Source organism: Stegostoma tigrinum, chromosome 11, assembly GCF_030684315.1.
Source record: "Stegostoma tigrinum isolate sSteTig4 chromosome 11, sSteTig4.hap1, whole genome shotgun sequence".
Taxonomy (NCBI): Eukaryota; Metazoa; Chordata; class Chondrichthyes; order Orectolobiformes; family Stegostomatidae; genus Stegostoma; species Stegostoma tigrinum.
In genome coordinates this window covers 81,715,769-81,826,797 of record NC_081364.1, presented here as the reverse complement: position 1 = coordinate 81,826,797, position 111,029 = coordinate 81,715,769, and the positions used below count along the sequence as shown (strand labels likewise).

General features: G+C 41.5%; 2 protein-coding genes and 1 long non-coding RNA gene across 3 annotated transcripts; all 3 read left to right on the top strand.

Annotated features, from left to right (window-relative positions):
- The first annotated feature begins 5,601 nt into the window (after positions 1–5,601).
- On the top strand, positions 5,602–7,579 carry LOC132210164 (uncharacterized). Its single transcript, XR_009446397.1, has 3 exons — positions 5,602–6,683; positions 7,011–7,259; positions 7,492–7,579. It is a non-coding gene; the product is annotated as an uncharacterized LOC132210164 (long non-coding RNA).
- A 781-nt stretch (positions 7,580–8,360) lies between these two features.
- LOC132210161 (ral guanine nucleotide dissociation stimulator-like 1) lies at positions 8,361–51,936 on the top strand. Its single transcript, XM_059649584.1, has 19 exons — positions 8,361–8,415; positions 9,774–9,847; positions 13,684–13,883; positions 17,313–17,375; positions 18,779–18,859; positions 21,205–21,282; positions 23,565–23,642; positions 28,014–28,076; positions 29,475–29,555; positions 31,914–31,991; positions 34,272–34,349; positions 37,061–37,138; positions 42,278–42,471; positions 43,094–43,221; positions 45,343–45,558; positions 47,579–47,682; positions 48,470–48,548; positions 51,009–51,095; positions 51,658–51,936. Exons 2-19 carry the CDS (start codon positions 9,845–9,847, stop codon positions 51,781–51,783), a joined length of 1,815 nt encoding a protein of 604 aa, XP_059505567.1. The 5' UTR covers positions 8,361–8,415; positions 9,774–9,844; the 3' UTR covers positions 51,784–51,936.
- Positions 51,937–54,756: 2,820 nt separating this feature from the next.
- LOC132210162 (ral guanine nucleotide dissociation stimulator-like) lies at positions 54,757–68,796 on the top strand. Its single transcript, XM_059649585.1, has 7 exons — positions 54,757–54,978; positions 55,264–55,323; positions 57,808–57,982; positions 59,740–59,955; positions 62,692–62,806; positions 65,584–65,698; positions 68,516–68,796. The coding sequence occupies exons 3-6, from the start codon at positions 57,944–57,946 to the stop codon at positions 65,694–65,696; spliced, it is 483 nt and encodes a 160-aa protein (XP_059505568.1). The 5' UTR covers positions 54,757–54,978; positions 55,264–55,323; positions 57,808–57,943; the 3' UTR covers positions 65,697–65,698; positions 68,516–68,796.
- The last annotated feature ends 42,233 nt before the right edge of the window (positions 68,797–111,029 follow it).

Genomic DNA, 111,029 nt, shown 5'->3' with positions numbered 1-111,029 from the left:
AAGCAGAAAAGAGATTCTCAAGAAAGGTCTGTGCAATGGAAAGCAACGAGAATCAGAAGATAAAAGCCCAACACAAGAAAAAGTTTGAAGACCGCGGCTGCAGAAACTCCAATAATTTGTTTCACTGCTTGACTTAAGCAGTATAATCCACATTCAACTGTAAGTAGCTGTCTGAGTTTGTCACTGTAGTTTACTTCATAACAGATAAACTCCACACTTTGTCTCAATAAAGCTGACAGTTGGTTCACCAATTAGTTCTGCTGCCAAGTCCGTTCTTGTTTGAAAAGGGGTATAGATCACATTTAAATAGACAATGAAAAATGTCAATCCAGGCTGGGAGCAAAATTCTACTCCCTCGCCACTGACTCCATCCCTGCCCCTGGTAACTGGCAGGTAACACACTGGTCACAGTCAGGGTGCAATATTTCACCCCAAGATGAGCTTCTAACCACATTACTCACCCCCACACTCATTATCACAAAGACCACATACAATTTCAACCTCAACAGCATCTCAGGTCATCTGCTGCTGAAACTCTCATCCATTCCTTTGCTACCTCTCGACTTAACTCCCCAAACACACTCCCGGCCGGCTTCTTAATACTACTTCCCTGAAATCTTGAACTGATCCAAAAATCTGCTGCCCATGTGTTTATTTTCACCGATTTTAACATCTTCAAGTTTTGCCATTCTGTGCTCACTAACATAAACATTTTCTCAGTGGCAAAGCACCAAGGTTTTGAAATTCATATCCTTATTTTGAAATTTTGGCATCACACCACTTTTTCGTTTGATAGTCCGTCCAGCTGCAAACCCCTCTGAGATATATCTGAAGAAGGGTCACTGGACACAAAACAGTAATGCTGCTCTCTCTCTCCACAAGCACTGCCAGATAAGCTGAGTTTTACATCAATTTCTGCTTGTGTTACAACTTTCAAGCATCTACTGTCCTTTTGCTTTTTTCTTCAAGACATTTGTTCTCCCTGACTTCCAACCTCCTGTGGATATCTGGTTTTAACTCCCACCTTTTTTATGTTTTCAGTTCCTAAGGCCACAAGCTCTTGAATTTACTCCCTAAACATCCCTGGTTTTCAAAGTCCCCTTGTTTGTTCAGGATATTCCTTGAAACCTACTTCTTTGGCCAGTTTTGGGTCACTTGTCCTAATAAGTACCTGGTATCAAATATTGTTTTGTGACAACCTTGTGTAATATGTCAGATCATTGGATTGAATCAAAAATGTGAAAACATTTAAATTGTTCTTTTGGAAAACATCACTAATCCTTCACGATCATTTGGTAACTCCTTACCTAATAGCATTGCAAGTGCGACTTCACCACATGACCTGCACTGGTTCAGAAAGGTCAAACATCAAGTTCTCCAGATGTAACTGAGGATTGGCAATAGTTACTGATACCTTTGGAGAGTGATCCAACGTTCGTGTATCTGGATATGGTGAATGAATAGACAATAGGTGCTGGAGTAGGCCATTCGACCCTTCGAGCCAGCACCACCATTCATTACGATCATGGCTGATCATCCACAATCAGTATCCTGTTCCTGCCTTATCCTCATAACCCTTGATTCCACTATCTTTAAGTGCTCTATCTATCTCTTTCTTGAAAGTATCCAGAGAGTTGGCCTCCACTGCCTTCTGGGGCAGTGCATTCCATATATCCATCGCTCTCTGGGTGAAGAAGTTTTTCCTCAACTCTGCTCTAAATAGCCTACCCCTTATTTTGAAACTGTGTCTTCTGTTCTGGACTCACCCATCAGCGGAAACATGCTTCCTGCCTCCAGAGTGTCCAATCCCTTAATAATCTTATATGCCTCAATCAGATCCCCTCTCATCCTTGTAAACTCAAGTGTATACAAGCCCAGTCGCTCCAATCTTTCAACATATGATAGTCCCGGACGCCATTCCAGGAATTGACCTCGTGAACCTACGCTGCACTCCCTGAATAGCCAGAATGTCCTTCCTCAAATTTGGAGACCAAAGCAGCACACAATACTCCAGGTGCGGTCTCACCAGGGCCCTGTACAGCTGCAGAAGGTCCTCTTTGCTCCTGTATTCAATTCCTCTTGTTATGAGGCCAGCATGCTATTAGCTTTCTTCACTGCTTGCTGTATGTGCATGCTTGCTTTCATTGACTGATGTACAAGAACACCTAGATCTCGTTGTACTTCCCTTTTACCGAACTTGACTGCATTGAGATAGTAATCTGCCTTCCTGTTCTTGCCACCAAAGTGTATAACCACACGTTTATCCACATTAAACTGCATCTGCCACGTATCCGTCCACTCACCTAGCTTGTCCAACTCACCCTGTATTCTCATAACATCCTCCTCACATTTCACACTGCCACCCAATTTTGTGTCATCAGCAAATTTGCTAATATTACTTCTAATGCCTTCGTCTATATCATTAATATATATCGTAAACAGCTGCGGTCCCAGCACTGAACCTTGTGGTACCCCACTGGTCACTGCCTGCCATTCTGAAAGGGACCCGTTTATCACTACATTTTGCTTCCTGTCAGCCAGCCAATTTTCAATCCAACTCAGTATTTTGCCCCCAGTACCATGTGCCCTAATTTTATTCACCAATCTCCTATGTGGGACTTTATCAAAGGCTTTCTGAAAGTCCAGGTACACTACATCCACTGGTTCTCCCTTATCCATCTTCATATGGACATGTTGCAGAACCTGTTGGGTGAGAGAAGTTCAGAAACAGAACAGCGATGGCTTCCTTCTGACTCGAGAGGGTCTAACTTTACTTTTTAATTGAAAAATCTTCAGGTTCATTTATAGTTCTTCACGGAGTATGAATTGTTGAACTTATTCAGCTGCATGTGTACAATAAATTTCTTCAGATGTGAGGTCAAAGAAATTCAAAACTATTCCTCATCCTCCCTCAGACTTTCTCTCACTGTTAAGGTGCCTACTCATGGACTTAGGGGATCCAGGTACATGATTATTTGAAGTTTCCATCCCATTTAGACAGTGGTTAAACAGTCTTTTGGCACGGCAGCCTTCATTGCTCAATTGTTTCAGTTTAGGAGTTGGGAAGTCATATTGAGGTTGCACAGGATGTTGATGAGACCTCTTCTGGAATACAATGTGCGGTTTCTGTCACACAATTACAGGAGGCATATCATGAAGCTGGCGAGCGTTAAGAAGAGGTTTACCAGGATGTTGCCTGGTATGGAATCTTTGATTTATAAAGAAAGGTTGGATAGACTTTGACTTTTCTTGCTGGTGCTTAGGAGGTTGAGAGGCGGCCTGTTAGAAGTTCATAAAATAATGAGACATGTAGATAGTATGAATTGTGGTCGTCATTTCCCAAGGATGGGAGATTTCAAGACTAGGGGATGTTTTTAAGTTGGGAGGAGATAATTTAATTTAAAAAAATGCAAGGCAGAACTTTGCAGTGGCTGTGAACAAAGCAATGGCAAGTTCCAGCAGAGAAACAGGTGGCAAAGAAACAGGTGACAGTGAAGCAGGCATGTGAGGGCTAATGTGTTTCGTTTGCCAGTGACATTCACCGCTTCACAAAGTGGAGAACGTTGAAGTGCAGCAGCGACGGTGATTATTTTGCAGGATATTCACCTTGCAAATGGGTTTTCCGCCAGTATCCCTGATTACATCGCAATCGACAGGATGAAAGCTGCAGCAAGACGTGTGGAGCCAGTGGTGTAATTGATACGGCATCTGATTTTGAATTGGAAGTTTGGAATATTGTATCCTCTCTCACTCGAGTGAAGTTGACAGCTTTTCTACCCTTGCAAATTGACAGACACTCCCGAAGAGGAATGTCTGGCCAACGCTGTTTTTGTCAGGTTCCCAGCAGCTTAAGTGAATGGATTGCTGGGTTTTGGAAATTGAAAATTGAAATTAAAAGGTAAATGAGTAACTTGAGTGTGGGGCTACTTCAGCTCATTGTATATTTCATATCCCAGCTCATGGCAACAGTACCCATTGTCAGGAGAAACTGCATGTGTTCCACACAAAGCTGCCTTTTGCTGGGAAACCTTGTGTACAGCAGGAGAAGCGGCTAGAACACTGTGTGTATAAGACTGACACTGAGCCACACATCAAACGGTAAAGATAACAAGTAAAGTTGTAAACTTGCTCGCCCAGCTGGCTTGTTTTCGTTCAGACTTTTCGTCACCACGCAAGGTAACGTCATGAGTGAGACTTCCGAAGAAGCGATGTTGTTCTCCTCCACTTGAAATTTATACTGCCCGGTCTGTTCCGGCAACTTCTGTCATTTCGCATTCTGTTCTGTATGGGTTGCATATGGGGTCCAATTCTATTTGTTTGCCGACTGCATTATGGATTGAGAACCATGCCTCTAGGAATTCCCATGTGTGGCTATGTTTGGATTGCACTACTACGGTTATGTTGTCCCAGTTAAACTGATGGCCTTCATTATCCGGGTGTACTGATATTAGGGAAAGTTTGTCATGTCATTTTGCTGCCGGCTGATGTTCAAAATTAAAATTATCCGAGCCCCTCAAGGCACTGACCCGAGTTGTGATGTGCAAAGGACAACACACAAAGGAGGATCCTTGTGTGATTGATCCAATGTGATCTGTATGCCAGGGTAACAGTGAAGACTGGTCTTCAACACCCACATTGAACCTGGCTCCACTTGGCCTCCAGTCACCTCTCACAAACTACCATGGCACTTCACTTTTCCTGACCTCCCCTCTATTCTTGTTTTAAACTGATTGCACGCCAGGCAGTTTCAGCTGGCATTGCTGCTGTGGAACTGTAACATGGAGTGAATCGATTTTGACTGATCAATGACATAATTCTCCTTCTCAAGATCAGTCAGTATTTCAGATTTATTACTTTAAATGATAACCATGAACAGGCTACGACAGTAAAGGCACTGAATCGTAATCTCTGGACCAGCAGGAAAGATCAGTTTATGGCACTCAGGACACTGTCTGATTCGGCCTTGCATTCTCCCAACCTTCTGCACATGATGCCCCTCTGCTCTGTTTCGGTTTTGTTACGTCTTGATATATAATAGTCTCCAGTTATCTATTCTTTTGTTATTTCCAATGCATGAGACCCTCTTTCCATGTCTTTTTGGCTGGCTCCACAGCTCAGTGGTCAGAGCACTGGTCTCAGAAACAAGTGGTTGTGAGTTCGAGCCTGTGATAGTGTTTGTACATCCCCTGCTTCAATGGTCAAAAAGAGCCCTTTAAAAATTATCCGAAATTATAACAGTATCATTTCCTCCACAGGTCGGAAATGTGTTTGAATTTCCACATTGCTGTTTGTCCTTCCACTTGAGGAGCAGCATTTGGAATGGCAGGAAGCAGCTGACATCAGTGATGTTTGGCTGGAAGTACAAGGTGAAGCAGGAAAACTGCAGGTGAGCAATGGGGGAGGAGCACAAACCCAGGGCATCCATCAAATACTTCCATTTGTTGCTGTGAATAGGTTCTAGTTTTGGAGTCTGGAATGGGACAATAGAGCCAAGTGAGTGAAGTTCTGCTTTCTGGGGGTTGCTCTCTCCGAAAGCCTCTGGCACTCTCGGTGGAAGGTGTCCTTGTTAGTTTCCTTCTGTGGGTGAAAATGAGGGTCACTTCCCCGAGGGGGCATGGACACAGTCTTCCCACCTCAAACTTCAGTTTTGCTTGTTGGTTCCTCAAAGTGTTGACCCAGAAACCCGCACAGCACACACTTCATTGGGGAGACAATGGAGGTTGTTATCACTGGACACTTAATCCAGAGACCCAGATAGTACTTTGGGGACTTGTGTTTGAATCCCGTTGCAGCAGACGGCGGAATTTGAATTCAATACAAACCTGGAATTAAGCGTCTAATGATGAGCATGAATCTGTTGTCCTTTAAGGGAAGTAAACTGCCATTCTTGCTTACATGTAACTCCTGACCCACAGCAATGTGGTTGACTCTTAACTGCTCTCTGGACATTTAGGAATGTGTAATAAATATTACCCTAGCCAGTGATGCCCTCATCCCGTGAATGAATTTAAAAAGTACGTCAGGAATTCCTCCTGTATGCAATGATAACTGATTTGCTTTGCCCAATCTTTATGCAGACTGAAGTCACCTGACTCTTGAAGTCAGTGACCTTTCATCATAGTTAGAGCTCTCCCTTTCTGCTGGTGTCTTCAATTTCCTGTTTAGTGCCTTCTGCTAAAATTACCACACGAGTTAACTGGGGTGTATATACATCGACCACTGTCAATTTCTGTCCCTTGATGTTTCTAAACTGTACCCAGACTCCATTTCACCAGAACTGATATCCATTGTCATTACCATATTAATTTTATTCCGTAACCAGCAATGCTGACCTACCTCCTCCTCCTTGTCAGTCCTTCCAAGAAACTGAATACCCCTGGAGCCCAGCTTCAGACATCGTAGATATTTTGGTTTCTGATTTACCAAAACATCCTGGATTCTGGAAAAGTCTGAGTTCAGTAGAAATTAGCAGTTGTAACGCTGCTATGTAAGAAAGAAGGAGGAACAAAAATAAGGAATAAAGCCAGTTAACATTACTTCAATCAGTTGGGAAAGTGCTTAATAATGTCTCTTCATTAAGTATGTTTCAGCAATGCTTTTAAAACAAAAATCGTATCATCTGATTAAATCAACATGGTCAATCCAGAAGAAGACATTCCATGATGGAGACAGGGCAGTTGCAGGTAAGTTCAAGGTCACCCTGGGGCCAGGCATGTTTGACAATTTCATTCCTTTTTGACAGTCAAACAAGTGAGGTCGCAAAGAGGAAACCAACAGCTGCATAACACTTGGATTCCCAAGAGGCATTTTGCAGGGTGTCACACTGGTGGCTAATAGATAAGAGAAGGGCTCTGGAACTGAAGGTAATGTATGAGCATGAATAGAGAGTTGGTGAACATGCAGGACATAACAGTAAGTGTTGTTGTGACTGTGATGAGAGGAGTGCAAAGGATTCGAAGGTGAATATAAAGGTTAAATTAACCTCAGGGATGTTTTTCATGGACTTTCAGGACAGATGAGACCATCCATCCTCTTGACAGCTGACCAGCCAGTCTGGCCACCAAATAAATTAATAGACATATTGGTCACATGTGGGCAGGCCTCCTGGTGCCTTCACCTCCATGGGCAATATACCAGGAAGGCTGTTCAGGGAAGATGGCGGAGATGGGAAACTGCATCCATGACATGATGCCCACGTTTACAAACAAGCCCTCCCGACATGACAACCGCGCACATGGAGATGAAGTGGAAAACAGCAGGTAACTGCTCGAACAGGTTTTGTGTTCTTTCTCAGGAAGGTTTTCTTTTAAAAAAGAATAAGCCCAGTGACGTCACAATGGTTTGCCTGTGATGTCATAAACACAAACAAGAATAAACAGTAACTGCTGTGTGTCCTCACTTCATGTTGAGACAACGTGAGGTGAACATTGCAGTATTGTAGCTCTGCAGTTTCAAGTGCGCATCGCTTATTTCTTTTCTTTCCCTCATCAGTGTAATTAGAACTAACACTAATTGAAGCGGAGGGAAAGGAGCAATACCTTCGTGGTATCACTGTTGGTTGTGAGAAGAGTTTTGAGGTAATTTGAATTCAATATATACTGGGCACTATTTGTAAAGAAATTGGATTTTAGTACGAATTTCAAAGACGGGAAAACTGGAAAAACGATGTGAATTTGGGGTAACCCGATTGAATTAATGCGTGTATGTTGTGGGTCGCAATGGTTCCAGTACTTGCCAAAACCAAAATTATATTGGCCACATTTTTGTGTCCGCTCTTTGATGGAGCAAAATGTTTCTTCTGGTCTTTGCTGAAGGTGATATTAGCAGGAAAAATGTTCATCTCGGATGACCACAAGATCCCATTATCACAACAATTCGCAAAAAAAACAAGAATGGAATTCTCCCGTATAAATCATCTACTATTTATCCCTCAGTGAATGTTGTTTCAATGGAAAAGCTAATCATTACCAATTGTTATTCATGAAAACGTGCTTTCTGCACATTAACCAGTGCCTTTCCTACATTACAGCAGCCAAAAAATAGTATTTAGATGAAAAAGGCCCTTTGGGAAATCATTCCAGATGTTCAAGGTGTTGGATTAGAGAAAAGCTTTGTTGAGTTTCATTTTGAACTGAAGTATCTGAAGGGTGATGTCCTGGCTGCTCAGTTGACAAGTTAAAATGTTAAATTGTTGAAGGAAGACCAAGTAGACAGTGAAGGCGCAAATGAATATTTGACATATGTAATGAGGCTGAAGTCAGCATATTTTTTGGTCTAGTATTTAAGTGTGATTGTACTTTCTCTTTTCATGTTGAATTTGGTTTTTACTTTTATGGTGTTTTCATTTGTCTTTTAGGTTTGACGATACTTCACCTTTCTCATTCCTCAGACTCCAACCCACTTTGATTCTGAAAGGTATGAGTTATCATTAATTTTTCACAAAGCACAAGCTTCAATCCAGTTCCTTGTCTCCCTGTGTTCAGTCAGGCATCGACTCACTTATTCCAGACCTCACATGGAAATTTGCCTTTAGAGACAATGGGAACTGCAGATGCTGGAGAATCCAAGATAACAAAGTGTGGAGCTGGATGAACACAGCAGGGAACTGCAGCAGCTTGGCCTGCTGTGTTCATCCAGCCCCACACTTTGTTATCTTGGAAATATTCCTGCTGCTTTGTTCCATTTGCTCATATTCATCAGTGACATATTAAATTAGATTACATTCCCTACGGTGTGGAAACAGGCCCTTCAGCCCAACAAGTCCAAACCGCCCCTTGAAGCATCCCACCCAGACCCATCTTCCATTCACCCACACACCCCTCAACACTACGGGCAAATTAGCATGGCCAATCCACCTAGCCGACACATCTTTGGACTGTGGGAGCACCCAGGCGAAACCCATGCAGACACGGGGAGAATATGCAAACTCCACACAGTCAGCCTGAGCCTGGAATCGAGCCCGGGTTCCTGGCACTGTGAGGCTGCAGTGCTAATCGCTGAGCCACCGTGCCTCCCGTATCCGACGAGATTAAAACAGCAGCGGTCCATGACACCTGTGAAAAGTAGTAGTTGTCAGCCTTGCATCAATGACAGCAGCCTGACCCTGGAGTCAGACAGTTCTCAGTGTAATATCACTGAGCACAATGAGGACTGATGTGGCAGCCCCCTTTTGCGACCTTGACAGACTGAGCAATAGGTGACCCGACATCTAACTGATGTCTCTACAGTTTCCCAGCTGTTTTCTCCCCACTCCCCACACCGGGTTCGGTCTCCCACTGGGCTGACTGTGTCCCACTCACTGGACTGCAGAAGTGTGGACTCTGAGAAGCTGACTGCCTTGGGTGTCCATCTGGCAGAGCCCATTACCCTGTATTAATGCCAGAGACTGCTCTTGGTGAACCTATCCTGCATGAAGGCAGCCTCCCTTGCTTTGACTCTGGGTTACTCCCTTTAGATTCTGAGACAGTGCTTCCAGGGTGTGTAGAGTGATTTTTATTCATAATTGATGTGAAAGCTTTGTTAATTTTTATTTTGAGTGGCCTAAAAAGTCTGAATCCTGACGTCCATGTTGGCTCAGTTAGGATTTTAAAGTTGTGTTTTCTGAGCAAGAGCAACATGATATCAGAAGATCAAACAGATCATGGACACATGTAACTACACTGAAGTCAGCATTTTATCTTTTTTGGTCCAGTATTTAATTTTTTTATGGCAGTCTTTCTCTTTACATGTTGAATTTGGTTTGGTCTCTCATGATGTTTTCATTTATCTTATAGATTTGACTGTTGTTTCCGGTCAGTCAGCTTGCCGAAGCAGTCAGATTTCCGTCATACTACTCAGAATAAAAATGGTATGTACTATCCTTGCTTTTTCACACACAACAAATTCCAATCCCCTGATTACTTATTCTTCATATTCCTATATACCATCCAACACTCACTCACTCGCACATTCTTCCACGATGTGCAAGATGTTTTATATATTTGGTCACAGATTTGTCCCGTTTTATTTTGAGGGAGCTGAAATGTTTGAAGGCTGATGCTCTCATCTGCTCACTTGGCCTTTTAAAGTTTCAATTGTTCTAAGGAAGAGCAAGGTGATATTGAAAGAGTAAATAAACATTTGTGTTGACCATGAGGGTTTGTCCTTATCAACTTCTCCCCGTGCCTGACATGCTGGTTAAACAATCACCAGCTGTCTCTCTCTCTCTTGCTCATGTGAGCACAGCCCAATGATGTGGTGTGATAATGGTGACTATTTTTTCGAAGGTGGGTCACTTTGGAACAGACAAGCTGGGTTTTTTTGTGATAATCACTGACTGTTTATGTCAGGAAATATCTATTGCTGCACTTTTCAAATCCGAGCTACGTCCGATGGGTGTGAAATCTGGCGACAGACGTTTTTCCAAAAAATGTTGTCCATTGGAGGTTCTGAAGTTGGACTCTGTTGGGTTCATTCACAACTTCAAGACTGCCATTTATGTTATGCTAGTGTATTCACGGTAAATGGATAAATGGAGTTAAGAGAGAAATGCATCATGATGTGATACAATGGAGCAAGCTCAAGAGACCTTATTCCTGTGAATTCAAAAAATATAGTTTAAGTTCTGAGATATTCAGCAAGCAAACTGTAAGACAAATGGAGTAACAAAAGTATGCTGTGTACTAGGATAGAGATCTGTTCAAACTTTTCTAATTGGTATTAATTAAGGAAGCGACATGTGCAAATTCTTCTTTTCAATTTAAGACTGAGATAGAATAGTCACCCAATTTACATCCATGATGAACATAGAGCAACGATATAGTCATGAAGAGGAATTGTGTCCCTTGATGTAGTGTAGTGGGGGTGGTGAAAATAACTGTCATGTTTTTCATAAATTATTAACAATCATCATGACTAGAACTAACTTATAGCCACAAACTGGAGTGTGTTAATAGGGGTTAAGAGTGGGCATTAGATGGTGTTTCAATCACTGGCCACTTTCCACTGCTCTGCCACATGCTGTGCCTGGCAACCTTCAGTGAACAAAGTCCAAATTTGAACCAGATTTGCAAACCAATTCCTGAATTCGAAACAAGAAAAGAACATGTCATCTGTCAGGCAAGCTAGTGTGTTGTGGCATTTTGACTACGAGAGGAAAATAAAACAATGTTCATGTGGAACTCCACTTAATATTTGAAACCTGAATGTGCACATTTCAGTTGATTCTCTCCGCTGCATAATTAACTTCAACTCTTCCATCCTGCTTTTATTGACATATTAATATCTGCTTGAGAGATTTCCTCCATGCCTGTTGATTGCATGCTGACTGCATGTGTACAATATACTGAGAAAACACACCAGTTTTGATTTATTGCCGCAAAAACTGTGCGTTGAGGGACCGTGATTTACTGCGCTCGATAGTATTTTTGTTTGCTTTTTGCTGGCATTGTGAAAACTTAGAACACTGGAGGGCACATCCTTCCATAGATATCCTGCCCTTTCTTCTGTTACACCGTGCAATGAATGGGAAGGAAAGGAGCGGGAAGAATGATTATGAAGTAAATTTGAGTCGGGGAGCTGATAGCCTTTTACCACAACAGCAGAACAGATGGAAGGAATGAGTAGTCGGGTGAGAGAAAGGAACAGAAATTTCACCATTAAAAATGCTGAAGGCAATGTATTGACAGCTGGTAGCCTTTATTTTAGTCATGTATTGCAAACATTCAATAGTTTTGCTCTTTTAATATTTAAAGATGGACATTACATAATTTCTCTTACTGAGATTGTCATCATGGTCATAAAACATCAATTTATTTTTCATGTTATTTGTCTTACTGGATCAAAATATGATGACACATAAACAATTTGAGCTTCAAAATCTCCCCTTCCCCTACCGCATCCCAATACCAGCCCACCTGGTCCCCGCCTCCCTAACCTGTTCTTCCTCTCACCTATCCCCTCCTCCCACCCCAAGCAACACACCCATTTTCTTCTGTCTAACCTCATCCCACCCCCTTGACCTATTCGACCTCCCCAGCCTGACCTATCCCCTCCCTACCTCCCCACCTACAATCACCTCTACTGGCTCCATTCCTGCCTCGAAACTTGTCTGTCTCCTCTCCACCTATATTCTCATCTACCCATCTTCGATCCGCCTCCCCCTCTCTCCCCATTTATTTCAGAACCCTCTCCCCCTCCCCCTTTTCTGATGGAGGGTCTAGGCCCGAAACGTCAGCTTTTGTGCTCCAAAGATGCTGCCTGGCCTGCTGTGTTCATCCAGTTCCACACTTTGTTATCTTTGTTTGAAGGTTATGCTTTTCTGCAGTCATACTTTTTTATACTTGTGTGGGGTAAAGTTCTTAAAACGGCAACTTCATTTAATTGAAACACATTTTGTACAATTTTCTATTACTTGGAACAAGTCTTGGAAATACATTTCCTGTGAATACAGACGATTCATAATTCTGACAGAACCGGCCAGCTACTCTGGCAAAGTTGAGAGGTTCACATTGGATTTCAAATTTCAAATCAGGCTTCTTCAAGAGTGCTCCAATTCCCTCCTTTGCTGACATGCTCCACCCTGACCCCTGCCCAATCCCAAAGGTATATTCATCTGCTGACATGAAGGAAACTGAATTTGATATAGGGGTGCTTGATGTGATTTGAACTATGAAGTTCTTTGTGAGAGTTCTTAATTTCTTTTGCACACTCCACAGCATCAAGTATGATAACCCTTAGGCAGCACATTGGAAGAAACCTTGCATGGCACGAGTTGTGGAACAAAATAAAACAGAGATTTCCTTTTTCTTCAGTTTCTCCCTCCTTCTATTTTCCGCCAAGTCAGCAAACATTTTACACCTCTCTGCTTTCCTTCCAGTTATGTAAGCTTGCTTTCAAGAGTAATTAGATTCCTCAAAACAATATTGTTCAGAAATGTGAAGTCAGTGATATTGTTAGCAGAGAATTCAAACAGGATTGAAGCCAGACTGTCATGTTTCCTGTTGCTTGCTGTGGCCTCGAGCTGTAGACAGAAGTTGCTGCACATAATTCCACATTTTGTCTGTTGTGGAAACTTTCTGGCCCGTCTGATGACTGGATTAAAGTAGAAATTGAGAAATAGTGGGTAGTCAGCTGAAGGGATTTAATATTAAATGTTTATTTACTTAAAATGATGGTTTAATATTCTTGAGATCGATACAAAATAACTCCAAGGCTCAAATTGCTGTTTTGCATGAATCTAGCTGGCAATGTTTCTGTGATGTTTTGACTTTAACTTTGTGTTTTTTTTGAATGGTTCAAGCAATACATGAAGTGACCAGCTGCTTTATCATTGGATTGAACATATTGTATCTCCTCATCAATGGTATTCCCCTCCAACCCTTCAATGCTCATATCTTTGCACTTCTAATTCCGGCCACTTTGATCTTGCCTGCATGCTTGATCTTCTTTATTCTGTCATTGGTGTGTTCAGCTACCCAGTTCTGGGACACTGTTCCAAAACATCTCCTCTTTGTCCTCAAAACCAATCTTTCTGACCAAGCTTTTGGTGACCTGCCCTAGTTTTAGCTTCATGAATCTTGGAGCGATTTTTAAATGATTATGTAAATGTGAAGCATTTTGAAATATTTCTACCATGTCAGAGATCGATACAAATAAACGTTGTTCCTGCATCACATTTACTTTTTAAATTTGTATTCTCTGTAGGCATCAGGAGATGAGCTTCCATCCCATCTCACTGTCGATACCTCCAACGTTCAAATTCTTAACTCTGAGACCTCAAAAAGACTCGTCGAAAATTTTGTAATCGCTCTCATGAACAAGGAGCGTTTCTACATCCGCACATTCTTTTCGACATACAAAGCATATACCACTGCTGAAAGTGTGTTGTACATCCTCCTGGACAAGTGAGCATAAATCTAATGAGCATCTCCTTTGTTTAATGGTAATGATAGAAAAGTATGTTCTGCGAGTAATTTTTGTTATTAATCCTTCTGGCAATGAATCGCTGAAACTAGCCATATGGAAACAACTCTCAGTAAAACTGAGAATCTCCATCCAACCCTCAGTAAGGGAGACGATTTTTTGTTCATTGAAGACACGAACTTACCTGCACCCCAATCCCTTGGACGTTAAGCTCTGCAAATTTGGGCTTCAACTTTCATCCAGTTTCATCAGAAAAGTCCACATTTTTTAAAGTGTCCTGGAGGATTTTATCCTCCACACAGATGGTTTTATCCTACACCTTCTGCCTAAAAGGTCCAGATTCAAATTCTATCTCCTATGTCATGTGTCATAATAAGTTTGAATAACTTGATTAAAAGTAATTAGACTTGAAGTCCTTCATAAAGAGAGTCTGCAGTGGGACTGATGAGCTTGTTTGTTTACAACAAGGCAAAGCAGTCCTTCAGTTCTCCTTTTTTGTGCCCCCATCCCCTTCCAATATCCCTGATCCCAAATGGTGGCACAAATCATGTTTAAGCTCCGCACTCGTGATTTGGGACAGAAGTGAATAAAACATACTCACAAAACATAATGCTGAGACAGGTGCCAATGTATTTTTGATTATTTTTTCGCAATAATGAAGCGATCGAGAACCAGTACAATACAACGATTAAAAAGTGTGGTGAATGTGTTAGGACAATGTCTAGACCTTGGTATTAAAGATAAACAGTGACGTTGACTTCCTTCAATGCTTTTTATGTAGTTTGGAGCTTCCTACAACTATGTTTGGAATGTTTAAGTTTCTGCATGTAGTGAATGGAAAAATGTTATTTTAATTGAAAGAAGCCTATCAATTGTCTGTAATAACAAAGTGTGGAGCTGGATGAACACAGCAGGCTAAGCAGCATCTTAGGAGCACACACGCTGACATGTCAGGCCTAGACCCAGCTTTTGTGCTCGAAGATGCTGCTTGGCCTGCTGTGTTCATCCAGCTCCACACTTTGTTATCTCGGATTCTCCAGCATCTGCAGTTCCCATTATCTCTGATCAATTGTCTGTAAGTCTGTGTTGGGCATAACAATCAAAGTTTGGAAGCTGAGTTCAAGGTGAGGAACCTTCATTGCAAAACTGAAGTGTTGGTCAAATGAATGTCTGCTTCCAACTGAAATATGCAGGAATACCGCAATTCTGTAATAATAGGTGAAATGTTTTTCAAATGACATCAGTGATGGTTTCTCTTGTCACCTCAGTTTTTATACATTAGTTTTTTGCATGTTGGGTGAGGATTGAACAGTTTATGTACTTCACAAATGGTGTTTTGGGGTAACTTATAAAAACTCAGTTCGGAGACAAAGCGATTCTCATCACTGCTGACCTTCAATTGATGTACCTCTGACATTAGAGGGATATCCCTGGGTAGGAAAAGTTTCCCAAATGTGCTGTGGTTAAAAAATTGGAGAAAATCAGCAAATAACCAGAGATTATTAGATTTTTCTTCAAAGCAGTCAGCTAATGAGCTGGCTTTCATGAACCCAATGGGTTGCAGAAATCGACCCAGCTGGACCTTTCAAAAGGGAATTTGGGTTTCTCTTTTTGCCTGTTGCCAAAATATTCTCTTTCTTTGCCCAAGTAAATAAATGTTCCAGCAGAATAATTCCAGCATTAAGCTTCTGAGTTTTTAAAAAAAGATGACCCATACTTGCCGTAGAATTTGAAACATCACAGCTCACTTATGTGTCTCACGTTATCTCTCCGAGGTGAGATAGTGGACAACGATTCTTCGCAGGTTATTCCTTTCTTATTTGCTTTTGTGTTAGGCCGGTGGTCATCTTAGATGATGGTATTCTTTTAAAGGTAAAGTGAAGATTTCATAAAACCAAGGAATCTCAGCAAACTTGTTGAAATTTGAGGAGTTTGGTTCTCATTAAACTCTAAGGTAGCTGTGGTTAAGACAATCATCTGTTATATTTACTGTCTCCTCCTTTCACAATGTAGCTGTTTATTACTTTGGCTGCTTAGATCTCTAACTTGTCCATTGTCTATTGGTGAAAGTCTCCATCTGCAGGGAGATTCTTGGAGTTTTTAAAAAGTCAACAACAAAGTGGCTTCCATGCCATTCAAAAGTTCAAACCCATTTTACCAACTGGACAGATTTTGTGTTGAAGATCAGTGTTTGAGCCAACCATTTTAATTTGGCTAAAAGATCATCATAATTCAACGGATGTTTATAGCATCCGTTCACCTTACAGGCACCCTACATTTCAAAATTTTCCTTTATCCGTGGTGAAAGGGAGAAACAGTCTGACTAGTTGCTACAGTTATTTTGGTGTTCTGTAATTAGATCCAGGGAATTCATCCCTTTTTACGTGTGCTTTTATACGTGAGAATTAACTTGAGTTCAAAATGGTTAGGATCGTATCGTATGAGTATAATTTAAAAAATCTGTTCCTGCCCAAGTTTTCCAAGTGTTGACGACCAGCCCATGACTTCTGAAGGAATGAATTTATGACTGACAGATTTGGTGACGTGACAAAGATGGGCTAAAAAATTAACCTTAGAGGACTTTGGAATACTGCAGAGAAATATAAGTTTAGCAAGTAGTCAACGATCTGACAAATAGAGTTGTATATGGGTAAATTTGAAGTCCATTTTGGCAGAAAGAATAGCAGTTTTGTTTTTATTGAGGGAGATTGCATTGCTCTGAGATAGAGTGGAATCTGGGTATCCTCGTGCATGAATCACAAAATGATCATGTACAGACACATTAAGTAATTTGGAAAACAATTAAATGTTTTCATATTATCATGAGGGAATTTAAGCACAGAATTAGGGATCACTGGTTATCCAATATCTTGAATGATTTTCTTTGTACTGGTCAGTGTATTTCAAGGATGGAAGTAAATATATTAGACACAGTTCAGAGCAGGTTTCCCAGAATAACACCAAGACTAAGTGACTTGTCTTACAAGGAAAATTTGCACAGGCAAGGCTTGCATCAGTTGGTGTTTAGGGAAGGAAGAGGCAATGTGTTTGAAACAAAAAAAACCTGACGATTTGGACAGGGTAGACAAGGAGACAATGTTTCCTCCTGTAGAAGAGACTAGAATGAAGGGCGAGTGTCTAAAGGGCAGTGGTTGTTAATTTAAAACAGTGATTTTTTAAAAAAACATTGAACCACATTGAATGCTTTACTCTTCTCTGTGGCAGGGGATGAGGCAGGTATGCTGTAAAGTGCCAAATTGGAGTTTCAATGCAAAGTATTAACAAACTCGGTAATCAAGGCTTCAAATGCCGAAATCCTGACCCTTCAGATGTTTTTCAGTGGCTGAATGCAAATTGTAGATTCAAGCTTGTTTAAAATCACTTAGTTTGTGCTGTCTGACCAATTGCAGATATGGAAGCTTTGGCACCTCAGAGGCAGAAGAGATTCCAGTAATCGATTCAGTGAGCACAAAGTAAGCTTTAGTCTAATGTGTGACTTAATTAAATTTCATCCAAAATACAACAATGTTAAAAAACCTGATGGCACTTCCTGTAAGATCTGTGGAGGGCCTTCCTCCCACAGGAATGCAGCAAACACTAGACAGCAGCAGTCACACTAACAAAGTTGCTTGATTGTATCAAAAATCTACACAGATTTTGTTTGTTTAAAAAGAAAAGTTGTATCAACAGAAAAGATCCAAAAGTGTTCAGTGAAAAATTGCTCATCCATTCACTATTCAGATCTCTATTTGTCGCCAAACATTTAGATAGCTGAACTCTGAATTAAGGATACAACATGTTGAAGAATTGAGGTTCCTACCTCCTCCCCTCCCCTCAGTCTGCCTGTGCTGTCTTTCAAATCTCCTGTGAAGGTTTTGAAGAAAAACCTACTCCCAGTACATCTGGAGGGTGATCTATTTTATAAAAACAGTTGACCAAAGAATGAAATAGAGGCAGAGCTGCAATCTTTTCTTTGCTGTCATTAAGGTTGGTATTGCTGAGCTTACACAAAAGAGATTTGCAGGCCAATGTCCACTGTGGGAGTTGTGGAACTCTCATATTTGCAAGACAGACAGACACAAGTGGCTTTTAGCTGGTGACTTACTTCATGCCCAGTGAGTCATGAAACCAGCTACTTTGCCCACCGCTGACAATACAGTATAATGGTGCAGAAGAGAAATTCAGCTTTCCACATGAACTCCCCTCCACTTTACCAAGAATGTCATGTCTCAGGCCAAGGCCAGTTGACTTGGGAAATGAAGCCCTGTATGTCGAGACACTATCTGAAGTATTTCATCGGAAAGTTGGTTGCCTTTCTATATTTGGGCCTGGAGCTCTTTGTTTGAGATATTATTCGACTTTGCAACAAATATAAAATGATGAAGAAATGGATCTGATACATCCGTCTGTCTCTCTCTCCTTCTCTCTCTCTCTCTCTCTCTTTCTTTACTGCCACACCCCAGTCTCACGGTCTTATCCTGCAAACTGCAGTTAAGGGCTTTGTGGAGACAAATCACCATATTCTGTAGTTGCGTCTAGACCTGTTGTTACAAAATTAGCTGTCAATGGCTCAAATTACGGACTCAATGTCTTTCAGGTGTATGACGATAATTTTATTGTGGATGTAGATGTTCGCTTAAATTTACTTGATAGCGCTTTTATGACCATTTGCAGAATATCTGACAGTGCAAACAACAAGGTAGATGGGAAACCATGCACTCTAAAATCTATCATGAAAGAATAAATTTGAATACAACAAGCAGTTAAGGTTTTGCTTTATTCAGAGTACAAGGAATACAAAGGAAACTGCCGATGTGTGAACAATTACTGGGTGCAAATGTTTGTTTAAAATGACATTCTTCACAACTAATTTCAGCAGCGGAAACAATGATAACATTCCGAGCTGTGAGGAGCTTGAAAATCCAGTGCCTACAGAGACAGTTACAGAGATCAGAAAGTAAGTATTGATCCAATGTGTGAGGAAATGATGCTTTAATCAGAATACAAAAATGTGAAGGGCAACTGCTGGAGGGCCACCATTTTCAGGAGCATTATTTAGAGACTTTCTCCTGAAACTTAGCAGCATCTGGGGAGAGAAAGCAGAGTGGACGCTTTGAGTTGAGGTTCCCCTGATCAGAACTTCACATCTCTGAAGAAGTGTCGCTTGGCTCAACTTGAACTCTGTTTTCTGTCTGCAGATGCTGCAAAACCTGTAGACTTTCTCCAGAAACATCTGCCTTTCTTTCAGATTGTCTGCGTCCGTAGTTTGTTTTTTTTGACATTAAAGAAACAGTTGGCTGTTGTTCTAATACTTGCTCTGTTCTTAGTGTTGTAAAAAGAAATTTTAGATGGAAGCTTGTGGTTCTTGCTGCAGGCCTTCTGCTGGATCTGAAACCTGGAGGCCTTGGCCGATTCCAGCGGGAACCAATACAGAGATTGCTGCTGGCGTTACTCACCAGTTGACGGTTTGGCTCAGTTTTGACAGCTGCTGGTCCAGAGAAGGAGATGGCAGATCAGCATCTTTCTCAGCCCAACTGTTAATGCTGATTTTCACTGAGGTTGTGTATGTGGACGCCATCAGGGAAATGAGGGAGGCAGTCCTTCGAAGTCAAGGAGAGTCCAGGTGTCAAAGAGAACTGGTCCATGTCACATAGCTTTGCAATGTGTAGGTGGCAAACTCCCTCCCTGCCATTTTCCTAATCCTCCCGCCTCCCATTTAAATGCCAGCGAATGATTGGGCATGCATTAACACACAGTCTTTAATGGAATATTTCTTTTCCAAACATTGGACTGTGCACTGCCGGTAAATATATTGACAAATTTGACTCTCTAACTCTATTTCCAATGTTATTACATGCAACACCTCCCCCCATCGCCCAAAAAAATACAGACCGTGGTATTTTGAAAACATGTGTGAAAGTTGAAATTCCTTCTTCCTTGCAACTTCCCCAGCTTCTATTCCAGACTCAAGTCCTGTCACTTGCAAACCACCTTTTAATGCTTGGAGGTGAAAAACAAATCTCGATCTGTTGTAGTTACATACATCAGAAATGTTGCCTGTTTAACAAACCCAGTTGATAAGCACTTGAAAACTTGGGAGAGCTTGTCATCTGAAGAGTGGTTGAGGGTTTTGGTTCAGTTTAGGATGGAGTTTAGAAGGATGGGAGGGAATGTCATTGAAACTTTCAGAATACTGAGAGACCTGGAAGGATTGCATATGGAATGGAGAAGATATTTCCACTAGTAGGAGAGATTAGGACATGCCGGCGCAGTCGCACAGTGAAGAGACCAACCTTTAGAACTAAGGTAAGAAAGAATTTCTTCAGTCAGGGAGTTGCTCATCTGTGGAAAACATTGCAGAAAGCCATCGAGGCCAAGTCATTAGGTCTATTTAAGATATCTAGAGAGAAGGGTTCTTGATTAATAAGAGGATCAAGGGTACCAGAAGAAGGCTGGCAATTGGGCTTGAGAAACATCACAGTCAGAATTGAATGGCAACGCAGACTCAGCAGGTCGAATGAGCTAATTCTGCCCCTATATCTTATAGTCTTATGGATCCACACTAAATACTTCAATGTTCATTTTGGGAGTAAGCCATTTCTGGGAGCAAGTGCTTGTTCACAATGTCTTCAATTTTTGCCTTATATAGTCAGGAAGGCAAATGCAATGTTGGCATTTATTTTGAATGTAAAAACAGGGCTGTACCTCTGAGGCTTTGTAAGGCTCTGGTCAGGTCATACTTGGAGTGCTGCGTGCAGATTTGTGTCCTATATCTCAGGAAGGATGTACTGTCCCTGGAATGGGTTCAGAGGAGATTCACGACAGTTGTCCCAGGAATGGAAAGCGAAACATATAGGCAATGTTTGAGGAATCCAGAACTATATTCATTGGAGTTTAGAAGGATGAGGGGTGATCTAATTGAAACTTTCAGAATACTGAATGGCCTGGACAGAGTGGATGTTGGGAAGATGCTTCCATTGATAGGAGAGACGAAGACCCGAGGGCACGGCCTTAGAATAAAGAGGAGACCTTTTCAATTGGAGATTTGGAGAAACATCTTCAGCCAGAGAGTGTTGAATCTCTGAAATTCACTGCCACAGAAGGCTGTGGAGGCCAGGACATTTAAAACTGAGACAGATAGGTTCCTGATTATCAAGGGGATCAAGGGCTATGGGGAGAAAGCAGGAGAATGATGTTGAGGAACTTATCACCCATGACTGAATGGCAGAACAGATTCAATGGGCTGAATGGCCTAATTTCTGCTCCTATGTCTGATGGTCTTATGGTCTTAATGAATTGCAGGTCCAAAACCTTTGATGGCCCAAACTCTGAGAAAGATGAAGAACCAAGTTCACCAAAAGCGACTGCAGAAATCTCAAAGTAAGTTTCATCCTTCTGTGCTTCATTCATAATACATAATATGAAAAGAAATTGCTGTGAATATAGTAGCTCCTGAAAGATTATGTCACCATTCGAGATGATAAAAATCACATTAAAGAAACAGCTTTACTCCCTCTGCGGCCATTGCCAGTAATTAAATCAATGACACATTTCAGCCTTTGATCCACAGAAAACACTCAAAAATGTTCAGTGAAAAATTGGTTGGCCCTCAACATCCAGATCTTGGTGGTCTAACTTGCAACAATGCTAAACTGTGAAACCACCCACCTCCCCTCAAATGCACCAGCCTATGTAGCTGGAGTGACCTACATATTTTCTCTGAAAATTTGGAAAGCAAACCATCTAGTGTAGTCATTCGTCTGGACTTTGACCAAATGGGGACTTGAAATACAGAGCATTTTGGGATTCAGTATTTATTTTCAATGTTTATAAGTCAGTTGTAGATGCAAATCCTTTCCTTAATTTGTGCTTCATGAGCACTTGCAGCTGCAGATATTTTGGCCATATCGATTGTCGGGTGGGTGGGAATCAAAGTTTGCCAGGCATCTGTGTAACCATGAGGAAGCAAGGTTGATCGGAAATAATTTTGATGTGTTTTAATTCTGCTTCATTTGGAATGCAGCAGTGTGAAAAGGGAATGATGGCGAATCATTGATTTCAAATTTTTTGTTGCAATGTAATGAATGCCACTGCAGACTATAGCAGTCATATAAAGTGTCTGCTGGACTGCCTCCCTGGAAAATGTATAACAGAGACAGTTGCCTTAAATGATAGCATCACCGCTGAAGCATCCAAAACACTGAGATGGGAAATTGTTTTCAGATCAATATTGAGGTTATATTTCTGGACAACGTGGCTCTGGTAAAAATACTAAAGAAATGGGTTAATCTCCTCTACCCCACCTCAGCACTTCTCTGTGTTCCTCCGTCCTGCTTCAGCTGCACCCTCCCCACAAACTTCCTCCAAGTTCATTGAAGTGTCGTCCAAACTTCCGTGACATTTGAATAAATATTCCTACAATTAAGAATGTGACCTGCTCCCGGTGTCCGAGCCTTGGTATTTCTCCCATACAATATTGCCATTGAATAATTTGTGTTTTTAATTATCTAATCTGGCCATCTGCCATGTGTATCCATGGAGTCAGGCACTTTCCTAAGTCAGAGACCTGGAATTAATCCTGAGCTTATTCTGTCCAAATCTTTAACTAAACTCAGAATTATTAAAGGAGCAGGAAAGAAAAATGAATAAAATTAATTTTTCAGCAAAACAGCCAATGGTGACTAATCTGACATTAAGCTTCAGTGAATTTGAGCAATGACAAATTCCTACATCAGTGCTCCGAATCAAACTTTGAGTTACAAGCTGTGCTTGTGAGGGTTGAATTGTCAATAGTCTGTAAAGAGCTTGAGTTTCTTTGTCAGAGATGAGGAAGTTCAACTTAAATCCTCTCTTTTGGGATGTTTATTGTCTGTCCCAGTGCAGAGGTTCTTTATTTGACATCTTTACACCTCATCTACCCACTGGCTCCCCCTCACAGCCAAAAACCCCAATGTTGATAAGAGTGCCAGAAATTAAAATTGTGATCACATGCACAATTAAAATGATTTATTTGGTGTTTTGTGACCAGTTGCAGCTGTGAAAATGTTGACATGTCACACTGTGTAGTGGGTGGAATCCTACGTTTGTCAGAAACTGAAAGAGTAATTGACAAGTAAATTTGATGTGACATCAGATTAAACCTGTTGTACAGTATTTGGGATCTAATACTGTGAAAGGAAACTGTTGGGATTTGCTGTAAGATTATGTCAGGGTTGCTTCAGGAAGATACCCCAATTGGCAGTGCAGTGAGCACCAGTCCAGACAATAGCAATCACATGAAGCAACTGCTTGACTGCTTCTGCAATGTTTGGCTTATTTTGGGAGGTGAGATAATGTTGAATTAGCATAAGGCTTTCAAAGCTTTTCAGTGGTAGATTGAATTTTGCTTGTCTTTCAGTATTTAGTTCTTGCATAGCCCAGAAACAACTTTCAACAAGGGTGAAATACTGAAGAAATGGCTTTCTCTCGTTTTTGCCCTGCTCTGTCTCTTCCAACCCCCACCCCAGCACTGCCTCAATATGAAGACCTGTGGGCATCCTGTGGAAGTCAAAACAATCCATCTCTCAAGACTGTGATTTTTTGTGTTGAATTGGGTTGGATTTAATTCTGGATGAGTTTGCCTATTCTAAATGACTTAATTTGTCCTCTTTGATCAATTGCAGTTCTGGAAATGTTGACAGTGCAAATGGTGAGGAAAATGGAAGTTGTGGTTCTTCAGGATCCAGTGAAATAATTGCTGAGTAAGTTTAATTGCATGCATGACAAAGTGAATCATTATTCAGAATATGACAAAGCGGTAGGAAATAGCTGGGGAGCTAGCAGTTTGTGCAGTGTTGTACAGCCATCGAATGGTTATAGCCCAGAGACAATGATTTGATAATGTTTGTACCAGCTCTCAAAGAGGGACTTGCCGATGTTCAGTCCTAAATCCCTTTACTGTGTAACACTGTGAAACGTCTCCTTTCGAAATTTGTAGCTCACTTTTGAAGACCCCATTTGAAGCTGCATCCACCACACTATTAGGTAGAGCTTTCCAGTTCCTAAATAGGCTATTTAATAAAAAATCCTTGTCACCATTGGTTCTTCTTGCTGATCATCTTAAATCAGTGTCCTTTTCTTCTTAAGCCTTCTGTCACAAGGAACCAATTGTTCTTATCCATTCTAACCAAATCCCTCATGATTTTGAACACTTTTAAAACCACTTTTTAGTCTTCTCCAAGAGCAGCCGGAGCTTCTTCAGCCTGTCCACAGGGCTGTCTAGTTTTCATCTCTGGTAATATTTTTTGTGAATGTTTTGTGCACCCTCTCAAATCCCTTCCTGAAGTGTGGTTGGTAAATACCAGAGTTGAGGGGAAATCAGGAGTATTTTTAAATAAACATTTGTCAGAACTTATTTGTTTTTCATACAATGCTCCAATTTTTAAAGTTCAGAATCCTGATGATATCTTCAACCTGCACTACCACTTCTATAATTATTGTGCACACACATACACACACACTATCGATCAAATATCAGACATGGATCATTTCAGGAAGCACCATATCATAAGATATTTATTTTGGCTCCAGAAGAGAGGAAGGAACAATCCAGAATAATTTTGATTTGGAGGAGGTCCAACTTCAAAAGGAGCAAGGTGTTTGCTGCAAGTAAATTTGAACACAAGTTCAGGCATTTACTGACATGAAACAGCAGTCTGTCTTACAGCAGGAGGTTGTTTAGTGACAGTCTCAGAATGTTCCCACAAGCAGGAGAGAGTAGCAAATGGTACAAATGATGAGGATTATTGATGACCCCAATGTGTACAGAGTTAAATATAGGTACTTCAGAAGGGAAGTGTGGAAGGAAAGGAGACTGGCAAACATTTTCAGGTGCCTTGCAGCATTCAGTAATCTCTTGCTAAATGTGGATTTGCATGTGTAAGAGATTTAAAGTTCCCACAAAAAAATGTGCCATATTAATGCAGTCAGAATGATTTCACGGGCAATACACAACTGTTCTAATTTTCAAAATGAAAAAAGAGTTGTGGAAATCCCAGTGTGTGACGTTCATTCTGCTTCCCCGACATTTACATTAGATTTTATTTTCTCGAAGATGAACTTCTAACTATTTTGAGCCCCCCCATTTCCTGCAGGAATCCTTGACAACATCCTGTGATGAACTTGTTTGTTTACGACAAGGCAAAGCAGTCCTTCGGTTCTCTTGTTTTGTGCCCCTATCCCCTTCCAATATCCCTGATCCCAAATGGTGGCACAAATCATGATTGAGCACCCCTCTAGTGGTTTGGGACAGAAGTGAATAAAACATACTCACAAAACATCATGCAGAAGCAGGTGGCCACGTATTTCTGATTAATTTTTCGCAATAATGAAGTGATTTTGATCCAGTACAACACAAAGTTTAAAAAATGCGGTGAATGAGTTAGGATGACGACTAGACTTTGGTATTAAAGATAAACAGTGATGTTGACTTCCTTCCATACTTTTTATGTAGTTTGGAGCTTCCTGAAACAATGTTTGGGATGTATAAGTTACTGCATGCAGTGAATGGAAAATTGTTATTGTCATTGAAAAAAGTCTGTCAATTTCTGTCAGTCTGTGTTGGGCAAAACAATCAAAGTTTGGAAGCTGAATGCAGTATGAGGAGCCTTTTTGCAAAACTGAAATGTTGGTCAAATGAATGTCTGTTTACAACTGAAATATGCAGGAGTACCGCAATTCTGTAATAGTGGGTGAAATGTTTTTCAAATGGCATTAGAAGATGTCACCTCTTGTCACCTCAGTTTTTTTTAATACATTATTTTTCTAAATGTTGGTGAGTATTTAACAGTTTATGCAATTCACAAATTTTTTTGGGGGTAACTGATCAAAACTTAGTTCAGGAACAAAGCGATTCTCACCACTGTTGACCTTCTATTGATGTGCCTCTGACATTACAGGAACACTCCAGGGATGAAAAGTTTCACAAATGCGCTATGCTTATAAAATTGGAGAAGATCAGCAAATAACCAGCGGTGATTAGATTTTTCTTCAAAGCAGTAAGCTAATGAGCTGGCTTTCATGAACCCAGTGGATTCCAGAAATCGATCCAGCTGGACCTTTCAAAAGGGAATTTGGGTTTCTCTTTTTGCCTGTGGCCAAAATATTCTCTTTCTTTGCCCAAGTAAATAAATGTTCCAGCAGAATAATTCCACCAATAAGCTTTTGAGTTTTAAAGAAAAAGATGACCCATACTTGCCCTCGAATTTTAAACATGACAGCTCACTCATGTGTCTCACATTATCTCTCAGAGGTTCAATAGTGCATAAAGATTCTTTGCAGGTTATTACTTTCTTATTTGCTTTTGTGCTGTGCCTGTAGTCATCTTTGATGATGGTATTCTTTTAAAGGTCAAGCAAAAAATTTGTAAAACCAAGGAATCTCAGCAAAATGTGGTTTGTTGAAATTTGAGGAGGTTGGTTCTCATTAAACTGTGAGATAGCTCTGGTTAAGACAATCATCTGTTATATTTACTAACTCCTCCTTTCACAGTGTAGCTGTTTATTACTTTGGCTGCTTAGATCTCTAACTTGTCCATTGTCTTTTGGTGAAAGTCTCCATCTGCAGGGAGATTCTTGGAGTTTTTAAAAAGTCAACAACAAAATGGCTTCCATGCCATTTGAAAGTTCAAATCCATTTTACCAATTGGACAGATGTTGTGTTTAAGATTAGTGTTTGAGTCAACCATTTTAATTCGGCTAAAAGATCATCATAATTCAATGGATGCTAATAGTATCCATTCACCTTACACACATCCCACATTTCAGGATTTTCCTATATCCGTAGTGAAAGGGAGAAACAGGCTGACTCAATGCTACAGTTATTTTGGTTTTCTGTAATTCGATCCAAGGAATTCATCCCTTTTTGCATGAGTGTTCTCATTTACTTAGGTGTTTATTTGAGACAGAGAATTAACTGGAGCTCAAAATTGTTTGGATCACATAATTTCAATATAATTTTAATAATCTGTTTCTGCCCAAGTTTTCCAAGTATTGACAAACAGTCGATGACTTACGAAGGAATGAATTTATGACTGACAGATTTGCTGAAGAGACAAAGATGCATTAAAAAAATAACCTCAGAGAAGGTTGGAATACTGCAGAGAAAGAGAGGTTGAGCAAGTAGTCAAAGATCTGACAAAAGACAATAGTACATGGGGAAATTTGAAGTCCATTTTGGAAGGAAGAATAGCAGTTTTTATTATTGAAGGAGATTGCATAGCTCTGATTTAGAGTGGATTCTGGGTATCCTCATGCATGAATCACAAATTGCTTATGTACAGATACATTAAGTAATTAGGAAAGCAAATAAATGTTTTCATGTTATCATGAAGGAATTTCAGCACTAAAGTAGGGATCACTGGTGAGCCCATATCGTGAATGATATTCTTTGTATTGGTCAGTCTTTTTTAAGGATGGACGTAAATATATGAGAGGCAGTTCAGAGCAGGTTTATCAGAATAATAAAGAGACTAAGTGACTTGCCTCACAAGGAAAATTTGCATAGGCAAGTCTTGCATCAGTCGATGTTTAGGGAGGAAGGTACAATGTGATTGAAAGAAAAAAACCTGAGCATTTGTACAGGGTAGATATGGAGACAATGTTTCCTTTTACAGAAGAGCCTAGAATGAAGGGTGAGTGTCTAAAATTCAGTGGTTGTCAATTTAAAACAGTGATTTTTAAAAAATCTCAACATGTGGATATTCTTTTAAGTTTTCTTCCTGTAATGATGGTAAAAGCAGAGCACTGGAATATTGTAAATGCAAAGATAAACAGATACTTGTTGAGAGAGAAGGGGTGAAAGGTCATTAGGAGAGGCAGGAATGTAGATTTGAAATTACGATCAGATGAGACAAAACCACATTGAATGTTTTACTCTTCTCTGTGGCAGGGGATGAGGCAGGTATGCTGTAAAATGCCAAATTGGAGTTTCAATGCAAAGTTTTAACAAACTTGGTAATCAAGGCTTCAAATGCCGAAACCGTGAAAGTTCAGATGTTTTTCAGCGGCTGAATGCAAATTGCAGATTCAAGCTTGTTTAAAATCACTTAGTTTGTGCTGTCTGACCAATTGCAGATATGGAAGCTTTGACACCTCAGAGGCAGAAGAGATTCCAGTAATCGATTCAGTGAGCACAAAGTAAGCTTTAGTCTAATGTGTGACTTAATTAAGTTTCATCCAAAATACAACAATGTTAAAAAACCTGCTGGCACTTCCTGTAAGATCTGTGGAGGGCCTTCCTCCCACAGCAATGCAGCAAACACTAGACAGCAGCAGTCACATGAACAAAGTTGTTTGATTGTATCAAAAATCTACACAGATTTTGTTTGTTTAAAAAGAAAAGTTGTATCAACAGAAAAGATCCAGAAGTGTTCAGTGAAAAATTGCGTATCCATTCACTATTCAGATCTCCATTTGTCGCCAAACATTTAGATAGCTGAACTCTAAATTAAGGATACAACATGTCGAAGAATTGAGGTTCCGACCTCCTCCCCTCCCCTCAGTCTGCCTGTGCTGTCTTTCAAATCTCCTGTGAAGGTTTTGAAGAAAAACCTACTGCTGTCCATGAACACACTAAACCTGGAGGGTGATCTTTTTCATAAAAACAGTTGACAAAAGGATGAAATAGAGGCAGAGCTGCAATCTTTTCTTTGCTGTCATTACAGTTGGCATTGCCGAGCTTATACAAAAGAGATTTGCAGGCCAATGTCCACTGCAGGAGCTGAGGAACTCTAATATTTACCAGAGAGACAGACAGACACAAGTGGCTGTCAGCTGGTGACGTGATTCATGCCCAGTGAGTCATGAAACCAGCTACTTTGCCCACCGCTGACAATACAGTATAATGGTGCAAAAGAGAGTTCAGCTTTCCTCCTGAATTCCCCTGCACTTTGCCAAGAATGTCATGTCTCAGGCCAAGGCCAGTTGACTTGGGACATTCAGTCCTGTATGTAGAGACGCTGTCTGAAGTTCTTCACTGGAAAGTTGGTTGCCTTTCTATATTTGGGCCTGGAGCTCTTTGTTTGAGATATTTTTAGACTTTGCAACAAATATAAAATGTTGAAGAAATGGATTTGTTGCATCCCTCTCTCTCTCTCTCTCTCTCTTTACTTCCACACTCCAGTCTCACGGTCTTATCCTGCAAACTATCGTTGAGGGTTTCGGGGAGACCAATCACCATATTCTGTAGTTGCGTCTTGACCCGTTGTTCGAAAATTAGCTGTCAATGGCACGAAATGCCGACTCAATGTCTTTCAGGTGTATGAAGATAATTTTCTTGTTGATGTGGATGTTTGCTCAAATTTACTTGAAAACACTTTTAGGACCATTTGCAGATCACCTGACAGTGCAAACTACAAGGTAGTTGGGAGACCGTGCACTCTAAAATCTGTCATGAAAGAGTAAATTTGAATACAATAAGTGGTTAAGGTTTTGCTTTCTTCAGAGTACAAGGAATACAAAGGAAACTGCCGATGAGCTAAGAATTACTGGGTACAAGGATTTATTTAAAATGTCATTCTTCACAACTAATTTCAGCAGTGGGAACAATGCTAACATTCCGAGCTGTGAGGAGCTTGAAAATCCAATTCCTCCAGAGACAGTTGCAGAGATCAGAAAGTAAGTATTGATCCAATGTGTGAGGAAATGATGCTTTAATCAGAACACAACTATGTGAAGGGCAACTGCTGGAGGTCTGGCATTTTCAGGAACATTACGGAGAGGCTATCTCCCGAAACTGAGCAGCATCTGTGGAGAGAAAGCAGAGTGGGCGCTTTGAGTTGAGGTTCCCCTGTTCAGAACTTTGCATCTCTGAAGAAGTGTCGCTTGGCTCAACTTGAACTCTGTTTTCTGTCTGCAGATGCTGCAAAACCTGTAGACTTTCTCCAGAAACATCTGCCTTTCTTTCCGGTTGTCGGTGACCGTAGTTTGTTTTTTTTGACATTAAAGAAACAGTTGGCTGTTGTTCTAATATTTGCTCTGTTCCTAGTGTTGTAAAAAGAAATTTTAGATGGAAGCTTGTGGTTCATGCTGCAGGCCTTCTGCTGGATCTGAAACCTGGAGGCCTTGGCCGATTCCAGCGGGAACCAATACAGAGATTGCTGCCGGCGTTACTCACCAGTTGACGGTTTGGCTCAGTTTTGACAGCTGCTGGTCCAGAGAAAGGGATGGCAGATCAGCATCTTTCTCAGCCCAACTGTTAATGCTGATTGTCACTGAGGTTGTGTAGGTGGGCGCCATCAGGGAAATGAGGGAGGCAGTCCTTAGAAGTCAAGGAGAGTCCAGGTGTCAAAGAGAACTGGCCCATGTCAATATAGCTTTGCAATGTGTTGGTGGCAAACCCCCTCCCTGCCATTTTCCTAATCCTCTCACCTCCAATTTAATTGCCAGTGAATAATTGGGCATGCATTACACACGATCTTTAATGGAATGTTTCTTTTCCAAACATTGGACGATGCAATGCAGGTAAACGTATTGAAAAACTTGACTCTCTAACTCTCTGCTTTCCAGTGTTATTACATGCCCCACCTCCCCCCATTGCCCAAAAATAAACAGACCGTGGTGTTCTGAAAACTTGTGTGAAAGGTGAAATTCCTTCTTCCTTGCAGCTTCCCCCCAGCTACTCTTCCAGACTCAGTCACAATCACTTGTATACCACCAGTTAAAGCTTGGAGGGGAAAAACAAATCACGATCTATTGTAGTTATACACATCAGAAATGTTGCCTGTTTAACAAATCCAGTTGATAAGTACTTGAAAACTTGAGAGGGCTTCTCATTTGAAGAGTGGTTGAGGGTTTTGGTTCTGTACAGGATGGAGTTTAGAAGGATGGGAGGGAATTTCATTGAAACTTACAGCATACTGAGAGGCCTGGAAGGATTGCACGTGGAACGGAGAAGATGCTTCCACGAGTAGGAGAGATTAGGACATGCGGGCACAGTCATGGAGTGAAGAGACCAACCATTAGAACTCAGGTCAGAAAGAATTTCTTCAGTCAAGGAGTGGCTAATCTGAGGAAAACATTGCAGAAAGCCATGGAGGCCAAGTCATTAGGTCTATTTAAGATAGAGAGAGAGAAGCGTTCTTGATTAATAAGAGGATCAAAGTTTCGAGAAGAAGGCTGGAAATTGGGCTTGAGAAAGATCTCAGCCAGAATCAAATGGCAAAACAGACTCAGTAGGCCGAATGAGCTTTTCCTGCCCCCAAAACTTATGGTCTTATGGATTCCACATGAAATTTTTCAATGTTCGTTTTGTAAGGAAGCCTTTTCTGGGTGCAAGTGCTTGTTTACAATGTCTTTAATTTTTGCCTTATATAGTCAGGAAGGCAAATGTAATGTTGGCATTTATTTTGAAAGGACTTGAATGTAACAGCAGGGCTGTACCTCTGAGGCTTTATGAGGCTCTGGTCAGGCCATACTTGGAGTACTGTGTACAGACTTGGGCCCCGTATCTCAGGAAGTATGCACTGTCCCTGGAACGGGTTCAGAGGAGGTTCATGAGAAAGGTCCAGGGAATGGAAAGCTTAAAATATGAGGAACGTTTGAGGACTGTGAGACTACACTCATTGGAGATTAGATGGATGAGGGGTATCTAATTGAAACTTTCAGAATACTGAATGGCCTGGACAGAGTGGATGTTGGGAAGATGCTTTCATTGTTAGGAGAGACTAGGACCCAAGGGCCCACATTTAGAATAAAGAGGAGATCTTTTCAAATGGAGATTTGGAGAAACTTTTTCAGCCAGAGAGTGTTGAATCTGTGAAAGTCACTGCCACAGAAGGCTGTGGGGGCGAGGTCATTGAGTACACTTAAAACTGAGACAGATTATCGAGGGGATTAAGGGTTATGGGGAGAAAGCAGGAGAATGGTGTTGAGGATCTTATCACCCATGACTGAATGGCAGAACTGACTCAATGGGCCGAATGGCCTAATTTCTGCTCCAATGTCTGATGGTCTTATGGTCTTAATGAATTGCAGGTCCAAAACCTTTGACAGCCCAAACTCTGATAAAGTTGGAGAACCAAGTTCACCGAAAGCGACTGCAGAAATTTCAAAGTAAGTTTCATCCTTCTGTGCTTCATTTGTAATACATAACATGAAAAGAAATTGCTGTGAATATAGTAGCTCTTGAAAGATTATGTCGCCATTCGAGACGATAAAAATCACATGAAAGAAACAGCTTTATTCCCTCTGAGGCCATTGCCAGTAATTAAATCAATGACACATTTCAGCCTTTGATCTATAGAAAACATTCAAAAATGTTCAGTGAAAATTTGATTGGCCCTCAACATCCAGACCTTGGTGGTCTAACTTGCAACAATGCTAAACTGCGAAACCTCCCACCTCCCCTCAAATGCACCAGCCTATGTAACTGGAGTGACCTACATATTTTCTCTGAAAATTTGGAAAGCAAACCATCCAGTGTAGTCATTCATCTGGACTTTAACCGAATGAGGACTTGAAATACTGAGCATTTTGGGCTTCAAAATTTATTTTCAGTGTTTATAAGTCAGTTGTAGATGCAAATCCTTTTCTTAATTTGTGCTTCATGAGCACGTGCAGCTGCGGATATTTTGGCCGTATAGATTGTCGGGTGGGTGGGAATCAAAGTTTGCCAGGCATCTGTGTAACCATGAGGAAGCAAGGTTGATCGGAAATAATTTTGATGTGTTTTAATTCTGCTTCATTTGGAATGCAGCAGTGTGAAAAGAGAATGATGGGGAACCATTGATTTCTTCAAAATTTTTAGTGCAATATGATGAGTGCCACTCCAGACTATAGCAGTCATAATAAAGTGTCTGCTGGGCTGCCTCCCTCGAAAATTTATAACAGAGACAGTTGTCTGAAATGATAGCATCACCATTGAAGCATCCAAAACACTTAGGTGGGAAATTGTTTTCAGATCAATATTGAGGTTATATTTCTGGACAATGTGGCTCTGGTAAAAATGCTAATGAAATGAGTTAATCTCCTCTACCCCACCTCAGCACTTCTCTGTGTTCCTCCTTCCTGCTTCAGCTGCACCCTCCCCACAAACTTCCTCCAAGTTCATTGAAGTGTCCTCCAAATGTCCGTAACATTTGAAGAAATATGTCGTCAATTAAGAATGTGACCTGCTCCCCGTGTCCGAGCCTTGGTATTTCTCCCATACAATATTGCCATTGAATAATTTGCATTTTGAATTATCTAATTTGGCCATTTGCCATGTGTATTCATGGAGTCAGGCACTTTCCCAAGTCAGAGACCTGGAATTAATCCTGAGCTTATTCTGTCCAGATCTTTAACTAAACTCAGAACTGTTAAAGGGGCAGGATAGAAAAATGATTTTTTTTTCAGCAAAACAGCCACTGGTGACTAATCTGACCTTAAGCTTCAGTGAATTTGAGCAATGACAAATTCCTACATGAGTGCTCCGAATCAAACTTTGAGTTACAAGCTGTGCTTGTGAGAGTTGAATTGTCAATAGTCTGTAAAGAGCTTGTGTTTCTTTTTCAGAGATGAGGAAGTTAAACTTAAATCCTCTCTTTTGGGATGTTTATTGTCTGTCCCAGTGCAGAGGTTCTTTATTTGACATCTTTACACCTCATCTACCGACTCATTCCCCCTCTCAGCCAAAAATCCCAATGTTGATAAGAGTGCCAGAAATTAACATTATGATAATATGCACAAGTAAAATGATTTATTTGGTGTTTTGTGACCAGTTGCAGCTGTGAAAATGTTGACATGTCACACTGTGTGGTGGGTAGAAACCTAAGTTTGTCAGAAACTGAAAGAGTAATTGACAAGTAAATTTGATGTGACGTCAGATTAATCCTGTTGTATGGTATTTGGGATCTAATACTGTGAAAGGAAACTGTTGGGATTTGCTGTAAGATTATGTCAGGGTTGCCTCAGGAAGATACCCCAATTGGCAGTGCAGTGAGCACCAATCCAGACAATAGCAATCACATGAAGCAACTGCTTGACTGCTTCTGCAATGTTTGGCTTACTTTGAGAGATGGGATAATGTTGAATTAGCATAAAGCTTTCAAAGCTTTTCAATGGTAGATTGAATTTTCCTTGTCTTTCAGTATCAAGTTCTTGCACAGCGCAGGAACGGCTTTCAACAAGGGTGAAATCCTGAAGAAATGGTTTTCTCTCCTTATCGCCCTGCTCTGTCTCTTCCAACCCCCACCCCAGCACTGCCTCAATATGAAGACCTGTGGGCATCCTGTGGAAGTCAAAAGAACCCTCTCTCAAGACTGTGATTTTTTTGTGTTGAATTGAGTTGGATTTAATTCTGGATGAGTTTGCCTATTCTAAATGACTTAATTTGTCCTCTTTGATCAATTGCAGTTCTGGAAATGTTGACAGTGCAAATGGTGAGGAAAATGGAAGTTGTGGTTCTTCAGGATCCAGCGAAATAATTGCTAAGTAAGTTTAACTGCATGCATGACAAAGTGAATCATTATTCAGAATATGACAAAGCGGTAGGAAATAGCTGGGGAGCTAGCAGTTTGTGCAATGTTGTACAGCCATCAAATGGTAATAGCCCAGAGACAATGATTTGATAATGTTTGTACCAGCTCTCAAAGAGCGACTTGCCTACGTTCACTCCTAAGTCCTTTTACTGTGTAATACTGCGAAACCTCTCCTTTCGAAAATTGTAGTTCACTTTTGAAGACCTCAATTGAAGCTGCATCCACCACACTATTAGGCAGAGCTTTCCAGTTTCTAATGATGCTATTTTTAAAAAAAATCCTTGTCACCATTGGTTCTTTTTGCTGATCATCTTAAATCAGTGTCCTTTTCTTCTTAAACCTTCTGTCACAAGGAACCGATTTTGTTCTTATCCATTCCAACCAAATCCCTTATAATTTTGAACACTTTTAAAATCACTTCTTAGTCTTCTCCAAGAGCAGCCCAAGCTCCTTCAGCCTCTCCACAGGGCTGTCTAGTTTGTCATCTCTGGTAATATTTTTTGTGAATGTTTTGTGCACCCTCTCAAATCCCTTCCTGAAGTGTGGTTGGTAAATACCAGAGTTGAGGGGAAATCAGGAGGCTTTTGTTTAATCATGATTAGTCAGAACATATTTGTTTTTCATACAATGCTCCAATTTTTAAAGTTCAGAATCCTGATGATATCTTCAACCTGCACTACCACTTCTATAATTATTGTGCACACACATACACACACACTATCGATCAAATATCAGACATGGATCATTTCAGGAAGCACCATATCATAAGGTATTTATTTTGGCTCCAGAAAAGAGGAAGGAACAATCCAGAATAATTTTGATTTGGAGGAGGTCCAACTTCAAAAGGAACAAGAAGGCGTTTGCAGCAAGTAAGTTTGAACACAAGTTCAGGGAAAACTGCAATGAAACAATAGTCTGTCTTACAGCAGGAGGTTGTTTAGTGACAGTGTCAGAATGTTCCCACAAGCAGGAAAGAGTGGCAAATGGTCCAAATGATGAGGATTATTGATGACCCCAATGTGTACCGAGTTAATTATAAGTAGTTCAGAAGGGAAGTGTTGAACTAAATGATGCTGGCAGCTAATGTTAACAGGGAATCCGAATGTCGTCCTCCATTGTGAGCAGTGAAAGGGTCGCAAAAGTGGGGCTAATGATCATAAATCCACTGTTTAATCTTCACAGATGTAAGGGCCTGGCTGAGATACTATTCAGAAGAAGTTGATGTCCAATTCACGATGAAAAGTAAATAGTTGAGACAAGGATGAGCTGAGGTTGGACAGCATTTTAGAAATGTGAAAATAAAACAACTGCAGATGCTGGAAAACTGAAACGAAAATGGAAATTGCTGGAAAAGCTAAGCAAGTCTGGCAGCATCTGTGGCGAGAAAGCAGAGTTAACATTTTTGAGTAATTTGAGCCACTGAGCTTTTACAGCAATTTCTGCTTTGATTAGAATGGCTGGTTGTCCTTGGTGCTGGTAACTCAGAAGGAAGTGAATTGTAGACAACTGAGGATACTGAGAAAGAAAAAAATAGCTTGAGGCTGCAGTGGCACTTTGCACAACAACCTAATGCTGTTTGAATGCAGGGGTGGTATCAGAGGACTGGAGGATTACAACATGTACTATGTTTATGTTCAAAAGTGTGTGGATAAATCCAGCAACTAGATTTATTTTATTGGTGGGACAGCATCACTGGAACTGTAATCCCAGTCTCAAGCAAGAATACTTGGGGAGCATATGGGCTAACATTTTATGCTGACTCAGAAATCTTCACCATCTGGTGTGTAACCTGTTTAATAAAGCCATCTGATGGAGGCTTGTAATTAGGAATCTTCAATTTTCATGGGTATATTAATGGATTTAACCGAAGATGAAAGGGTTTGCTTGAGGTATTTTAAATTGTTCTTCATGTTCAGTTGCAGCTGTGAAAGCGTCGAGTCTGAACACTCCGAATTCTGATGAAATTCAGAATTTCAGTTCACCGGAGAAGGGAGCGACAGTCAAGAAGTGAATTTGATCCAAAATGTGACCATGTTATGCTTCATTTGCAATACAGTAGTGTGTAAAGGGAATGGCTGGAGAGCTGGTGGCCATAGGTTGGATAATCAGAAATCTCTTCATGAAGGCAGAGATGTTTCCATGCTGTATGACTCTGTAAGACATACCACAGAAACAAAAACACGGATATCATTCCAGATCATGGCACATCGATGAAGAAACAGCTTCTGAGTTCTTTGCCTATTCTCTCCCTAATTCTGAGGAACAAGCAATACAAAGCACAAGCAGCAGTTGCATGTGAAGGTGTTGAGTTTATCTCAGACTGAAATTTATGGACTAATAGCAAATGTAAGCTATTGAAGAAGTGGCTTCACTCCTTGCACCTGCTCCTTTCCCCTGTTACCACCAGCCACCACCACTGCTGGCGAGCTGCTTTGGCCCTCAAGGGCATTTCTGGTAAACTTCCTGAGGAAATTTAAAGAACGTATTCACTATTTGATGCAGTTTTACATTTAGAGTGTGACCTTGTTTCATAAAGTTAGCTGATCACAGCTTGGGATGCTGAATTTTGAGACTTCATTTTTTTATTTTACGGCTGGCAACCAATTGTAGACCTAAACACCATTTTAATTTGCTTTTTCTTTTGTGGTTTATGATCAATTGCAGAAGCATAGACTTCAACAGATCAAACTTTCTAGAAGAATATAATTTCAGTCCTGCAGAAAAGGAAACACTAATGAAAATGTAAGTTTGATTTGACATGTAGTGAAATTGTATTTTCAATGTGAAATTTAAGAATGTGAGAAGAATTGCTGGAGAGCCAGAAAGACCTGTAAAATAATGTAGAGCCTTTGTCATGAAGATATGAGGCACCCAGAACAGGATGGCAAACAGCACTCCAACCCATAACAATCACATTCAAGAAGCTAAACAATTACTGAAAGAATCACGGACACTGCAGTTCAGGGACAAAAACAAAGTTGTTGGAAAAGCTCAGCATTTCTGGCAACATCTGTGAAGGTAAGAACGGAGTTAATGTTTCAGGTCTGGGTGACCCTTCCAGTTCTGAGGGAGGGTCGCTGGACCCGAAATGTTAACTCTGTTTTTGCATTAAAGAAGCTGCTTGTCTTGCATGTCCAATGATTGCATTATTCCTAGAGATTGGCTTGTAAATATTTTTCAGTGTAAATCATCCAAAATTCTTTGTCTTTTGGAATTGTTTGTCCTACATTATCACGCTTTTGTGGTTGTTTATCTCAGATTGTCATTAGTCTAGTTTGTGATAATGATGCATTATTGCAGGAATGGTTTTCCTCTTCACACCACTTTATTAGAAGTTATCCTGCAAACTTCCTGTGAATAGTTGAAACCGAATTATACCGCTATCTAGAGCAGTAAGATACTTGGCAAGTGGTTTGTTTGTGGTGTCCTGACTTTGGTAGCCCTCCGACTCCATGCTGCTGTTGTACGTTTTGCACATAATCGACCTTGAATTAATACTTCCTGAATCTATGAAATCCAAATAATCTCGTGAAATCATTTTTCATGTTTGAAGTTTGTCAACTAAGTGCTTTCAAAGATATTTGACTGTAGAAAGCATCGCATAAATGCATCTCTAGCTGGAATTCTAGTTATTTTTGAGCTATACCAGATTGCTGAGGTTGTTTTACTGCTCTGAATAAGATCAGATTACCTACAGTGTGTAAACAGGCCCTTCGGCCCAACAGGTCCACACTGTCCCTTGAAGCATCCCACTCAGACCCATTCCCCGAACACGAAGGGCAATTTAGCACACGGCTGATCCACCCAGCCTGCACATCTTTGGACTGTGGGAAGAAACTGGATCACTTGGAGGAAACTCACTCAGACATGGGGAGAATGTGCAAACTCCTCACAGACAGTCACCCAAGGCTGGAATCAAACCCGGGACCCTGAAGCTGTGAGGTGGCAGTGCTAACCACTGAGCCACCATGCTGCCCTGCATGTCACTTTGGCAGCATGGGGTTAAAGATGGGATTATTCTGGTTTGTCTGGCCATTCGATTAAACTCTGTGCTTTTTGATTAAGACGAAAGAACATTTATCCAATAGATTTGAGTGCTGGACTGGACTTTGGGACTTTAAAGTTTGAAATTCTTATCTTTATATATACAGTGATTTATTTTCTTTTGTACATGGTTTGCTTATTCATTTATTTTGTTTTCTTGAGTTGATATTGTTTGTCATTTTTATAATCAAGAAAGCCAATGCCTGAAGGGCCCAGCACAGATAAATTACTTGTGAGCAAATACAAAGGCAATTTTTTGCAGTATTGCATTGAGAAAAATGGTCAATTTGAGGGAGTGAGGATTTTCAGGGAATATTTTTACTTCAGATGCAATAGCAAGCGTTCACAACTGGGCTGCACTGAAGTTTGAAAGAAAGCTCAAACAATTTATGAAAAATGCAGCAAAGGAAAAATCCCTCTTGTTAATCAAACAAATAGGACACAGTTGGCCAGGCAGCATCAGAGGAGCAGGAAAACTGATGTTTCGGGTCTGGGCCCTCCACCAGAAATTTTCTAAAGAACGTTCCAGACCTGAAATGCCAGCTTTCCTGAGCCCCTAGCCTGCTGTGTTCATCCAGTTCCACACCTTGTTATCTCAGACTCCAGCATCAGCAGTACCTACTAACTCAGAACACAGTTGGGATGCCTTGTGCATTGCTATTCACTCTAACCCACCCAGTTGTCTTTTTGGGTAAATGAAACAAAGTTTTAGAAATCTAAGCCACAGGGATTAGTGGTTATCTGGACATTTTTCTCCAACACCTAGCTATTCATGTTTGGATGAACACAGCTAAATGTGGATACCAAATTGGTCCTGATTAATTTCACAATATTCCTGTACTAATGTCTGAAGAAACATATAGGGATGAAGTGTATGAAGGAACCTAAATTATCCTGATCCCCGATTGAGGACAGTGTAATCCTCATGAAAGTAATGTGCTGGTTTGGCATGTTATTTGGTATGTTAATCTCCTTTTGAATTCAAGTTTTTTGGGTTGAGTAAAGTAGAAAATTATCATTTTTGTTTTCTACAGGATAGCAGCTTACAACCTGTCAGTTTGACATTGAAGAAAACACAGATATTTCGGAGGTTGAGTAAGAGCATGGTCAAAACATGGTTTTAAAGGAATATCTTGAGTGAGGGCAGAAGAGGCAGGAATATATCCAGTGAAGTTGTCATCGATGAAACAATTAATCTCAGATGCGCAAGTGGCCAGAATTGAAAAGAAAGACAAAAGTGCACCTGTACATAATTATTTCAATTCTGGAATACTCTAATACTTTAAGAATACACTTCTCTCCAGTGCCATTGCAATCTAAGTTTATGTTGTGCTCGCTTTAGGAAATGATCCTTTTAGATGGTGGAAGGATGATAATGAGTAATTAAATGAAATGATGTTGTACACTGCAGCTGATTAGAGGTTTCAGATTACTCGGTCGGGATGTAGTAACTTGTTAATGAATCTATTGGAAACAGAGACTTTAATTCTAGTGGGACGACAGAAAAGTGTTTTGGGTCAAATTTTGGACTCTGCACAGTACTAATTAAGTTCTACCATCTTGTCAGCAGGGTGGAGGCTCTTTAGCTCAGCAACTTATTTCCCAGCCACGAAGGCTTTCAGTAGGATATGGAATTTTTTGGTTTTGTGATCTTTTGAATTGATTTTTCTTTCTATATATTTTTGGAGGGTTACTGTTCGAGTGTTTGTAATGTGATCGAAGCATTTCTGAAAGATTCAGGACCAAATGAGCCCAGGCAAATTCCTTAGGTCACGTTACCAGTGTGTTTCAGTTAGTCACTGTTTCCGAGAGGTGACATAACAAAGAACATTTCCACAGCCTTGTCTCTCCATCTCTGCAATTTCCTTGTGTCCACTTCAGACGTTTCTCTTTTTTCCTGTCCAGTTTCACTTTTTTGCCTATCCCAGATTATGTTTGTCCTGTTGTTACCAGCTATGGCTTCAGCTGTTTAGACTCTAAAATCTGAAATGCACAGTATTTCTCCATTTTTTAAAAAGCTGATTAAAAACTTCACCTTTTATCAAGCTTTTCATAATTCTTCTGACCTCACTGAAAAACAATCTCTTGACATTTCCAAAAATGAGTCACTTCATTTCATAATTTGCCATGTTCACTAGTTAATATCATTCAGCACCTTAACAGTGTGGGCCAGCTGTGTTTTTGAATCATTGCAAAAGAGTATGACCTGTGCCAACTGACCTGAAAGCAGATGAAGTCAAAATAGTCCCTCCAGTGTAAACTATTTCTAAGTTGTATATCTTTCTCAAACAACAAGAGGCTGCATATGGCACTATGGCTGCCTAGCACTTCCTACACCAACCACTGTTTAACAGGAATGGAGCTGGTAAGGTCTGAGTGAAGCCCCAATGTCTGTGTGTAATGTTTCACATCATATAATTTCTGTGCAGTAATGATCTATTATGAACGGACTCAAATAAGTGATCAACTGTTTCAGTGTAGGGCTGCAGATAAGGAAATTCCAAATTAAAAACTAGAACAGCACTTTCAGTGTAAAATATTCCATGTAAATTGGGGATGCTAATCAAACAACTGTTTACTTTTTGGAGTCTTTGGAACGTCAAAGGTTTCTTCTGCCTATTGCATCATAGACCATAGCTGCAACTCAGTCCATCTCCCAATTCACAACAAGACTCATCATTCTGATGTTTGCTGGCCCACGTTGTCTCTCGGTTGCCTAATGTCTGAACTTTAGATTTTTTTTCAAAAAAAACTTTCAATTCTTGTGTTCACATCCTTTCATGTTCTTATTTTGCTTTTGTCTGGAATTATTTTAGGTCCCAAACTTTGCCTGGTACATTTCTGTTTTGCCACGTCCAGTGTGCTGTGTACTTCTTATTTTTTTCATCAGCCCACCACCGTTAGTGCTTCTTCCTGCAGATGTATAGTTCCTTCCTCGAGACATCACCATCTCTCGCCTTTAAGAAACTCATGAAGAGTCACTATGACCAAATGTTTGGACACCTGTTTGAATATCTCCTCCTTTGTCAGTTTTTGTCTGGTTAATCTGCTGTGAGGTGCCCTGGGGAGTTTTTCTGTGCAAAGGGTTTGATTTCAGTGGTGTGATGACTTCGCTGTGCCTCTGACATCTTGTTGCAAAAAAGTAACCATTGATTTACCTGTGAAATAATGCTACGTGGCCTCTCAGTATTAGCCAGGCAGTTAAAATAAGTGAATTGAAAGCTGACTATGTTGGAGTATTTCATTATTCATCCTCAGCTGGACCCAATTTATCCATGTTACCGAGGTATCCAAGTACTGGCAATGCAACTCCCAGAACAAAGACAAACAAATCATCATTATCCTTGTGTTTTTCTTTGTTCATCTGATTTGTCCCATTTGACTTTTATAAAGAAGATTTTTTGTTAAAGCTCACTTTCTCTTTACTAGCAAACTCTAAACACCAAGAGGTCCTGCTGGTGTAATAAGTAACCTCAGACACATGTGAAATCACTTTATACGTGAGCCTTAAGCTTACTTGTGCAATCTACATAGAAGAAAACTTGGAAACATGGCCAACTTGCAGTTTCCATCCGTGGCCAGCGTAATTCGAACTTGGACAGTCATTTCTTCATCATTGGGTCAAAGTGCCACACAGCCACCCTCTGATGGCACAGCAGGATCACCATTGTCATGTGCACTGCAGCAGTTCAAGATGGCAGCTCATCTCCTGTGTGAGCACGATGACCCCGTATTCCAACTTTAATCTATTGCATTTACATTTGTAGAATTAGAAGCTTTTTTTCCACATGTTTTGCTTCCCCGATGAACAGATATAAACTCTGACTTTATTTCCAGTGCTATACCTGAAATTCTCGAAATCTGGCTGGAGGAGTCTGCCGAAGACTTTCGTCAAGTTCCAACTTACTCTTCTCTCCGGAAGGTACTTTCCTACTTGAACCAGACAGTGCCGGGGTCAGATGCTGAACATCGGGCCCAGAAACTCCTGAGTCGGTTTTTGGCGGAGGAAACAGCGGAGAAAGAGATGTTCAGTAAGATTTATAATTATGTTGCAAAAATGTGGTTTTAATTCAGGGTGCCTCCTTACAAGTTTGTGTGCGGCTTGCCCCTCTGTCTCAGGATTTAGTTCATTTTGGTTTCCTTTGACAAGCTTCAAAATTACTTCCAAATTTTTGGGTAAACGAAGTTAATTAAAATTATTGCTCAGTGATTACCCCTGTACTACATGATGTACAAGACCAAATTCTGCATAGAATTGATACTTTAATATGGTCCGATAAGACCCAGCAGCATGTAATGCGACTTTCTGGACAATTTCCTTTTGAACTGTTGCCGTCAATGACATTTTATTTTATAATCTGATGTAATAAGTTTGCAAGTTATTGTGAAACAATAGATTGTGATTCGGAAGATTTCCTAAAGCTAGAAATTGGGATGGGAATCTGTCATTAAATACGATTTCTTTTGCAATTGAGATGCACCCAACAAGAGGATTTCAGTGCAATATTTAATTTCACCAAATCTAGATTTAGAAGTATGAATATTAGATAACTATTGTAAACCAATGCATGACTTCTAGTCAGAAGTTTGTGAGATATTTTAGAGCAATGTGAACTTTGGGCACAAAATAAATGTCTATCTTCACTTGCACAGAAGGCTACCGTAGAAGAGTTAGATTCTATATTGGAGAAGAACACGACCAAACCATCGAACAAGTTGATGAAAAGCTCCTGTCCTACCCATCACGCTTCATTGCAGAGCAGCTAACTTTTATGGATGCTGTGAGTAAACAGGAATCTGGGGCCCAGTCATTCTGAATAAGATATTTCAGTCAGCAGTAGGCATCTGAATCTCTCTGTATTGTTTAATGCTATTACTGCTCCATCAGTCGTTATAACTGAATTCCCTTCAAAATGCAGTCTTCCAAGATGTTAAAATGTGTTGTTTGACGTGTAACTTCAGTATCTCGCTTGAAATACCTGCCAACTAAAACTTCAGCACTTGTCATTTGTTTTGAATGAACGTCATGTGAAATAAGTGACCCGAGAGAGCACTGAAAATCCTTTGTAACTTAGTGTTGAACCTTTACAAAATGAATAGTATTTCAGGGTAAAAGTTTAATTGTTTCATCATAACAGTCACTGTTTCTTCAAGAGTCCACTGATTTTGTTTGAAGTATCCAGTATGGCAATTTTGTTGTTTTCCCAGAATCTTCTGGAGTGGAATCAGCCACGGGGTATTCCAGTCTCGTCTGCAAGGTGGCTTGATGTCTACCTCTAAAAAATGAGACTCGTAGTTGCTGAATCAAAATTTGAGTTATGTCAAAGTCTGATCATAGGCTTAGGCTTGAAGTGGAAGTTCAGTGGTCTGTATGTCAGCATTGGGTGTGACTCTAGAATGTAAGTAGTCCTCTAGGTCTCAAAAATCCCAAGCATATGTTAGTGTTCAGAACAGGGGTGCAGCGATCTCATCTGGAAGTGACCACTTTGTCAAAAGTAGGTTTTGGTTATGGGATAAGAGGTAATGGGAACTGCAGATGCTGAAGAACCCGAGATAACAAAGTGCAGAGCTGGGTGAGCACAGTTGCTCCTAAGATGCTGCTTGGCCTGCTGTGTTCCTCCAGCTCCACACTTTGTTATCTCAGTTTGTTAAGGGGCAGCTGCTTTTCTGCACAGAGTTCCAAAGGTAACTGTCTGTTTTCACTGCAGTTTCTGTTGCATATGTGTATGTATATACCGACTGGCACTTAGAGTCTAATCATGTGACATAATGATGACAACAGCCATTTTTGGTGGAAAGCAACCTCATTGGGTGTCTGTCGAGGAATATAGCTGCTTTTCTTTTGTTGAATCATAGAGATCTGCAGTGAGGGCTGTGAGTCTTTTTTCAAATCAGCGGTTTTTTTGATCCTCATTGCCAGTTCTTTTTTTTTTTCCTTTACCGCACAGGTCCAGGGGGCTGAAGCATTAAACAGCAGGAGTTTTATTTTGTAGTTTACTGTCGAGGCAGCAGGGTTAGCCTAAGCTATTCCTTGCCGAAAATGATCGATGACATCATTGTGACGTGATCAGACTGTTAAAAGTGAGAGCCCACCATGCTTGCATAAACATGCAACAGTTTCCCACTGGATGGTTTCTGAGCATTCCATTCTATTCCAACCTGTCACAGCCAACTCTGGCTTTGAAAGTGATGAGACTGACAAATTTCTCCATTCTGAATGAGTTTACGGGGATCTGAAGGAACTATTTGCCGGTTGTGTTGACTTTCACTGTTGGGGCATAATTGTTGATGGGAGTTGCTCATCTTGAAGAGGGAGACAGAAGGACATTATGCAACCTGAATGGCCACTTGACAAGCTTGGACGTTTGGCAATATTCGTGTTCAGCATGAAACCAACAGTGGGGAAGTGTCGACATTGAGATCTGTTGAACCAACAGAGGGCCAGGCTGCCATTGTGTTCTGTCAACCTGCCTTGGTGCGAGAAGTAGACATGATGCAGGGCCGCTATACTGATGCCCAGCCTGTCTAGCCTGTGGGCCACCAGGGCTGAGCATCTGTAGCAGTGACTATTGCCAGCAGAGCCGTGCATTGATGGTGTGCGTGGAGCCAACAGTCGGAGTTGGGTGGAGATAACTGGTGATTTTAAATCTAACCTACAAATAGGAAGCAGATGACTGAAAATTCGAGGGTTTTGATCTGTCTGAATAGCCAATGTGCCCTTGTGCATCAATGTGAGTATTATGTAGCCAGTCGTTGACAATATAGCATGCAGTTTTAATGTACAATTGCAAACTAGCAGGACGAATGTACCCATGGATGGACAAATCTTGTTTGTCGTTCATTGCTTAAAACATGGCATGACTGACACCTTTAACCTTTGTTTCCTTTTTATTTTTGATCAGGATCTTTTTCGCAAACTTGTGCCCAGCCAATGTTTAGGGTCCATCTGGTCTCAACGAGGGAAGGAAGCAAAACAGCATCTGGTATCAACCGTCCAGGCCACCATTACACAGTTCAATAATGTTACAAAATGTGTCACCAGCACCATATTAAGACCTCAACAGCTGAAACCACGGCACACGGCTAAAATCATTGAGAAATGGGTTGATGTTGCCCAGGTACACTATTCATTATTGGTTTTTAGCCTTTGTGACATGTTAAAGTCCACAGTGCATGAAACAACCATGGTGGAAGAGAGCAAGCCATGAACACTATGTGTTGATATGTCCAAGGTTTGAAAGCCTCTTGAATTGGCGAGCAGAATACTTTTCTGAATAAGAGTTGAATGCTTCATGGAAAATCCTAGCATTCATAATTTCTGTAGTGCTGGCTGCTAATAGTTCTTGCCTCAGTTTACAGTTGCATTGAAATATTAATGTATTTTTTCTAATCAAAAATATTTATGTGGATAAAAAAGGCAAACTGATTTCAGATTTTTACTGGCCCTTCAAAAATGAAGTTAGTTATTGGGCATTACATAGTGTTATTTGCCTCCCTTCCAAGCTGTAGTCAGTTTACGAAACAGTGTACATTTTATTCCCAATGTTCTGCATTCTGTGTGCCCACATGATGGCCCTCCAGTAACTTGCCTGGTTGTCTGTTTCTTATGTGTTTGCCAAAGGAATTTGTCTCAGCATGTTAGTCAGCAATCGGGACAAGAGTGAGGAAGGGCTGTCAGATCTGATGCCAGGTTTGTACTTGTCGCCAACATGTGGCATTCCCACTCGTATATTTGGAAAGGATCAGGATAGGAACCGAGTAATTAACTAATTAAGTAAAGGAAGTAATTGATTCTTACTGATTTTATAATCCAAAATTGCACTGGATTTTGCAACAAAACTGTACTTTCAATGTATTTTCCCGTATACACGTGACAACAAAATATTCATTCATTCGTAAGGTTTGAAATGAAAGTTCACAATAATTCTGTTGCCAGCTAATTTAGAGAAGTCTGGTTTGGGTCTTGGCAACACTGCCTGCATCAGTTTTGACTCGTTTAGAGTCTTGAGGCATTAATGGGACCTTGATGGGGATTTGAAAGTCTGTCTCCAGTTTTACAATATGGAGCAGTTCAACCGAATGTAGGTTGACTCCCAGTAGTAGACATGGATGAAAGAGTTGCTGACATATACACTGGTGCTATCAAAGGCTATTCTGAAGAGGAATCACCACCTTACTTTGATCACTTGGCTGACTTTTCTAGTTCTGATTTTGCGTTTTTACAATAGTTGGCAAGGAGTGGCTTCCATGTTGAAGTGCCCTCCGTTACTTCCATTTTACTGCAGCAGCTTTATTTCCCTGAAGCCGGAAGACTCTGGGCTGGAGAACCTACCTGCTGGCCTTAATCAGATAAGGCTCTTATGATTATGGCAATTGACGCACCTTCAAAGAAATCCCAAATGGTGTGATCACCCTGCCCCTCCCTGGCCTTCCTCCCCAAGCAGAAGTGGCTTTGAGACCTGATAACAAACACTCGCAGGCTTCCTCCTCATCTCCACCACACCCCAAAGTACACATTTGGGAGGTTTGATTTGATCCAGTTTTCTCCCTACCTCCAACAGGTTGGCGGGGGGGGGTGGAAACAGATGAAGGACATTCAGCTGCTAATCTAGGTAAGATTAGTTAACTCAGTATCAATAACGTAGTGATTCATAAAAGTAGACCCAATTTCCTGATTTGTCTGTTTTCCCTCGAATGAGTATCTCACGTGACTGGTCCTGCCCTCCTATTCTGTCAGATAATACAACCTATCATTCATTTATGAGCTAAATGTGATGGATATAACAAAGATGATTACCCCGCGTCCAGCCCCCTACCTTCGCTACTTCTACCACTCAGATGTCCATGTCTCAATCCTACTCATTTTAAGCTCCCCTTTGGTGTCAGTAATCATATCTAATCAGTCACAGGCTGCCAGCAAGTGAACTGAAAAGGTTGTCTCAGAGGGATACAAAACTAATATCAAGGTTTGAGTTGCCAAGAATCATGGAATTCTTTCCCTCAAAAAGTTTGTTTGTTAATGCTGTTATTTTCTCAGCTAACATTTTTCTGATAGAACCTTTTTAAAAAGTCTGAGGCGTTGGGTAATGGGGAGTCACTGCTTTTTCCACAGAACTCACGGCTTTTTTACTCTGACAGGAATGTAGGACTTTGCAGAATTTCTCGTCAGTGCATGCAATTACCACGGCATTGCAATCGAATAGTGTGTTCAATTTGAAGAAGACTTGGGCAGCCGTGTCAAAGTAAGTCATTGTTCAGAAAGAGCCTTCTAATATTTATTTAATAAATATGAGGTAGGAAATTGCAGGTTTGACCTCCAGGTTTACTTGCACAAGTGATCTTCACACGCTCGGTGCATTAACAGGATTACCAGAGGCACTACAGTGCAATCCTAACAATTGGCTAATTGGCAGAATCTTTCATTCTTTCACGAAGGAGCGAAGAGTTAATTTGTTTAAGTGGAAAAAGAAAACTGTTTGGCAACTTGAAATATTTAACTATCGTGTTCCAAAACTGATCTGCTGTTGGATGTAACGTAACACAGTTTCCTGTGGATATGCTGTGATGGGGTGATATAAGGCGGAGGTTTGTATGGGATGCTAAAATACAAAGACAACAATTATTTTAATCTCCCAAGAAAGCACTCTATAACACTTTGAAGTGCACACCTGTAGTTTATGTTCGTGTGCCTCAGACCATTTGATCATGGTTGTTTTTTGTAGGCAGCTTGGGAATGAAATCTCTCTTGCTGCAATGAGATTCACGAAAACGACTGCACTCAAGAGCTTTTGCGGCACAATGGCAGTATCCCCATCCCTGGGTTGAAACAATCAGGGTTCAAGTTCTACCTGCCCCAGAGATTGCCAAAACATTTCTGAACAATTTGGTGAAAATACCTATACTTATTGTAAAAATGCTTCACTGCCGTTCACTCTCTGTATTACTTGCTCATTTGTCAGATTCCGTATCAGCTGTTTGTTATCTTGACTCTATTCTGTCAAGAGTAATTTGTCTCATTCTCTTGACTAGGAGCAGTAAGATAACATTTGAAGACCTTTCAAACAATGAAGAAGATAACTTTATTGCAAGTAGAGAGCTGCTGATGGAGGTAAGGTGTTGCACTTGGCCCAGTGTGACTATATTCAGGGCATGATCAATAGTTTCTAGTAAAATATCTGCAATGAACTCAGTTGGTGACTGAATGCATACAGATTCTGTCAATCAATACTGCAACAGGAGTATATGTATTGCAATCCAGGTGGTCTGGCTTGGCTCAAGTCTTCCAAGATTGTTTTGTCATGATTCTTATAATTGCTGATGATATTGGAGTTAACATTTTAATCGACATCTAATTTGGTTATACTGCAGTGATGCAGCCTTCATAGATTATCTTTCTCAGTGTTCATTATCTTGGAAATTTGAACTGAAGCAATGTCTAAAGTGCGATATGTGCCAATTTCTTTATCTTTTGCTTTGTACACTTCAAGGGCCTTGTAATTAATAAAAGCCAAGGCAAAACACTAAGAGATTTAACTGGTTCTCATAAGTGTTTTTTGCTCAATTACCATGTCTTCCTTTTATTGTTCTCTGCAGTAAGAACTATTTGCTGCGTAGGAATGGAGAGATATTCATATCTCTTTGTTCAGTATTTCAGACATCAACTATCTAGTTTCAACTAGCTTGGACGAAAACTGACAAGTTTCTAGCCATTCCTCCTCACTCCTTTTATCGTGCTCTTTGTCCACTCATTTTGCTCCTGAATTTGACAAAATAACAAAATAATTGGTCAGATATAAATATTTTGGTGCCACTTTACCAAACTAGTTGTCCAGCTCAGAAAATAGTCAACGTTTTCTTATTCTCGAAATCATTCTTAGATGGAATTGAAACACTTTTAAGCTGGTATTTGAAGAGGGAGAAATGCAGTAATCATGCTAGCATGTTGTCAGTTTGACAGACACTCCATTTTTCAAACTGCTCAATGTTCTAGTTGCAGTGAACGATCTTTTTACATTGCTTTCCAGATGTTTGCCCCAGAATTTCTACTGCCCTGCTGTCACACTTTGTTTATTGTGTGTTGTGATTGGTGCACTGTACAGAATTTCAACATATTTTTCTGATCTAGATTGAATCTAAAAGTAGGTTTGCTTTTATAATCAAAAATGTGTGCTCTGCATGATGATTGTTTTTGTGGTGCAAAATTCTGTAAGTATACAGGGGAAAATGTGAGTTCATGATTGGACAGTTGTATAACTTCCATAAAGCTTTCTCCCAGATTATGCAGTGAATTACAGTGCATGGTTTGCGAATCTTTCAGCATCTTACACAAATGTGCTTTGGCAGTGGTGCAGGGCACCGTAATAGTTCTTGCTGTGTGTACATTAATGTTCAAGACACAAAAGCTCCAAGTGTGAACAGCAGGTTCACAGATGACACAAGAATTGGAGCGGTAGTAAGTAGCAAAATGCCTTCGTTTTGAGGCACACATTGTTCCAGCTGTGGCTCAACTAATGTTATTTACAGTTCCATCATTACCCCTTTGCTGTTATATTCAGGCAAGTATCCAATATTTTACCAACTTATCCACAGGTCCTCCTGCCTTCAAGAATATGTTTATGCACACACCAAAGTCCTTCTGATCCTCTGTCATCCAGACCCAAAACATCAACTTTCCTGCTCCTCTGAAGCTGCCTGGCCTGCTGTGTTCATCCAGCTCCACACCTTATTATCTCATTGAACATATATTCTCCTGACCTATTAGACCCCCAAAATGCTTCACCTCACACATTTCTGGATTGAATTCTATTTGCCTCTGTTCAAGCCTTCTAACCAGCCCATATGTGTAACCCGAGAGACTAAGGCTTTTTGCTGTTTACAACCGTCCAATTCTTGTGTCATCTGTGAACCGGCTGTTCATACTTGGAGCTTTCGTGTCTTCAACATTAATGTACGCACAGTAAGAACTATTACTGTACCCTGTGGTATGCTGCTGGATGAAAGCATCAAGTTGCCGAAAAGCCCTTCAAAAATCACATTTACTTCCTGCCACAAACCCAATTTTGGCTCCAATTTGCCAATTCGATGTATCTCCTAGGCTCTTAGGTTCTGAACCAACCCACCATCTGAGACCATTAAATTATTTCTTCGGGTAAGAGAGGTGTGTAATGAAAAGACATTGAGAAGAATTATATTCTTGAGTTTAGAAAAAAATGACGTTTAAACTTGTTGAGACAAAGTTTTGGAGATCTGGTGAGGTAAATTGTTTTTATCTTCAAGCGAAATTGCACATTACGTAGAAAATTTCCAATCTCCAAATGATGAGGTTACACAAATATTGAGTTTGGTTTCCAGTTCACAGATGAGGGATCAAACGTTGAACTTGCCTGGCCTTTATAGATCTAACTTTGCATTCCACTGTATAACTGTCTAAAATTTTGAGTCCTAAATTTTGATTCTAAATAGATTTAGTTGTATGATCAAGGTAATAAATAAGACATGGAGTAGTAATTTTGAGAAATAGGACAATGAGTTCACAATGGATTAAACAAATTCACCTCTCTTTTTGTAGGATATCATTCAGGGAATTGTGCCGTACCTGGGAACTTTCTTGACAGAATTTTCAGCGCTGGATTCGGCTTTCCCGAATTACCATTCAGTAAGTCTCTCTTACAAGATTTGGATTCCTTATTTGCTGATGAGCGCTATTATTATGGTTTCATTGCAAGCTGCTTGTAGATGAGAATCAAAGCAATAAAAAAAATGAATGAGTTTGATTAATAATCCCAATCAGAATAATTTGATGCTTTGTGCTGTGAATCAAACAACTTGTAAACAAAGGAACATGCAAATCACTTTGCAGTTAATTGAATACGGGTTTAGTTTTTCAAAAGGTTGGATAAATTGCACATCATTTTTATTCTGTACAGGTAAATTGGTTACCTGGATGTCACTGCCTATTGAGCAGTTGAACAGCTGAGAATGTCTTCAGCTTGGTACTGATCTACTTGACTGGAGCAAAGGGCTCTATGTAGCGTCCAAGATATGACCTGGTGGTATGACAGATCATTTGTGATTGGCCTTTGACGATATACTAAAATGGAACCAAGTTTACAGAGCTTGTATTTTACTTCTGATCTTTTAAATTTCATAATCTTGTAGTACTGTTTGACCTTTGTACATTTGAATTAATTTTCTTTGTCCTTGTCTATCTCTTACAGAATGGCTTGATCAACTTTGACAAGAGACAAAAAGTTAGTACTGAAAATTGCACTGTACAAAATGTTTGGAATTGTATGAAAGGGGAAAAGCATGCTTTTCAATCTTGTGCTGCTTTATTTGCTTGATGGGGGTGTAGGGGGAGTCCCCAACAGCATCCTAAATGTATATGGTCACTAATAAATCCAATAAAGAATTAAGGAGATGCTTTGTTGCTCAGAGCAGCCAGAATGCAGAAGCTGCTGCTACCAGGACTCGTTGAGAGGATGAGCACAGATGTATTTGAGAGAAAGTTAGATGTCAGAAAGGGCACAACGGCATATTTAGAGTTTGAAGCAAGGTGGGAGAGGTGTATAGATCAGCATGGAGCAGTTCAGTCAAATAGCCTGCTTTTGCGCTGCTAATGTGCTGCAATTTACCTTTGAACAGTCACAGCCATGTACAGGATTTGCTAGGCGTTATGTGAATGAAGATGTTGTTCAAATAATCTCAGTGTCATGGAAGTTATTTCATTATTGAAGACACTGGATAAACAATCTCTCCATATTAGTATTTTCCTTCATATGAAAGGCATCATTTCGTCATGGGATGTCAGAAATTGAGGGAGTGCACCTGTTTGGATTTTCACTGACTGGGCAGTATGAAGAGGGTCCCACCCAGACCCATTCCCCATGTCTAACTCACTGAAGCTAAATATCCCTGGGCACTACGGGCAATTTAGCATGGGCAATCCACCTAACATCTTTGGACCTTGGGAGGAAACCAAAGCACCCAGAGGAAACCCACTCAGATTGTATTTTCACCTTGTACTGCAACATTCAGCAGGCAACCTGACAATATGAATTTGAGAGGAATTTGACCTTATGGCAAACAATGAATTCTTGCTTACAGAGCTGTAACTTGAGGTCCCTATGAATAGAATTGGTTCCGATCAGAAGCAGCTGATGCTGAATTTGCCAAACTGGGCCATGTGATGTAAAATCAGCTGGGTGGCAAAATAGGCATCCAACGCTGTGTGACTCCAATTCACCAGCTCGGAATGCAATCTGTCAAATGGCCCGCCATTTGTCGTGGCTGATGTGGATGTAGTGAAGTGTTTCTTTTCACTGACCTGTTGAAAACTGGCTGGCACTTTACAACTTGGCAGTAACATGTTGTCAGCGTTTGACTTAGAAAGGTCTGCCCCTTTTTACATGTCAAATTGTGACGAGATTCAACCAAGAAGCCACTGTGGTTGAAAGAAAATAGTCCAGTAACTTCGAGCTGCTCATGGTCCATTCAATTTCATGGTGGTGCAACCTTGAAAAATTAACTCAACATTTTCACCGTCTGTCTTGGTATCAGTTACTATAGATCAGCCACTTATTTTGTACTTGGCAGACTTCCTTTTGCTTGGATGAATGATCTTTCATAACATTTCTTGTCTTCACCCTCAATCAGCTTATGGTTCTTAAGTGAATCTTTTTTAAAAATAATCCATCTTTGAAGCACTGTTTTGGGAATTAGTGTCCTGAAACCATCCAGGATAATCTGTACAGAAATTTATCCTTGAAAAGTCACATTTGTGTCATTTATTTCCAAAGCAGAAATATTTTTGTGACATGATGTACTGTGCACTTTGAATAAAGTTATTGATGCTGTTCAAAATACCATGGACTCGGATTTAGCAGGAACAATTATAGCAGTTTAAACTTGCCTTAACAGCTCATTATTTATTTATGTTCTTTCAGGAATATGAAATAATTTTGGGTATCAAATCCCTGCAGTTTGCTTGCTCATCATACACCCTTCGTCCAAACGAGAATTTTCTAGACTTGTTCTTTATGCAACAATACTTAAGTGAGGATAGCGAGTACGTAACTGGTATTGTAGGAGTGTGCAGGTAAAACAGTTAAGGGTTGTGTGTGAAATCTTCTCTAGTTATAATTGCTGTTTAATGCTAGTGAGCTGCCAGATTGTTTATTGTCTTCCTTTTCCTTGGTTTCAAAGTTTTGACAATGAATTCTGACCTATGAGGATAAAGTCAGTTGCTCAATGAATCAATTCTGTTGTGTTGCATCAAAATGCGTTTTATTGGTATATAATAGTGCAGAGTATACTACCACTAAGCCAATGATTGCAGGAAAATGCAAAAAACTTGATGAGTGACCAATTTTAGCAACATGTCCAAGAGCTCCTATTGTGAGTGCATCTACAAATCCAGATGTAAATTGTACCAGTTTTGAGAAATGTTTCATTTCCTTCCAATTTCTTTTCAAATACATAATCCTATTACTAACATAAAATTAACAATAACCCTACACAATTGGTCAGCATTTTAAAGTATCTTTCAATGGTTGCCTAAAAACATCATTCCCTCATCTCAAAATAGCCACAGTATATTTTTAATAATGCAACCAAAAATAATCTCCAACTGAAAAAAAACCACTTTGCCATTGCTGGACCAGAGTTGATGAAGGAACCAGATTATAGATCACTGAAACTAATTTTTTGTTTTGACAGAGCAGGCTTTGTAATAATTACATTTTTTGAAAACAGTTGGCTTCTTCATAAATTGGTGGGCAGAAGTAATTATTTAAAATGTACCTGATGTATCAATTTACATTCCTGCTTTGAAAAACAAAGCTCACGATTAAGCCCATCCTCAGGCTACGGATGACCATGTGCAGCAAGCACCTGGCATTATCGTCAATTCAATCAGTGGCACAGTCAGTATTGGGCCAACTTCAAACATGGTATTTATTGTAACAGTAATTACAAAATGTTACCAAAATTCAGTTTCCATGGATCATAAGTTATATTTAAAGTTCTTTTGGACGTCTGGGATAGTATGGTTGATTTTCGGACAGATTGTCTGAAAATATCAGCAACAGAAAGTCTGGTCAAGAGATATACTCCTTCATTTTACTATCTCCGAGATGTGGCATGTGCTGTTTTAGTCACCTGAAGTGACTGATTCATGACCACCCTTCATTGCTTGACATTGCCTGTACATTCACATGACAGTGTGGATGAGGCCCGGAGAAACTCCTGTATAACTTTACATCCTATTGTATCACCTTCGGCACTGGAAGTTTGATTCTCATGTTTTCCAGTTGACTTTTTTCAAGCCCAGTCCTTGTTAATTTTTTCTGTACCTGCTGTAGAAGTTCGAGCATTTTGTTCAATTCCACGTGTTCTGCAAAAAGAGGGGGTTATCGTCTTGGTAAAAAATTACCCAAAGGAATCGCAGATGCTGGGAATCAAAAACACAAAGAGAAATTGCTGAAAAAATTCAGCGGGTCTGGCAGCATCTGTGAAAAGAAAGCAGAGTTTTCTTTCAGGTCTGGTGACATTTCTTCAGAACTCTTATTGTCTTGATCTCCTGTTCAAAAAGCAGAAAAGATCGATGTGCCTACAGTGAGAACTTTTGTCGCTCATTAGTCAAAGTAATGTTCAGTGTTCTCCTGCCTGAAAACACGTGCCTTTTGCAAACAAAATTATCATTCATGCAATTTCAATTCTATGTAAATGATTGATTTTGCCATTAATAATAAAAATATTGAACAAAGGCATCTGATTCTTTTTAAATGAATCTTGTCTGAAAATGTTTATCTGCCACCCTGCAGCTCCTCTGAACTCGAGAAACCGCCAAAGCCCAAAAAGAGTGTGTTTAAACGCCTCAGCTGGTAAGTATCCCATGTTAAGCACCGCAAATATCTCATTATTTCCTTTATTACCTGGATGAATGGACAGAAAGATAAGTACATCTGTTCCTTGACAAATAGAGACATCTGATGTGTGGTCATTATTGCTTCATTGGAGTGAGATTTTTTAGTAACTGGTTGAGTAATTTGAGACGATGCAAGGAGTAGTGCTGTTATTCTCACCTTGTGCATGTGTCTCGTGTAGACTGATTGATAGAGATTCTTTGCTATGACCATGATTGTAGAATGTGGACCTGTGATGAGCTTGGTATTGCCTAGCGATTCTCATTTATCCACTGAGAAGTTTCTGCACCATGGCTAAATTTCGCCGGAATAAATTTGTTTGAGAGACAAGTAAGCCAAAAAGGTGTTACAGTGAATTAAATTTGCATATTTGTGGGCCTGCATAATGAAAACTAGCAATGTTTAACAATTTTGAGTGAAAAATCAGATTTGTGTTCCACTTTGTGGGTCAGCAGGCAGCAGAAATATCTTCTGTTGAAAAATTATCAGCCATGCTTCTCACATTTGAAGCTCCACCTTAAAATTACTATCTCAGTGGAGTCAAGTTAGGTAAAGGGGAAGCACAACGAGATCTAGGTGTTCTTGTACGTCAGACAATGAAAGCAAGCATGTAGGTACAGCAGGCAGTGAAGAAAGCTAATAGCATGCTGGCCTTCATCACAAGAGGAATTGAGTATAAGAGCAAAGAGGTCCTTCTGCAGCTGTACAGGGCCCTGGTGAGACCGCACCTGGAGTATTGTGTGCAGTTTTGGTCTCCCAATTTAAGGAAGGACATTCTGGCTATTGAGGGAGTGCAGCGTAGGTTCACAAGATCAATTCCCGGAATGGCGGGACTATCATACGTTGAAAGATTGGAGCGACTGGACTTGTGTACACTTGAGTTTAGAAGGATGAGAGGGGATCTGATTGAGACGTATAAGATTATTAAGGGATTGGACACTGTGGAGGCGGGAAGCATGTTTCCGCTGATGGGTGTTTCCAGGACCAGAGGACATAGTTTAAAAATAAGGGGAAGGCCATTTAGAACAGAGTTGAGGAAAAACTTCTTCACCCAGAGAGTGGTGGATATATGGAATGCCCTGCCCCAGAAGGCAGTGGAGGCCACCTCTCTGGATGCTTTCAAGAAAGAGATAGACAGAGCTCTTAAAGATAGTGGAATCAAGGGTTATGGGGATAAGGCAGGAACAGGATATTGATTGTGGATGATCAGCCATGATCATAATGAATGGTGGTGCTGGCTCAAAGGGCCGAATGGCCGACTCCAGCACCTATTGTCTATTGTCTATAAAACTCAAATATATTTCCATGTGGAAGTTGACATGAAAGTATGTGTTTGTTGTCGTGCATACATGTGTAAAGACTTCAAAGTTGTTTTTGGTAATTTTTCCTGAGTTGGGGATATTATCTTATATTTCTGTTCAATAGGTAAGGACTGACCAGAACTCAGCAAAGTCAGATTTTTCCCCCACCTACCCATCTAGAGTTTCAGAGAAAAAACCGTGCCTTGTTGCTGTGTTGTGCCTTGCAGTGATCTGGAGTGTGACATGTGATTATTGTTATATAGAAACCAAGAAAGAGAAGGGAAACACTTATTCACTTCCTGGGATATCTTCTCTTTACATGAGTGTGGATGTTACATGGATGTGATTTAGGCTTCCGTGGCTTAATTGTGATTCTCGAAGTGCAGGCATTCAACATTGCAGCATTAGTGTGCAATCTCACATTTCAGCAGCCATCTGCTCTTGCTCCCTGTACTATTTAATGCCTAATATACCAACAATCAGGATTTTCAGTGTGGGAATTTTTTATCATGCCATCTGCTGTACTTCTTTTGGGAGTTTTGGAAAATTTTCTATGTTAATCATGCAATATAAATGCAAATTGCTGGATAGAAATCCTAACGTTTGCAGTACCAATATACTGAAGGCCACATTCAGAGTTCACTGTCGTACCTTACAAAGTGTTGTGCACAGTTTTCTATCAATTATCAATGGTGTTACTTTGTTTTACGTTTTATTTTTAATAAACTGCAGCTTTCAGGAAGAAATTATATACACATTAGCATGTGGCCAGGTTGGGGGAAATTTTCCACCCTGTGGGTATTCAAATCCACATTTTGCCTTTCATAAGATTGAGGTTGATAGCAGGTTGAATAACATTGCAAAAAGCCCAGATTCTTGTGCCATTCAAATACGCAAACATTATAACCTATTCATATACTCCCTAACTATTAGGCAATGTAACAATGTTCAATACTAGTAATGCGAGCTCTCGGTATGAGTGTGCCACTATTAATTTCTCACAGGTCAAATGTGGCGCACATCAAACTCCTGGTACTCACATCATCAATATACCTTCATTCTAGTTAAATTTTTTTTAACAGTTTGTCTAGAATGCAATGACATTTCCATATTTTTGTTGTGTCCCCTTTCCCTTGTGCAGCCTGTTTTCAAGGAGTGGTGTTAAAGTACACAACACTCAAACTAAAAGCTCTGAGCAGCGAGCAACCCTTCAGAATGAGGATTCGGACGACAGCATTACCGCAGCCAGCATTTTATCCGATTCCAGCCACTTGGAAATGGAAGAGCCGAGCACTTCGCAAAAAGCGTCAGAAAAGGTGAGACAGTGAGGCACTCATCACGTAAAATATGTTGTTCTCGGAGACTCTGGTTTGTCTAATAATGTCCAGACACTTTTTTTCTTCTTTCTTTCCTTCCTTTCTTCTGCCTTCCTGCCGTCTATTATCCTGACTACACTTTGGCAGTCAAGAGGATACAAGGGTACTCAGTGATACCGTCCCAGCCACTGGAGCTGGATGGCTGCCTAGCCAATCTCCTTCGCCTTTCTTTTAAGAGCTATTAGCCGAATAGCCATTTTGATGTTTCAGCCAGACTGAAATCCTTAATGTGAATGCCGTTCCACCAAGCATCTTCATAACTGGCTGCTGCCAGCAATTTTCCATCCCAGGTCCCACTTGCCAAAGTTGGGTCACTTGCTTTCAGAACGAAGGCAAGACAGCTGTGCCTCTCCCATCAAAATTCAACCTTTGTGCTGGTTACTGAAGCATTTGATTCCAGAAAAGATATTATTCGTTCACAAAGTGAGAGCTGATTTTTTTGGTTTTTTTTTAGTTGTGCTGTTGGCTTTGTTTTGCTTAGATATTTTATATGATTTTATACTAATAGCCAAAATATTTCATCTTTAATTGTTCACAGCATCTTTAATTTCTACACAGTAAATTTTAGTGCATGGGGTACATCTGTTGCAGCTTGAAGCGCCCAGTCCACAAAAACAGTATTTAGAGTATGTTGGACAGGTCTTGATCCAGCAATTGCAACAAAGTAATGCAAGTCTCTGCATGGAGTCCTCGTGACTGCACGTTTTGTTTTTCATCAATATTCGGGCTTTGAGCTGTTGATTAGTGCGTTCTCTGCTGAAGACCATTGTATCTTGGGAGATTATCAAAGTTGTGTTATGGTTATTGTTTATAGAATATGTCTAGGACTTGTCCCAGGGATATTTTCATAATGTATTTCTCTAAGAATTGGGCTAAGTATTATTAGGTCACATTTGGGTGTTTTGGAGTGGTATTTTTTTGTTTCAAAATACCCTCTTCCTTTTTATGGATTCTCCTGTTTAGTGTTGTGACTTCCTGTCTATTAATCATAAACTGAGAGCTGCAGTGACTTGGATGATTTCACTTCTGGTTTCTTTAGTTCTCTGCTGTATGTGGTTTGCTGTTGCTGTCTGTCTTTCTTTCTGCCAGTGGTGCTGTGCCGCACACATTCTGACCTGCACAATGCACTGGTTGGCCCATTCGCAGTCACCCACACTTCATAAATGTGTTTTAACTTCAAACAGTGTAGTTGGATTCAAGATTTCTGTGCATAGCAGGGTGAAGTGGGCAAATAAATATTTATGTAGGCATGTTCACATACTGAGTGCAAACTGAAACCCCAAAGGGTTTATCTGACAAACCTCGAATTGAAGCACCAGTTTACATGGTCAAGTGAAATGACCACAATGTTATTGTGCTGAAGGAAACTAATTAGTAATTTATGGGCATGCTAAGTACTGAATTGTTGACGTTGACTGAACAGCTAGTAAACACAAACGGGAGTATAATTCCTCAGAAGTGTTCGAGAGTGGTAGAGGAAAGAACTGCAAGTAAAATATTTCACAAGACAGCAACGACCCAGAATTCATGTACAACATCATGTTCTTGCAATTAAGCTGTCCTGCGCAGAATGCCTTCACCTTTGTGGGCAGCAGGACAGCATATTTTGTGTAATAATAAATATAACTGGAAAGGGGGAAGTTTCTAATATGCAACAATTGACAAACGTCTTCTTAAACAAAATAATTATTCCACAGTCATTAAAATCCGTGGATACTGCCTCCTCTGGAGGTTTATCCAACAGTGGTGCACCAGCAAAAACAAATTACGACATAGCCCAGTCTCGTAGGCGTGCGGGTTTGGGCAGCTGCTGGTGTGCAACACGTCAGAGGGACAACCGCCAGAATGAGAAAAGCTGCCTCATCCGAGTCAGATTAAAGGAGGACAGAGCACAAGAATTCAAAACGATTTTGGTAAGTCCCTGGACTGGTTGCTCTCGTCATGCTCGGTCCAAATAATTGCCATTGCTTTCTGCCAGTATCGCAAGAGGATTTTTTAATCCCAATTATTTGTTGCCATGCAGTCATATTCAGTGTGCATTTTCCACATTGCTGAAGTCTTTTTTGGTCAATAGGAGTGCTTTGACCATCATTTTGATCCTGTTTTGTAATGCAGTAGCAATGTTTAGGTTTTAGGCCTGAACACATTTTCCTTGCATTTCTCCTTTAAGTGTACATGGCAAGGTGCAGCACTCTGTTGCCCCATTTTGGGGACTGGCTGATAACTATTGAAGAGGAAATATCACAAATTAATGTGCACCATTAACTGTACAATAAATCAGCAAGGAGGTACCAGATCTTCAGTTAGCTGACCACGGGCACTTTGGTCCATCTGTCAACTAATCGAGTAATATTAGCAGAGCCATTGAATATTTCTTTCCTGACTTTGGAAATTTGTGAAATTTAAAAGCCTGGTGCATGGAAGAAAGCACATCAAAAATGGGTTAGAGAAGAGTGCAATCCAAAATAGAATAATTGCCTACTGGCTAGTTCAGGAAAGCCGAAGGAATGTTGGCCAAATTGGAAGGCACATCGATTGTTTTGTTTGATCATTTATTTTCCTTCAAAGGATCAGTCATACTGTTTCACTGTGGCTCCACAGATGTCAGGGTAATGTGTGGGAAATTGCTTCTGGTATTTAAATATTATTAAACAAACAGCGCCTCTTTACTCTGGTAAAGAGAATATTTGTTAGCTTGTAAATGAGTTGGAGATGGGGCAGAACCAGCCTAAGATCTGAGGTAGAATTTGGATAAGCAAATGGCAAACAGGCTATTTAAATTGAACATCTATGAAACACAGAAAACTAAATTCTCAACCAAAATGACGAAAATGTCTCCTGATGAAAGTGCAACAATTTTTTGCCACCAAACACAGTCATGAGAGGCCAGCTGGAGAATCGTGGAATGTTATTACAAAGCTTAAAAAAAAACTTTGGCTGATTGTGTCTGTGCTAAATCTCAATAATAAGTAGCTAAATTCGCCACCCACCTCCCCCACCACTGTAAACACCATTGCCCTTTTTACCCCTGCCCTGCAAATTTTGCTCCATGTAATTATTCAGTTGTCTTATGAAAGTAGTTTAATCTGCTTTAACCACCTATTCGGATATTGTGGTTTGGAAAAAGCAGAATTCTTTTTTTTTTGCTTTTGATCCCCACCAATGACCTTAGATTTTGTCCTTGGTACATAGTGTCAGAAGGACCAGTAAACAGTTTCCCCCATTTACTTTAGTTAGCCTGAGCAAATGACTGTTCTTCATGATTCTGTATTCTCATCCTGACCCAATTTTGTGTCTATACCACCACTGCCCGTTTCATTCCACAGGCTTCAATTTTGCTTGCACACTTGTGTGGCACTTCATCGAACATAGAAAATCCAGTGTATTACCAACTAATCACGAAAATCAGTGATTAATCATTTACAGTGTGAGCGTACTGAATGGGAAAGGTATTGGTTATTCAAAAAGGATCACTTCAGGGGATGTTAGTTAATGTAAAATAACAAGGTGTAGAGCTGGATGAACACAGCAGGCCAAGCAGCGTCAGAGGAGCAGGAAGCCTGATGTTTCGGGCCTAGACCGTTCTTCAGAAAAGGAATGTAGTTAATGTAATCTCTAATTGTGTAATATTTGACTTGATCACTTATAGAATTGTAGAGACATACGGAACAAAGTATCCCCCCAAACTTTTCCAATTTATGTACTTATCCAAATGTCTTTTAAGCATTGTAATTGTGCCTACATCTGCCATTTCCTCAGGAAGTTAATTCCACAACTTCTGTTGTATTTTTCAGATTTGTTGTTCATTAATATATTTATTATTGTCTTTGCTTTTGAGTGCATGGCAAAAATAATTTTTTTAGCCATGAACTATAGCGCAATTAAAGCAGAATTAAGTATGTGTCTACTCAACCAGAAAACGTTGCAGTTCTCCAGAAGAAACAGCAAATTTTCCAGTTTATTTCAATTTCCAGGTCATTGCTCAAACTTGAGCTGAGAAAAGTAATCTCCAAATATAACATAGAATTAAACAAAAGCAGACAATTGCCCAAAAATGTGTCTTTTCAATGTCCTGCCTATCGAATATTATTCCTGCACAGTTTAGAATTGATTGAATTTTTTTTGCACTGTCTTTGAATTGTAAATTGCTAAATGTCCCAAACTGCGAAAACAATTTTATGAAACATTTTATACGAATAAGCACAGCATTAGGAAATGTCAGACTTCATAAACAACATTGAGCCATTTGCTGTAATGACAATAAATGTTAAAAGCAGGCAAATGGTATGGGGGTTTTGGGTGGGAGGGGTTGGAATTGGCTTATTTAAATTATGAATTTCGTAACGAGTTACTTGCTTCAAACTGACTGGATAGGTAAACTTGAGCATTGGGCTCTGTTTCCATTCAAATTCCAACCTTTACTGTTCACAGTTTATGCGTTATGGAGCATCGACGGCAGGTTTAACAACAACTGTCCTTCCAGTTATTATTTTATTAATGTAACTTTTACAGATTTTGGTGTAATGTTCTGATTAGTCTTCTGGGTGAAAGCAGCTATGTTGAGAAGCCCTTTGGAAATTGAGGCTTTCCATGGTGCGTGTGTGTGTGTGTCTAATGCATTAACGAAAAGTGAATATTGTTTTAATTAGGTGACTAATCAAGATCGGGTTTCCGAAATTTTCCACAAAGCCATGACCGTGCTCAAATTTGAACCCGAGCGTCCTCAGGACTTTGATCTCGCACAGATCGTTGAATCAAATAAAGGTGAGCAGTGGAAATTGCTTCAATTTAAGTTAGAGATAATGGGAACTGTAGATGCTGGAGAATTCAAGATAATAAAGTGTGAAGCTGGATGAACACAGCAGGCCAAGCAGCATCTCAGGAGCACAAGTGCTGACTTTTCGGGCCTAGACCCTTCATCAGAGACGGGGATGGGGTGAGGGTTCTGGAATAAATAGGGAGAGAGGGGGAGGTGGACCAAAAATGGAAAGAAAAGAAGCTAGGTGGAGAGGAGAGTATAGGTAGGGAGGGGATAGGCCAGTCCAGGGAAGATGGACAGGTCAAGGACGTGGGATGAGGTTAGTACGTAGGAAATGGAGGTGCGGCTTGGGGTGGGAGGAAGGGATGGCTGAGAGGAAGAACAGGTTAGGGAGACAGAGACAGGCTGGGCTGGTTTTGGGATGCAGTGGGGGAGGGGAAGAGCCGGGCTGGTTGTGTGGTGCAGTGGGAGGAGGGGACGAACTGGGCTGGTTTTGGGATGTGGTGGGGGAAGGGGAGATTTTGAAGGTGGTGAAGTCCACATTGATACCATTGGGCTGCAGGGTTCCCAAGCGGAATATGAGTTGCTGTTCCTGCAACCTTTGGGTGGTATACTGTATCCATTGTACCCGGTGTGGCTTCCTCTACATTGGGGAAACCAACCTGAGGCTTGGGGACCGCTTTGCAGAACGCTTCTGCTCGGTTCACAATAAACAACTGCACCTCCCAGTCGTGAACCATTTCAATGCCCCCTCCCATTCTTTAGATGACATGTCCATCATGGGCCTCCTGCAGTGCCACAATGATGCCACCCGAAGGTTGCAAGAACAGCAACTCCTATTCCTCTTGGGAACCCTGCAGCCCAATGGTATCAATGTGGACTTCACCACCTTCAAAATCTCCCCTTCCGGCACCGCCTCCCAAAACCAGCCCGGTTCGTCCCCTCCCCCCACTGCATCACACAACCAGCCCAGCTCTTCCCCTCCACCCACTGCATCCCAAAACCAGCCCAGCCTGTCTCTGCCTCCCTAACCTGGTCTTCCTCTCACCCATCCCTTCCTCCAACCCCAAGCCGCACCTCCATTTCCTACCTACTAACCTCATCCCACCTCCTTGACCTGTCCATCTTCCCTGGACTGACCTATCCCCTCTCTACCTCCCCACCTATACTCTCCTCTCCACCTATCTACTTTTCTCTCCATCTTCGGTAAGCCTCCCCCCCTCTCCCTATTTATTCCAGAACCCTCACCGCATCCCCCCTCTCTGATGAAGGGTCGAGGCCCGAAACGTCAGCTTTTGTGCTCCTGACATGCTGCTTGGCCTGCTGTGTTCATCCAGCTTCACACTCTGTTATCTTCAATTTAAGTTAAATCAGTTTCTGAATGTCATAACCACTGCAAGGGAATTGATATTTTCTTCTGATTTCACCAAAAGGCTGAACATATCTAAATTTGTACAATTGAACATATCCAACTGTGTTCAGCAGGATTCAACTCTGAGGAATATAAAGCCAATAAACAACTAATATCTGCACCTAATAAAAACAAATTATTCCATCTGATTCCCCAAAGCCAAAAAAGAACAAAGAACCGCAAATGCTGGAAATCAGAAACTGCTGGAAAAACATAGCAGGTGTCATAGCACTTGTAGAGAGAAATCAGGGTTAGTGTTTCGAGTCCAGTAGCCCTTTTTCAAAGCTACTCAAATATTGAGTGAAGGATGCACATAGGAGTTGGTTGTGGCATTAAATCCTGAATTACTCACACTGCTTTGTTCATTCTTATTTTAACTGGTTATTCCGAAATAACTGTTTTCTGTTGCTGAAATTAATCTGCTCTTCCCCTGTTTTTGGCCCGTGGCTGAGAGACCAGAAATATGGGTGGGGTCACTGCTGTCAAGTTGCTAATCTGCAGCAACCCTCGCCCCACAATTTCCTGGTGAAAAGTAGAAACGAGGACACATGGGTTTAATTCTGCTGTGGTTTAAAATGTGCCGTCCAGGCTGTGTTAAGCAGAATGCCTTATGAAAATGAAGGGTCCCAATGCCTTTGCAGCATGCTATCCCTGTCAGTTTTCAAAGTAAAGAAAAATCAATCCCCTGGATGCAAGCCTCACTGACAAAGCTGGAATTTATTCTGCATCCATCATTGCCCTCAGAAAATGGTCATAGGCTGTGTCACTAACTCGTGTTTGATTTAGGTGCCCTCAGTGGTGTTAGTTTCAAGATTCCAATCCAATGCTGAAAGAGAGGATAGCTTTTCTCAGAGTTTTTGCATTGATCACACTGCACCTTTTTGTGTTTGATGCTGGTATCAGCAGAAGTGACCTGTAGCTGCTGGGTCATTCGTGAATCAATTGGGGTTTTGCATTGTTCTATAGGAAGGAAAATCTGACATCTTTACCGGGGCTACTCTCTGCATGACTGACTCTTCACAGCCTCATATGTGGTCGAATAAAGCCACTCAATTGTACAAACTTTCATGAAGAAGGCATGTGCCAACGGACAGCGAGGGGTTTGAAATGGATTTTAGACTTGACCAACAATGCTCATCCTGAAAATGGATCTCAAATATAATGGTTTTCAGTTATTGAGTTTACCTGAGGATGGTATAACTCCAAGATTTTCTCTTGTGTTTTGTAATATATTCTGAATCCTTGCAGTACATTCGTTCTGTTCCTCCCAGTCATTGATATTTCCATATCCCGGAAGTAGTTGGACCTGTGCACAATCAATATGATGAAAACACGTGTGAATAATAATATGCTTTCCCTCTGCTTTTTCAGTGCTCATACTTCCGGCCAATGCCATCCTGTATTACGCAATGAACAAGAAAGTGAATCACGACTTCATCCTGAGATTCACCGAAAGAAGATCTTCATGTCTATGCAAGTTTTGACTGTAAGGAACATAATGTTTCATGGGACTCTGTTGGATCTAAAATCTCTGCTCAGTATCAAAAACCCTGCAATATATGAATAAATTACTTTGGCAGTTTTCTACTTTAAATTATTGGACAATTTGAATAGAGTGACTTGACTTCAGACAATTGCTTAACATTAACTTTTGAGTCCAGTGCTTGTTTGTCCTTTTCAAACATCTTGCACATCAGCTATTTTTTCTAGAAGGCTGGAGAATTGTACCCTGCCACCTGTCTTCTATGAACATCACAGTCATGTATCAATTGGTTGGATAAGAAAAAGAATTTTTTACATATCAATCTTATTGACCAATTGTGATTGAATTTGCCTGGGTTCCTCAATGGTTGTTTGGTTAAAAAGCAAACCAGCCATTTGTTCAGCCAATGGCAGGATGATAAATACTTCAACTGAAGTGTTTGGTTTCGCCTATAAACTCTTCAGCACTCCGTTTCTGCCTTCAATATTTTTATTTCTCCAGTGGTTTAAATTAATTTGGAGAGAATGCCATAGACATGCCTTCAACAAAGGGTAACTACAAGAAATAATAGAGTTGTTTATTACTGCCAGTGATATTGCACTTGTTTGAGACCTGAACTGTTTTTACTTAATGTTCAATTTTACAGAAAATTATTATACGGGCTACATGAGTGAGACCAAGTGTGTGAGAATGAGATTATGTGAGTGAGATTGTGAGAATACGAGTCAGACCATGTGTGTGAGTGAGTGCCAAGTCAGTGAGAGTGAGTGAAACTGTGTGTGAGTGCGTGTGTGAGACTGTGGGAAGTCAGATTGAGATGGTATGCATTAGTGAGACTGTGTGAGTGAGAGTCAGAGTGAGCTGATGTGTCAGAGTGAGACTGTGTGAAGTTAGAGTCAGACCGTGTGTGTGAGTCAGACTGAACGACAGTCAGTATGAGACTGTGCGTGAGTGATACTAAGAGTTTCGGTGTGAGAGAGTGGGACTGTATGAAGTCAGAGTGAGACAGTGAGTGAAAGCATGTGCGTGACACCACATGTGTGAGTGAGACTGTGAGAGAGAGAGTCAGAGTTAGATTGAGAGAGAGAGAGACTAGGGATTTGTATATGAATGAGACCATGCATTTGTGAGAGTGAGATCATGTGTGTGACTAAGAATGTGTGTGTGAGTGAGAGAGTCTGAGTGGGGCTGTGTGTGGGTGGGGCTGCATGTGGGTGGGACTCTGAACAAGATTGTGTGAGAATGTATGAGTGAGAGAGCATGTGTGATTGAGTGAGTTTGAATAAGACCATGTTTGACTGAGACTGTGAACTCAGAATGAGATTGTGAGTGTGTGAGAGGCAAAGTGTGTCAGAACGATACTGTGTGCGTGAACCTCCAAGTGAGACTGCATGCGAGTGAGGCTGTGCGCGAGTGAGGCTGTGCGCGAGTGAGGCTGTGCGCGAGTGAGGCTGTGTGTGAGTGAGGCTGCGTGCACTCAAAATGAGACTGACTAAGAGTGTCAGAGACAGCCTGTGTGAGTGAGACTGAGTTGGTGTGTGAGAGTCAAGATTGAGCATGTGTGTGTTTAAACCTGAGTTTGTGCGTGTGACACAATGTCAGTGTCTGTGTGGGAGTGAGTCAAACTACGTGTGTGAGACTGTGTGAAGTGAGAATGAGAGTGTGCAAAGTCAGTATGGGACTGTATGTGTGAGACTGAGACCATGTGTGTGAGTGAAAAAGTTAGAGTGAGGCTACGTATGAGACTGATGTGTGTGCGTGAAGTTGTGAGAGTGAAACTGCAAAGTCAGCGTGACACTGTATGAGTGAGAGTGTGTGAGATTGTGCTTCTGAGACTGTGTGAGACTGAGTGTGACTGAGACTGTGTGAGAGTGTGTCGGAAGTGAGACAGTCCACGTGTGATTGAGGCTGCGTGAAGTATGAGTCAGACTGACTGAGTGTGTGTGAGTGACTATAACAGGCTGAGTGAGAAATTGAGAGTGAGACTGTGTGTGTAAGTGTGAGACTGAATGAAACTGTCAGAGTGTAAGAGTGAGTGAGCGTGTGTATGAGAGGATATATCTGTAAAGTGCAAGCCATCTCAGGAAAAAAAAACTAACAAACTAACCATTTATCCAGACCATTAGGTGGGATGATGAGTACTTCAGCTGGTCTGTTTGGCTCGGCATTTAAAGTCTCCAGCCAACCTTTTGTTTCCAGTGGTTTTAACTAATTCTGGATTAAAAATCCACCGATATGTTTTTAACTCACTGCAACTGCAAGAAATAACAGCATTGTTTATTATTGCCAGTGGTATTGCACTTGTTTGAGGCCCAAATTGTACTTTAATTAATGCTCAGCTTTATAATGAATTTATTTTGAATTGTTATATTGTGAGATGTGCGCACGTGTGTAAGAGAATATATATTTGTAAAGTGCAAACCATTTTTGGGGATTAAAGGTATTTAAAAGATGCACAGGGGACCAAATCACCTCAGACATGAATACTGTAATACACTTGTTGTTCCTTGTTTATCAGTTTATGTTCCATTACTCAGATCTGTCATTGATTCAAGTGGGTCTCATTGGTTAACAGCCTAATCTGAAACTCATTCATTGACCTTTTCATCTTAATGCAATCACATCTCATGTGCAGGACAGTGTTGGTTATGTATATTCAGTTTTCAAATGGATCCAAAACAAAAATCCATTCAAAGTAGCAAAATATCAGGAATTTTTGACAATATTTCTGTCTCTATTAAATTCACATTTGCACGATGTATAAATTAACACCAGGAACAACAAACACTTTAACATTTCTGGCAATCCTTTCTTCCACAGGCAATGTTCAAGCGTCCTTCCCGATGTGAATCAATGAGCTCTGGTGAGGAAGGGCTTGAGAGAGCTCACCGCCCTGACTTTTGAGAGGTCGTATGTATCTTATTTCCTCCCCCTCCTGTAAATCGCTTGGTGCTCAACATTGGATTCACTAATTAGAAAATTACACACAACCACTTTAAAAGTAAAATGGTTCAACATCGAGGCTATGCCAACAATACTAGCCACAGAGAGAAGGGGAAATCATCTGAGTTCTTTGTCGAAGTTCTGTTTCTAAAAATAGTGTTCAGTAAATGTTTTTGATGTTCTTACATTTGTTTTAAATTAAAAGAAAAACTTAAATTGCAATCTTTTGTTTCATTCTTTTGAAGTAGAAGACAAATTCTGGGCTGATGGAGTATACTTCATCTCGAATTAGTGCTGCTTTACTAAATATAAGCTCCTATCAGCAATTTGTGTTGAGAGCTCACCTCCACGAACCATGTGTCTGGGGTAATTGACAGTCATAATCCTAGAGAGCAAGGCAGGTACCTTGGCACCACACAGGAAATCTCTATTGTGGTGGGGGGCGCAGCTGATGGAGAAACTGGTCGAACAAATAATGGCTCTACCAGGATTGGAACAGTTTGTTTGCAATATGTGGGAAAGGTGCCTCCATTAAAAACGGCCTCTAATATCCGTCTACTCACTTGCATCACTGATCCCATGCCATTTGTAAAATGCAAGCTTCAGTGCAAAGGCCACATTGGCCTTGATGCACTTTCAAAGAATTTCTGTGCAAGACTGTTGTATAATGGTGTTTGCAGTGACTGTCACATCAGCGCTGTGGGGCAACTCGTGCTGGCACAAGCATTGGTGGGACAGATAAAAGAGTTAGCTCCAGGAATAGTGGCTGTACTGTTGTAGTTTTCCTCATTTTTGGATTCTGGGGAAGTATCTGGAAAACTGCCAATGTGACACCCCTACTCAAAAAGAGAGGGAGGCAAAAGACAGGTAGCTTTAGGCCAAACATTTATTGTTGAAAAGGTGTTGGGATCAATCATTAAGGAAATAATAAGTGCATTTGGAAAGCAATAATCTAATTAAACAGAGTCATCATGACTCCATGAAAGAGAAATCATGTCTGACTATTAGTTTTTTGAAAAATGCTGAACCAGAGCAGTTCTGGAGGAACCAGTACGTGTTGTATTTGGACTTCGAGTCGGCAATCAACAAGGTACCTCACAAAAGGTTCAGCCTTACAATAAAAACCATGGTGTTGGAGGTGATAAGTTGACATGGATGGAGAATTGGCTAACAGCTAGGAAGCGGTGAGCAGGGATTAGAGGTTCTTTTTCAACTTGGTGACCTGTGACCAGTGGAGTTTCGCAGGGATCAGTACTGGGATGGCAACTGTTTACAACAAATAAAAATAACTTGGAGGAATGAAGTGTAAGTACCTGGGCCGAATTTGCAGAAAACATAAAAATAAGTAGAAAGACAGGTTGCGAGAGAGACACAAACAGTTCACAATGAAATATTGCTATTTGAGTAGACGAAAAGCAAATGGAGTATAATGTGGGAAAATGCAAATTTGGTAATTTTGGAAAGACGAACAAAAGAGTTGTTTTATTCAAATGAAAAAAAAAACAGCAGAAATCTGCAACAAAGGTAATTGAGTTCCTTGTGCACAAAACACAGGAAGCTAGCACATAGACAGCAGGTAAACATGAAGACGAATCGAATATTGGCCCTTATTTAAGGGGTTGGAATGTAAGACGAGGGAGGTGTGCTGGTGGGACCACATTTGGACTATGTCAGCAGTTTTTCCTCCCTTATTTAAAAGATATCATTTTACTGGAGGCAGCACAAAGAAGGTTCACTAGATGATCTCCACTGTTTTGGGATGACCTTATGAGCAAAGGCTAAACAGATTGGGACTCTACTGTCTGGAATTTTTTAAAAAACGAGGATGTGATTTTGTTGAATTGTACAGGATTCTTAAGAGGCTTGACAGGGTAAATGTTGAAAGGATATTCCCTTCATGGGAGACTATAGGACCAGAGGGCGTAGTCCCCAAATATAAGGTGCCATGTTAGAACTGAATCTGAGAAGTAGCTTTATTGTCACATATACTCAAATGCCACATATTGGGCCATTTTAGGTACAGAGGTACCCAGGTTAAGATTCTCAAGTACAAATTCTTGATCTGGAAGACAATTAGAAAAATAAAGAAAGAAAAGTTCCAGGATTATAGATCAGAGGAATAAGTGAGAACACTAAATTTAAAAAAATCACCATGATAGATCATAGGAATAAATTTTAAAATATAAATGTAAAGTTAGAATGTCAGTCCTTTTAACCCAGTTCGCGCTGGCACCGAGCCTCCAGTTTGAGTTTTGACACCTGACCATGCCAGGCTTCACTTTGAGCCTCTCAAGGCCGGGAGACTGCTCTGGAATCACCTCAAGGCCAGAAGTCCATGCTGAGAGCATGTCAGCCGACAGATCATCTTGCCGGACCCACACTGAGGCATGACATTCAGGACATTACTGAAAAGAAAGAAGCAAAAAAAGAGGGAAGAAACAGAAAAGAAATGGACAGAGTGGACAGTTCCAACTCCTCATCCTAAGCCTGAGGTGAGGAGGACTTTTTTCTCCGGTTTAAGAGTCTCTGGTACTCATGGAGTCATTGAGCTGTACAGCACTGAAACAGAGCGTTTGGTCCAATTGTCCATGCCAACCAAATATCCTGAACTGATCGAGGCCGATTTGTCAACATTTGGCCCATATCCCTCTAAACCTTCCTATTTATATACCCATCCAGATTCCTTTTAACTGTCATTGTACCCACTTCCACAACTACTTCTGGCAGCTTGTTCGATACATGCAACACCCTCTGCGTGAAAATATTACCCCTTAGGTCTTTTTCAAATCTTTTTCCTCTCACCTTAAACTTTTGTGCAGTAGTTTTCAACTGCTCTCCCCTGGGAAAAAAGACCTTGGTTATTCACCCTCCCCATGTCTATCATGATTTTTTAAAAAATTCTCTCCCCTCAGTCTTTGACATTCCATGGAAAATAGCCTCAGCCCCTCCTGATAGCTCAAACCCTCCAAACCTGGCAACATCCTTGTCATGAATCCTCGTAATGACAGGTATATGAATCGTGTCAAGTTTCACATCTTTCCTATAGCAGAGAGACCAGAATTGGATGCAGTATTCCAAAAGTAGGCTAACCAATGTCCTTTACAGCTGCAACGTGACCTTCCAACTCCTCTGCTCAATGCACTGAGCAATAAAGGCAAGCACACCAAACACCCACTTCACTATCCTATCTACCTGCGGCTGCACTTTCAAAGAACAATGCACCTGCACCCCAATGTCTCTTTGTTCTGCAACACTCCCCAGGATCTTACTGCTAAGTTTATAAGCCCTGCTGTAATTTGACTTTCCAAAATGCAGACCCTCACCTTTATTTAAATTAAACTCCATTTGCCACTCCTTGGCCCACTGGCCCAGCTGATCAATGTCCTGTTGTACCCTCAGGTAACCTTCTTCGCTGTCCACTACACCTCCAATTTCGGTGTCGTCCACATTTCTACTATCCATACTTCCGGTGTTCACATCCAAACCATTTACATAAATGACAGAAGGCAGCAGAGCCAGCATTAATCCTTGTAGCACACCACTGGTCAGAGGCCTTCAGTCCGAAAAGGAACTTTCTATCGCCCTCTGTCTCCTACTTTTGAGCCAATTTTGTGCCCAACTGGTGAGCTGTTCCCGTTTTCCATGTAATCAAACATTGCTTAGCAGCCTATCCATGCAGTACCTTGTTGAATGCCTGACAAGTTCATATAAACAACATCCACTGCTCTGTCCTCAACAATCTTCTTCATTACTTCTTTAAAAAAAACTCAAACAAGTTAGTGAGAGACAATTCCGCACGCACAAAGCCATGTTCACCATCTGTAGTCAGTGCTTGCCTTTCCAAATACCTGTAAATCCTATCCCTCAGGAACCCCTCCAACAACTTATCCACCATTGGAGTCAGGCTCACCAGCTTATAGTTCCCTGGCTTTTTCTTACCACCTGTCTGAAATTATGGCACCGCGTTAGTCTGCTGGCACCTTGCACATGGCTTTTGATGATACAAATATCTCAGCAAAGGGCCCAATAATTTACCCGAGCTTCCCACAAAGCTCTGGGTTACACCTGATCAGGTCAGAGGGACCTATCCACCTTTATACATGTTAAAACCTCCAGCACTTCCTCTGTAATATGGACTGTTATCAGGACATCACTATTTATTTCCCCAAGTTCTCTAGCTTCCATGTCTTTCTCCAGGGGAAATACTGATGTGAAATATTCATTTAGTATCTCACCCATCTCCTGCGGTTTCACACACAGACCGCCTTTTTGATCTTTAATGGGCTCTGCTCTCTCCCTCATTACTGTTTTGCCCTTATTATTGTTACAGAATCTCTTTGGATGCTCCTTAACTGTACTTGCCAGAGCTATTTCATGTCCCTTTTATGCACGCTTGATTTCCCTCCTGAATATACACTTATTGCCCCTATGCTAGTCCAGGGATTCACTCAATCCCAGCTGTAACAACACAACATATGCTTCGTTTTTCTTAACCGGACCCTCACTTTCTCTATTTTCAGCATTCCCGGCACCTACCAGCCCTGCCCTTCACATTAGCATGAACAAACTGTCTCTGGACTCTCCTTATCTCTTTTTTAAAGGAGTCCTGATTCCCAATCTTTACCTGCAAATAATCTCTCCCAGTCAGATTTTGAAAGTAATAATGCGGAAGAAACTGTTGATGCTCTAAATTGAAAACAAAGGCTGAAATTGCTGGAAAAGTCTGGCAGAATCTGTGGAGAGAAATCAGTGTTTGCGTTTCAGATCGATTGACACTCCCTCAGAGCTTAGGAAGGGTCACTCGAACTGAAACATATAACATAGAACATAGAAAAGTACGGCACAGTACAGGCCCTTTGGCCCACGATGTTGTGCCGTGGAGTAATCCTAATCCAAAAATAAAATAACCTAACCTGCCTTCCCCTCAATTCACTGCTGTCCATGTGCATGTCCAGAAGTTGCTTAAATGTCACTAATGAGCGTCTGATTTCTCTCAACAGATGCAGCAACACCCACTGAGCTTTACCAGCAATTTCTGTTTTCGTAACTTTTGGAAGTTCCTGCCTAATACCATGATTTTTTTTTTCAATTTAACTTTTTGATCAGTCTGTCCTTTTCCATAACTATTTTAAAACTGGTAGAATTACGATCACTTGCCCCAAAGTACTCCCTTCCTGTCACCTCAATCATTTGCCTGCCTTATTCACAACAGGTCAAGTTTTGCTCCTTCTCTTGTACGTACATCCACAGACTGAATAAGAAAGTTTATTTTCACATACTGAACAAATTCCTTCCCATCCCACCTCTTAACACTATGCCAGGCCCAGTCTATGTTTGGAAAGTTAAAATCCCCAACCATTACAACCCTGTTATTCTCACAGATATCTGAGATCTCCTCACTTTTTCATCTCAATTTCCCATTGACTACTGGGGGTGCCTTTTGTACAATCCCAACAAGATGGTCATCCCTTTCTTATTTCATCGTTCAACGCAAATAATTTCCTTGGGCAAACTCCCAGGAATCCTCCCTATGTACTCACTAAGTACAGCCATAATGTTATCCCAAACAAAAATCACTACTCCCCCTCCTCTCTTTAGTCCCCTTCAGTCCCTCATATCATCCACAAACAAAGCTGTTTAATCCTGGTGTCAAATTTAAGTCATTTACGAAATTTCCAATAAGTGTTGATATTTCACCCCAATCCCGAGGTCTAATTTTGAGTAATAACCTATTTAATTATATTTCTCAAAATCTTACTGATGTTTACTGAAGGCCCAAACATAGTATTTGCATGAGGGAAGCAGCAGGGACCTGTGGGGCAATATTTTCACACAGAGGGTGGATCGCATGTGGAATGAACTGCCAGAGGAAGTGGCACTTACATGTACAGTTGAATTCTGCTGATTACAAAGTTCAAAAGACATTTGGAAAATTACCTAAAGAGGAAAACTTTACAGGGATATAAAAGCAAATGGGATTAGTACAGTTTGGAAAATTTGGTCGGCACAGACAATTTGGACAGAAGGGTCTATTTCTGTGCTGTATGACTCTGACACTCTAATAAATGCTCATGTTTATATTACTACCCTTCATTATTGGAAATAATGGATATTCCTGCAATCCTTAAGGGGAAATATGAAATGCAAACTTGCTTTCAGTAATGTATGTTTCCCATGGCCTGATATAGATGTTTGCAAAAATCTGAACTCAGACATCCCCACTAAAAGATTTAACTTGGCTGCAGTGGCAAATGTGATGTGTCCTGTTCTGCAGGGAAACCAGCTGATTGCTTATGTTGTGAAGGTGACCCATGGCAGCTGATATGGGGGATTTTCTCAATAATTCCAAAATGGGTGTATTTGTATAATCTCCGCTGCATCACACTTGGCAGTCATCAGCACAGTTTCAGAACACAAATGGCAGGTACATGAAGGCAAGTTATGGTATTTATCAAATCAGCTGATCACAATACATTTGATAAAGCTACCCAAATAGTTCCTGCTCATTACTGAATTCCTCAGCAAGGCTCCCTGTCCATACAACCTTAATATTTTCTGCAAAGTAGAAATTATTCTTCAACGTTAGCAGTTGAATTGTGCTCTTTATAACTTCTGCACACTGAGCTCTGTTTAGAGCATTAGCTACCCCCTGGTGATGAAGCTTCGGTCACAAGGTCTTTATCAAAATGATGTTTGATGCTCGTTGCTTACATCTTGTTCCCTTTTCTTAAAACAAAAGCTGCATCTTCATTTTTGCAGTGACTGAGCTCTGAGGTGGGTCAGCTGTTTAATTGGAAAATGCATCTGGGACCAAAGTAGGATGAAGGATTGCATGCTGAAATGTTAGCTTTGTCTCTTCACAGATGTTGCCTGAGTATTTCCAGCACTTTCAGTTTTCCCCAACTTCCCCACATTCTGATTTCCTGCATCTGTAGTATTTTGCTTAATTACATTTAGGTTGAGTTGGCCTGTGAAAGGCCTGATTATTTTTTTTTGCATATTACAAAAAAAACTGTCCCAGTAATATCAAACAGCTTGGAAAACATCAGCCTTTCAACAGCCGACCCTTAACTATTGAAACAGCCATTCCTCATCCCTGTTAAATTTCTGTTAGAATATGCGATTTGCAGCAAGCAGAATATTCAGTTCTTCATACAGGGTTGGTTTGGCCTCTATAGTGATTAGGTGTAGTGAACGAATGAAGAACTGAAAACCAAAAATAATTTGGAAGAGGATCGCATTGTCGCAGCATGTATTGTCCATTTCTGCAGAGGTAGCTGATACAGTTGGAACAGCAAACAACATATTTTCTGATAAAAGCTTGAAACGTAAGTAAGATTCACTGCAGCTAAGGCAGGTTGCGCATGGCTTGCATCTGTCCTGTCCACAGTTAGTTGCCATCGAAATACACTGCATGGAAAAAAAAACTAATAGTCCAGTATAATAAAGTGTGAAACTGGATGAACACAGCAGGCCAAGCAGCATCTCAGGAGCACAAAAGCTGACGTTTCGAGCCTTGGCCCTTCATCAGAGAGCATCTTCATCTCTGATGAAGGGTCTAGGCCCGAAACGTCAGCTTTTGTGCTCCTGAGATGCTGCTTGGCCTGCTGTGTTCATCCAGCTTCACACTTTGTTATCTTGGATTCTCCAGCATCTGCAGTTCCCATTATCTCTGCAACATGTTCTAAACAGTTTAGTTTCCTGGATGACCTCCTGACATTTACACCTCCTTGAGATTCCCAATTGGTCATGTGGGAATTGCGGTAATGTCGGCTAGACTGAGAACTGGAAATACATCTTTTCAGACGTTACCTAGAAATGGTGACGAAACATCTGAAAACTAACCTTCCAGCTCAGCGAGCAAACTCACATCCAGAACCTCAACCTGAGCTACAAATCTTCTCAAAACTCGCTCGCACCTATGGGCGCAATACGCTAAAACTGGCCCGAAGATGGGAAACCAGTGCCATCCGACAGAGTGCCACCCGCGAACAGCTGTACATGCTGCATGAATGCCTAAGGAAACAGGTACTACCTAAATGTCTCAAATACAAACCTCCCCTTAACACCCCGCTAGCCAAAAGAATAGCAGAGCAAAACGGCCGCAGAATGCTTAGAGAAATGATCAATGATGCCCACAACAGACTCCGTAAATACAACCGGGAAATTTCGCGCCAAAAAACTTTACTCACTGACGCGACAGACCATGAATGGACAGGCACAGCACAACGAGCCATAGACATCAGGCAGCGGCAAACACAGAAAACGAAAAAACTAGACAAACTCACACAAAATAACAACACAGACAGCACAGAAGCATGGATAAAAAAAACTTATCTGACCGACCATTAACAGACACTGAAAAAGCCGTCTTAGTTCGAGGATTAAATTACAACTCCCGGGATGCGGACAAGAAAGATTTCTCAGCAGCGTTAGAAACAACACTGAAAGACAACAAACTCACAGAAGAAACCCAGCAAACCATCAGACAGACAGTCGCACCAACACTACGCAGGAAAAAAGGAAGGACACACACTCAATACACAAGAAAGGAAAGCCCTGAAAGGACTCAAAAAAGATAAAAACACCGTTATCCTACCTGCTGACAAAGGACGCTTGACAGTCATCTTAAACCGAACACACGACATTGAGAAAGCGAACGCACTGCTTGCAGATACTGACACTTACCAACAGGTGGCGATAGACCCGACCCCACAACTCGAGAACCGAATCACAGCCTCACTCAAAAAAACTTCAATAATCTGGAGAATTAAACAAGAGAGACTTCCAAAAAATTAAACCAGAAGGATCCAACACACCACGCTTCTATGGACTACCAAAAATTCACAAACCAGGAGCCCCCCTCAGACCCATAGTGTCACTACCTGGAACACCAACCTACAGATTAGCCAAGGAACTACACCAAAGACTAAAACACCTAGTAGAAGATTCCTGCCACTCCATTCGCTCCACCCAAGAATTCCTGAACACCATCAAAGACACCAAGGTAGAAGAGGATGAAATAATGGTCTCCTTTGACGTAACAGCCCTGTTCACATCCATCAACATCAACCTGGCCAAAGAAACACTGATGACACTATTAGAAGAACCGAAGACACATACACCAGACACCACCAACCTCATCAGCAAGGACAACATCATCAAGCTAGTGGACCTATGCCTCACCACCCACTTCACTTTCAATAACTAAACCTACAGATAAACCAACGGTACACCCATGGGATCTCCGATATCAGGGTTCTTAGCAGAGGCAGTAATGCAGAGACTCGAACAAACAGCTCTGCCAAACATCCAACCCAAACTTTGGGTCCGCTATGTGGATGACACCTTTGTCATCACTAAACAAAACAAATTAGAGGAAACCTTCAAGACCATCAATAATACCCTTTACTGGCATAACATTCACAAAAGAGGAGGAAAACAATAGAAAACTGCCATTCCTAGATATCACAGTAGAGCGAACAGCCAACGGGGAACTTCAAACCAGCGTCTACAGGAAAACAACACATACGGACCAAATACTGAACTACAGGAGCAACCATCCCAACACCCACAAACGAAGCTGCATTAGAACATTATTCCAATGAGCCACCACACACTGCAGCACAGAGGAACTACGCAGGGCAGAGGAAAATCACCTACACAGCGTATTCAAAAAGAATGTGTACCCTATGAACACAGTCCGCCGATTCCTCAGCAACAAAACCAAACAAACAGACAAAACGGGCTCAGAAACCATAACCACTCTCCCCTACATCAAAGACATTTCCGAAATGACTGCCAGACTACTCGGACCTCTTGGCATCAGGGCAGCCCACAAACCCACCAACACACTAAAACAGCAGCTAATGAACTTAAAAGACCCTATACAGACAACAGGCAAAACGAACGTCATCTACAAAATACCTTGCATGAACTGTGACAAACACTACATTGGACAAACTGGCAGAAAGCTAGCCACCAGGATACATGAACATCAACTAGCCACAAAACGACATGACCCACTATCACTCGTATCCTCACACACAGATGAGGAAGGACACCACTTTGATTGGGACAACTCATCCATCCTGGGACAAGCCAAACAGAGACATGCACGAGAATTCCTAGAAGCATGGCATTCCAACCGGAACTCCATCAACAAACACATTGATTTGGAGCCAATCTACCATCCCCTGAGAAAAAGAAGAGGAAATGACATCACCAATGCAGGAAATGACATCACCAACCCAGGGAAGCCTGACCAGATAAATAGAAAGCGGGACATGACATCAGCGCTTCATCAGAGGCTTATTGATGATGTTACCTAGAATGGTGACGAAATGTCTGCAAATTAACCTTCCAGCTCAGCGAGCAAACTCACATCCAAAACGAATCAAAATGTATTCCAAATGGTTATTATCTAAAGGTTAGAATCTGAAGGCAAAATTGGAGACTGCAACAGGTTCATGCAGAAGAGAAATGGGTGAAAGTGCAGCAAATGTTGTTGCTGGTACCGTACAGACAGGAAGTATTGCAGTTAGCGAATGAATTACTGACAGGAAGTCATTTGGGAGTGAGGGCGAGTAAGGTAAAAATATTGAAGCAATTCTATTGGCCTGAATTATATGAAGGTGTGGTTGAATTTTGTCATTCCTGCCGTACATGTCAAATGGTAGGAAAGTCACAGGCAGGAATAAAATCAACACCTTTGGAATGGAAACTGAGAAAAGGGTATTAGACACTGACACTCAGAACGAGGCATATCAAAACACAAATTATCTGATTTTGATGTGCCTGAACTTAAACTAAATGGTAAGGAACTTCTTAGAAAACTGGATATGACAGTGAGCTATCTGTCTTAGGAACAGGGATTTGAATCGAAAGGCTCGTTGCAGCAATATGAGAACATATACAGGAATAGAATGGGGTGGAGTAATTCTATCCTGCATGAGGGTGATGTGGGTAGTGCTGTTCGGAAAAAAAAAACAAAAACACAACACTCCTACAGGCTTAAGCCTCTCAAAGCCACACAGGTACAGAAAGAAGTGGAAGCGATGCTGCACAAAGACCTCACTGAGCGAAGTAAAAGTGAATGGACATCACTGATCCTGTTGGTTGCCAAACTTTGTGGTACACGACACTTCTGCATGGATTATTGGAAGCCAATGCCATAATTAAATTGGATTCAGCCCCAATTCTAAGGCTGGAGCACTGTGTGGGGGAAACATGGTCAAGCCACTTAATGCACCAAGTTGGACTTACTGGCAGTTACATTTGTCAGAGACAACAAGAGAAGTTCATGTGTTTGTAACCCCAATTAAATGTAATGCCTTTTGATATGAAGAACACATCAGGCACATTCCAAAGACTTATGAACAGTGTTGTGGCAGGTTTGACTAATTGTTCTGTCTATATAGATGACACTGTGATCATTAACAATTCATTGAAATATCACATGGCACATTTGGCACAGCTCTTTGAAAGACTGTGGGAGGAAAAACTGGTTATAAATTTAGAAAATTCTGTATTTGTGAAGACTGAAGTGATGGCCTTGGGACACAGCATCGGACATAGAAGGATGAGTCTGATGAATGTGAAAATGAAGGCCATTGAGGAATTTCCAAGATCATCCTCGAAGAAAGAGGTGCTTCAATTTTTGATCCTGACCAGGTTCTACCGGAAGTCGTACCAAACATTAGTAGCATGGTGGTGCCACTGATGAATTTGCTAAAGAAGAATATGACATTTTGGTGGACATTTGAGAATTTAAAATCTGTATTAACCACAGCACCAGTTTTAGCAATGGCAAATTTCTGAAAACCTTTTAACATCACAATCGATGCCAGCAGCGTAGTGGTTGGAGCTGTGTTGATGCACGAGGATAATGGCGTAATTGAAAGGCCAGTTGGATATTTTTCAAAGAAACTCAACACCCACCAGATAAAATATTCCACTATTGAAAAAGAGTTATCGAGTTTGATACTCACAACATTTTGATGTTTATCTTATATACAACAGATCAGAGATGGTTCTGTATACAGATCCAACTGTCTCACCTTTTTGAAAAAAAAAACTGAAGGACAAAAATACAAGACTATTTCATTCGAGTTTGAGAATGCAGGATTTTAACATGCAGATTTATATGCTGTGGGTCATGGAAGTATATTGCAGATGCATTATTGTGAGTTTAATAGAAAATGTGCAGATGAGAAGGAATGGATACAGCTCAATATTATATCATATAGCAGCTTTGAGAAGATTTGTAGCTCAGGTTGAGGTTCTGGATGTGAGTTTGCTCGCTGAGCTGGAAGGTTAGTTTTCAGACGTTTTATCACCATTCTAGGTAACATCATCAGTGGTCCTCCGATGAAGCGCGGGGGTTATGTCCCGCTTTCTATTTATTTATTTATAAATAGAAAGTGGGAATAACACCAGCGCTTCTTCAGAGGCTCACTAATGATGTTACCTAGAATGGTGATGAAACGTCTGAAAACTAACTTTCCAGCTCAGCGTGCAAGCGCACATCCATTATATCATACACACACACACACACACACGACAATTAGTACGAAAGTTGTAACATTCGATTACTGACCTGTGTATCTCATGATAATGGTATTCAGACTTTTCTTAAACTGATGATATTTTTGATGATTTTTTTTACTTATGGGGTGAGGTGTTATGACGTTGTTGAGAGGAGTTGTGAAGGGGAAGGCAGGAAGCTAGAATTTGTTTGTAAAATGTGGTAAGGGAGAAGAGTGCAGTTCCTTTAATGAGTGAAATGCTTATCTATTATCTGTTGGAGAATTATACAGAAAAAATGTGTCTGTGTGTAGCTGAAGATATACAGCCAATTCTGATATTGAAACACGTATCATTTGGCTGTGATATTGTAAGCCTTAGGCTTGTTTTGATGTTTTGGCAACTCGCTAGAATCAGCCAATTGATTTAAACAAGGACTTGGAGATTGAAAGCCAGATGAAGTTAAAACTGATCATTTTGGCAACCTCAGACCAAAGCTATTTTAAGAAAATTGAAATACCATTTAAGGTATATAAGAAGAGCATTTTTTTAAAAATTGGAGTAAAAGTGAAGCACCATTGAGAAATAAGCATCTAGGTCTCACAAGAAATTGCTAATCACTTGTAGAAAGCAGCATCATTTGATAAAAAGTATCTTGGCACTTCGAGCTAATAGGACTCACAGAAGACTTCAGAGAGATAACATTCCTGACAGCTGCGTCAGTGGAAGAAAAGTGCTTATGACTTGGGGATAGCAAAAGAAAGGCTTGTAGACTTTCAGAGACAGAGATAGCGAGGCTTGTGCATGTACGAACAGTCTACAGAGTTCTTTTTTTCCCATTTGTTCACAGGATGGGGCAGAGGTGTGGTTGCTGCAGGTTACAGAGAAAGGAAGGGTTGTAGGAGATGGAGGAGGTTAGATAGAAAGCGGGGAGTGAAGGGGCTGAAGGAGGTTTGAGAGATAGTGAGCGTTGTAGATGCTGGAGGGGGTTGGAGAGACAGGGAGAGTGAGTAGGGCTGGTGGAGGTCAGGGAAATATGGAGGGCAAAGGGGCTGGAGGAGGTTAGAGAGATTTTTTTAAAAAATCTCTATGGGGCTAGGACATAAATGAGATAGGTAGACTGAGTGGGCATGCATGAGGTGAGAGAAATTGGTAGGTTGAAGGGGCTGGAGGAACTTATCGAGATATATGGGGTGAAGCGGCTGGAGGAGTTTAGAGAGGTAGGCAGGGATGTAGATAGAGATGGATGTAGCTCTTGGAGGCGATGACAAGGAGACTTAGAGGGGCAGCTGAGCAGTTTAAAACCAAAGAATTACACATTGGCTTAATGGAGACCAAATTGTAGAAATCTGTGCCTGAGACAACATACTGGGAGGGAAACCTTGGATGGTCCAATCACAAGAACTATAGAATCAGCGCTATACAGCACAGTCGGCCCCTGCAGCCCCTTCAGTTGACGGCCACAAAAGTAAAATGCCCTGTGGACACTGCAAAGTCATCCTTCCGAACACCTGGGGACGAGTGCCAAAACTGGGAGAGCCATCCGACAGACCAGTTAAGCAACAATCTGACATAACGAAGCCTCATTGTGTCAGATCAGACTTTGACACAGAAATTTCTGGCTGACTCATCTCCCTGAACATGTGGATCAGCGTTCCTCCACATTGAGCAGCACTTGGAGGAAGCACTGAGAGAGTGGGAAAGATGGAGAGTGTATACAGGGTGGTTCATTTCAAAACCACCAACAAGAGAGAATCGGCAGCAACATTGCTGATGGAGATGGTTGGGTTTGAAAGCACATAGCTGCTGGGCTGGGGCAGTAACTGGTGGGGAAGGGCAGCATCACTCGATAAAAAGTACCATGGCACTTCGAGCTAAGAGTACTCACAGAAGACTTCAATTTCATTCAATCTATTTTGTTTGAAAAAACATTTTGAGGATGCTGCATATCAGATAAAAACAGGAAGAGATAATTGCTGAGTGTGCATTGTGTCCTTTATTGGATCAGCTTGTTTCTCCAGCCACCTAAAGTTTTAGTCGTTAGTTATAGAGCCTCACAATTATTACAGCATAGATGGAGGCCATTCCACCCATAATGGGTCCATGAGCTAGCCAACTGCAATATTTGGAGACAGAGACAGTGAGTGGAGATAAACTGAGAGAGAGACAGAGAGGAGCGTCAGACTCAGTCAGAGAGGAAGGAGTGTTCGACAAGGGGTAAGTTAAATAGATCAGAGGACAGGATAACGGGGAATGGGCAGGAACAGACAGAAGGCGGTAATTTTATTTAAAAATTCCCACACACTGCAAGAACTTTGCCTGATGCCGTACCTGTGAGCACTATGCTGACACTGGCTGTCACCCCAGACCATTTATCTCTAACAATATCACAGAGCTTGAGTTGCTGACACTTAAATAGAATCCAATAGGCCGATAGATTTGTTCAAGGAAGCAAGTGGATTTACTTAAGTAGACTGGGCCAACAGCAGCAGGACCCCTACCCGCCAAAAATACACAGTATGTGTGAGATTGGGGCTGAGAATCCCAGAGAGGAGGTTCATTGACAGAAGGGAAACCAGCATCTCAGCGGGAGTTCAAATAATCCTTGATAAAGTTTGTACACCACTCCCAAGTTTTTGTAATCTACACATCAATTTATACAGCCCAACATCATGAGTGCATTATTACAATCTCATCTCTTTGTATTGTCTGTATATTATTATGGATAGAAAATCATTTTGTCCCTGTGTTTGGTGTTGTATAAACCTATTACATTCATATTTTCTCACCTCATTCCTCATTGTAGATGTATCCTTGAATCTGCTGTTCATATAAGTTCGAAAGAATAACTTTCCAAAACTGATGACTGTGAAATAATCTTTCCCTCCCCCCAGATCCGAATAGCCATACCCCCCAATTCTCTTTGTTTTCTCTTTCTTCCCCAATGTCATAATCACACTTCAATTGAAGACCAATAAATGATCCTTCATCACAGTTCATTGACGTCGATAACATCAACAACATGACCCTAATCTGCCCTGTCTGATCCTGGTATAACAATCCGAATTGGGTTTGTCAGGTAAAATTCTCTGTTAACATATCCATGCTGTTTGGCTGTTATAAGCCTATGTCATCTTAGGTAGATTTTCCATTGTAAGCATGGATGATAAAAGTTCTCTCAATGATTTACTGACAGTGTAATTACTGATCAGATGTTACAGGACTTATGTCCCCTTTTATGAACAGAGAACCATGTTTATGTTCTGCCAATCCTTAAGAATTGCTCCCTATTCAAGGCAGATTGAATGATTACACACAATCGATCTAACATATCCAACATTCCTTCCTTCAATCTCCCTCACATATCCCATCCTGAATGTGAAAATTTTATTTTTTTTTATTTTAATTTTGATTAAACAGTATTGAACTGAAAGGGGTTAACTGGAACTATTTGTTCAGCAACTGTGATTAATGTCAGTCTCTGTGGATCCTAAATGTGTCACTGGAGGGTTTGCCTCTTCTATGAATAAGGGACTGCCTTCAACATGTTATCCCGTAGTATAAATGGCAGCATCACTTCCTGCACTGACAGGGTTCAGCAGCTGCAGAGAGAGGGGGAGGAGAGATCAGAATCTGAGAACAATAGACTGGAATGTGACAACAATGGATCAGAATATGAGAACAATAGAATGGAATGTTACAACAATGGATCCGAATATGAGAACAATAGACTGGAATGTGACAACAATGGATCAGAATCTGAGAACAATAGACTGGAATGTTCTAACAATGGATCAGAATATGAGAACAATAGAATGGAATGTTACAACAATGGACAGGAGTTTATCGCAGGATCTTTACTGGCTTTCTCAGCATTGGCTACCATTAACATTGCGGATCTATTATGCACTCATGTTTATTCAAGGAGTTTACTATCCCATCCTCGCTATAGTTGGTGTTCCTGGTAAGTCTCTCTGTCTGTTAAACTGGGTTGAAATGAATTCCTGTTCATGATATTTAAAATTTGGAATAGTGAAAGTCAATATTTTCAGTCCCAATCAAAAACTTCGTTCCTTAAAAATTATAACTAGCAAATTACTTTTTACTGATTACTCAACAATCTGCGAGGAGGATCCAAACTGTTCTCAAACTCCATGATCCTTTCTGTCCTGCACAGAACTGTCTCCATATCCTCCCCACTCACGAATCTTGGACAGTACCACCATCATGATACCAAGTCTCCTCCTCTGCCTCAATGCAACTTCTGAATAAACAATCATTTATGCCTTTGTTAAATCTGGATACAATGGGTTCAAGTCCCTTATAACTACACTTCTGCTCCAAAGTAATTGCACTGAGAAGTTTAACTTGTTCTCGCCACAGAATCTGTCAAATGGGAAGACTGTGCATGGTGTTCAAATCATTGACTCGAGGTACAAAATAATAATCTGTTCATGTCTCATGAAGGAAATTTATGAAATTCAAATGAAAGCATCATTTTTGTTTTTTTTTAATGCTGATCTGCTTGCCTCATGTCCTTTAGAGATGGCAATGTGCCATCTTTCCCTGGTCAGGCCTCCGTGTGACTGCAAACGCACAACAATGTGTTTCCCTCTTTCTTGTTTCATGGAACAGCTGAACAAGCCACTCAGTTCAATATAGCCATAACACGTTGGCCTGGCCAGGGCTGCACACATCCCATGAAAGAAGAACAAAAGTAAAGATAGTTCCCTTCCTCTGCTTGTTTCCCATATTCCTACAACTCATTTCTATTCAGGTGTATGGCAATTCCCTATTTCAAGTGCATTCTCTCTCATTAAGCCTCTCCCTGAGAGTGATGTCCATCTCCATAGGCACCTCGCACTGTCTTTATTGATGATGTCATACAGATGCAAGGAAACTTAAAATTCCATGTCAGTCACAGTGCAATTTGAATGCATTGCTTTTTTATTTACACGACAGGAATGAAACGGGATTGTGGATAATGTGCTCAGTGAGGAAAAACAATTGTTGTGCTCAACACTGAGAATGTTGTTGAGGCAATATTGAGGGAATGTGTACAGATTTTCTTTCCTTATAAGGAATGATATCATTACCACAGAGAGAGTTTTACCAAACACATCACTGGGAAAATGGTACCATGAGGATTGAGTGAAGAATAATCCGTAGCACTGTGGCAGAACGAGAGGTGATTGCACTGAAACTTGAGGGTAATGGGCAATCAATCATTATATTCTAAACAGAGTGATAAGTTGATAAATTCCTTGGATTCTTTTTTCACTCAGTATACATGATTCTGGGTGGTTCAATTGCCACTGAGGGCATTCCTGCTACCCCACCCCGAATCCGTAAGTCAATTGAGAGAGAGAGAGAGAGAGAGAGAGGGATAGAGAGAGAGAGAGAGAGAGAGAGAGAGAGATCAAATCTTTGAATAAAGTCTTAACAGATAAATGTGCAGTTGGCGTGTGAACCTGCACTGAATGCCACATTATCCACAATCCCAGCTACAGCCACAATGTATTTACTCTAAAACAGTTAACTATTACCACCAGCTTCTGACTTCCATGGAGAATATGGGTCTGTCTTTGCAGAAATGTAAGATGCCACATTGAGACTTGGCACAAAACATCTGGATTCCCTCCTCCCTGCCAGCAACCCACATTAAAGTAACCCATGTTCCATAGGCAATGGAGCCACGAGTAACAAAATGCAACAGTGTATCTGTGCAAACTCTACTTCATTGTTTTGTCATGTTGGAGCATTAATGACATCCTTGTGTTCCTGTATAAGTGCCTTGAGGGCCAAATGGGGTCTTCATGGTGTCATCCAAGAGTTTCAAGAGCCTGACTGGGTTCCTCACGTCCCTGTTTAACATCTCCTGTTTTGACTGTGGAAATGTGCAGTGCTGACCGGGTTCTTCGTCTTCCTGTGTAACAGGCAGGAGAGATTGAATGTACTGTCCCTCTTTCTTGTTCAAATGTTTCAATCGGCTGAATGACTTCCTCTAATTCATTTGCCATGTGCCTGAGTTGCTGAATGAGCTCCTGTTTTGACTGTGGAAATGTGCAGTATCTGGCAGTGCTGTTGCATGAATGTTACCTCCAGTTTAACAGCACCAACTTCAATGTTGTACATGTCTTGCTCCACATGGAAATAGACCGTTTCAGTGGCTGAGAGGTGACAACTTTTGTTTCAAATATTATGTAATCTTCAATGAACATCCCCACTTCTGACCCTATGATAGGGAAAGACTTTTGATGTAGCAGCTGAAAATATTTGTGCCAAAGAAGCTACCCTGAGTATCTTTTGCAGAGATGTCCCAGGACTGAGAGGATTGATGCCCATCAATCACAAGCATCTTCCTTTTTGCTGTCAATAACCCTAAACTTATTTAACTTGATTCCCATTAAATTCAATTTAGTTAGTGTTCCTTGATACCATCCTCAGTCAAAGAGTAGCTTGAGATCTGGGTCAATCCCTCTTACCAAAGCCCTTGCGTTTGCATCTTTTGTTCATGTTAACAGGACATGATGTATGTGCAGGGAGTGTTTTCCTCTCACAAAGTGTTGTGAATGCCAGGAATTATTTAGTCGAGAGAGTAAGGGGAGCTGGACTTTTGAAAGTATTTAAAGAGCAGGTGGATTGATTTTTGACCTGTCAAGAGTTGAGGCGTGCGGAGAATTGGGCATTATGGAGGAGTTGATGACAACAGTAGATTGCCATGCTCTTATACAATGGCAAACCACGCTTGACTGCCTGAATTACTGACTCCTGTTTCTTATGTTCTCATATTCTGTAATTTTGATTTTCATGGATGTTCTCTTTTTGACTGTCGCATTCAGAGAGAGTAGAGTATTTTGTGAGTAACCTCTCATGAGGTAGGGGAGTGCTATTTTAATAATGAATCTGGGTCTACAACACAACCAACAAATGAAGCACAAATGCAGAGAAGGGAAGCCCTGTAAAGAGACCAGCCTGGATTTCACAGTAACACTTTGCAATTCACACTAAACAATGTATGACTGTCTTGAGGGGCTGAATTAAATCCTGTGAAACAGTGGACCAAGTACTTGGAACAAATGGCCTCCATCTGCTCCTGTGCAGGATGTTTGAGGGACTGAGTGGAGCATAGAAACAAAAGACTGAGGAGCAGGAGTGGGTCATCAAGCACTTTGTCAATGCTGCACCAGGCACTAAGACCGTGACTGATCTGATTGTGTTCTCAGCAGCACATTTTTGTCCGTAAAATCTGAAAGAACAGCAGATGCTGTAAATCAGGAACAAAAGTAGAAGTTGCTGCAACAGTTCAGCGTGTCTGTCAGCATCCTTGAACAAAAGACAAGAGTAAATATTTCGGGTCCATTAAGAACCTGAAACACTTTTTTTTCTTCACAGTTATTTCCAGACCTGCAGTGGTTTCCCAGAAACGTCTGTTTTTGCTCCTTTTCTGTCTGTGCACCACTTTCCTTCATTCGGTTCTTTGTCAAATGTTTAAGAAAATCAACTTTGAATAAATGAAAGCACCCAGGCACCGCAAACATTTGGGGAAGAGAATTCACACTTGAAGAGCCCTTTAAGGCTTTGTTATTCAGGTTCCACTCAACGTTGGAGGGTCACTGTTCCCTTTTCCGGTCCTACTGGTTACATCAAATTTTAAATGCAACCAGTTTAGTGATATTGCTAATCATAATAGGTCTCAGACTGGGTCATTTTGTTGAAAAATGTGAGACACAGAGGCAAACATGCCTACAGGTGCACACAAAACACAAACATCTTCAGAGAAACTGAAAAAATGAAAGTTTTCAAGAGTTTTATAATAGTTGAATTCATAACAAGCGGAAAAAAAATGACAGTGCCCCAAATGTTATTTGGCCTCCGAAGTTGTACTGCTCACACAAAGTGCTGGCATGGGAATTCAGCCTGGAACAATTGGATTTGGCCAAATTCCCTTTATTCCAGGCAGTGGAGAGCTTCCAATCAATCGTCATAAAGATGACACTGGGATTGTTTTGCTTTCTTACTTTGTTGTCATGAGGAACAAAATAAAAAAGAGGAAGAAATAGGTTGGTGCTTCTCAGGAAGGCAAGATTTTTCTCCATCTCTGTGTTGAAACATGCAATCATGTCAACTTAGCACCAAAGTGGGCCATGTGAGAGCTCCTTGAACATTCTTTGGAAAATATCATTATGGACTACATGCAGGTGCATCATTGCTGTTGTCATACAGTGTATATTATTAGCAAAAAAGTCCAAACTTTACAATTTAATGACGTTTATATGAATCTGTGTAATTTTTAAAAATCATTTAAAAAAATAAGGTCTTATGTGAGAGAAATCTGTGCAAAAATCAATACATCTTATTCTTAATCTTTAATCTCCAGCTTTAGTCTCACACATTTTTCAAAATCATGTATCGTTCATTGAGATTTCCCATCTGCAACCTAAACTGATAATCTGTCATGAACAAAGACCTTCATTCCAGGAATAATTGAAGAGAAATATCTTTGAAAATCTTCTAAAACAATTATTTTTGTTTATGTCTTAGTTTAGGCAATCAAAACCGCACACAGTGTGTCAGATGTGGTCTGAGCAATGCCCTGTACAGATGCAATAAAACATTCCAATGATTTTCTCCAGTTCCCTCTGCCAGAAACAGCATCATTCTGTTTACCTTCCAAATCACTTGCTGCATCTGCAGAATTAATTACCAGGAGCACAAAACAGTCTGTGCCACAGAGTTCTGCATTTTCTCTCCATTTAAATGATTTACTGTTGTTTTAACCTTCCTGCCAAAATAGACAACTCTTGTTATATTATTTCCGCTGAAGGTTTGCTCACTCATCTCCCCAGCCTATATCACATTGCAGACTCAATACGTCTATTTGACAACTTATTGAATGGCCATCTTTGAGTTTGAGCAAATTGAGCTTCAATCCATTTAATCAACTTCATTCAAGTCTGTGATACAGATCACAGATTACAGATTATTGATGACCCTTCATTGACGTCTTCAGCACTCCACTACTTACAGGTTTGCAAACTGAAAATAAATATTTACCTCTACTCTCTGTTTCGTGTTAGTGACGGCTGCCCTGTTCCTGTACAGCAGCTTAGGCTGTTGAATGGCCTCTTCCTGTGTTGTGTCATGCACTCAACATGCTAAATTACATTGTTCTCTTTGTTGTTATTCATTTGTGGGAGGTGGGTGTCACTGGCTGAGCCAGCATATATTGTCCATCCCTAGTTGCCCTTGAGAAGGTGGTGATAAGCTGCCATCTTCAAATGCAGCTGTCCACCTGCTGTAGTTTGACCCACAAAGCCATCAGGAAGGAAATTCCAGGGCCTTGACCCAGCCACAATGAAGGAAAAATGATATGTTTTTAAGTCATGATGGTGAGTGGTTTGGAGGGGATCTTGAAGCTGGTGGTGTTTCCATATATCTGCTGCCCTTGTCATTCTGCATGGAAGTGGTCATGGCATTGGAAAGTGCTGTCTGGCAGTATTTGGTGAAGTTTTGAGATGCATCTTGCAGTTAGTACACATTGCTGCTACAGAGTGTTCTTGGTGGACAGTGAATGCTTGTGGATGCTGTGCCAAGCAAGTGGGCTGCTTTGTCTTGAACGAAGTCAAGATTCTATCATGGTATCAGGGCTGCAGTCACCCAGGCAAGTGTGGAGTATTCCATCGCACACTTGACTTGTGCCTTGTAGATGGTAGACAGGCTTTGAGGAATCAGGAGGTAAGTTACTCGCTGCAGTATTCGGAGCTTCTGAACTGTTCTTGTAACAACGCATTTTATGTGATGAGTTCAGTTCAGTTTCTGGTCAAACATAACCCCCAGAGTGTTGACAGTGGTAAATTCCATGATGGGATATTCCATAGAGGAGCAGAATGGTCTCCTCCAGTCAGCTTGTAATGATCCCGACTGGCTGAATGGAGTGGTCCTGCACTCTGTAACAGACTTGAGGGGTGATTTTAGAGATCATTGCATGCGTCAGGGGCAGCAGTTGTTTGCTCATGGCTGATCTGATTGTGTCTGAACGTCTATTTCCTTTTCTTTTCCCAATGAACATTGACTGTCCCCTGAGTCCAGCAAAGATCAGCCGTGAATATCTTCAATAACTGAGTCTTCCCTGCTTCCTGTGGATGAGGGTATCACAGAAAGCACAACAATAAAGAGGATGGGACACCCTTATTTCAATGGGGGAACTGTTATGTTAAAGATGTGTTCATCTAACATCACTTTGCCACTTCTTTTGAGACATAAATACACAATAATTAGGAATAGCCATAAACTATTTGGGTCTCGAAGCCTGATTCAAATTACCACTGGCTCTTTCCAATCAAATATGCATCCAACTCAGCCTTCACGGTTCTCTTGGGAAGAGAATATCAGATAGGAAAACACCATGTGAACGTTAAAAAAAAAACAGAATTATGTGATTTGGCCAATCAGATCTGATGTGCTGTTCAATAATGTTGCATGTTTCTCAACATCATTCTCCTGCCTTCCCCAATAAACCTGGACCCCCTTATTACTGAAAAACATATCTATCTCTGTCTTAAAGACACTAGTGTCTGTGTCTCTGTGTCTGTATGTGTGCATGTGTCTCTTTGTTCATATTTTTATGTTTCTGTGTATTTGCGTCTATGGCTGTCCATCTGAGTATCAGCCTGTGTGTTTCTGAGTGGGTTTATATCTATTTGTGTGTGATTGTATGTGTCTTTGTGAACGTCTACGTGTGTGTGTGCGTGTGTGTGTGTGTGTGTGTATCTCCATGTAGATATTGTGTGTGTTAGTACGTTGGATGTTTACCAATGTTTCTGTGTATTTCTGAGTCTGAATATCTGTGTAATGAGGTATCTGTTTTGAGAGTGAGACAAATGATGTCAGGAATAACCGTGGGGTCAATGTGAGAATTGCCCTTCACGGAACAAAGCTCCTTACTCAGTTGATGGAACGTTGATATTTCAGAATCTCCACATGAGTCACTCCGGTCATCTCCAGGTCATGCCAGGTCAGCTCAACACTGGGGATGGGGGGAGAGGGAGCGGGTAAGGGAAGAGAAGTCGGGCACACCACCACGTGGTTTGGTTTTCTATCCTAACAGGCTGTTTCTCCTCAAATAAGGGAAAGGGAGGTAGTGAGTGAGGGTGAAAGGACGACACTGCTGTAAGAGCTGGTGTAGATTGGGCGAAATGGTGAGGTGTCCAGTGTGAGTCAGTACACAGTGTTGAATCCATGCAGTGTTATTTTTGCAAGGGTATTGCTGAGGTGACAGTGAATGTGAGGCAAGGAAGGCATTGCATTCAGTAGTTGGAGTGTTGAGAGTTTCAGCCTTAGTTGGTGAACGAGTGTGAACATGTGAACCTTGTTTCGAGTTAGGTGCTGTAACAGGTATAGAATGAGTGTGAAGGAGCAGAAAGAATACAATGGCACATACACTGGCAGAAATGGAAAGGTTACTGATGCTAATCCTATATTTCCAGATATTTCTTCAGATCATTTGATCGTCAAGGTGAGCCTCACCAAATGTCTTGCCCAAGTCCACCACTAATAAAGCCGCAGGCCACGTCCCTCAGCTGGATTGAGCATTGCTAATTCTGATGGACCAGATGTACTTCATATCGAAATAACAGGAAAAGAAAGCAGCAATAGAATTATTAATTGCACTGTAGATAACTGTGTTTTATTTTTCTGTACATTCTGCAAAAAATGGAAGCCTTTGCAGATAACTGGAAGTTGGTAAACTTTATCCAGCCATTTACAAAGGGAAGAAGGGACAGTGTGGAGAACTGCAATCCAATTATCTTGATATCGGTAAGCAAACTGTTGGAATCGCTGATGCAGGACGTAATATTGGATATTTAGCAATCATAAACAACATTGAGGAGAAACAGAGCGCATTTAAGAAACAGAAATCATGCTTGACAAATGTCATAATTTTTGAAGTTGTTTCTTGCAGCATAGATAATAGAGAACCAGTGGAAGGATAGATTAGATTTGCAGAAGGCTTTCTGCAAGAGCTCACATCGTGAGTTCATATATAAAATTAATTCAAAAGCTTTTTGGAGGAATATTTGTGAAAAGCTAGGTTGGAAATCATTTAAAGGAATTGGAATATGGAGGTAAAGACATCCTTCAGCAGTTGCATAGAATGTTGGTGAAACTGTACATTGAGTATTAAGTACAGTTTTTGTGTTTCAATCTAAGAAAGAATATACTTACCCCAGAGGAAGTGCTTAAACATTCTCCACCTTTATCCCTCAGATGCCAAGATTGTCTGATGAGGAATCTCGGCCTGTGTTCTCTACAGTTTCAAAGAATAAGAGGTGATCGCAGTGAAATATTGAAAATTCACAAAGCATTTGACAAGTTGGAAATAAACACAATATTTCCCTGATTGTCTACTCCACATTGAAGGAAAATGATGGTTGGATCGGGGCAGGCCATTTAAGACTGCAACAAAGAGCAAATTCTTCACTTGGAGGGGAATGACTAGCACAGGGGAATGGAAAACTGCTAGCAGGTAAATTGAGTGCGTATCCCCAGATATTCTACAAGCATGTCAAGTGAAACAGAATAATCAGAGAACACATTACTGACTTGTGAAGTTTGATCCAAAATCAACTTAGTTTCAGGAGACAGAGCATGATAGTAGATGGCCGACTGTGCGACTGGAGACCAGTGTCCAATGGTGTACCACAGGGATCAGTTTGGTGTCCCTTATTGTTTGTGTAATTCGGAAATGATGTAGATGTGAATGAGGAGTGGGCAGAGCGGGATGTGTGATAAGTAAATTTGTGTTTGACTCAAGGATTGGCCAGTTGTTTGGTACTGAGGAAGAAGGTCTTATGTTAAAGGAAGATAGTGAGAGAAATGTCAGATAGGTAGATCCATGGTAGGTGGAATGTAACACTGATAAAGATGAAGTGATACACTTTGGAAGAAGGAACGAGACAAGGGGAGTATTCAATGAATGACAGCCCACTAGGAAGATCAGAGAGCACTCCTTCACAGATCCATGATATGACTGGACAAGTTATTAGGTTGGTTAACAAGGCAGAGGGGACTGTGGGCATAGATTTTAAGAGTATACAAGACATTGGTTCGGCCAAGATTGAGGACTGTGTGCAGTCTTTGATGTTGCATTATTGGAAGGATGAGATTGCCCTGGAAGGAGTGCAGAAGATATTCACCAGGATTTTCTATCCGATGGAGCACATCAGCTCGGAAGAAAGGCTGCTTAATCTGGGGTTGCACGCCTTGTAGAAGGGAAAGTTGAGCGTGTAATTAATTCAGGTATACAAGATTGAGAGATATGAACTGGGCCAATAGAAAGCAGCTGCTCCTTTTAGTAAAAGGGCCAAGAAAAAGGGAACACACTTTTAAAGTGAAGGGTTTGAGAGTTAAAGAAAAGTTAAGGATTGTTTTCACCCAGAGAGTGCCAGGGTCTCAGTAAAACACATAAAACTCTGTCAGAGTGAAGCAGAATGGAAGCAAGGATGATGACTTCCTGGCTGGAATATCGGAAAGAAGGGGTTACAGTCTTAAGTACAAACATATCACACTGCATTGAGGTGGGAATAAATGTGTTCACTCAGAGAATGGTGAACCTGTGGAATTCACTACCACTGTGGAAGCCAAGGAACTTAATGTCAATTCAAATCAAGTAGATGGATTTATTGAAACAAAAAGGATGGGGAGGGAGCAGGAGTATGGTATGGGTATAAATAATCAGATCTCAGTATATTGAGTAGGTAAGCAAGTTTGATGGATAAAGAAGGGGACATTGTTTGAAAGATTCCAGCACTCTCTGCACTCCATGAAATTTCCAACAAAACTGAAAAAAAAACCTCTATTGTGACATTGGTCTGTGTAATGAGTACAGGAATTGGGACTTGATGTTGTAGATGTAGAGGGCAATGGTGAGGCCAAGTTTGGAATACTGCATATAATTCTGGTCACCCTGCTGTACGAAAGATGCTGTTAAATTTGGAAATATTCAGAAAATATTTACAAGGATGATACCAGGATTGGTGTTATATTATTTTGTACAAAATGCGGAGGAATGGAATTGTGGCAGATATAGCAGTATGGATCGGAAATTGGCTTGCTGAAAGAAGACAGAGGGTGGTAGTTGATGGGAAATGTTCATCCTGGAGACCAGTTACTAGTGGTGTACCGCAAGGATCGGTGTTGGGTCCACTGCTGTTTGTCATTTTTATAAATGACCTGGATGAGGGCGTACAAGGATGGGTTAGTAAATTTGCAGACGACACTAAGGTCGGTGGAGTTGTGGATAATGACGAAGGATGCTGTAGGTTGCAGAGAGACATAGATAAGCTGCAGAGCTGGGCTGAGAGGTGGCAAATGGAGTTTAATGCAGACAAGTGTGAGGTGATGCACTTTGGTACCAGTAACCAGAAGGCAAACTACAGGTCTAATTGTAAGATTCTTAGCAGTGTAGATGAGCAGAGAGATCTCGGTGTCCATGAACACAGATCATTGAAAGTTGCCACCAAGGTTGGCAGGGCTGTTAAGAAGACATACAGTGGTTTAGCTTTTATTAATAGAGGGATCGAGTTCTGGAACCAAGAGGTTATGGTGAAGCTGTACAAAAGTCTGGTGCGGCCGCACTTGAAGTATTGTGTACAGTTCTGGTCACCACATTATAAGAAGGATGTGGAAGCTTTGGAAAGGGTGCAGAGAAGATTTACTAGGATGTTGCCTGGTATGGAGGGAAGGTCTTACGAGGAATGGCTGAGGGACTTGAGCCTGTTTTCATCAGAGAGATGAAGGTTCAGAGGCGACTTAATTGAAACATATAAAATAATCAGAGGGTTAGATAGGGTGGATGGGGAGAGCCTTTTTTCTAGGATGGTGACGGCGAGCACGAGGGGGCATAGCTTTAAATTGAGGGGTGAAAGATATAGGACAGATGTCAGAGGTAGTTTCTTTACTCAGAGAGTAGTGAGGGAATGGAACGCTTTTCCTGCAACAGTAGTAGATTCGCCAACTTTAGGTACATTTAAGTCGTCATCGGACAAGCAGATGGATGTACATGGAATAGTGTAGGTTAGATGGGCTTGAGATCGGTATGACAGGTCGGCACAACATCGAGGGCCGAAGGGCCTGTACTGTGTTGTAATGTTCTATGTTCTATATGTTCTATGGGTATGAGTTATAGAAAGACACTGAAAAGGCTGGGCTTCTTTTTTCACTGGAGAGCCAAATGCCGAGGGTGTCCAAAAAGAGATTTATAAAACCGTGAGGGGTGAATAGCTGAGGTATTTTCCCCAGGGTCGCAGAATCCAAACCTAGACGGTATAGGTTTTATGTGAAACAAGAAAGATTTAGAAATGACGTGAGAGGTGACTTTTTCACACAGAGTGTGGTGCATGTATGGAATGAGCTGCCAGTAGAAGAGATGGAGGCTGGTTAAATTAAAATATTTAAAAGGCATCTGGACAGTTATTTGAATCTGAATAGTTTAGAGGAATGTGCACCAAATACTGGTAAATGGGACGAGATCAGATTGAGATATCTGGTCAGAATCGATGAGGTGCACTGAAGGGCCTGTTTCTGTATTGTATAACTCTGTGACTCAATAACCCAAGGAGAAAGGGAGACAGGAAGCAGGAGCTAATAGGCTAGTTAGCCTAACATTTATCATTGGGAATCTGCTAGACTCCATTATTAAGGGAAGGACTGCAGAACATTTCGAGAACCTTCATGCAATCAGAGTCAGCATGGTTTCGTGAAAGGGAACTGATGTTCTGTCATGTAAAATCATGCAAAATTTCACTGGAGATCACTGATAAAATAAAAATGTTTAAGATAAGGGACAATAGAAACTTTGATGACAATGAATAAGCTACTAGTCAGATACCGGTCAAGATAATAGGTGATTACAAAATAAATGTCTGCATGTGAAAATCTGAAACTTGGATACAGGCACAAGATGGCTTCTCGGGGCAAGTTAGCACAGCAAAATGGTTTCTAGCCGGAGAACTGACAATTCTGCTAGAGCTGCATAAATAATGCAGTAATGATAAGATAATGCAGTAACGATAAGATAATGCAGTACTAACCATTCGAACCGACCTTCGGTTGCAAATGTTGCGCCGCTGTGTGGCGAGATAAATGTAACCTAAGCATTGTGACATAAGTTGTTTACCAGTTAATATTATTGGATTAAGTAACTGTCAATGAAGCAATATCATGTATTGATTGGTAATTGTTTGAATACACTATGCAATCACGCCATGTATCCTGCTTTAAGAAAAGTATAAAAATGTCTTTGTATTAAGTTGCGTTTGCAGCTGCTCTGAGGAATACGGAAGTGCTCAACTGCTGTGTTTTCTGGATGATCTGTATCCAGCCGATTGAAGAAATAAGTAATGTCTTGAACAGCCATACCGATTGTGAGTGTTCATTGACTGAGCACGGAATCAAGAGACCCAACTGGGTGTCGAGATTTTCACATAACGTTATACTTTATAATGAGATGTGGTAAGATGGTGTAATTGGCGAAACACAATAAGGTGACCAAACAAAATAATTAGAATTACTGACTGTGATTGGACATTGATAACCATAAAATAAGCGTTTATTTTTCATTGTTCTGTGTAAAGTGTGCTTATGATTACATGCAAGCATAATGCTGATGTAATATAGTGTTTGGAGAGTCCGTCCTCATGAGAAATGGCTCTCGAACACCAGAAAACTTGCGTTAGAAAGTGTCCGAGAGTCATTTAGTCAGTGACTTGGGGAGTTGAATGGCTGAAAGTTCCTGTGAGATGGAGCTTAGGACACATACCGGTCGGCAACATGTTCCATGCTGAACAGATATTTCGTCTGGGTTTACAACGATGGACGAGGGTACTATTGCTAGGTTATTCATCCAAAAACGCACATAATGCTCTGAGGCCCTGAGTTCAAACCCTGCCAAGTCAATTGTTGGAATTGGAATTCAATAAACATCTGGAATTAAAAGTTGAATGATGAAGATTAAACCACTGGCAATTGTCAGGAAAATCCATCTGATTCACTCATATCTTGTAGGGAAGGAAAGTGCCATCCTTCCCTGCTCCAGCCTACACGTGACCCCACACACCCAATAATGTCAGAGGCTCCAACTACCCTCTGAGAAATGAGGGATGGAATGACTGTTGGCTAGCCAGTGAAGCCCGCATCCTGTGAGAGAACAGGTAAAAGAATTCGGGCTGATTCTGGGAGGCGAATGGAGAATGGGATATAACTAATCATTTCAGATGATCTGAAAATACCTTCAAACTCTCACTCCATTGACATTGCAGTGTGACCATACACAGTACACCATGTTGGTGAGTGTCCACTCTCCTGGTAACAGCCATAGCCCCTTCATTCAGAAGCAGGCAGCCATTCCCATTTTCTTTGTGTCTCCAAGTAAAAAGAAAGGTAAAAGCTGAATGGGTCTTCCTTTTCCCTCTGTAACAGCCTGGGGGGTCCAAGTGAGACACCAACATATGGGGTAGGAACTGTAGTTGCCCATTTGGACTCTCGAGCCTGCTGTTCAATTTAGAAAGACCATGGCTGATCTGTTCATGACGGAACACCCCTTTCCTGTTTATTCCCAATAAATATTGACTGTGCTGATCATCAAAGGTCAGTTGAGGTCAGCATTAAATATCTTTAATAACCGAGTCTTCAGTGTTCTCTGGGGACGACAACGCTGCGGAAAACACAATAGTGCAGAGAAAGCAAAATCCTTATCTCAATCTTAATTAGGAGACTCCTTAAAGTGTGTAAACCTCACAGAAAGTCAACTCCTCTTTGAAGAGCACAACAAATAGAAGCAGATGTAGGCCATTCAGCCCGTCAAACTTATCCCACATTCCAACTGACTCTGTTCCATAAATTATTTATCAATCGCAAACTCCACTGCACTTGTGGGAAAATATCTCTGATTCCTTAAGACCATACAGCATAAGAAATTGGAGCAGTCTGCTCTGCTGTTCGATCATGCCTGACATGTTTCTCAACACAATTCTACTGTCTTCTGAACATAACCTTTGATCCACTTCTTAATCAAAATTTATCTATCGCTATCTCTAAGTCACAACTGTGTCTGTGTCCCTACATGCCTGTGTGTGTTTTTCTGAAGAAGCGTCTACGCCCGAAACATCAACCTTCCTGCTCCTCTGATGCTGCTTGGCCTGCTGTGTTCATCCAGCTCTACAACACTACCTAGAATACACCTCCTCTCACCCACCTTCCTCCAAAAATCCCATTCCCTATTCCCAATTTCTTCGCCTCCACCGCATCTGCTCCCAGGATGAGGTATTCCACTCCCGTACATCTCAGATGTCCTTTTTTATCAAGGACCACAACTTCCCTAACTCAGTGGTTGAGAATGCTTTCGACCGTGTATCCCGCATTTCCCGCAATTCATCCCTCACACCCACTCCCCGCAATAACAACCAAAAGAGAATCCCCCTTGTCTTCACACACCACTCCACCAACCTCCAGATCCAACACATCATCTTCCGACACTTCCGCCATCTGCAACGTGACCCCACCGCCAAAGATATTTTTCCCTCCCCTCCGTTATCTGCTTTCCGGAGACCACTCTCTCCATGACTCCCTTGTCCGCTCCACACTCCCCTCAAGCCCCAACACATCCGACACTTTTCCCTACAACCGCAGGAAGGGCTACACCTGCCCCCACACCTCCCGCTCACCCCCATCCCAGCCCCCAAGAAGACTTTCCACATCAAGCAGATGTACACCTACTAATCTGCCAATGTGGTATACTGCATCCACTGTTCTCGTGTGGCCTCCTCTCCATTGGGGAAACCAAGCGGAGGCTTGGGGACCGCTTTGCAGAACACCTATGCTCGTTTCACAATAAACATCTGCAGCTCCCAGTCGCGAAACATTTTAACTCCCCTCCCATTCCACAGGCGACATGTTTATCCTGGGCCTCTTGCAGCGCCAGAATGATGCCACCTGAAGGTTGCAGGAATGACAACCTATAATCTGCTTGTGAACCCTGCAGCCCAATGGTATCAATGTGGACTTCACAAGCTTCAAAATCTCCCCTCCCCCTATCGCATCCCAAAACCAGCCCAGCTCGACCCCTCCCTAACCTGTCCTCCTTTCCACTTACCCCCTCCTACCACCTCAAGCACCACCCCCATCTCCTATCTACCAACCTCATCCTATCCCCCTTACTTGTCCGTCCTCCCTGGACTGACCTAACTCCTCCCTACCTCCCTACCCACATTCACTTTTACTGGCTCTATCCCTGCCTCTTTGACCTGTCTGTCTCCTCTCCACCTATGTTTTCCTCTATATCCGTCTTCTATCCGCCTTCCACTCTCTCCGTATTTATTTCATAACTCCCTTCCCTCCACCATTTCTGAAGAAGGGTCCAGGCCCGAAGCATCAGCCTTCCTGCTCCTCTGATGCTGCTTGGCCTGCTGTGTTCATCCAGCTCTGCGTGTTTCTCTGTATTTCTGCTTCAGGGCAGTGGAGTGGGTGGTCGTGGAGGGTAGTTTTTTTTTCCAGCGGTGATCCACAGACATCGGAGCTGGGTCTACATTTGTTTGTCATTTATGAAAATGATTTAGGTGCGAATGATAGAAGATACAACCAGCCAGTTTGCAGATGACACTAAGGTTGGTTTTACAGTAGACAGAGAAGAATTTTATCTAAGATTACACAGAGATCTGGATAAATTTGATGAGTGAATCAAAAAGTTGCACAGCATGGGAACAAACCATTCCGTCCAACTTGCCCATGCTGACCATATATCCGAAATTAATCTAGTCCCATTTTCCAGCATTTGGCCTATATCCCTCTAATTCCTATTCATATACCCACCCAGAAGCCTTTGAAATGTTGTTTCTACCAGCCTCCACTACTTCCTGTGGCACTTCGTTCCCTACACAAATCATCCTCTGCGTGATAATGTTGCCTGCTGGGTCCTTTTTAAGCTTTCCCCTCTCACCTTAAACCTGCTTATTTTGGACTCCCCGACTCTGGGAGAAAGATCTTGACTGTTCACCCTGTCCATGCCTTCATGATTTTACAAACATCTATAAGGTGCAAATTTAACTGCAATCAACACGAATGGCTATGCTTTCTGTCATCCTGTGTGTCCACCCTGAAATTCAAAGCTGATGCCTCTTCCTCCTCGATCAAATCACAATTCTAAAATAATTTTAACCAACTTGTTCAGATATAGCATGAAGCACCTGGGGGGTTTTGAATCTAGACTTTTGGGCCCACAGGTGGAGACACTACCACCACACTGTGATAGCCCCTGAATCCGCAACATTATTCTCCTGTATGTTTGCTCATCATCCTGTTCTGAAACAGGCTGTACTTGAATCCATAACTTCAGCTCCAGAGTTGGCTACCCACTGCACACGAGCGAATCCATGCCCAGATTTTGGGTCACTTTTAAGTGCCTACATTCAGCAAAGTTTGGATTTCTTAAATTCTGGTTAATTTTAATGATTTACAAAGGGGACATTTGTTTATTGTTAAACAAATACAAGGTATTTGCACCAAATATAGGATAAACTATTGACATCTTTAATTATATGGCCATGATTTCTGGTTTAGAGACTATCATCTGTGCGCTGATTCATGAGGGAATGAAATCCTGCAAACACTGTGCTAAGAAGGATCTCAAATAGATATTATTACTGAAAACAAGAGACAACGAAAGAGTATAATTTCTGGTCCCAAAAGAGTATACTGCATATCATGATTTCTCGTCTCGAACCATTAAATGGTGCAAAACAACAAACTATATTCCAGTGTCTCCTCACCACTGGCTGGTCTCCAATCCTCCCTCCTCGCCCTGCCTAGACAAGCCAAACAAGCTCAGAATCTTTGGGAAAATAAAGTGGGAGTATCACTCACTGAGCTGTGATGTGGCAGATGGTGTTTAATTTGGGGGAATGCAAGGCATTGTATTTTGGTAAAACATATGAGGGTGAGAATTACACATTTAAAAGTAGTGCCTTTGGTTGTGTTTAGAACAGAGAGACAAATTGGCAGGGTAGTTAAGAAGGCATTTAGTATGCTGCCCTCATTTCTCAGGCGTTTGAGTTTATGGGACTAGACGTCATGTTGAGGGTGTTGAGGATGTTGAGACGTCATGTACAGGACGTTGGTGAAGCCTCGGCTGGAGCACTGTAACCAGTTCTAGTTGCACTGGTATAGGAAGGATAATATCAAGCTGGAGAGGCTTCAGAAGACATTTCCGAAAATGCTGCTGGGAATGGATAGCTTGAGATTTCAGGAGAGGCTGGATCAGCTGGGACATTTTCACTGGAGAGTTGGAGATTAAGGGGAAATTTTATCGAGGTTTATAAAATCATGAGCGATCAAATAAGTTGAATGAGAGATGTATTTGCGTAGGGTGAACGATTTCATGACGAGGAGAGTATTTTAAGTTTATTGGAGGAAAGATTTTTGAAAGGAAATGAGAGGTAATTATTTTCCATACAGAGTCGTTGTGTGTGGAATGAACTTCCACAGGAAGTGGCATGAGTTACAACTTTAAAAAAGACATTAAGGTAAGTACACAACTAAGAAATTAGTTTGTATGGTGTTGTGCTCTAAAACTGTCCCAGTCCTTTTATGAATAAAGCTCTGGTTCTCATCCTCTGCCACTGTCTGTGTAGTGGCGTATGGAGCCCAGCAGAGAGTGGTATTGCATCATTTCAAACACCACAGAGAGACACACAAACACACACAAATGCGCCAATACCTGCACAGATAAGGGGAGCTTATCGGGATTCCACTTGCTCTGTGGTTTGGCAATATTTCACTCTGTCCCTCCGGTGTGCTTCAGGATTTCTGTTGGTCCGTTGACAGTGTTTCATTATTTGACTCATTCTGTCAGAGTATATCAGCATTTTCTCACTGTAAGTGAGTGTGACAGGATTTCAGTTGTCCATGGGGACTGTGACTCTGTGACAATTTCAATGCTGTATTATTGAAGATGTCAGGACAAGTGGGGAGAGCAGTAATTATTATAGATTAGCTTCAGTATCAGAGCTGTCTGAAGGAGGAGGTGTAGGAGGGAGACTCCGTGCTCACCCACCCTCCTGCCCACCGAGACCGTGGGGATTCCATTTGTACCGGCTCGATATAAAAGGGAGATGGCATTAGGAACACGGTTTCTAAGCTGTGCCAGGTGGAAATGGAACTGATAGTGGGGTTAAAGTGAGAATTACCGTTCACTGAACATTGCTCCTTACTCGGTCGGTGGGATGGGGATGTTTCAGAATCTCCACTCGGGTCATTTACCGGCTCCCTCCAGCTCGGACCAGGCTCCTCTCCGCATGGCAGGTGCAGGGGTGGACGGAACTGATGTTGGGCACTCCAATACCCGGCTTTGAACTTTCTGTCCTATTCCAGGTTGTTTTCCCTGGAATGAGAGAAAGAGAGCGAATGTGCGAGGGTGAAAGTGGTGGTCCTGCTGTTAGTGATTGTGTAGGTGGGGTAATGGTGAGGTGGCTGGAGTGAGCCAGTCAACAGTGTGCAGTGTTTTTAGTGCAGCAGAGACGTGGAGGACGAGAGAAAGGGAGACAGAGAGAGAGAGAGAGAGAGAGAGAGTAGAGAGAATACAGTGACACTTATTCTGGCAGAGTGGGGAAAGTTCCTGATGCCTGATATGTATTTCTGGACATTTCTTTAGACTCCAGATACTGCAGTGAGCTGGGAGGTGAGCTCAGAGCGTGCTCAATGGGTCTGGTGCTGTGGACTCCTCTGGGAAGAGAATGGTCCTTCTCTGTACGAGGCCATCTATCAGGACCTCTGTGCCCCCTTTGACAAATCTTGGTGCAATTTCCCCTTATTTGCCAGGCTCAGGGTAAACTGTGCAGGCTGGCTCCGAACTGAGAAAGTTCAACTATGTGCATTTTAGCCTTTTAAAGATGGAACCTGCGCCAGGGATCATGGAATACCTGGGCCATCCAGGCGATGGGAACTATTACCAGTATTAATGGGTGGGAGAATCAGGCTGGCATTGAATGAGAGGAATGCTATGTGCTGGAGTAGGCAGATAATGAGGGAAGTTTGATAAGATTGCATTATAAAACTACCTCAGCCACCTGCAGACTATCCCTCTGTCGCATTCAATTAAAATGTCACTGAGACAAATTATTGTTAGATACAGCCCAATGAGTCAAAGACTGTGCTCACCACACTCTCAGTCACAAATGCTGAACAAATGCTCATTCAAAACTCTCCATCATCTGAACTCACAGCAATATCCCATTCATACATCATTCCCGAAAAAGCTGCCACATGTTGCAAGATGCCATCAAAATATTTACATGTCAGCATTCTAAAACTTGTGAACACATCCTTCCATGACACTGCCTCTCAACATCCTCCTCTCTGTCCATATATAAAACCTCTCCCATTTGAAATTAGAAACAAAATTAGAACATTTCAGCACAGTGCAGACCATTCGGACCTCGATGTTGTGCCGACTGTCATACCGATCTCAAGCCCATCTAACCTACACTATTCCATGTACGTCCATATGCTTAACAAATGACGACTTAAATGTACCTAAAGTTGGCGAATCTACTACCGTTGCAGGCAAAGCGTTCCATTCCCTTACTACTCTCTGAGTAAAGAAACTACCTCTGACATCTGTCCTATATCTTTCACCCCTCAATTTAAAGCTATGCCCCCTCGTGCTTGCCGTAAACATCCTAGCAAAAAGATTCTCCCTATCCATCCTATCTAACCCTCTGATTATTTTATATGTTTCAATTAAGTCGCCTCTCAGCCTTCTTCTTTCTAACGAAAACAGCCTCAAGTCCCTCAGCCTTTCCTCGTAAGACCTTCCCTCCATACCAGGGAACATCCTAGTAAATCTCCTCTGCACCCTTTCCAAAGCTTCCACATCTTTCTTATAATGTGGTGACCAGAACTGTACACAATACTCCAAGTGCGGCCTCACCAGAGTTTTGTACAGCTTCACCATAACCTCTTGGTTCTGGAACTCGATCCCTCTACTAATAAAAGCTAAAACACTGTGTGCCTTCTTAACAGCCCTGTCAACCTGGGTGGCAACTTTCAAGGATCTCTAATACATAGAGATCTCTCTGCTCATCTACACTATTAAGAATCTTACCATTAGACCTGTACTTTGCCTTCCGGTTACTCCTATCAAAGTGCATCACCTCACATTTGTCTGCATTAAACTCCATTTGCCACCTCTCAGCCCAGCTCTGCAGCTTATCTATGTCTCTCTGAAACCTACAGCATCCTTCGTCACTATCCACAACTCCACCGACCTTAGCGTCGCCTGCAAATTTACTAACCCATCCTTCTATGCCCTCATCCAGGTCATTTATAAAGGTGACAAACAGCAGTGGACCCAACACCGACCCTTGCGGCACACCACTAGGAACTGGTCTCCAGGATGAACATTTCCCATCATCTACCACCCTCTGTCTTCTTTCAGCAAGCCAATTTCGGATCCAAACTGTTATATCTCCCACAATTCCACTCCTCCGCATTTTGTGCAAATGCCTACTGTGGGGAACCTGATCGAACGCCTTGCTGAAATCCATATACACCACATCAAACGGTTTACTCTCATCTACCTGTTTCGTCACCTTCTCGAAGAACTCTATAAGGTTTGTGAGGCACAACCTTCCCTTCACAAAACCGTGCTGACTATCCCTAATCAATTTACTCTTTTCTAGACGATTATAAATCCTATCTCTTGTAACGTTTTCCAACACTTTACCAACAACTGAGTTAAGGCTCACTGGTCTATAATTACTAGCGGTGTCTCTACTCCCCTTCTTGAACAGGGGAACCACATGCGCTATCCTCCAGTCATCTGGCACTATTCCTGTAGACAATGACGAGTTAAAGATCAATGCCAAAGGCTCGGCAATCTCCTCCCTGGCTTCCCAGAGGATCCGAGGATAAATCTCATTCGGCCCAGTGGACTTATCCAACTTCACCCTCTGTAGGATTTCTAATACCTCTTCCTTGTGAACCTCAATCCCACCTAATCTAGTAGTCTGTATCTCAGTATTCTCCTCAACATCATTGTTGTTTTCTAGAGTGAATACTGTTGAAAAATATTCATTTAGTGCTTCCCCTATCTCATCTAACTCCACACACAACTTACCACTACTATCCTTAATTGGGCCTAATCTTACTTTCGTCATTCTTTTATTCCTTAAATACCCATAGAAAGCCTGAGGGTTTACCCTGATCCTATCCGCCAACAACTTCTCATGTCTCCTCCTGGCTCTTCTGAGCTCTCGCTTTAGGTGTTTCCTGGCTACCTTGTAGCCCTCAAGTGCCCTAACTGAGCCTTCGCATCTCATCCTAACATAAGCCTTCTTCTTCCGCTTGACCAGAGATTCCAAATCCTTTGTAAACCATGGCTCCCGCACTCTACAGCTCCCTCCCTGCCTGACAGGTACATATTTATCTAGGACACACAGGAGCTTTTCCTTGAATAAGCTCCACATTTCTAATGTCCCCATCCCCTGCAGTTTCCTTCCCCATCCTATGCTCCCTAAATCTTGCCTAATCTCATCATAATTGCCTTTTCCCCAGCTATAACTCTTTCCCAGTGGTATATACCTATCCCTTTCCATCACTAAAGTAAACATAACAGAATTGTGATCGCTATCACCAAAGTGCTCACCTACTTAAAAATCTAACACCTGGCCGGGCTCATTACCGAGTACCAAATCTAACGTGGCTTCACCCCTTTTTGGCCTATCTACATATTGTGTCAGGAAGCCCTCCTGCACACTCTGGACAAAAACTGACCCATCTATAGTACTCGAACTATCGTGTTCCCAGTCAATATTTGGAAAGTTGAATCAACCATGACAACTACCCTGTCTCCCTCCCTCCTATCGAGAATCATCTTTGCTATCCTTTCCTCTACATCTCTGGAACTAATCGGAGGCCAATAGAAAACTCCCAACAGGGTGACCTCTCCTTTCCTGTTTCTAACCTCAGCCCATACTACCTCAGTTGATGAGTCCCCAAACATCCTTTCTGCTAATTGTTCGTATTTAAAATGACTCCCCACCATCTCTCTCTGGCAGTGATTTTCACACCCATGGCACCCCTTGTCATGGCACATTGGAGATTAGGAGCTGTAAATGGATGGGAGCCGCACATCCTGTCACTTCCAGCATGGGCTGCAAGTTTCCCCAGGCTGGGCAGCGATTTAACGCAGCGTTACCGAGCACTGCACAGGGGTGGTCTATACAGATCTGCACGCTGGGAGGGTAACTGCTCCAGGTTTACAGATCACAGCCTCCCGTGCTGGAGAGATACCTGGCCTGGATTTATAGATCAATGCATTCATGTGATCTGCGCAGCTCTCCACATACTTGATAGGCCTGTAGTCCAGATTTATAGATCAATGCACTGGTGTGGTCTGCACAGCTCCCTGTGCTGGACTGATATCTATGTGACTGGTGAGGCTTGCACAGTGTCCCACTCTGGACAGATTGCCGGGTTGTATTGAGCAGGACACGAGCCTGGTCTTCACAGTGCTCCGTGCTGCACAGATATTTCATCTGGGTTTGTGGTGTCTGGGCTGGTTCTGTGAGGTGGATTGAGAATGTGAGATAACTGACCACTTCAGCTGATCTGGCAATGCCTTTAATTTGTGTTTGCCAGTTGTGTTGAGTTTGGGGAGAGATTCCCACCGCGAGGCTGAGTGGGTCTCACCAAAACTGATGGACAGAAGGGCCTTTGTGATGTGGGTCTTTATGATTCCATCACATTCTGTAACCGACATTCCCCGGAACATTCTGTAACCAACATTACCCGGAATGTTCTGTCACCAATATTCCCTGGAACATTCTGTAACCGACATTATTTGGGAACAGTTGGATGCCAGTTAATTGAACAAAAGATCTGATCCCGAGGGAAAAGATCCCATTCCAGGGAGAAGGAGACACTGCTTCAAAATCCCCTCAGGCAGTTAAAGGGGTGAATGCATTTCCCCCGTGTTCATGTTTCTTCACAAACGAAAATTGACCACAATGTGGACGAAAAGACAGAAATTTCCAAACTTTGTTTGTCTTAAAGGAACTGTGAGAGAATCCTTCAGGACGGCAACATCTTCACCCTCCTTATTAGGAACTGTAAAGAAGTGACTTGTGCCTGTTCTCGAGTGATCGAGAGTGTGAGAATGTTCTGTTCCTATGGATGTGCATTTGTATTTTTCGCGAGGGAGAGTTTCTTGTTATTTTATGTCATGTTTTTTGTTTAAAAAAATGAAACATGACTCTTTGTTATTTCAACTTTATTTTTTTTTCATTAAGTCAGTGATGCGTTTGAAAATGCCACTGGGTCCGCAATCAAACTGGTAACTTTGACCAAGGCTGATGTACATTTTGTCTGTTTTCCTTCCTCACAGTTACATTTTATAAGTAATTCAGCCCTTACTATTTGTGACTTCAGCTCCAATTATTTCACGAAATCTCTGAGTACAGTGATGCATTTGAAAATGTCACTGGGTCCTCAAATAAACTGGAACATTTGCCTCCAGGCTGATGTACATTTATTTTCCTTCCTCACAGTTAACGTAATGACGATCTACGTCCTGCTTTATAAAGATTGTGGATTGTCTCCATGTGTCAGACGTTACCTGGGGGCCATGGCAGTGGCGGATCTACTGGTCATTATCCTCGACCTGATATTGAGACACATTCCCATTGTTTATCGGCATCAGTTTTATTTCCTGTTGTACATCCCCGTGTGTAATATTCACGCCGTCCTGCTTTATGCAGCCACTGACTGTTCTGTCTGGTTCACCGTCACTTTCACCTTTGATCGATTTGTGGCCATTTGTTGCCAGAAGCTGAAAAGTAAATATTGCAGTGAGAAAACGACGGCTCTGGTTCTGGGAACAGTGACTGTGCTGAGCTGTTTAAAGAACATTTTCTGGTATTTTATGCTCACAGCTCGCTATTGGCTGGTGAACGCCCCCTGGTTTTGTGATGTAACAGACGGTGTTTATGACTCTCGTGCCTGGGTCACAATCGAGTTCCTCCACCACATTCTAACCCCGACTCTCCCATTTCTCCTGATTCTGCTGCTCAATGTTTTCACCGTCAGACACATTTTAGTGACCAGCACAGCCCGCAGGAGACTCCGGGCTCACACCAATGGGGACGGTCAGTGTGACACAGAAATGAGAAATCGAAAAAAATCCATCATTTTACTGTTTGTGATCTCGGCCAATTTCATCCTGTTATGGTCAATCTTAATGGTGTATTCTATATGGAACAGGATGTGGTATTTAGGGAATAAGTCTGTGTATCTCGATGACTTTGTGCTAGAATTGGGCTTCATGCTGCAGCTCCTCAGTTGCTGCACAAACACCGCGATTTATGCCGTGACCCAGAATAAGTTCAGGCAGCAGCTGAAGAATGTGCTGAAATATCCCTTTACCCAAATTCGTCAATCAATCAAATTCACTCATTCATCAATCCATCCAGGATTTTCTCATTTCAGTTCAATGTTTCAGCAATGAAGCAGCCTGTCGCTATGGTAACAGACTGAGGGTAGTGCTGGTTTATCCAACCTTATCCCACAGAGGGTTACAGGGAAACATGTCAATGTTTCTCTCAACTCACAGGCCAAAGAGAAAAGGCACCATTCCACTGACTGCATCCATAACTTCAATATGTAATTTACATTCATTAAAAAGTGCCAAGCAGCACAGCAAACTATATTGTTGTTTGTCTTTGTGTTGGAGAAGCTCAACTGGAGAGAGACAGGCTCCCTCCGTGTCCATTCAACCCTGTTTCCCTCCCTGACACGAGCTGTCCTCCTTCCTGTCCCTCCCTCTCCCAGTCACTCACTCCCTCCCTCTCCCTCCATATCCCCCTACCTCTCCATCCCTATCCCTTACTCCCTCCCTGTCCCTCATTCTGTCCCTCTGTCCTTTGCTCCGGTCCCTTGCTCCAGTCCCTCCAGTCGCTGTCTCCCTGTTCCTCGCTCACTCCCTAGCTCCCACCCCATCCCTCACTCCCACTCTCACGCCCTCTACGTCCCTCGGTCCCTCCTTCAACTCCTCCTTCCCCATCCCTCACTCCCTCCCTCCGTCCTCGTCCCCTGCTCCCTCCCTGTCTCTCGCTCCTTCCCCATCTCTCACACCGTCACTTGCCCCGTCACACTCCATCCCTCAACATCCCTCCCTTTCTCCCTCCCTGTCCTGTAATCCCTCCAAGCTCCCTCTTTCCCCGTCCCTCACTCCATCCCTACTCTGTCCCTCATTCACTCCCTCCCTCTCGCATGCTCCTTGTCCCTAGCTCCCTCACTTGCTCCATCCCTGCCCTGTCCCTCGCTCACTCCCTCCCCATCCTTCGCTCCCCCTCCCTTGCTCAATCCCTCCCTCGGTCCCTCCATCCCCATCCCTCAGTCCCTCGATCCCTCCCTGTCCCTCATTCTGTCGTTTGCTCCCTCCCCATCCTTCGCTCGCTTGATTCCTTCCTGACCCTTGCTCCCTCCTGCCCTCATTGTCCCTTGCTCCTTCCCTCCCTCCCCGTTCCTCGCTCACAACCTACCCCTGCCCCTTGCTCCCTTCCTCCAAATGTCTCACTCCCACACTCGATATTTCTTGCTACCCCCACCCCCCCTCCCCATCACTCCCTCACTCCCCACGCCTCCCTCCTCCCAGCTCACCCCTCCCTAGCTTCCCCCCACTCTCTGTCCTTCCCTCCCTAACCCCTGCCTGTCCTTCCCTTTCACCCTCCCTCCTCCCTCCCCATCCCTCCCTTGCCCCATCCCCATCACCCCCTTCCTATTCTCTCGCTTCCTCCCTCCCATCCCTCACTCC

Bases quoted from the DNA above. Each gene is read 5' to 3' on its own strand.
- LOC132210162 (XM_059649585.1), top strand. From the start codon at position 57,944: ATGGAAGAGCCGAGCACTTCGCAAAAAGCGTCAGAAAAG. The intron at 57,983-59,739 runs GTGAGACAGTGA...ATTATTCCACAG, and splicing joins CGCAAAAAGCGTCAGAAAAG to TCATTAAAATCCGTGGATAC. The intron at 59,956-62,691 runs GTAAGTCCCTGG...TGTTTTAATTAG, and splicing joins AAGAATTCAAAACGATTTTG to GTGACTAATCAAGATCGGGT.
- LOC132210161 (XM_059649584.1), top strand. The intron at 34,350-37,060 runs GTAAGTTTAACT...GATCAATTGCAG, and splicing joins TCCAGCGAAATAATTGCTAA to AAGCATAGACTTCAACAGAT. The intron at 37,139-42,277 runs GTAAGTTTGATT...CTTTATTTCCAG, and splicing joins AAGGAAACACTAATGAAAAT to TGCTATACCTGAAATTCTCG.